At 33.4% G+C, this 144179-nt stretch overlaps 9 protein-coding genes, 4 non-coding genes and 2 pseudogenes across 26 annotated transcripts; 2 read left to right on the top strand and 13 right to left on the bottom strand.

Moving 5' to 3' along the window:
• Positions 1 to 944: 944 nt before the first annotated feature.
• LOC106794159 (exocyst complex component SEC6) lies at positions 945 to 20613 on the bottom strand. Its single transcript, XM_014773454.3, has 7 exons — positions 20421 to 20613; positions 20244 to 20288; positions 19351 to 19406; positions 19048 to 19156; positions 18351 to 18491; positions 18090 to 18269; positions 945 to 1013 (listed from the first exon to the last, which is right to left on the bottom strand). The coding sequence occupies exons 1-7, from the start codon at positions 20541 to 20543 to the stop codon at positions 960 to 962; spliced, it is 708 nt and encodes a 235-aa protein (XP_014628940.2). The 5' UTR covers positions 20544 to 20613; the 3' UTR covers positions 945 to 959.
• Positions 2980 to 3089, bottom strand: MIR9746C (microRNA MIR9746c). The gene has a single exon (NR_126785.1). It is a non-coding gene; the product is annotated as a microRNA MIR9746c (primary transcript).
• On the bottom strand, positions 11924 to 12033 carry MIR9746B (microRNA MIR9746b). Its single transcript, NR_126784.1, has one exon. It is a non-coding gene; the product is annotated as a microRNA MIR9746b (primary transcript).
• On the bottom strand, positions 16019 to 16128 carry MIR9746A (microRNA MIR9746a). Its single transcript, NR_126783.1, has one exon. It is a non-coding gene; the product is annotated as a microRNA MIR9746a (primary transcript).
• Positions 20614 to 37827: 17214 nt separating the features above from the next.
• Positions 37828 to 39168, bottom strand: LOC100783654 (uncharacterized). Its single transcript, XM_003521763.5, has 2 exons — positions 38968 to 39168; positions 37828 to 38696 (listed from the first exon to the last, which is right to left on the bottom strand). Exons 1-2 carry the CDS (start codon positions 39022 to 39024, stop codon positions 38094 to 38096), a joined length of 660 nt encoding a protein of 219 aa, XP_003521811.1. The 5' UTR covers positions 39025 to 39168; the 3' UTR covers positions 37828 to 38093.
• An 8118-nt stretch (positions 39169 to 47286) lies between these two features.
• LOC102669606 (self-incompatibility protein S1) lies at positions 47287 to 47772 on the bottom strand. The gene has a single exon (XM_006577335.3). The coding sequence runs from the start codon at positions 47770 to 47772 to the stop codon at positions 47287 to 47289; it is 486 nt and encodes a 161-aa protein (XP_006577398.3).
• A 7368-nt stretch (positions 47773 to 55140) lies between these two features.
• LOC102659570 (S-protein homolog 24) lies at positions 55141 to 55686 on the bottom strand. Its single transcript, XM_006576349.4, has one exon. It carries the CDS (start codon positions 55677 to 55679, stop codon positions 55191 to 55193), a length of 489 nt encoding a protein of 162 aa, XP_006576412.1. The 5' UTR covers positions 55680 to 55686; the 3' UTR covers positions 55141 to 55190.
• Positions 55687 to 61205: 5519 nt separating this feature from the next.
• On the bottom strand, positions 61206 to 66049 carry LOC100781148 (uncharacterized). 12 transcript variants are annotated; one of them, XR_005890874.1, is made up of 9 exons: positions 65888 to 66049; positions 65166 to 65529; positions 64384 to 64544; positions 64194 to 64274; positions 63573 to 63648; positions 63394 to 63474; positions 62441 to 62545; positions 62064 to 62116; positions 61416 to 61548 (listed from the first exon to the last, which is right to left on the bottom strand). XR_005890874.1 is itself a non-coding variant. In XM_041014350.1 (8 exons), exons 2-7 carry the CDS (start codon positions 65512 to 65514, stop codon positions 62442 to 62444), a joined length of 852 nt encoding a protein of 283 aa, XP_040870284.1. In that variant the 5' UTR covers positions 65515 to 65529; positions 65888 to 66049; the 3' UTR covers positions 61416 to 61548; position 62441. The 12 variants fall into 12 exon arrangements, 11 of the variants coding, with proteins under 11 accessions (XP_040870279.1, XP_040870282.1, XP_014628938.1 ...); XM_041014350.1 differs by lacking the exon at positions 62064 to 62116; XM_041014351.1 differs by lacking the exon at positions 62064 to 62116 and having other exon boundaries at positions 61416 to 61530.
• Positions 61697 to 61924, bottom strand: MIR9758 (microRNA MIR9758). Its single transcript, NR_126809.3, has one exon. It is a non-coding gene; the product is annotated as a microRNA MIR9758 (primary transcript).
• An 8385-nt stretch (positions 66050 to 74434) lies between the features above and the next one.
• Positions 74435 to 78902, bottom strand: LOC100819811 (probable protein S-acyltransferase 14). Of its 2 annotated transcripts, XR_413403.3 has the most exons (8): positions 78169 to 78705; positions 77513 to 77729; positions 77322 to 77413; positions 76848 to 76971; positions 76683 to 76768; positions 76307 to 76372; positions 74668 to 74878; positions 74435 to 74551 (listed from the first exon to the last, which is right to left on the bottom strand). XR_413403.3 is itself a non-coding variant. In XM_003521747.4 (7 exons), the coding sequence occupies exons 1-7, from the start codon at positions 78376 to 78378 to the stop codon at positions 74759 to 74761; spliced, it is 915 nt and encodes a 304-aa protein (XP_003521795.1). In that variant the 5' UTR covers positions 78379 to 78902; the 3' UTR covers positions 74435 to 74758. The 2 variants fall into 2 exon arrangements, 1 of the variants encoding a protein (XP_003521795.1); XM_003521747.4 differs by having other exon boundaries at positions 74435 to 74878; positions 78169 to 78902.
• Positions 78903 to 82098: 3196 nt separating this feature from the next.
• Positions 82099 to 84569, bottom strand: LOC100817146 (zinc finger CCCH domain-containing protein 1). 2 transcript variants are annotated; one of them, XM_003521742.5, is made up of 4 exons: positions 84350 to 84569; positions 83771 to 83827; positions 82821 to 83653; positions 82099 to 82512 (listed from the first exon to the last, which is right to left on the bottom strand). In XM_003521742.5, exons 2-4 carry the CDS (start codon positions 83823 to 83825, stop codon positions 82408 to 82410), a joined length of 993 nt encoding a protein of 330 aa, XP_003521790.1. In that variant the 5' UTR covers positions 83826 to 83827; positions 84350 to 84569; the 3' UTR covers positions 82099 to 82407. The 2 variants fall into 2 exon arrangements, with proteins under 2 accessions (XP_003521790.1, NP_001304643.1); NM_001317714.1 differs by lacking the exon at positions 84350 to 84569 and having other exon boundaries at positions 82408 to 82512; positions 83771 to 83825.
• A 7830-nt stretch (positions 84570 to 92399) lies between these two features.
• Positions 92400 to 104672, top strand: LOC100815017 (uncharacterized; annotated as a pseudogene).
• Positions 104673 to 118193: 13521 nt separating this feature from the next.
• On the top strand, positions 118194 to 120091 carry LOC100785960 (abscisic acid receptor PYL8-like; annotated as a pseudogene).
• Positions 120092 to 126454: 6363 nt separating this feature from the next.
• On the bottom strand, positions 126455 to 127655 carry LOC100803799 (ruBisCO-associated protein). Its single transcript, XM_003521719.5, has one exon. The coding sequence runs from the start codon at positions 127595 to 127597 to the stop codon at positions 126728 to 126730; it is 870 nt and encodes a 289-aa protein (XP_003521767.1). The 5' UTR covers positions 127598 to 127655; the 3' UTR covers positions 126455 to 126727.
• Positions 127656 to 140541: 12886 nt separating this feature from the next.
• On the bottom strand, positions 140542 to 141712 carry LOC100796357 (ruBisCO-associated protein). The gene is made up of 2 exons (XM_041013977.1): positions 140749 to 141712; positions 140542 to 140719 (listed from the first exon to the last, which is right to left on the bottom strand). Exon 1 carries the CDS (start codon positions 141646 to 141648, stop codon positions 140779 to 140781), a length of 870 nt encoding a protein of 289 aa, XP_040869911.1. The 5' UTR covers positions 141649 to 141712; the 3' UTR covers positions 140542 to 140719; positions 140749 to 140778.
• Between the last annotated feature and the right edge of the window lie 2467 nt (positions 141713 to 144179).

Genomic DNA, 144179 nt, shown 5'->3' with positions numbered 1-144179 from the left:
CTGATAGAAAGATTAATTCTTGATTGTAGAACACAAATACACATAGTTACAGTATGTAACACGAACAATGTATTTTTTTTTCTCACCTGGGATTATACACACTTAAATTTTTCCACCGTTACTAAATGTCCTTGGGAAGTTAAAAAATTACAATGTGTGTAGTGTCTATATCGGAGAAAAGTTTACGTGATCTCCTCAATTCAGCAGGCTCTTCTCCCTTCGTAAGCATTTGACACTTCTAAGTCTCCCCATGGTCATATATAAAAAGAAACAAATATAGCTTGAGAATACAGTATAAAAAGCTAAGATAGTGCTAGACTTGGTTAAGAAATTCATAATCTTTAACTCATGATCATTAATAATAAAAGTTAGATTCAAGTCATTTACCTGATTCTCTTGATCTGCCGCACCACTCCTTCTATCTGTGTAAGCAATATTCAAAGTTCAAACCCTTCCTACAAGAAACATGAACATTGATTAAACCATAGTAATGAAGCCGCGACACCGCCGTCTCCACCTCCTCTGCTGCCACCACCCTTTTGGCGTCAACACCTCCATTTATCATCTGGGATTATACACACGTACATCTCACTTCAGACAAAAATTAATCAAGTTAAACAATAGAGCAAAAGAGAAAGAAAAAGTAACGCCATAAAAATGATTAATTAAAATGTATACCAATTGTTTCTTTGGGCTTAATGTACACGTACAGCTTTAAAAGCTTACATGTACGATGTCATATCAGTAATTAAACACCCTAATTAACATCAAGAACCATACAAAGAAGAAAATAAAGATGGTTCCTTGAGAAGTTAAGTGTTCTTACTGATTTGACTTTTGACGGTGTCCATGTAGGCTTTTCAAAGTTGTTTCTTGATGGTGTATGTGTCCTCTTTCTCTCGATCCGTGGCTCTAGTTATCATCAGTTTCTTGGTCGCGATATGGATATCATGTGAGGGTTATTGAGGGAGCAATTGTGTTTCTTGGCCACCAAAAGAAGAGTGACAGAACACCTGCAATGTTATCAAGTATTAGATATTTATATTTTATTTAGATATCTTTATCCATGATAAGGATTTTATTAACATATATTTTTCATAATCCAATTATTTATCTAACATAGCCATATAAATAATTAATATCAATCACATTAACAAATAATTGTGCAAAAGTTGAGCACTTTCTGATGCTGCTCACAGGTTGTTCTGTCATGTTCAGGTGCCTCATTAGCAGGAGAATGCAAAGATGAGAATTAAATTAATTCCATGATTGAAGAAAACATGTGAAGAGAATCTAGGGATGTAATTTAAAATTGATACGTACCAGAATGTTGTGGCCTCAGCTGCCACCTCTTGTTCATGGAAACCAAGAAGGAGAACACATTCTCAGCTGGAATTTTTTTTCAAGCAAGCCTATTAAAAAGCAAAACTTTTATAACCAAAAACAAAGTGTTCCAAACACCAAGGCATATGGTTATGTGAAAAATGAGTTTTCTCCCACAAAACATGCCATACGTTTTACTGTTAGTATACCAAACTGAAAAGCATAACAACATATTTTTATTTTCAGAACCTTGTTTCCTCTCTACTTACTTCACGAATTTGAATATGATGCTTCAACCATGTCTTCTTAAATTTTTGTTTTACACAGAAATATATTTTTAATAGGCTGTGATGTCTGCACAATATGCATAAGTACTATATGGAATATTGAATTAATCATCTCCAGTTAATTTCATCAATTAGTGTAATAATACTCTTAGGTACATTTTTTAATAACAATTCTTATAACATAGGCAAGAATAAAAACAACCAAAAAAATTATGAAAAGAAATCAGTTATAGGATAGTCTCTTGCCACTGAAGATACTCTGGACAACAACTAACAAATCCGTAATAAAACATAAGTTAGATGTAAATTAATTATTTTCAAGGATAAAAAAATACGTGCAAATTGAGTGAGCCAAATTAAAGTCAATGCCTCTCAAACCGCTTATATATATCCATAATTATTCATTAGAACAACATTACCAACTGATATACCTCACATAATATCCACATTCTAACACACACAGAGAAAGAGAGAAAAGAGACACTTACACTGCTAAGCTTGGTCTCCTGAAACAGTCCTTAAAAGCTTACATGGACACCGTTTAATCACTAAGCACCCTCAACTACAAGAAGCACCAAGGATCTAATGTCAATTCCTATAATTAGGATGTCTAAGGAACTAGGTAACCCTTTAACTTGGAAAAATTATTAGTAACAGTTTACTTAATCTCTGGTCAATGCTACTTTTGTGTTAGATTCAATCTAAATTCCAAAGACATAAAAAACCACATTTGATTTTTAGGGTCTATATCTATTATTAATTAAAATGTATAACGATTGTTTTTTTGGGCTTAATGTACACGTACAGCTTTAAAAGCTTACTTGGACAACGATAAAAGTTACGTAAAAATACTTGTTTACTGAACAACTAACAAGTTTCTTTAGCTAATAAAAAAATTAAAAACTAATTGAAACAACTTGTCCAACATAGCCGAACTAAGCACACACCTAATGTTCTTATGACTTCAAAATAAACATCTTTTGTAAATATTTTGCGTTCCATCTTTTTTAATTTTGAATCACTGCCTTGCATACTCTGAGAAGCCATGAGACATTAATCCTCAGTTATATTTTCATGGTTAGCACAAATTCTCATTTGGTTAGTTTTGATGAGAAAGTTAATTTTTATTAGATGCCAACATCTTGTTGCATTCATTTATTGTTTTATATTTGCTTAGATAATATAATAAGACATTAGCCATAGGAAAAAATTATTGTTTTATTTCTAGCTTTCTCCAATTTCTTAGATTATTATTGTGAAAAATCAATCCAATTTATAAATCAAGAAAAATCCAATTTTGTGTTTCCAATAACACATACTGTTTTAATACTTCTTATTTTCATATTTTCATGTCATATCAAGTTGTCTATGGTTATCTAATTGAGATTCAAACACTTTTCTTCATGGATTTAAGGTGTTCCATTCAAACACACCTTAAAGCCACATAGAAAAGTGCTTGAATCTCAATTGGATAACCGTAAACAGCTTGATATTTTAAATACTTGATATTTTAAATACTGAACTGAATGTGTTTTCATTAATGGAAACACAAAATTGGATTACTGTTGATTTATAAATTGGATTGAACTCTTCACAATTTTATAGGTAAGAAACTGGTGAAACCTAGACCTAGAACAATAATCGTTTCATACAACAAGTGCCTTATGTATTCTCTAAGCAATGTAAAACAATAAATGAATGTAACAACAAGTGGACATCTGATCATAACTAACTTTCTCTTCAAAACTATCCAAATAACTTCTCAGATGGTAGCACCACGCTCCCTCAAAACCCTAGTGAATAATTCATAAACAAATTCAATGGAGACATCCATATCCGTCATATCCATCGGATATTTGGTAAGAATCTTTTCTGTGAAAACTAACATATTTAATAAAGTATATCAATTACTTTGTTGCATAACCATATATACACATGCAAGGATAAGAAAATAGATCTAAAAGGCAAAAGTTATAACAATGGCAGACAAATTACGTATATATCATTTGTATATATCAAGAGGAAAAGAAAGTAGTGATAAAGAAAGAATAAAACAAAATGAAGAAGCTAAAGAAAGAAAATTATTATGTGATTGATGGTTCATGGTGTTAAAGTTTCTTACTGATTTGATTTAACAGTGTCGATGTAGGATTTCAAGACTGATTCTGGAGACCAAACGAGCTTGATGGTGTTAAAGGTTCTTTCACTCTGCGTTTAATTGTCTTCACTTTCAGTTTTTTGAAGAAGGATGCATATTCCTGAAAAACGCATTTAAATTACGTAGATTCCTGATTATCTTTGATGGAAAGATTAGTTCTTGATTGTAGAACACAAATACACATAGTTAGAGTATGTAACACGAACAATGTAATTTTTTTCTCACCTGGGATTATACACACTTAAATTATTCCACCCTTACTAAAGTTCCTTGGGAAGTTAAAAAATTACAATGTGTGTAGTGTATACCTGAGAAAAGTTTACGTGATCTCCTTAATTCAACAGGTTCTTTTCCCTTCGTAAGCATTTGACACTTCTAAGTCTCCCCATGGTCATATATAAAAGGAAACAAATATAGCTTGAGAATACAGTATAAAAAGCTAAGATAGTCCTAGACTTGGTTAAGAAATTCATAATCTTTAACTCATTATCATTAATAATAAAAGTTAGATTCAAGTCATTTACCTGATTCTTGATCTGCCGCACCACTCCTTCTCTCTGTGTAAGCAATATCCAAAGTTCAAACCCTTCCTACAAGAAACAAGAACATTGATTAAACCATAGTAATGAAGCCGTGACACCGCCGTCTCCACCTCCTCTTCTGCCAGCACCCTTTTGGCGTCAACACCTCCATCTATCATCTGGGATTATACACACGTACATCTCACTTCAGACCAGCAATTAAAAGCTTACTTGTACAACGTCATACCAGCAATTAAACACCCTAATTAACATCAAGAACCATACAAAGAAGAAAAGAAAGGTGGTTCCTTGAGAAGTTAAATGTTCTTACTGATTTGAGTTTTGACGGTGTCCATGTAGGCTTTTCAAAGTTGTTTCTTGATGGTGTATGTGTCCTCTTTCTCTCGATCTGTGGCTCTAGTTATCATCTGTTTCTGGGTCGCGATATGGATATCATGTGAGGGTTATTGAGGGAAAAATTGTGTTTCTTGGCCACCAAAAGAAGAGTGACAGAACATGATACGAAACAAACAGAAGAAGCACCAGCAACAGGGGTGCAAAAGGGAGAAGAGACCAAGAGCAAAAGAAGGGTAGTGAAGCCCACGTACCTTGAAGATTATGTTTGAGCTGAAGAGGGCAATTCCGAAAAAGGGAAATTAGAGGATCTCCACGAAATCATGCTTGCGGCACCTTATTCCCTCATGGGCAAAATAGCAATAGGAATTATGTTACTATAATATTCCTAGGATAGCATTTGTGCAAATTCTGTTATGGGAATATCTATATAATACGATGTAAATAACAAGAAAATGGTAGAAATAAGAATTTCCTTTTCCTCACCTTGTTAATTCTTCCTTTCCCCCTTGAATTTCTGGAGGAGCTGACCCTCGAAGTTCGTAATTCAGCTTGCACCTAACATTTCTGGTGCTTTCATTGCAATGTCGGATTCAAGCCCCACCCCTTCTGACAAACTCGAAGACGCCCTCCTCCGCCTTACGCAACAACAGCTCACCTTGACCAGCAAAATCGATGAACTTCTTCATCGTCTACCCCCTCTTTCTTCACCCAATACGTCACCAACCCCTGTCCTTCCTCAGCCATCACTTTCACCTGCATCAGTCCACAAAATGAAGTTAGATGTGCCTTGTTTCGACGGCACTGACCCCTCTGGTTGGATCTTTAAGATCAACCAATTTTTCGAGTACCATGGCACTCCCGCTCATGAGCGTTTGACCATAGCCTCTTTTTATATGGAGGGAAGGGCCTTAGCATGGTTTCAATGGATGTCAAACAACGGCCAATTTACTTCTTGGCCGGTGTTCTTACATGCTTTACAGACCCGATTTGCCCCATCTCAGTTTGAGGATCCCACAGGGGCGCTTTTCAAATTAACACAGAAGGGAACCGTGAGTTCTTACCTGTCTGAATTTGAAGCCCTCGCCAACCGTGTCATCGGACTGTCCTCTGCCTTTCTCCTCAGCTGCTTCGTCTCTGGCCTTTCCCCTGACATACACCGCGAGGTGCAGGCACTGTAACCTTTGACCATGGCGCAGGCCGCAGGCCGCGGGCCTTGCTCGTCTGCAGGAGGAAAAATTGCTAGACCATCATCCTCCTCCTCGAACTCGTCCACCCTTTATCACCACCACGACCTCCCCGCGAGCCAACCCCATTACTCTCCCACCTACACCCTTGTGCCTACCCTCACCCTCAACCGTCACACCACCCACGTTCCCACCCTCCCTCTCCTACCCACACCACCGTGCCAACCCTCGGCCTACAAACGGTTGTCGCCAGAGGAGATCGCATCGCGTCGCGAACGCGGGCTTTGCTTCACATGTGAAGAGAAGTACCATCGAGGGCACAAGTGTGCCTCTCGGGTCTTCCTTCTACTTGTGGAAGGCGATGACCCTCCTGATGACCAAATAAACCCTATAGACCCACAAACAGACCCACCCGACCCTGACCCGGCCCACTACACTTATAATTCATTTGACCCGGTTCCAACCCAAATAAGCCTGAACTCACTAGCCGGCCACGTAGCACCAGAGACCCTTCGTTTAGTGGGGACTATCTCCGACCACCGGGTGATCATCCTCATTGATGGGGGAAGCACCCATAATTTCATTCAGGAATAGCTGGTCACGCATCTGGGCCTTCCATGTCAACAGACAAGCCCACTTCGCGTAATGGTTGGCAATGGCCAACACCTTGAATGTAATCATTTATGCGTGAACATTATGGTGAATATCCAGGCCGCGCAATTCACTGTGGATCTATATGTGCTCCCAATTTCTGGCGCCAATGTAGTGCTTGGTGTCCAGTGGCTTCAATCCTTAGGTGATCATGATGCCAATCTCCGACAACTATCTTCCCCACAATTTCGACATTTCTGTCGAACTCATAGCCCTGGCTTTTGCTTCCATATCACTATGCTTTCCAATGAGGCCCCATCCACGGATGCTCCGACATACCCTCTTGCACTCCAAGCTCTGCTCTTCTGGTTTGCTGCTCTGTTCCAACAACCTCAGTCATTGCCGCCGGCACGAAGCACCGATCACCATATACAGTTACTTCCACAGGCCCCACTAGTCAATGTTCATCCCTACCGGTATCCTCACTTCCAAAAGCATAAAATCGAGTTGCAGGTGGACGCGATGCTTCAGAGAGGATTCATTCAGCCTAGCACTAGTCCATTTTCATTGCCGGTCTTACTGGTGAAGAAGCATGACGGCTCCTGGAGATTTTGCGTAGATTATCGGGCCCTCAACGCTGTTACGGTCAAGGACCGTTTTCCAATCCCAACAATTGATGAACTCTTAGATGAATTGGGAGGCGCTTGCTGTTTTTCCAAACTGGACCTCTTACAAGGTTACCACCAAATTCGCATGCATGATGCCGATATACCCAAAACAGCCTTCTGAACCCATCACGGCCACTATGAATTTAAGGTGATGCCGTTCGGGTTATGCAACGCTCCTTCGTTATTCCAAGCTACGATGAACATGTTATTTCGTCCTTACTTGCGCCAATTCATCATTGTCTTCTTCGATGACATTCTGGTTTATAGTGGATCCTTTGAGGATCATCTGCGCCACCTCGAGACTACATTTGAGGTATTACTCGCGAACCAGTTTGTTTTGAAATTATCTAAGTGCTCCTTCGCGCAGCAACAGGTGGAGTATTTGGGTCATGTTGTCTTTGCCCCAGGAGTGGAACCAATACCTTCAAAAATCTCCGCCATCCAACAATGGCCAATTCCTCAATCCACGCGGGACTTACGCAGTTTTCTCAGACTTGCCGGGTTCTATCGCCGGTTCTTCCACGGCTATGCGACCATTGCGGCACCTTTGGTCAAAGCCACCACCCTTTCCCCTTTTCACTGGTCAACCCAAGCTCAACTGGCCTTTGACCAACTCAAGGAGGTTCTATCTACAGCGCCGGTGCTGGCCTTGCCAGATTTCACCAAATCATTCACATTGGAGACCGATGCTTCAGGAGTGGGGATGGGAGCTGTCCTCTCACAGCAAGGCCACCCCATCGCCTTCTTCAGCAAGCCCTTCACCGTCAAGCTTCTGCGTTCCTCGGCTTACATATGAGAGCTCTGTGCCATCACTACGGCCATGCGCAAATGGCGTCAATACTTGCTGGGCCGCCGTTTTACCATTCTCACCGACCACCGTAGCTTGAAGGAGCTTCTCACTCAAGTTATCCAGACCCCCGAGCAGCACCTGTACATGGCCAGATTGATGGGCTACGACTACGACATCCAATATCGGTCAGGATCCACCAATCATGTGGTTGATGCCTTATCTCGGTTGCCAGAAGAGCAATCCACGTTGACCATGATTCTCTCCATTCCATGCTTCTCCTTCCTAAAGGAATTACGGACGCAGCTTGATGCCCATCATGACTACGGCAAATTCCGGCAAGCAATTCTTGCGGACCCAACCAAACACTCTAGTTTCTCAGTCACACAGGACTTCGTCTTGCATAAAGGCCGTATTTGGGTACCCCGCGACTTACCCATGATCACCACTCTGCTACAGGAATATCACGCCACACCCACCGGTGGGCACGCCGGAGTCACTAAGACTATGGCTCGTCTATCGGAAAATTTCACTTGGCTGGGACTCCGGGACGACGTCACTCATTTTATTGCCAATTGTTTAGATTGTCAGCTCACTTAGTATGAAGCAAAGAAATCAGCAGGCCTGCTATGCCCCCTCCCAATTCCCAATCGTCCATGGGAAGATTTATCCATGGATTTCATTATCGGCTTGCCCTCTTATCACGGACAGACTGCAATCTTCGTAGTAGTGGATCGTTTTTCTAAGGGCATCCACTTGGGTATGTTGCCCACCTCTCATACGGCTCACATGGTGGCCTCTTTATTCTTGAACATCGTGCTCAAACTTCATGGCCTTCCTCGGAGTATAGTTTCAGACAGAGATCCTTTGTTCATTAGCCAATTCTGGCAGGAGTTATTTCGCTTAAGTGGCACGGTCTTGAGGATGAGCTCAGCTTATCATCCTCAGAGTGATGGGCAAACTGAGGTCCTCAACCGTGTAATTGAACAATATTTGTGGGCCTTTGTTCATCGCCGGCCAGGGAATTGGGGTAAATTTTTGCCGTGGGTGGAGTGGTCACATAATTCCTCCTGGGTTGTGAGTTCAGGCGCCACACCTTATGAAATTACTTATGGTCGCAAGCCTCCTTCCTTTCCTGAGTATCTTGCGGGAGCCTCAAAGATTGATGCTGTTGAAGAATTTCTCGTGGATAGGGATGCCACGTTTCAATCTGTTCGAAAGAAATTACTAAAGGCTCAAGAAACCATGAAAAGGCACGCTGACAATGATCGTAGAGATGTAAGCTACGAAGTCAATGAGTGGGTTTTGGTGAAACTCAGACCTCGTCGTCAGTCAACGGTCAAAGGTACTCAAGTACACTCAGGAAAGTTAGCAAAACGCTTTTATGGCCCATTCAGAATTTTGGCACGTGTCGGGACAGCTGCATATCGACTTGAGTTGCCAGCAGAAGCCAAGATCCATCCTGTTTTTCACTGTTCGCTGCTTAAACCTTTTAAAGGCAACCCGACACCACCTCACATTACTTCCTTGCCTACTCATTTCATTAATGGCCAACCTGTTATTGCCCCTCTCGCTATCCTGAATTATAGGAAGATTGCTGATTCCTGTGAAGTACTTGTGCAATGGAAAGGTCTGTCCCCAGGTGACACATCCTGGGAAGATTGGTCTGCATTACGCCAAGCTTACCACCTTGAGGACAAGGTGGATTTCCATGGGCCATGGAGTGATACGAAACAAACAGAAGAAGCACCAGCAGCAGGGGTGCAAAAGGGAGAAGAGACCAAGAGCAAAAGAAGGGTAGTGAAGCCCACGTACCTTGAAGATTATGTTTGAGCTGAAGAGGGCAATTCCAGAAAAGGGAAATTAGAGGATCTCCACCAAATCAACCTTGCGGCACCTTATTCCCTCATGGGCAAAATAGCAATAGGAATTCTGTTACTAGAACATTCCTAGGATAGCATTTGTGCAAATTCTGTTATGGGAATATCTATATAATACTATGTAAATAACAAGCAGATGGCAGAAATAAGAATTTCCTTTTCCTCACCTTGTTAATTCTTCCTTTCCCCCTTGAATTTCTGGAGGAGCTGACCCTCGAAGTCAGTAATTCAGCTTGCACCTAACAGATCACCTGCAATGTTATCAAGTATTAGATATTTAGATTTTATTTAGATATCTTTATCCATGATAAGATTGTTATTAACATATATTTTTCATAATCCAATTATTTCTCTAACATAGCCATATAAATAATTAATAGCAATCACATTAACAGATGATTGTACAAAAGTTGAGCACTTTCTGATGCTGCTCACATGTTGTGTGTCATGTTCAGGTGCCTCATTAGCAGTAGAATGCAAAGATGGGAATGAAATTAATACCAAGATTGAAGAAAGAAATGAAGAAAACATGTGAAGAGAATCAAGGGATGTACTTCAAGATTGATACGTACCAGAATGTTGTGGCCTCAGCTGCCTCAGTGAAACCAAGATGGAGAACACATTCTCAGCTGGAATTTTTTTCAAGCAAGCCTATTAAAAAGCAAAACTTTTGTAACCAAAAACAAAGTGTTCCAAACACCAAGGCATATGGTTATGTGAAAAATGAGTTTTCTCCCATAAGACATGCCATATGTGTTACTGTTAGTATACCAAACTGAAAAGCAAAACCAATCGAAGGCAAACAAGCACAAAACTTTCAGTTATCAGAGAACAGAGAGATGCTTCAACCATGGCTTCTTAAATTTTTGTTTTACACAAATATATTTTTAATAGGCTGTGATGTCTGCACAATATGCATATGTACTATATGGAATAAAATTAAATAAGAAGTGAAGACAGAGAAGGATAAGACGAATTCTAAATAACAGCGGTTATGTATTGAATTAATCATCTCCAGTTAATTTCATCAATTAGTGTAATAATACTCTTAGGTACATTTTTTAATAACAATTCTTATAACATAGGCAAGAATAAAAACAACGAAAAAATTATGAAAAGAAATCAGTTATAGGATAGTCTCTGGCCACTGAAGATACTCTGGACAACAAGTAAAAAATCAGTAATAAAACATAAGTTAGATGTAAATTAATTATTTTCAAGGATAAAAAAATACGTCCAAATTGAGTGAGCCAAATTTAAGTCAATGCCTCTCAAAGCGCTTATATATATATCCATAATCATTCATTAGAACAACATTACCAACTGATATACCTGACATAATATCCACATTCTAACACACAGAGAAAGAGAGAAAAGAGACACTTACACTATTAAGCTTGGTCTCCAGAAACAGTCCTTAAAAGCTTACATGTTCAAGAGGCACCAATGATCTAATGCCAATTCCTATAATTAGGATGTCTAAGGAACTAGGTAACCCTTTAACTTGGAAAAATTATTAGTAGCAGTTTACTTTCTTAATCTCTGGTCAATGCTATTTTTGTGTTAGATTCAATCTAAATTTCACAGACATAAAAAACCACATTTGATTTTTAGGATCTATATCTATTATTAATTAAAATGTATACCGATTGTTTACTGAGCAACTAACAAGTTTTTTTAGCTAATAAAAAAAATTAAAAACTAATTGAAACAACTTGTCCAACATAGCCGAACTAAGCACACACCTAATGTTCTTATGACTTCAAAATAAACATCTTTTGTAAATATTTGGCGTTCCACCTTTTTTAATTTTGAATCACTGCCTTGCATACTCTGAGAAGCCATGAGACATTAATCCTCGGTTATATTTTCATGGTTAGCACAAATTATCATTTGGATAGTTTTGATGAGAAAGTTAATTTTTATTAGATGCCAACATTTTGTTGCATTCAGTTATTGTTTTATATTTGCTTAGATAATATAATAAGACATTAGCAATAGAAAAAAATTATTGTTTTATTTCTAGCTTTCTCCAATTTCTTAGATTATTATTGTGACAAATCAATCCAATTTATAAATCAAGAAAAATCCAATTTTGTGTTTCCAAAAACACATACCGTTTCAATACTTCTTATTTTCATATTTTCATGTCATATCAAGTTGTCTATGGTTATCTAATTGAGATTCAAACACTTTTCTTCATGGATTTAAGGTGTTCCATTCAAACACACCTTAAAGCCACATAGAAAAGTGCTTGAATCTCAATTGGATAACCGTAAACAGCTTGATATTTTAAATACTAAACTGAATGTGTTTTCATTAATGGAAGCACAAAATTGGATTAGTGTTGATTTATAAATTGGATTGAACTCTTCACAATTTTATAGGTAAGAAACTGGTGAAACCTAGACCTAGAACAATAATCTTTTCATACAACGAGTGCCTTACATATTCTCTAAGCAATGTATAACAATAAATGAATGCAACAACAAGTGGACATCTGATCGTAACTAACTTTCTCTTCAAAACTATCCAAATAGCTTTTCAGATGGTAGCACCACGCTCCCTCAAAACCCTAGTGAATAATTCATATACAAATTCAATGGAGACATCCATATCCTTCATATCCGTTGGATATTTGTTAAGAATCTTTTTTGTAAAATCTAGCATATTTAATAAGTATATCAATTACTTTGTTGCATAACCATATATACACATGCAAGGACAAGAAAATAGAGCTAAAAGGCTAAAGTTATAACAATGGCAGACAAATTACGTATATCATTTGTGCATATCAAGAGGAAAAGAAAGTAATGATAAAGAAAGAATAAAACAAAATGAAGAAGCTAAAGAAAGAAAATTATTAATTATGTGATTGATGGTTCATGGTGTTAAAGGTTGTTACTGTTTTGAGAGTGTCGGTATAGGATTTCAAGACTGATTCTGAAGACCAAACGAGCTTCATGGTGATAAAGGTTCTTTCTCTCTACGTTTAGTTGTCTTCACTTTCAGTTTTTGGAAGAAGGATGTATATTCTCGTAAAACGCATTTAAATTACATAGATTCCTGATTATCTTTGATAGAAAGATTAATTCTTGATTGTAGAACACAAATACACATAGTTAGAGTATGTAACACGCATAATGTAAATTTTTCCTCACCTGGGATTATACATACTCAAATTTTTCCAACCTTACTAAATGTCCTTGAGAAGTTAAAAAATTACAATGTGTGAATTGTATACCTGAGAAATGTTTACGTGATCACCTCAATTCAATAGGTTCTCCCCCCTACGTACGCATTTGACACTTCTAAGTCTCTCCATGGTCATATATAAAAAGAAACAAATATAGCTTTAGCTTTAGCTAGGATTCTTGATCTTAGCATATAACTAATGATGGATAATTAGTGTAACACACACGTTAGGTTCTTTTTCTTCCCACACAATTGAATTAGAAAAGTTTGATCATGTGTACCTGCTGGAGCCAGATATGCATGAATCCACATCCCCGAAGTTCTTTTGCCTAACCATGAAAAATAAGAATATTGAACTATGCTGCTTGCAATCTTTGTCAAAAAAAAAAAAACGAGAAGAAAATTCTCCAGGCTCTTCCATCCGCGTCCTACTCACTTGACACTTCTTGAGGAATGCCATGTTATATATTGCTCCATTTTATAACTAAGTCTAGTACTCTACCCCGTAATACGTCAAAGTGCACCGTTATATATTGCTCCCTTGATTAATTATTCACCCTTTCACGATATATATCCAAATTAAGACCTACCCAAAAAACAGAGTCACAAACCACAAGCTCGTTTGATCTCAATAAAATTCCTTCAAAGCCTACATGGAAACACTTAAATCAGTAAGAACCTTTAACTCAGAAAAAAAAAATCAGTTCCGAGTGAATTGGATTGTAATCGAACCTAAATCAAATTAATTTTTTTGGAACTAGTTGAAGAAAAAATAATTGTATTATCTTATAAAACCAATTCTGTTAATTAAATTTTCTATAAAACCAGTTGGGTTAATTGAATTGGTTTTCATTTAAATATTTTTTATTTACAAAAAATAATTCAAAAACTAGGTCGAAACTGATTCGGCTCTTGAACTAGCTTAAAATGGATTAAAAATTAGTTCGGTTCAAAACCATTATTTTAAAATCAGTTCGATTTCGAACCGGTTTCTAAATCAATTTGACTATTTCAATATAAATTCAAAAATGTTAAAACAATTTGAAATCCTTTCGGTTAAGTTACGGTTCGGGTTTTTTACCGAAGTAGTTTATACATACCCCTACACGGACCTTGTAACTGTGTTGGGAGTTGCACCCAACGAGCATATGAATCGACTACCAAGTTTTCCTTCCATTGTTCCGCACCATGCAGCCGTGAGGATATTCCTGTGCCCCTCATTCCTTAAATTTCTCATACTTCATGCATAGCAAACAAACCCAAATTAATCATATCGAAATTCAAACTAGAGATCCATTTGCTACTAGTACAATTTTTTCTAAGTTAATTGATAAATTTTTAAAGAAAGAAGCATTCATATAATCTTGGAACATATTTTACTTACAAAAGATTCTTGATCTATGAAAGAAAGATTCTTGATGTTAGCAAATATGTAATGATCCATAATTAGTGTAACACACATTTTTTTTTCACACAATTTAATTAGAAAAGTTTTATCAAATGTGTCCCTGCTGGACCTAGATATGCATGAATCCATGTACACGGCGTTCATTTGCCTAACCAAGGAAAATAAGAGTATTGAACTTTAGGTAACAAAAAAAAAAGAGAGAATATTAAATTAGAAGTTATTTAACAAAAAAACTTGTTTATTGAACCGTTAACTAAACTTATTCAGATAATAAAAAAAATTAAAAAAATAATCTGAAATGACATGTCAAGTATAATCAGACCAATTAAACACACGCCTAGCGTTCTTATGACTTTAAAATAATCATCTTAAGACAGAGAAGGATATTGAATTAATCATCTCCAGTTAATTTCATCAATTAGTGTAATAATACTCTTAGGTACATTTTTTAATAACAATTCTTATTGCATAGGCAAGAATAAAAACAACGAAAAAATTATGAAAAGAAATCAGTTATAGGATAGTCTCTGGCCACTAAAGATACTCTGGACAACAACTAACAAATCAGTAATAAAACATAAGTTAGATGTAAATTAATTATTTTCAAGGATAAAAAAATACGTGCAAATTGAGTGAGCCAAATTAAAGTCAATGCCTCTCAAACCGCTTATATATATCCATAATCATTCATTAGAACAACATTACCAACTGATATACCTGACATAATATCCACATTCTAACACACACAGAGAAAGAGAGAAAAGAGACACTTACACTGCTAAGCTCGGTCTCCAGAAACAGTCCTTAAAAGCTTACATGGACACTGTTTAATCACTAAGCACCCTCAACTACAAGAAGCACCAATGATCTAATGCCGATTCCTATAATTAGGATGTCTAAGGAACTAGGTAACCCTTTATCTTGGAAAAATTATTAGTAGCAGTTTACTTTCTTAATCTTTGGTCAATGCTACTTTTGTGTTAGATTCAATCTAAATTCCACAGACATAAAAAATCACATTTGATTTTTAGGATCTATATCTATTATTAATTAAAATGTATAACGATTGTTTTTTTGGGCTTAATGTACACGTACAGCTTTAAAAGCTTACTTGGACAACGATAAAAGTTACGTAAAAATACTTGTTTACTGAACAACTAACAAGTTTTTTTAGTTAATAAAAAAATTAAAAACTAATGGAAACAACTTGTCCAACATAGCCGAACTAAGCACACACCTAATGTTCTTATGACTTCAAAATAAACATCTTTTGTAAATATTTGGCGTTCCATCTTTTTTAATTTTGAATCACTGCCTTGCATACTCTGAGAAGCCATGAGACATTAATCCTCCGTTATATTTTCATGGTTAGCAAAAATTATCATTTGGATAGTTTTGATGAGAAAGTTAATTTTTATTAGATGCCAACATCTTGTTGCATTCATTTATTGTTTTATATTTACTTAGATAATATAATAAGACATTAGCCATAGGAAAAAATTATTGTTTTATTTCTGGCTTACTCCAATTTCTTAGATTATTATTGTGAAAAATCAATCCAATTTATAAATCAAGAAAAATACAATTTTGTGTTTCCAAAAACACATACTGTTTCAATACTTCTCATTTTCAGATTTTCATGTCATATCAAGTTGTCTATGGTTATCTAATTGAGATTCAAACACTTTTCTTCATGGATTTAAGGTGTTCCATTCAAACACACCTTAAAGCCACATAGAAAAGTGCTTGAATCTCAATTGGATAACCGTAAACAGCTTGATATTTTAAATACTGAACTGAATGTGTTTTCATTAATGGAAGCACAAAATTGGATTACTATTGATTTATAAATAGGATTGAACTCTTCACAATTTTATAGGTAAGAAACTGGTGAAACCTAGACCTAGAACAATAATCGTTTCATACAACAAGTGCCTTATGTATTCTCTAAGCAATGTAAAACAATAAATGAATGTAACAACAAATGGACATCTTATCGTAACTAACTTTCTCTTCAAAACTATCCAAATAGCTTCTCAGATGGTAGCACCACGCTCCCTCAAAACCCTAGTGAATAATTCATATACAAATTCAATGGAGACATCCATATCCTTCATATCCATCGGATATTTGGTAAGAATCTTTTGTGTAAAATCTAACATATTTAATAAGTATATCAATTACTTTGTTGCATAACCATATATAAACATGCAAGGACAAGAAAATAGTTCTAAAAGGCAAAGTTATAACAATGGTAGACAAATTACGTATATCATTTGTGCATATCAAGAGGAAAAGAAAGTAGTGATAAAGAAAGAATAAAAGAAAATGAAGAAGCTAAAGAAAGAAAATTATTAATTATGTGATTGATGGTTCATGGTGTCAAAGGTTCTTACTGATTTAAGAGTGTTGATGTAGGATTTCAAGGCTGATTCTGGAGACTAAACGAGCTTCACGGTGACAAAGGTTCTTTCTCTCTGCGTTTAGTTGTCTTCACTTTCAGTTTTTGGAAGAAGGATGCATATTCCTGTAAAACGCATTTAAATTACATAGATTCCTGATTATCTTTGATAGAAAGATTAATTGTTGATTGGAGAACACAAATACACATTGTTAGAGTATGTAACACGAACAATGTAATTTTTTTCTCACCTGGGATTATACACACTTAAATTTTTCCACCCTTACTAAATGTCCTTGGGAAGTTAAAAAATTAGAATGTGTGTAGTGTATACCTGAGAAAAGTTTACGTGATCTCCTCAATTCAACAGGCTCTTCTCCCTTCGTAAGCATTTGACACTTCTAAGTCTCCCCATGGTCATATATAAAAAGAAAAAAAATATAGCTTGAGAATACAGTATAAAAAGCTAAGATAGTGCTAAACTTGGTTAAGAAATTCATAATCTTTAACTCATGATCATTAATAATAAAAGTTAGATTCAAGTCATTTACCTGATTCTTGATCTGCCGCACCACTCCTTCTCTCTATGTAAGCAATATTCAAAGTTCAAACCCTTCCTACAAGAAACAAGAACATTGATTAAACCATAGTAATGAAGCCGCGACACCGCCATCTCCACCTCCACTGCTGCCACCACCCTTTTGGCGTCAACACCTCCATCTATCATCTTGGATTATACACACGTACATCTCACTTCAGACAAAAATTAATCAAGTTAAACAATAAAGCAAAAGAGAAAGAAAAAGTAACACCATAAAAATTATTAATTAAAATGTATACCAATTGTTTCTTTGGGCTTAATGTACACGTACATCTTTAAAAGCTTACATGTACGACGTCATATCAGTAATTAAACACCCTAATTAACATCAAAAACCATACAAAGAAGAAAAGAAAGATGGTTCCTTGAGAAGTTAAATGTTCTTACTGATTTGACTTTTGATGGTGTCCATGTAGGCTTTTCAATGTTGTTTCTTGATGGTGTATGTGTCCTCTTTCTCTCGATCTGTGGGTCTAGTTATCATCAGTTTCTGGGTCGCGATATGGATATCATGTGAGGGTTTATTGAGAGAGCAATTGTGTTTCTTGGCCACCAAAAGAAGAGTGACAGAACACCTGCAATGTTATCAAGTATTTAGATATTTTGATTTTACCTTCCAACTTCCAAGTTCTGTCCAGTTTGCCTTTATTTTCCTAGAGTTAATTTTTGAAAAGATAAATTTATAATAAGCATTAGTTTCGCTACATCTATGCCTTATCTGATATTACCTGAATGATTGCCAAGGCAATTCTGTATAACATGAGATCAGTGCTATTATCCCGAACAATTTGTACTTGCTCACCAAGTATCCTGAAGAGATCAACAGCAGCTGGGGTATATAGCTTCCCATCTTCAGTTTTCTTAGGGGGCTGTGTTCTATCAGCCTCCAAAATATTCAAGTACCATTTCTATAAACATTAAGAATAAAGCTTAGTCTTATGTATGATAAAGAAGTCACCCAAGAAACATCACAAGATATTTAGGATTACCCTAGTCGTAGCTTGCATTCTCTCAACATAAGAATTCATAAGAGGATCCATTGCACCACTCTCAGAACACACTTGGGCTAGAGACTCATCGACTCCAAGCCCAATCAGATTATCTTTGTATTCAACCACCCATCCAGTTACCTGCTTCATAAGAAAACATAAGCATAGATGTATAATTTTCCCATAAAACATTCAGAGGGAGAAAAAGAAAATATAGAGAACAAGAAAAACAATGATGACTAAATTTAGAAATGAAGACTTCTAGCTGAAGTAGATGAAAAAGTGGAAAGATAACAGAATAAAAGGGAGTGGGTGAGGAGTGCAGGGGTACAACAAATTGTATGAAAGTAGAGACTAGAGAGTGCGGCCAGGGCTCCTAATCCAGGAATTGAGACTTTAACTGTAATTCTCACCAAAAAACTGACTCTAGGATCCAAACTCAGATCCCGGAACAAGAGAGAATTGCAATAAAATTCCATTCTTAGCATGTAAGTTACTTTTCTGATCCATTCTATGTTAGTATCACATCACAACGTAGTCTGTAATACAGATGAATAGGAAAGCAAGTAACTTAATTTCCCATATGCTAGAGAGTAGGAAAATTTAAGGCTGGCTCACCTTTGTCTAGGAAGAAAATGACATTCTAACTTCTAAGTATGTAACATGTTATACATAAATAATAACTCCAGAAAAATACCTTTAATATCTCAACGTTTGTTAATTCATTCGCCCTGTCGCTAAGCAATCTTAGCATCTGAATAAACCTCTCAGTGTACAGATTTACCAGTAGCTGGAATATCTCGTATCTGCCAGAATTAGAACAAATAAAACATGTACATAAAGAAGCCCTCTACCAATAAAGTAAACACTTGTTTAGATTAAGTGAAATGTGTAGTTTGACTCGGATAGGCTCAAGCATGGGTTTAGGATGTGTTTCATAGAGAAGCCAGTCCAAAGGCTGTGAAGATTAAAAAGGTAGTATATTCAATATAGAGAAAACCTTGGAGGAAAGCAGGGAGCTACATAGTCATAGACATCTCCAAGCTCTTCCCCAATCTATATGCCACAAAAGAAACAAGGTTCCATCAGTAATAGGGAATAAAAGTGGATCTCATGTACAGGAAGCTGCAAATGATATGATATTTTGAATAAATTACAGTAAGAATTATACAGTAAATAAGTGATCATGAGAAGAACTATGGAATATGACTTCGTTGCATTAACCAGTTGGTATAATTGACTTCAGCACTTCAAAAAGTTGACAGAGTGAGAGGGAGAAGAGGGTGAGAGGTGAGAAATAATTTATGTATTACAAACGAGATTAAAATGAGCATATATTTATCCACTCAATAATATATCAACTTATACAAATATGAATATAATAAGTGAAACAGGATTCTGGAATTGCCTTGTATGACTATCAGCTTTTAAAAGGGTTATGGAGGAGATAAAGTTAACAGCATTTAAAATTTAAAATGGGATATGGAAGCCCTTCCCCCTTCATTTCAGATTAAGGGTGTGTTTGATACACACAAGGTACAACACAAAGAGAACAGCACAGAACAACTACATAAGTTACAGAACAACTATTTATGTTTACACTGTTTGAGAACAAGATCCTGGTCCCACTCATGGTAACAAGTTCCAGCTACTGTTAGCTAAACAGTGATCAAGTCATTTACCATACCAGACTCTACATTAGCATTAAAAAAAATCTCTAGTTTCTCTCGCATACAAATACTAGCATGCACGATGATTCTTCTATTATCATATGAAAGAAGTAATCAACTGAGGTAGGGTAGCAGAAGGAGAACAAAAGTAAAACAGATATTTAGCCCTGGTGGGGAAAACAGAAAATAAAAGATCAGAAGCTAAAATTTCAGCCTAACATACTGCTCGTGCTTCCTCTAAAGCTGCTTTCAGGTCCTCAAACACAAGCTGATTCATAAATTAAATTAACAGTGAGTTGCAAAAAATAGCATATTCTCATGAGGGCAGTACGTGGGATTCTGCATATTTTGTAAATTTGTAGCAGGAGAGGGAATATGTAGAACAGTAAAATCAATTAACCTCATTTAGAAGCTTGTTAAACCGTCCTTCTACAGTCTTCCTTATTTGCTCATAGCATTTATCTTTATAGCCTTTCCCCTGAACCTTCAATTTTTGCTGCGTTAAATTTTTTGAAGAAGCCATTGCACTTGTTGATTTTCTGAAATTTACCAGCGTCAACAGAATTTTGAGTAATGAGAGAGAGTTGGGAGGATTCTCCTGACAGATCAGCTTGGTATGGGGTAAAAAAAAATTATGGAATGGTTCATTAGTAAAAAAAGTATTGTAAACTAATGCATAAGTTTGTCACCCTATTTCTATGCCCATACCTGGCTGACCATAATAAGAGATGATAATGTTGGGAAATATCCACAATAAAAATCTAAGCATAAGTCTCATGAGTCATGACCAAACAAGCAGGTATAACAGAGAGAAATAAGACAATTTTTTATTGCACGGGAATGAATGTGAAAGTTCTAAACTGTGTCATGATAAATCTGGATAAGTTTTCTAACAATATTTTATGTGACATTGCAATTGAGTAACACATGGACTGTGCTATTGACTTAGCAAGTTAGTATCACTGCTGTCAACGGCAAATGGAGCCCCACGGCAGAGGCCAAACAGCCACCATCGTGCAATGGTGGATTGTGCAGCGGTCAAGATTGAATATAAAAAAGGTATCAAGAAAAAAGTATTTAAAAAAGGGAGTTGCAGATCATACCACAATTAAAGCATATACTTTATGTTTAACAACACAACAAATCCAAATTAAAGTCGATGCCTCTCAAAGCTATATATCCATAATCATTCATTAGAACAACATTACCAACTGATATACCTGACAGAATATCCACATTCTAACACACACAGAGAAAGAGAGAAGAGAGACACTTACACTGTTAAGCTTGGTCTCCAGAAACAGTCCTTAAAAGCTTACATGGACACTGTTTAATCACTAAGCACCCTTTAACTTGCAAAAATTATTAGTTGCAGTTTACTTTCTTAATCTCTGGTCAATGCTATTTTTGTGTTAGATTCAATCTAAATTTCACAGACATAAAAAACCACATTTGATTTTTAGGATCTATATCTATTATTAATTAAAATGTATACCGATTGTTTCTTTGGGCATGCATGCAATAAACAAAGCATAAGTGCAAAACTTATAGATTACAATGTGTGTAGTGTATACCTGAGAAAAATTTATGTGATCTCCTCAATTCAACAGGCTCTTCTCCCTTCGTAAGCATTTGACACTTCTAAGTCTCCCCATGGTCATATATAAAAAGAAACAAATATAGAGAATACAGTATAAAAAGCTAAGATAGTCCTAGACTTGGTTAAGAAATTCATAATCTTTAACTCATATGATAATTAATAATTAAAGTTAGAGTCAAGTCATTTACCTCATTCTTGATCTGCCGCACCACTCCTTCTCTCTATGTAAGCAAAATTCAAAGTTCAAACCCTTCCTACAAGAAACAAGAACATTGATTAAACCATAGTAATGAAGCCGCGACACCGCCATCTCCACCTCCTCTGCTGCCACCACCCTTTTGGCGTCAACACCTCCATGTATCATCTGGGATTATACACACTACATCTCACTTCAGACAAAAATTAATCAAGTGAAACTATAGTAAACAATAGAGCAAAAGAGAAAAAAAAAAAGTAACGCCATAAAAATTATTAATTAAAATGTATACCAATTGTTTCTTTGGGCTTACAAGGACAACATCATATCAGTAATTAAACACCCTAAGTAACATCAAGAACCATACAGAGAAGAAAAGAAAGATGGTTCCTTGAGAAGTTAAATGTTATTACTGATTTGACTTTTGACGGTGTCCATCTAGGCTTTTCAAAGTTGTTTCTTGATGGTGTATGTGTCCTCTTTCTCTCGATCTGTGGCTCTAGTTATCTTCAGTTTCTGGGTCGCGATATGGATATCATGTGAGGGTTATTGAGGGAGCAATTGAGAGAAGAGATCCTTACTAAAGGCGAAGGGGAGAGAGAGAGACAGAGTATTAATATCTAAAGAAATTTGCTGGAGCAGATCAACACAATATAAGAAAAGATCAACTAAAAATAGAAAAAAAGACACAGCCCTGGACAATTCTTTGGACTTAGTTTTCAAGCATCATGTCATCCTTGCCAAGTCCCTCCAGAAACATGGTAAAACTCTGTCTTCTCATCTATCTCACTTTTATTCCATTTTTCTCTCTATCCCTCTTCAATTTTTGTCAAATCATATATTTATCACATCAATTATTTTGTCTCTCTTCTTTTAATTTTTCTTTCTACAATTTCTCATTGGGGTCAATAGTCTAATCAAAATGAATCCCACTAGAAAAAGTGATCTTCTTCTAATTCTTGATCTATGTTATTGATTCAACGGCTAGGACCCTCAGAATCAGTTAATGTTTCTTGCTTCACCTCACGCACACCCCTCTCAAGAATAGTTTCTCTGCCTTGCATGCCAAGACTAACCCTCTTGGACTCACCTTGGCCACCCTCAGAACCCTAGCAATTCATCACCATAAAATCCATGAACACAATGATCAAGGCCGTGATACGTACCTTGTAACCGTGTTGCGATTTGCACCCAAGGACCATGAATCGATTACGAACTTTTCTTTTCACACCATTCAGCCGTGAGGAAATTCTTCTGTCCCTCATTCCTTAAATTTCTCATGCTGCAGGCATAACAAACGAACCCAAATTAATCATATCGAAATTCAACCCAGAGATCCATTTCCTACCAGTACAGTTTTTTTCTCTAAATTAATTGATAAATTTTGAAAGAGCATTTTAATTACAAATATTCTTGATCTATGAAAGAAAGATTCTTGATCTTAGCATATAACTAATGATGGATAATTAGTGTAACACACGTTGGTTTTTTTTTCCCACACAATTTAATTAGAAAAGTTTTATCGTGTGTACCTGCTGGAGCCAGATATGCATGAATCCACATCCCCGACGTTCTTTTGCCTAACCATGGAAAATAAGAATATTGAACTATGCTGCTTGCAATCTTTGTCAAAAAGAAACGACAAGAAAATTCTCCAGGCTCTTCTATCGGCGTCCTACTCACTTGACACTTCTTGAGGAATGCCATGTTATATATTGCTCCATTTTATAACTAAGTCTAGTACTCTACCCCGTAATACGTCAAAGTGCACCGTTATTTATTGCTCCCTTGATTAATTATTCACCCTTTCACGATATATATCCAAATTAAGACCTACACAAAAAACAGAGAAAGAAAAAGAGTTACAAACCACAAGTTCGTTTGATCTCAATAAAATTCCTTCAAAGCCTACTTCGACACACTCAAATCAGTAAGAACCTTTAACTTAAAAAAAAAATCGGTTCTAATTGAATCGGATTGTAATCGAACCTAAATCGAATTGATTTTTTTTCCAACTAGTTCAAGAAAAAATAAGTGTATTATCTTATAAAACGAACTATGTTAATCAAATAGTTTCTATAAAATCAGTTCTATTAATCGAATTGGTTTTCATTTTAATATTATTTTTTATTTGAAAAAAATAATTCAAAAACTAGTTTGAAACTGATTTGACTCTTGAACCAACTTAAAATGAGTTAAAAATTAGTTCAATTCAGAACCAATTTTTTAAAATTAGTTCAATTTTGAACCTGTTTCTAAATTAATTTGACTATTTGAATATAAAATCATACCATTTTAAAATAGTTGGAAATCAATTCGATTAAGTTACGTTTTTTGACTGAAGTAGTTTATACATACCCCTACATGGACCTTGCAAATGTGTTGCGAGTTGCACCCAACGAGCAGATGAATCGACTACCAAGTTTTCCTTCCACACAGTGACGGATCTACAGCCAGCCTACGGTGTGTACTTGCACTCCCTCATTTTTTAAAATTCATCAAATTTATAAATAAAATTTTATATTTTTATATTTTATTTCATTTATATTTATATAATTGAACCCACTGATTTTATTTTTTATAATTTGTACCCACTGACTTAGGGTCTTGGATCCGTCACTGCTTCCACACCATGCAGCCGTGAGGAAATTCTTGTGCCCCTCATTCCTTAAATTTCTCATACTTCATGCATAGCAAACAAACCCAAATTAATCATATCGAAATTCAAACTAGAGATCCATTTGCTACTAGTACAATTTTTTCTCTGAGTTAATTGATAAATTTTTAAAGAAAGAAGCATTCATATAATCTTGGAACGTATTTTAGTTACAAAAGATTCTTGATGTTAGCAAATATCTAATGATGCATAATTAGTGTAACACACGTTTTTTTTTTCACACAATTTAATTAGAAAAGTTTTATCAAATGTGTCCCTGCTGGACCTAGATATGCATGAATCCATGTACACGGCGTTCATTTGCCTAACCAAGGAAAATAAGAGTATTGAACTGTAGGTAACAAAAAAAAAAGAGAGAGAGAGAATATTAAACTAGAAGTTATTTAACAAAACAACTTGTTTATTGAACCATTAAATAAACTTATTCAAATAAAAAAAAATTAAAAATCATCTGAAATGACTTGTCGAGTATAACCAGACTAATCAAACACACACCTAGTGTTCTTATGACTTTAAAATAAACATTTTCTTTAAATATTTGGTGTTACATTTTTTTTAATTTTGAATAACTGCCTTGCATACTTTGAGAAGCTATGAGCCTTTAATCCTTGGTTATATTTTCATGGTTAATTAGCACAAATTCTAGTTAAGATAGTTTTGGTGAGAAAGTTAATTATGATCAGATTCCAGAATGTTGCATTCATTTATTATCTTATATTGCTTATAGATAATGTAATGAGGAATTAGTAATAGGAAAATATTATCGTTTTAGTCCTATTTATAAATCAAGTACAATCCAATTTTGTGCTTCTGAAAACACATCCTGTTACAATACTTTTTACTTTCACATTTTTCTGTCATATCAAGTTGTTTATATATGGTTATCAATTGAGATTCAAGCACGTTTTCTTCATGGCTTTAAGGTGTTCCTTGCAATTGCTTAAGCAAGATGTTGAATGCAATGAGTTAATAGAAAAAGTTGCTCGATGCAAACATACTTTAAGTTATTATGTGAGAAGTTATTTTTGGTTAGATTTGAAACAATTCAAGGAAGACGTATATTACTTCAAAACAAAAGAGTATTCACATCCTGCGGTCAACAAGTTTAATGTCATTCTTCTAACGTTAAACTTGTTGACTGTAGTAGGAGAGTACTCTTTGCATCAAATCTAATAAAAAAAATAACTTCTCAAATGCCTAAGGCATGCAAGCCTTTGACAATTTGTTCTATGAACTAATCACATTCAACATCTTGCTTAAGCAATTGTCACTATTTCACATGTGATCTTTAACAACATTTTTTGACCTAACACTTAAGTAAAAATTTTGTCAAAAACTGTTGATAAGATTTCATAAATATTACTGAACATGAATAAATGATATTAATATTTTTTTTGTGATATTTTATCAAATGTTGTGTATAACCAATATCGTTAAAGGTTTTAGCAACATGAGTTATACCACAACATTTGATAAAATGCCGCAAAAATTAGTTACATTTGTCCATATTTAACAACATATTTTAAGCGTTTAAACAAACACCTTGTTGGCAAAAACTGGATAGTGCTAGACATGGAGAAACTTACTCTAGCCATGCAAATTGAAAATGTTCTGGTCCTTGTCATACAACACAACGAGAGACAAGCTAAGAAGAACACTAATAAAGATCAAAGTCAAAAAGTTGAACAAACTATGAATGTAAGATATTACCCACAATACACCAACAACCTGGAGGCAGAGCAAAAAATTCTTCTCAATCGCTATGTCATGTGCAACGGACAAGGCTAGATTCAACCAAATTTGTAGTGCATCAGCAACCCTGGCAATAGTTTCCTTCGAGATCTCCAGATCGGGGAGAGGAGGAAGAGGTCTATTGAGTGTTGGATCAAGTGGCCTCGGAATAATTAAGAAGGGGGGGTTGAATTAATTATTAATGAACCTTTACTAATTAAAAAACTTATCCTTCTTAATGTTACTAGATTCAATTAGGCTTTTACTACAAAGTTAAGAAAGTAAAGAACATAAATAGAAACTTAACCAAAAGTAAAAGTGATAATTAAAGTGCACAGCGGAAATTAAAGAGTGTAGGGAAGAAGAAGACAAACACAAGAGTTTTATACTGGTTCGGCAACAACTCGTGCCTACATTCTGTCCCCAAGCGACCTGCGGTCCTTGAGATTTCTTTTCAACCTTGTAAAAGCCTTTACAAGCAAAGATCCACAAGGGATGTACCGTCCCTTGTTCTCTTGAACAACCAAGTGGATGTACCCTCCACTTGAACTGATCCACAAGAGATGTATCCTCTCTTGTTCTCAGTTACAACAATCCAAGTAGATGTACCCTCTACTTGTACCACAAAGGATGTACCCTCCAATGTGTTAAGACAACATTCTCAGGCGGTTAGTCCTTTGAAACTTTGTGAAGGGGAAACAAAAGATATTTCAGGTGGTTAGTCCTTTGAAATCTTTTGTTTAAGGGAAAGGGAAGAATTAAAAGAATTCTCAGACTGTGTCATTTTGAATTCTTTGAAAAGGGAGAAGGGACACACAAAAGAATTCAGGCGGTTAGTCCTTTGTTCTCTTGGAAAAGGGAGAAGAGAGAAACAAAAAGAATTAAGGTGGTTAGACCTTGTCGAATTCTTTTTGGCAAAGGGAGAAGAGAATGAAAAAGATGAATAACACACTTTTGTTTTCTGTGAAAGAACAAGGTTTGGAAACCAGAAAACTTAGAAAGCTTTTGGCAAAGGAAGAAGAAGAAGAAGAAGTTCAAGAAGATGTTCAAAAGTATATATGAAAAGTTATATCAAGTACATAAAATGCAAGTCAAGGTCTTGCTTTTATAAACTCTTCATGTCTGGTCAAGAAAACCATTGAAAGAGTTATAACCTTGAGAAAATCTGAGAAAACCATTGGAAGAGTTACATCTCTTGATTTTTATTCAAAACTTGTCACTGATAATCGATTACCAAAACCATGTAATCGATTACACAAAGCATTTTATGAAAAGATGTGACTCTTCACAATTGAATTTGAATTTCAACGTTCAGATACACTGGTAATCGATTACCAATAAATTGTAATCGATTACACCATTTAAAAACAATTGGAACGTTGCAAATTCAGTTAAAAGCTTTTGCAATCAAACTTTGCCACTGGTAATCGATTACAGGAAACTGGTAATCGATTACCAGAGAGTAAAAACTCTGGTAACTTAGAAAAGTTTGAGAAAAACTCTTTTGAAAAACAAAATTGTGCTATGTTTGTATTTTGAAAAATCTTTTCAATACTTCCCTTGTGAAGTCTTCTTTATTTCTTCTCTTGAATCTTGAATTCATCTTCTCTTGAATCTTGAAATCAAACTTCTCTTGATTCTTGAGTCTTCTTGATTTCTTCTCATGAAACTTGAAATTAATCTTGATCTTGAACTTGTTGACTCAATCTTGAAATCATTCTTTGGGCTTTTTGTCATCATCTTTGTCATCATCAAAACTACTTGAATCAACTTGATTCATCATCGTGAAGCTTGCTTCTACATTGAGAAGGTTAGCAACTTTGGCCCAAAAAGAAAATAACGACAAGAAGCAACATGACATTGGCGATGAAGGACAAGAAATTGTAACCGGCACGCTCGAAGAGGTACCATAATGCGGTGGCAGAAACGAGCACCGCAATCGCTCCACGCCAATTCTTCCACAACACCACATCAGCAAGTAAACCTTCACCGAGAATACGGTGAACCGAAATTCGATTAGAATCTCTCATGGTGGTTGAGGAAGTTTAGCTTAGTGGTGAGTACAACGTCAGTAAAAAAACTATAGAGATATTAGTAACAATGCGATTGTGAGGATGATTGCGTGCAGCAGAAGAAGTCTTTAAGGAAAAAGCATGTGAAACTTCACTGGCAGAGGTGGAAGCACCAACTTCCTTTTGGTTTTCTTCATGAAGAGCCATGCACATTGCTTTCTTCCAAAAAATTGTAGTTTTCACCGGTAAAAGGATGAGAAACTAAGACAATGCCATGATTGTCGGAAGAATGAAGGGGTTAGAATCATCAATGGCATCCATGATCATGAGAGAAAAAAAGAACCAACCAGGCATTTGAAAGGTCCCCTTAAAAACCGATTCATAAGGGGGTAGGCCACCGGGCAGAACCAAAAATAGCTTCAATAGGAAGCAAAAGGCACGAAAGCAAAAACTTCTTATACCATATCAGAAATGAAAGAAATGAAAGATAGATAAAAAACAATTTTAGGATTCATACATCAAAGTATTACAAAAGTTGGTGTATTTATACAAAGACAAAAAATAACTAACTTGAGTAACCAACTAACTTACTCAAATAACTTCTAGAAACTAACTAACTAGTAATTAACTAACTTATTCAAATAACTTCTAGTAACTAACTAACTGTCATAATCAACTAACTGCTAAAATAACTTTTAGTAATTAACTAAACTAATTTTATCTATAATAATCAGGACATCCATTTATTAGGTATTAATTTTGTACGAATCTTTTTCTATGAAAACTAACATATTTAATAAAGTTTATGAGTTACTTTGCTGCATAACCATATATACACACATATATGTATGGACAAAAATGTAGAGGTAAAATGCAAAAGTTATAACTATGCCAAACAAATTACGTATATATGCATATCAAGAGGACAAGAAAATGATAAAGAAACGAAAAGAAAATGAAGAAGCTAAAGAAAGAAAATTATTAATCATGTGATTGATGATGGTTCATGGTGACAAAGGTTCTTACTGCATGTAGGATTTCAAGGCTGACCAAATGAACTTCCTGGTGTGTGCGTGTAAGTCTTCTTTCTCTCTATCTGCTTTTAGTTATTTTCACTTTCAGTTTTTGAAACAAGGATTCATGTTCCTGTAACAAGGTACTTTAATTACATAGATTATTGATTTTCTTTCAAAGAAAGATTAATTCTTGATTTTATAACACAAATACGCAAAATTAGTGTATGTAACACACACGTATTAAATTTTTAACACAATCTAATGTTAGAAAGGTTTTATGATGTGTAATATATATATATATATATATATATATATATATATATATATATATATAAGAGCATATATAATTTACTAATCTTCAAACTTAAGAGCCTTATAAACAAAATAAATTACTCTTGAAAGGTGCTATTCTCCTGATTCTTGATTCAACAGCTAGGACCCTCTGAAGCAGTTGATGCTACATGTTGTAGCACTCCTCTCTATGTTAGCATTAATTAGAAATATCAAGTTAAACAATAGAGCAAAAGAGAAAGAAAAAGTAACAAAAACTCTAATACCATAAAAATTATTAATTAAAATGTATACCGATTGTTTCTTTGGGCTTAATGTACACGTACAACTTTAAAAGCTTACATGGACAACGTCATATCAATAATTAAACACCCTAATTAACATCAAGAACCATACATCATTTTGAGCATGCATGCAATAGACAAAGCATAAGTGCAAAACTTATAGATTAGTTCCAAGTTTCTATAAAACTGGAAGCATCATGGTATGTGCATATGCCATACTACGGCATTTCAAGAACTTGCTGAAGAAAACCATACACAATTCTTAGGACCTATAGTTCCCAAACACCATGCCATCCTTGCCATGTCCTTCGAGAAACGCAATACATCGTGGTGAAAAACTGTCTTCTCATCATCAATCCAACTTGAAGGCAACTAGTACTTAGGATGTTGATGATGAGCCTTGTTGTGATGAGATGGATCCTACAAGATGGATGGATGATGAGAAGGCAGTTTTTCTTTATGCTATATCATCATTCGAGAAGGAGTTTGCAAAAATAGCTCGGTACGTATGCAAGAATAGAAGTCCAATGAAGTAGTGCAATTTTTTGTTCCACAAAATTTAGTAGTTACTAGCAACTATGTGAAGCTGGCAACTATAGTTATAAATGCGGTTTTTCTATGTTACTGCAATTTAATTTTTAGATTATAACCAGTAAGGATAAAATAACTAAAGTTCAATCAAGCTTTTAAGTCTGTAAAAAAATATTTGTTATTAGTTTTTATAAAGCAAAGAGGACTTATATGTTTACAAAATGTTCATCTATGTTGGCAAAAAAAAAAACCTATTATATAACTATCATATTGTAAAATAAAATATTTCTTTTAAATTTTATTTTAGACCTCACTCATTATTGGGTCGACTCTCTCCGAGATGTAGTATATAAGATTTTTAATAATTTCTATATCCTCAAAATCCCAAACCCAGTTAAGAATTAGATGGTCTCTAAATCATCTCATTAATTATAGAACTTGATTCAAGTCATTCAACTAAACCCATCATATTGGGATTCAATTCCAAATGTTGGGATTCAATCAATCAGCATAATTTGATTCTAACAGACAATCATCAAACCTAGTCACATGCTTTCTATTCATGTAAAGAGAAATTATGGTATAAAGATGAATAGAATCTCTTAGTATTTCCATACTCAAAATCATGATGAAAACTAATGCAAAGCATACCTGGATTAATCATAATGGAAGAGAGCTCTTTTCTTTTCTTTCTCTGAATTTTTTCTCTTTTGATAGGACAAAGAGAAAAGCAACACTATACGCATTGTGTTGCTCTCTACAAATGGGGATCATAACCCCTTATATTGGTAACTGCCATCATTTACCTCAAATTTCACAATTATAATTTATCCTCTCATCAAATTATAATATCACTGATGGTATCTACACAATTAGTCTTTCATGACATATATGCCCTTAGCCATACTTTTATATTGATTAGACCACTTTAATATTTTGGCTAATTATATAATGGCCCTAACTCATTCAATCATGTGATATATATATATATATATATATATATATATATATATATATGACCCAAAATTTCTAACAATCTCCCACTGGTCACAAACATATATTCTTACAATCCTTATGAATGTGTTAGACTTTATGAGTTCAAAATTTGCCATTACATGCCTTTAACATATTCCAACAATCTTGTCCATTGATTACATCCGCACGTAGAACCAAAGTAGTTTTCATTGTATCAATCACAATTAAACCCATCAATGATCACTAATGCTGACATAATCAAATGACATAGACTCATCATGTAATGTGTAGCATGAAAATTATGTGAAGGTGGCCTGTACACATCTATTTTCAACTGGTCATACTTTACCTCAATGAGATCATTTAATAATCTTAATGTACAAAGTATAATAACTGAATAATAAACCATATATATATATATATATAACCAACTATATTCAAAAGTCAATGTATGCATACATAAAATCTAACATAGAACATAAAATACATAAAAGTGACTAATTCCCACTAAACCAAAGATTCCTCAAACTGTAAAACACCCATGTGAGAAACATGCTCATGAAAGACCTTGGTGGAAGTTCCTTAGTAAGAGGATCTACTATCATGGAGTATGTCCCTAAGTGTTCTACGAAAATGTGTCCACTCTGTACCTTTTCCTTAACAGCTAGGAACTTGATGTCAATATGCTTCGACTTGGTCGAGCTCCCATTGTTGTTAGAATACAATACAACTGATTTATTGTCACAATATAACTTAAGTGGTCTTTCAATTCCTTCCACAATTTGCAGTCCTGTGAAAAAATATTTCAGCCATATTCCATGATTTGATGCCTCATAGCATGCCACAAATTTTTCCGCCATAGTGGATGAAGTAGTAAGGGTTTGCTTGGCACTACACCAAGAAACCGCACCACCGGCTAATATGAAAATGTAACCTAAAGTGGATCTCAAACTATCTAGGCATCTTGCAAAATCCAAGTTAGAATACACAATGATCTCCAACTGATCTGACCTCTTGTATGTGAGCATATAATTCTTTGTTCTCTTTAAATACCTCATAACTCTTTTGACTACTTTCTAATGATCCATTCCTGGATTGCTTAAATATCTGCCTAATACCCCAACTATGTATGCTATATCCGGACGCGTACATACTTGGGCATACATCAAACTCCCTACAGCTGATGCATAGGGAATCTTCTGCATTTCCTAAATTTCCAAATTTCCTTTTGGGCACTATTTGAGACTAAACTTATCTCCCTTAGCAACTGGAGTATCCCCAGATTTACATTCCTGCATGTCAAACATTTTAAGTACCTTTTTGATATAGGTCCTTTGTGATAATCCTAGAATACCCCGAGATTGATCTCGGTGTATCTGAATTCCTAATACAAAGGAGGAATCACCAAGATCTTTCATTTTGAAGTTTCTTGATAGAAATATCTTGGTTTCGTGCAACATGCCTATATCATTAGTGGCAAGCAGTACGTCATTAACATATAAGACCAGGAAAATATACTTGCTCCCACTGAATTTGTGATACACAAAATCATCAACAAGATTCATCTCGAAACCAAATGAGAGAATTACTTGATGAAACTTGTCGTACCATTGATGAGATGTCTGTTTTAGCCCATAAATGAATTTTGTCAATTTGCAAACCATATTCTTTGGGTCTCCTGACACAAAGTTTTCTGGTTGCACCATATAAATTGTCTCATCAATGTTGCAATTGAGAAATGTCGTCTTTACATCCATTTGATGAAGCTCCAAATCATAATGTGCAACAAGAACCATGATTGTCCTAAAAGAGTCTTTCGATGAAACTTGGAGAGAAAGTCTCTTTAAAGTAAATCCCTTCCTTTTGGGTATAGCCCTTCGCCACAAGACGAGCCTTATACCTCTCCACATTACCTTTGGAATCCCACTTGGTCTTAAATATCCATTTGCAACCAATAAGTTTCACACCTTCTGGTAATGGGACAAGTTCCCAAACCTTGTTGTCTTGCATGGACTTATACTCCTCATTCATTGCTTCAATCCACTTTTCTGAGTTGGAATCTTGCATGGCTTGATGGAAGTTGACTAGGTCATCTTCCATCATACCATTATTTTCCTCATGTTCATGGAGAAATACCACATAATCATCTGGAATAGTACTTCTCATTTCTCTTGTAGATCTCCGCAAAGGTACTGACTTATGAAGCATAGGTTCTTAAGGATCTTGAGTTTGTTCTTCATGAATAACCAAATTATCTTGAGTGGGGGATTCAATAACAATATCTTGTAGAGGTTTCGAATTTGTTTTATCAAAAGCAACTGTATTAATTAGTTTTGGAATTGTTAATGATTCTTCCTCTAAGACAAAGTCTCTAACCTTATTCTTCCCCCCAAACTCAATATCCTCAAAGAATGTGGCGGTTCCCGTCTCAAAAATTGTCTTTAATTTGGGATCATAAAATTTATAACTCCTAGATCTTTCAGAATAACCAATAAAGTAGTTGCTCACTGTTCGGGAGTCCAATTTACTTTCATTTGGCTTATAAGGCCTTGCCTCAGCTGGACATCCCCATACATGAAAATGTTTCAGACTAGGTTTTCGTCAAACCCAAAGCTCGTAAAGTGTTTTGGCAGCTCTCTTGGTTGGCACTCTATTTAGAATATAAGCTGCGGTCTTTAGTGCCTTTCCCCAGAGTGACTCTGGTAAGTTAGAATGACAAATCATGTTTCTTACCATATTCTTAAGAGTTCTGTTTCGTCTTTCAGCCACACCATTCATGCTAGGTGACCCCGGCATGGTGTACTGTGGAACGATTCCACATTCCTCTAAGTACCTAGAAAAGGCCCTGGACATTGTTCACCTGAACCATCATATTTGCCATAGTATTCACCATCACAGTCAGATTTGACACACTTTATTCTTTTGTTGAGTTGATTTTTAACTTCAACTTTAAATGTTTTGAACACATCTAGAGATTGTGACTTTTTATGTATAAGAAACAAGTATGCATATCTAGAGTAATCGTCTATGAATGATATAAAATATTATTGACCATTCCACGAAAGTGTATGAAATGGCCCACAAATGTCCGTATGTATCAATTCCAAGACGTATGTAGCCCTATATGCACTTAATTTCTTGTTTTTGGTATGTTTACCTTTAATGCATTCAACACAAACATCAAAGCTTATGAAATCAATGGAATCCAAGATTGTGTTTGACACAAGTTGTTCAATTCTGTTCTTAGAAATGTGACCTAAGCCCTTGTGCCATAATACTCCTGAGTTTGCATTATAAGCTACAGTATCAAGTAAATATATATTATCATTAGCCAAGAGTGAACCAGTTCCAACAATATCTGAATTAAAAGACAACCTGAACACATTGTTTCCAAATGAACACAAATAACCCAATTTGTCAAAATAAGAAACTGAAACCAAATTCCGTCTAAATGACAATACAACAAAAGTGTCTTTCAAATCCAACTAAAAACCAGTACATAATAATAATCTAAAGTGCCCTACAGCTTCCACTTCCACCGATTTACCATCTCCAACATAGATCCATCTTTCATAATCGATTGGCTTCCGGTAGCTTAGACAGCCTCTTCTTTTCACGCCAAGCATGATATTTGGTACATTTCTTCTTTATATGTCCAGGCTTATGGTAAAAGAAATACTTGTCACCTTGATTTTGTTTCTTTTGTGTTTGCTAGTGATATCCTTGTTGTTGTTCGAGCATTGATAAAAAAAATATTGATAATAAAAGCATATCAAATAACAAATCCATCTTTTGATGTGACTTATCATTCACATGCAAAATCTCATGATTATGACACGTTCAACATCATAGGTGTGTATGTAACTTAGTTAAATGACAACTTTCCTTTGGATCAATCACCATTCGTATAAATAATCACACACGTTAATATCTAACCTTTCTCATGAACAATATACGCAAGAGAGATCGCTTTGGTGATATCTTGATTCAATTAGCTCATTTAAATGCTAAATAATTAAAATGATATGCTATAACTGGATTTTGAACATTGACGCACCAAATCCAAAATAAAAATGTTTCTTGAGTAAATTATTTTAACTTTATTTATTTATTTTAAATTTTAGAAGCCCATGATTATTATTTTAATACACTGCAGTGGCCTCTAAAAGTAAGAACAAGCACATCAATAATGCATTTAAATTTATACTTATTATCCCACATGAAATAAGTACATGGTACTCATAAAATGCATAACCCATTGACACATCTAATTTGTATGCCTACACCGTAGTGTTACTCTACATGTGTTACATTGATTCATTGTTACCAAGTATCATTTACTACTTGTGAATTTGTCAAGCTTATAGCATGTACATAACATTACAAAATCATTTTCATGTAACATTTCCATATTGCCTATCATGCAATATACTCTAGTGAACAATTGTCATATTAATTTGATGTTATCAATCACCCTTTATATGATTGTTCATTCCGCACTAATGTGATCATCTCATTTTGTTTCCTCAAAACATTGTACCTAATGTGTGTATGTTATCCAAACATCATACATGAATCAAGTATGGGTGGCTCTGATACCAAGTGTTGAGATTCAATTCCAAATGTTGAATTCAATCAATCAGCCTAATTTGATTCTAACAGACAATCATCAAACCTAACCACATGATTTCTATTCATGCAGAAAGAAAATTAATGTATAAAGATTAATAGAACCCGTTTGTGTTCCCATACTCAAAATCATAGTGAAAACTAATGCGAAAGCGTATATGGATTAGTCATAATGGAATGATGATGAAAGGTTTACCAGAAGATTGATTGGTTTTATGATCTTCCAGGTGTAAAGAGCTTTTTTCTCTGAATTTTTTTATCTTTTGACGGGCTAGAGAGAGAAAAAGCTAAACTCTGTGTTGGGTTGTTCTCTATAAATAGGGGACCATAACTCTTATATTGGTAAGTTTGGTTGCTCTCTACAAATGGAGGACCATAACTCTTATATTGGTAAGTTTGGTTGCTCTCTACAAATGGGGGACCATAACTCTTATATTGCTAAGTGTCATCATCTTACCCCATATCTACACAATTAACCTTTCATGACATATATACCCTTAATCATACTTTTATATATTTTGATTAAACCACTTTAATATTTTAACTAATTATATAGTGACCATAACTCAATTATGTGATATATATATATATATATATATATATATATATGACCCAAACTTACTAATACATCAGACAAAAAAATTATGCACGCATTCTTGCATGCCTAGACTATCTTTTCTTGGACTCACCGTCGTCTACCCATTCTTGCAGCGACAACTCCCTCGTTTGGATGCACACATAGGTACCTTGCATGCTATTAGTATTTAATATGAATCTTTTACTAAGAATTTAACAATACCAATTGATGAATTTTGAAACAAGGATTCATAGTTAATCTTGGAACAGCGTATTTTACTAACAAAGATTCTTGATTATGTATGAAAGAAAGATTTTTTTTATTAGAATACACTGATGCATAAATGTTGAATCCATGCATGACCACGCTAGAAATTAAGAATATTCACCTCTGTTTTCCACCTTCGTCTAAATCCATATAAAAACAACCATCTTTTTTACGATGCATCCTACCCATTGTTTTGACACTTCTGAAGAAGATATAAAGATAATTAATAGGTCAATGGTACGTCCTCTTTGAATTGACAAGATACAAAGATAATTTTACTATATTTATATTAGTATAGTTATAAAATATTATTTTAGATTTATTTTATGCTTTTAATAATTTTAAAAATAATGAAAGTGTAATTTCTTATGTTATTATTTTCTCTATAGATTCTTAAAAATATGAAATAACATTATATTATATCAATAATTGATAATTCTTTATAAGATTGTAATAAGAAATGTTATGAGAAATAAAGGGAGAATAGATTTTAATAAATAAAAAAAGTAAATTATACTAATTTCTTTGACTTTTTTTATTTGATAATATTGTGATTAAGGTTTTAGGCTCTCAAATGATATTCCAAATATCTCTAATGGCACCACCCTAACTAGAGCCTTAAGTGCCTTGCATTGCTATTTGATTAATGTTTGACGGGAGTTATAATAATACTTAAATTAAAGTTTATTGTCTCCCCAAGAGGCTACTAGTGTACTAGTGTATTATGTGGAAATCCAATCACAATTAATAACAATATTGGCCGATAAAAAAAAAGTATAATTACAAATTTCTGTACTTATAACCAATGAAACAAGAAAATGAATATAAAAAATTAACTTGTACCAATAAAAAAATCAATGACCAGGCGGTGGTGAAAAAAAAAGAAAAAGGACTGGCTGTTGTGTAGAGTCTTCCACAAAAGCCAAGATATTAGTTCCAAACTCAAATAGTAAAATGCAGAACAAAAGAAGTAACAAGGACATAGAAGGCTACAGGAATTGAAAAAATGAACAGGGTGATATAACCATGCTAAACCAAATTTTACTCATCCTGTTTTACTTTCATAGCTTCTTTGGCCTGTGAAAAAAAATTAACAGGACAACTGCTTTACACAAATATACACTAAAACACATGCAAATAAAAGACCACTGAATAGCAAAAGCAAACAGCTCCTGTTCTACTTTACATTCCTAAGAGGTAACCTTCAGACCATGAGATCTATTATGCGTACACTTCAATTAATCATTTCATATTATTCAAAAACAAAATCTATGTCAATTTGTAGCCTTAAACTTCAATCTGCATTTTCCTATCAGGAGAGGTGACCCTAAAAATATGTTCTTCTCCTGTGCATTTGTCCACCTGAACAATCCAACGACTCTTCCTTTGTACAACCTTGTCATCATTAACCTTCACAATATTGGGATCTATTTTGGCCACCAACAACCCTTCTCCAATGGGTAAAAATGATGCTTTAAGTTGTCTCCACCTTGAGACCCTATGCTTAACATTATATCCAACCACAATTGCCCCATTTTTGTTGGCACCTTTAAATGCTGCTAGAAAAACTTCCTTTGCGTTGGTGATGTCACAATCTACAAGCACAAAATCAGCTCCTTTGTATTCCCCTAGCAGAAGGGTTTTCACATCACCTACAACGAACTCAACACGATCTCCATGAACTCCTAGAGCTTTTCTTGATGCATCTGACTCGATTTGATCACAACAAATGCACACCACACGGCCATTAGTTTGGTGAGCAGCTGCAGCCAGAGCAAGCGTGGCCGAACCGGCCACGCCGGCACTGGACACCATCATGAGTTGTGCATTGTTGCCTGCTGCTATAGCAGATATGAACTCAGCTACATCAGGTTCTTTACCTCTTTTGGCCTGCATATTGAAAGAACAATCAAAATATATGATATGAAGTTATGAAACTAATCAAAGTCTTAAAAAACTATGTATGACTGATTTCATCTACTATATCAAGGTTTTTGATTTCTTTGCGACAATTTGCCACAATGTTAAAAATCATGACAAAATCGTGACTACAACTGTAACCACAATTTAAAACCTTAATCTTAGTTATGGGATAAAAGAAACAAGGAGTAACATAAGACAAACCTATCTTAATTGGTGGAATTTAGAAAGTGTTGCTTACCATTTTCAGTGCTTGGAGATAAGCTTTCTTGGCATTTTCGGCAGACCAATTAGCCATGTTGTTGATGTGTTTGTTTTCCTCAAATTGGAGATTTCTTTGGGTGCAATTTTAAGCTAGCTTTGATATGAAAAATATCGTTGCTTCATGTTTTTGGGGAGCTACCAATGCTATATATATATATATATAATAAATATGGTGAGAAAACCATAGCTTATCTCTGTCCTTGCTATTAAATATTTTAGACTTTTTTGAGTTTGGAAGCAACTGAGGGAGGCTGTTATCGTAGATTCTCAGAATTCTACCGTCCAAACAGGCACCATTCATGTTGAAAGTCTCACTACAAAATAAATATATATAAATTTTGGTACATTAGATTCTCCTTTCAAGGAGAAATGGTTGCAACAAGGCATCATATAACATTATAACATGTCCTTTTCAATATACATTATTCGTAGGGAAAAATTCACGTACATCTTTCCTAAATGACACGTGTCCTTCTCATTTAATAAGTTTTCCCACATTTTTTATCTTCCATCTACAACAGGGACACGTTAAGGGAGGGATTTTCTCCTTTTTGATAACCGTGAATGAATGAAAGGTGTGGAATTGGGGATTTTGATTTGAACTTTTCCCTTTAGATTGCAACCGAGACATTGAATTAATTAAGTGGTCCAAGCTAGCTACCTATTTCAAGAGGGTCTGGACCAACAACCTTGAACACCACATAGTGCACAGTGAAAATTAGTTTGATTCAACAATTGCTTAATAAGAAGCTAAAAAATTTGTCAAGAACCCAATATACCACAAGAGAAGAATTTGTATTTGTTCAACAAAATTTCAATAACGAAAAATATAGGAAGAAAACGCAGAGAAATGTGTGGTAAAAATTAATGAGACGAAAGAAAAATAGTAGAGCATATTCCATCAACACTTCCCATGTTTTTACTTGAATTACACAACAAGGATTTCCTCATTTTTTTAAACCTACTGAAAACTCCCTAACCTTTGTGTTCCCCTTATAGTAGCATCCATGTGTCCCAAAGGAACTTCGTTCGGTCTTGTGATTTATAAGTTTTGTTTTCTGTTTTTTTTTTTCAAAACACCTCATCTCCATATTTACACATCCACTCCTACATTTTCAAACATTATTGCGTATGATACCATTTGTTGTTTCAAATTTAGATTGTCAATATGCACTACCATTGTTTCTGAGAATATATACAGACTTGACACCACGAATTTTCACAAGTCACCAACATATCTAAACTCAAACCATGAAAATTTCCAAAGACAACACCAATACTCATCTTCCCTATATATTTTCTTCACTTCCTCACTCTCAAACCAATTGGCATTCCTAAAAGCCAAAGCCACAACCATTAAGGTTTAAAAATGCGTTTAAACACCAAACCCAAAACTCAAATTGGAGTACTTCAGTCCCCTCCAACTTTCTAAGCCCCAAACACGAAAACATTATGAGAGATATTTGAGGCATGAACAAACTCAGATCAGTGAAGATCAATGCACTACAATTTAGATCCGGGACTTGCGGATTTCCCAATTGATAATTCAGATCTAAAACGATATAGGAATATCGTATGTAATGTTGGAAAAGCAGATAAGATGTATTTGTGATATGTATAAAACATAGGGTACGGATATAATTATGTAATCAGGAATAATTTAGGGTTTTGATTTTTAAAACTAGACGTATGCTCAATCAACTGGGCTAGAGTTACTTATACAAACTATTAAGCTTTAAGATTGTCTTTGTTAATATAATTTTTGTGTAATAAAAAATAAAGTGATACAGCAGAAGAAAAAAACAATTGAAGTGATATACAATATATATTTTGAAAGTCACTAAAAATATGATACATTATATCAGCATGTATTGTTAAATATATATTGTCATTTATTTTTTGCTGAATGTATTAATTTTGATACCAACATAATGTGATATAAATTGACATAATTAACTATATATTTAAATATGTGATTAGAAATTCCATAAATAATACTGAAATATTTTTGAGTTATATTCAATAATTTTTTTTCTAAACAATTTAAAATTGGCTTTTCTGGAGCCTCGCCACTTATTAGTAGATAGCACAAAAGATCTGAGTTCAAATCGTCTGAGAACAAGGAAAAAATCTATCAAGACTTTGAGGGAAGAGACTAATCATATACAGTATTCTAAAGAAATCCATAATACTCAAAGGGTCAAAGTGGAATTCTCTATTAATCTTACCTCGAAATCTTAATTATACTTGTAAATCTCAATTAACTACTGGTAGTTAATTGCAGTCTCCTATGAGGGAATTTGTGTCCCGATAAAGCTCACACACTCAAGATTTACAAAGTAATCATATTTTTATCACCGTCCAAATCTTGTCCAGGCTACAAATAATGTACTAGTATGTATATACCTTAAAGGCTTAAACTATACTCCCGAATTCTAAGAATATTATTTAATTTGATTGATTTGAACATGCAAAGCACCTGGACATGTTCAATGCTGGAAGTAAAAGCACTTGTTGGCTTATTTTCTTTTCCTTTTTTAGGTATGGGAGCACTTGTTGTCTAGCTAGTTATATATATAGGCGTCAATTATCTTTTTTATTTTCATATATAAAAAGATTAGCATATGTTTAGACGAAGTTAGCCAAATGAAATTTTTTTTCATATACGAATTTCTAATCAATGTACTATTAGTTGGTGCCTTTAAAGTTCACCAAAAAAAAAGTTGGTGCCTTGATTTAACTCTAATGGCCGGAGTAGGAAGATTTTATTCAATGAATATATGGCACCATGTACAGTACCCAAAAAAATATAGTATCATATATTGATGTATTGAATTTAAAAAATAAAAAATGACCAAAATGATCAATAATAGGGCGACTGAAAATTTATTGAGGTTGTAAATTTTATTTTATTCTAACCTAAAATATATTTTGGTTCATGTGGTCTTAATTTGAACCCCAACGCGTATAATGCAAGGGATAGTAATCTGTCTGCCAACATTATGCGTTACTTGATTCTTGCAGCCTACCCCTCCTAATCGTATGTAATTTAATTAAGTAATGAACGAATCAATTAAACATTTCTTCTCTGGAGTTTTGGTCTATCCAAGATTTTGGTAACATGATTCAATTTGTCTTTATTAGCGGCCTTCATGCATTCATCTTTCTTACTAAGCATATATTTTTAATCGGTTAATTCAAACGATTAAAATATTAAAATCATTTGTCAGGAACAAATCAATTATATATACATCAATATTGAAGTTCTTGCTCCTCAACAATGTCATCTACATACCAACATAGTGTTAATCAAAGTAGAACCCTCCAGCAAAAAAAGAAATCAAAGTATAACTAAATTTAAATCTTTTAAATAAGATTTCAGGTTCCAGTAATATAAATAAGATAAAGAGAATTTCATTAAAAATAATTGTAAGTTAATCAAGTTCTAGATCTCCAACAAAATTTAATTATTAAAAAATAAATAAATATTTATATTAAAGTGGTTGGAATATGATTCTCATGTGTTTAGAACCCTCCATTTTTTTTTCATTTTTATGCGATTAAAAAGCATGACTTATATATATTAACCATTTTATTCGTCTAAAAAGATGTTAAACATTTTATTTTATTTCCAATTTTAGATAGCTGAAAAATAAAATTAAATTTATAGCAACCAAAATCAAAACTCTCTCACCTTAACAGGAATAAAAAGATATTTAAACTTAAAATTATTTGCAATATAACAAGAAAAACTATAGGATTTCAATTGGTAGTTGTCTCAATAAAGAGGGCGTGTCAAATAAGAGATTATCTTAGGTGGAGGAAGACCAAGAATTATAAGCAAAATCATTCAAAAATATTTATTTACATACACAATTTACAATAAAATGTTATGCTATTATTTATCCATTTAATCAGCATCATCTAGTAGGAAAAACTTGATTATTTTATTGTTGTTTGTATTATGAAATTATTCATCTAATTTTTTTTCTTTTAGTTTTAATTTTGAAATTATTATTTTTAAACAATAAAAAAGTAATAATATTGGTTGATTTCAGTCTAGTTTCAAGTGATATTCTTCTCAGGCTAAATCATAAATAGGACTTGTACATACATAGATCAAATCTGACCCTGATGCTATTCCCTTTAGTCTTTACACAACCCGTGCTTAAACTTAAGGGACTATATATGTACATACATATATCAGATTGGGTGTCAATAGGACTTATGTGTGTCATATAACATATCAATACCGAGATTCAATCTCTGGCGGAAATTATGAAATTAAAGGAAATATTCAACTTGACTCATAAAGATCCCGTTAACGTAAACACGATCCCGCTCCAACCAAGTTTTCGTACATTCAAAATGTATTTTTTTCTTAACAAATAAATTGTGATAGACAACCATATACTTAATTCTTTGGAAAGAAAATAAATCATTGCATTATTTCCTATGACCAAACGTTTGAGGTGCATATAACAAATCACAATCCACACTTTGGTGATGCTTTAATTTAATTTTCAGTAGCGCGTCGCATTCGAATTCATATATCTAGAAACTATTGGCTAGGGGACATATATACCACATATTTTAATTTTCATAGTCATGTTGCTATATATTAGTCAAATTGTGAAGCTAATAATAACGTTGGCTCGTGTTGCATCATGGGACTAAAAAGGATGGTGTGATGGCTATCACTTACTTTTATGATTCGTATTCTTTGTTTCACATTCAAGTTCATACTTATGCTTTAGATTGTCTTTGATGGTTCTGCCAATGGAAACATGAATGAGTTTTGTCTTTGTTTGGCCTTCAGTGGTTGGAAAGTCACGAGAGGCACCCACTAAAGTGCTTTTATACTTAGTTATTAATAGACCAAAAAACTAAAAGCATATTATTGCTTATCAGTAGCTTCACATTATAAAACAAGAAAAAATGTTAAGAACAAAATAATACATTCAAATGATATGTAGGAGACAAAAACATAATTCGGGGACTGCATTTTTGGACTAAAAATGATGTACCGTGTTTGTTAAATATGTGAAACAATTTTCTTATTAAATCTTAATACTTAAAATTAATTTGATAATAAGTTATATTTTTAAAGATTAATTTGATATTAAATTATAAAATTTAGGGACTAATTTATCATTTGTAGAACTAATCCGTCATAATTTTTATACATCTGGGGATTAAAATTAATTTTTTTATATTTCAATAACCAATTTATTATCATCTCATATTTTTATAGACTAAAATAAATATTTATTATTTATCCTAAATTTTAATAAGCACACAATCTCACTATAAAAAATTATATTGTATATCAATTAAAAACTATTTTTGGTATAATTTTAATTATAAAAGTAAATAAACTTATTATATATATATATATATATATATATATATATATGATTATTTATAATTGGATAACGATTTAAAATTTTTACATTATCATTTATTTTTAAATTGTGGGTTATATCTCCTCCCTTCTTCCCATGGCTAAAATACGAATCGTATTAGATTGTTTTATAAAAACCAACAAAAATTAATAAGTAGATGAAATAAAATAATAATTTATAACTAATTAGCATTATTATTAATAATAATAATAAAACTAATATTATATTGAAAAACTAACCCGATATTTATTTTACAAAATTTTTTAAATGCGATACTTATATTGATACGGAAAAAGTATTATTTATTCGTGGTAATATATACTATAATTCATAATTTTATCTTACTTTACAATTTAAGAAAAAAAATTCGTTTCATTATTCGTTTCCTTGCGTAATTAATTAAGAAAATTTATAAGGACTTGTCCAAATTAGGCTCTTTAGGCATATTATTCTACACATACCACCTCAAGCCAAAGAAATAGGGAAATCCATATTGTTAGTTTTTATTTTTTTAGGAAATCCAAATTGTTAGTTGAAATATACAGGTTTAGTCACAAATTTTATCATCTAATTTTCATTATTTCATAAGTTTTATCACTTAATTTTTATTGTTTTTGTAGGTTTTGCTACCAATCTTTATTCCACAAATTATACAACCTAACTTTTAATATTTCACCAATTTTACTATCTAAAATTTAATTTTTTTTATATATATTACCATCACATGGGTAATAAAATGACATCATATTTTTAATTTACCTTTTTTTGGTGACAGTGAACAGTGTTAAAATGTGTAAAATTTGAAAACATAAGTGATAAAGTTTACAAAATAACAAAAGTTGAATGATAAAATTTGTGATTAAATGTTTTATATATATATATATATATATATATATATAATCAACACAACATTAATAGAACTATGTACTATAAGACCATTATAACGCATCTACGAATAAGGATACCCACCTAGCTCAGGCTAAAAGAAATCAATACCATTTACTCTAGCATAGGTTAATAACTTAATATTATGGATATAAGGTTATTTTTAACAAAATTAGTTGAAAGTTTAAAGTTTTTAAGCTAATTTATTAAATCATATTTGTTCAGTAAAACTAGTTATTAAATTAATTAAAAAATATAAAATGAAATATTTTAAAAAGATAATAAGAAAAATGAATAAATATTTTAAAGATAAAAAGGAAATAAAATATAAAAAACTATAAACTAGTATTTTAAAAAATATTACTTAAAGCAGTATTTTTTAAAAAAATTATTTATCAATTAGTTAAATAAATTTTTTAATTAGAAAAAAAAATTAAAAATTAATTTAAAAGATTTAATTTGACAAACATAACCTGTATATCTTTCTAGAGGCCTCTCAGGCGAGCGATCCAACCCTTATTGAACATTCTATAAATATAGTCAGCATTAGTTTTAGTAAACTATATTACGCACAATATTGATTTTGGTAAACTAATAGTAGGCAATAAATACACATTTTCTTATTAAATTTTTTTTTTCAAACCGCAGGTATCTTCTTTTAATTAGGTGTAGTTTCTTTTTTTTATATAGATTTTTTGGTTTGTGAGGTTTCTTATTTAATCGATCGATTTGATTGTTTACAAATAATTTGGTTTGATTTTTAACGTAACATTATATTGGAAAATGAAAAAAGAATAATAATATATTTTTATTACCATTATATTGTAATAAGAATATAATTTTATTGTTTTTATAATATTTAAAGTATTTTTTTTTGGAATAAGTTAAAGTATAAAAATTAATTGTATTAGATGCAAACTGATAAAATTGAATAACTAATGTACAATAAATGTAACAATTATTCATGATTTAAAGAAGGTCTTGCTAATCGTTTCTCTTAAGGGTATTAGTTAAGAAATTAAAAGAAAAATATATATAATATATAAATTATGAGAGATCGTAAAAAAATATTATCTCCCGATAAAATTATTGTTATTTTTATTTTCTTAACTAATACTCTTAGAGTACTGAAAATAAGTCAAATTATAATTTCAAATTATAAGAAAAGCTATTAATTTTTTAAAGAAATCATTTATTATCTATTAATGGTACAATAAATGCAGAAAATCAAAGTCCTTTATTACATTTCTAAATTACCAAAATATCCCTATTTTATAAAATAAAGATCACAACAATATGAAATAATATCTAGTTTTGTCTTGTGTGTTTTGCCAGACAACCCAGCAAGAAAAAATGATTAGCTTTACTCTCAATTATAAGCAAAATATATATATATATATATATATATATATATATATATATATTTCACACTTATTAACAAATTAATTATTTTCATTTAATGTGAGTCTCAATTAAAAATTGAACATTTCTTTTAAATTATTTGTCATTAGAACTTGATATTGAGTATAAAAAAGTCTTTAACCTCGTTAAATAAAAAACATTTTAAAAATAATCAATAAATAAGGTATTGAAGAAGTAAGTCTCTACGAAAAACATTTTACACCATTAATATATGTATTTCTAAAATATGTTTCTTATCTTGCAATTAAAAAAATTCTCTAATTATTTCATTATACTTTTCCGATTTATAAGATAGATAAGAGAAGAGAAGGAGAGAGTTCACATAAAAAATTTATAAAAGTAAGAGACTGAGAAAGTAATTGGGTAAGAGAACATAAAATAATTAACTTGCTATTTTAAAATATGAATAATAAATAAAAACAATAGGCGATTGGAAAATAAATTGTGATCAAATAAAGGGAAATAATAATTCTTTATTAGCAAAACCAGAAAATAGATAGCTACATAATGATTATCCATAGTTTTATTTATTTATTATTTTCTTTAGCATAACATAGGCATAAAACTTTTAAAAAGATGGTATATTAATTGGGAATATACCATGAAAATCTCTTCTCCCACTTAGATTGGAACTGATTAAAAAAATAGGCTCCATCGTTTTTTAGAATTCGATAGCATTGGGTATCACAAATCATCTCCTCAACTTCGACACTATAAACTTCAAAACTCTCATGCACATTGTTTGCATCCATGGTGCACCAATAAAGAGTCGTGCCTCCAATGTTGTCTCTGAAGGACCATTGTTGGTACTTTCCAACAGCAAGAACATGTTGGTGAAAATCATCGTCCTTCGATTGACAATGGAGATACACAACAATTCCATTATTCATCCCATTTAAAACGCGAACAGTTTTCTTCCCATCAAGAAGGCCATCATGCAGACCTAGATCATCTTGATGATTAGCAAGAATTTTCCTCCCACCATTTTCTTGTTGACTGATCTGCACTGCAGGGACTCTGATAATCATCAAGAATAATACAATAATTGTGATGACCAAGGCCTTCAACATGTTTCTGAGATAATAACAATAAACCGATCTCATAATCTATTTCAATTACTTCATTCCCAGTCCTGCCCTGCAGTCATATATATAGTCCAGTTGTCGCCACGTTACTAACATATGAGGAAATAATCAATCAACTAGAAATTCTTTCAAATCAATTTGTATAAAGAATTAAAAGTAGAATATACCATCTGATTAATTGAATACATAAATGTTTATAGTAAAAATATATTTGTATATAATATAATTAATTTCATTTTATTAAAACACCCGTTGTCCGTATGTAATTATATATGTATGTGTCTTTCCCTTTTTCAACAATAAAATTAAAATGTTTATATTAGGTCGATTTTAATTTATAAGAATAAGATAATAAATAATTTTAGATTAATATGAAATTTTACATATATAATTTATGTGAAATAAACTTCCAATCCAATGATAAGTTTTAATTAAAAAATATTATTCAATTGAAAGTTATAAAATAATGTAATAATTATTAAAATTATACCCATATAATTTAATTTCTCCTCATATATAAAAAAAATATTTTTTAATAAAACATTTTTGCAGCTTGATTTCTATCTCTCAAAGTCCTAGACCAAGTTAAGAATTTGATAATCTGCAACTTATTAACAATACGTACAACTTATATTCAAGTTATTCACCGGATCTAACCAAGATCAGAATAAAAGTTAAAAAGAATATATATATATATATATATATATATATATATATATATATATATATATCTTAAAATATACTTGGGATTTCAAATTATTTAAATTTTATATTTATTTCTTAATAAATTGTTTCTTTATTTTTATTTTCTGATTAAATAAATTTTTTTATTCATTTTTTTAGTCCCTCTAAATTAATTTTTGTATTTATTTCCTGATAAAAAAATCATTTATTATTAACCCCTTTAAGAAAGATTAATAACAAGAAAAAAAAACAGAAACAAACATAAATTTTATTAATTTATTAAGAATTAAAAAATATCAATAATTAAAAATAAAATTATTACTTTAGCAGGACTCAACCCAAAAAATTTTATCAAAGAATAAACATAACAAACAAAATAAATTACTCTCAGAAGGTGCTATTCAATTCAATGGCCAAGACATTTGAAGCAGTTAATGATGCATGTTGTACAGCTTTAAAAGCTTACAATGTCATTTCAGCGTGTGTTGATCAATAAAATAGTTACGAGAGACGCATTGTCTCGCAGGGGAGTGCTGAGGAACGATGCTGACAGGCGCTGTGTGTTATGCTCAAGCGAAGACGAGACTGTTAAACACATTTTTTTGGACTGCAGAGTCGCAAAAAAAATATGGCAGCAGGTTTGTCTTTGGCTGGATGTTCCGGTTGTGGAAGGGGAAGATATTCAAGCCCACTTTATGGCATTCGGGAAGCTAATTAAAGGGAAGAAACAAAAGCGAGTTAAACATCTTATATGGATGGCGGTAATTTGGAATATTTGGTTGACAAGAAATAAGGTAATCTTTAAAGAGGAGGCTACTACAATTCTGGTTATGATTTCGGGAATAAAGGATTGCGCTTGGGCTTGGTTCAAGGCGAGGCAAGGGAGAATTTGTTGGGTTGGATGGTCGGACTCGTATAATTGCCCAATGGGATACCTACTTTCATTGTAACGTCAAGTTTGGTGGACGTAGCAGCAGAATACTGTAAGACAAGTAAAGAGGAGGTTTTAGCATTGGGTAATGGTCAAGCACATAGGAGAAAACTTGGTTTACTGTTGGTGTGGAGAGCTTCTGCATAATTAACAAATTGGAAGGATATTGATGCATAAGTAAATTGGAATGTGTTTTAACTAGAATGATGATGCTACATAAATAATTAATAATTTGGAGTGTATTTCATTGGAAGGATGATGCTGGAGTGTGCTGGAGTTGTGCTGCATAATCAACACTGACAGACGTGGGAGCATGAAAGAATTAGTAGGAGTGTGTTTTATTGTTGGATGGGTTAGAAATAAACTGTATTGCTCTTTTGTAGGAGGTGTTTTTATGTATCAACTGAACACATAAGCATGTATTTTGGGATTCTCTTTTTCCTCCTTGAGTCTTTTTCCCATAGGGTTTTGGCTCTTGGAGGTTTTAATGAGGCCCCCCGTTTTCTCCCGAGTACACCTTGTACTTCGGATGAATCAATCTTTGCTTATCTAAAAAAAAAACATCAAGAACAATACAAGGAAGAAAAGGAAGATGGTTGCTTGAGAAGTTAAATGTTCTTATTGATTTGACTTTTGACGGTGTCCATCTAGGCTTTCAAAGTTGTTTCTTGATGGTGTTACATATATTAACATCTCATGAGAGAGAGAGTATTAATATCTAATGAAATTTGATGGAGCTAATTAACACAATATAAAAAGATACAGAGATAGCTCCAGGTTTACGATCTTTTTATATTTTCGTATTTTTAATCAATATATTTTATTAAAATTTAGAAAATATTATTTTAGTTTTATTTTATGATTTTAAGATTTTTTATTAATATATTTATGATTTTTTTATGTTATTATTAAATTAGAAAAAGATAAACTAAAAATAGAAAAAATAAAGAGACAGACTAAACACACCCCTAATGTTCTTATCACTTCGAAATAAACATTTTCTTTATATATTTGACGTTGCATCTTTTTTAATTTTGAACAACTACCTTGCATACTCTGAGAAGCTATGGAACATTCGTTGGTTATACTGTCATGGTTAGCCATGATTGACACAAATTCTACTTCGGATATATAGTTTTGATGAGAAAGTTAATTATGATAAGATGTCAACATGTTATTTCATTCATTTATTGTTTTACATTGCTTATTAGAAAATATAATAAGATATTAGAAATAGGAAAAAATTATTGTGATAAAAAATTCAATCTTATTTATAAATCAAGAATAATCCAATTTTGTGCTTCCGAAAATATATCCAGTTTCTATATTTCTTCTTGCTTTTATTTTTTATGTCGTATCAAGTTGTTTACGATTATCCAATTAAGATTTAAATACTTTTTACATGACTATAAGACGTTCCTTGTCATTACTTAAGCAAAAATGTTAAATGCAAGGAGTTAATATAAAACAAATTACCAAAAGCTTGCATGTCTTAAAGATAGAAGCTATTTTTGGTTGGATTTAAAGAAATTTAACAACGTAATTAGTAAGAGATGGAGAAAGACACAAATTTATAAAAGAAAGAGACTTCAGAAAAAATTTATAAAAGTAAGAGACAGAGAAAGTAATCGGTAAGAGAATGAACATGAAATAATTAACTAGCTATTTTAAAATATAAATTATAAATAAAAACAATTGGCAATTGGAAAATAAATTGTGATCAGATAAAGGGAAAAGATAATTCTTTATTAGCAAAGACAAAAAAAAATAGATGGCTATACATAATGATTATCCATAGTTTATTTTTTTTAGCATAGCATAGGCATAAAACTTTTAAACAGATGTTATATTTGGAACATACCATGCCAATCTCTTCTCCCACTTAGATTCGAACTGATGATAAAAATAGGCTCCATCGTTTTTTAGATTCCGATTGCATTGGACATTACAAATATTCTCCTCAATATCGACATTATAAACTTCAAAACTCACATGCACATTGATTGCATCCATCGTGCACCAATAAAGAGTCGTGCCAAAAAGGTTGTCTTTGAAGGACCATTCTTGGTGCTCTCCAACGGCAAGAACATGTTCGTGAAAATCAGTGTCTTTCGATTGACAATGTAGATGCACAACAATGCCATCATTCATCGCATTTGTAACACGAACAATTTTCGTTCCGTCAAGAATGTCATCCACATGAATTTTCCTCCCACCATTTTCTTGTTGACTGATTTGCACTGCAGGGACTCTGATAATCAAGAATAATACAATAATTGTGATGAACAAGGCCTTCATCATGTTTCTGAGATAATAACAATAAATCAATCTCATAATATATTTCAATTGCTTCATTCCCAGTCCTGCCCTGCAGTCATATATATATATATACTTCAGTTGTCGCCACGTTACTGACATATGAGGAAATAATCAATCAACATTAATAAGAAATTGTTTCAAATCAATTCGCATAAAGAATTAAAATAGCTAGAATATATATTTTTTTATTTATAGTAAATCGATCTCATAATCTATTTTAATTACTTCATTCGGACCATAAATGTTTATAGTAAATCGATCTCATAATCTATTTTAATTACTTCATTCGGACCTCTGTGTGTGTGTGTGTGTGTGTGTATACAATCTGATTAATTGAATACATAAATGTTTATAGTAAACCAATATCATGATCTATTTTAATTACTTCATTCGCAGTCCTGCACTGCAGTCATATATATCTATAGTCCAGTTGTCGCCACGTTACTAACATATGAGGAAATAATCAATCAACATTAATAATTATTTCAAATCAATTTGCATAAAGAATTAAAAATAGAATATACAATCTGATTAATTGAATACATAAATGTTTACACTAAATATAATATAAAAATGCATATAATTAATTTCATTAATATATGTAATTAAGGTAATTACTCATGATTTTGGTGAAACTTAAACTTAATTAGATTGATAACTTGCTTATGTGTTATTCATATGCCCTTTCTTTGCACACATAAACAAAAATGGTAAGAGATGACTCATTTGAATAATACCAAAATATACTAATTTCTTAGTGTTTATTGTTTAAAAAGCATACATTTGCAAACATTTTAATTTATTGTTTTTCCCCCTAAATTATGGCTACTTCCCGTAAGCTATTTCTTCCTTTTGCAAGATTTTTTTTTCTTTGTTCTTTTGATATGTGTGTGTGTGAACTGTTTTTTTTTTTTTTTTACACAATATGCGTGAAGTGATTATTACTTTAGTATATGTCATATAAAAATCTGCTTGAATTAATTATTATAAGTTTTATAAAAATTGCTAACCTAATACTTACCCGTCATTTATATATATGTTGTCAATTATTTATCAAATATTTTTAATCAAAATTAATTTTATAGAATCTTCCTAAATAATTGTTTTATCTCATTAAATATATTATTGAACTAAAACATATAATAATGACTTTTTTAATGAATAATAATGAATTAAATATTTTATCATTTGTAATTTATTTTTTCAATTGATATTATATATATTATCTGAAAAACCATTATTAAAATAGTTTTAATAATACTTAATTTTGATATTTTTAAAATTTCTAAATATTTGTACTTCAATATTTTTTATTTTCATCATTATTAAAATAATTTATATAAATTAAATTAGTCTTAAAAAATATTTTTATTTTTAAAATATACTTTTTAACTTGACGAGATGCTGATTTTTTTATAAGAAAATTACCAAACAAATTTTAGCTTAAAACGAATTTTTAAGCTAAAGAAAAAAAAATCAGAAAACAACTTCTACTTTTATGTTTAAGTTCTTATTTTTAGCTTTCACTTAAAAGCAAGTTTTAAGTTAAAAAAAAAAATAGGGCCTTTTTCATTTGACGAGATACTGGTTTTTTATATATAAAAAATTACCAAACAAATTTTAGCTTAAAAGGAATTTTTAAGCTAAAGATAAAAAGAAAATCAACAAACAACTTCTAATTTTATTTTTAAGTTCTTATTTTAAGCTTTCACTTAGAAGAAACTTTCAAGTTTTTTTTTTAAGAAAAAAAAACAGGGCCAAACGTACCCTTAGTATTTGTATTGTTGAAATAGGAATTAGAGATTGTAAATTTGTTACACTTTTAAACGCTATTTTTGTCTTGTAATATCGATGCTATAAGATCCTATAATTGAGTCAATCCTTAATCATTAGAGATAATCGTTATAATTTATAAATATCTTGCTCAAAAGAAATTAAAAGAAATGTCTAATATCAAGGAAATGCCTGACTACTTATTTGCCATTTCATATATATGATTTTTTTTATTTTATTGAAATGTCTGAAATGGATCAAGGGAAATGCCTGGCTACTGAAATTAAAAGAAATGTCTAATAATTATAAATATTATACTTTAATTATAATTTTTTTAATACAAGTCTAAAAATATATATTTAAAACATTTTTATAAAAAGATTCATAAAAATATTTAACTCTTGCATGTCAAGGGTGACACACTCTAGTGTATATATATATATATATATATATATATATATATATATATATATATATATATATATATATATATATATATATATAATATTTATATATTATTAAAATTATTTATGTTAAATTTTATTAAAATTGAATATTAACAAATAAATAATTAAATAATTCATATTTTAATATATTCTATATTATTACATCAATTTAAATTAATTTATATAAATGAGATAATAAATAACTTTAAATATAATGAATTTTTGTAAATATAATTCCTCTCTCCTCCGCCCCTTCTCATTCTTCTATTAATGGTGCAATAAATGCACACAATCAAAGTTCATAATTACTTTTCTAAATTATCAAACTACCCCTATTTTATAATATAATGATGAGAAAAGTTAATAAGTATCATACTTAAGTCATTAAACTATAAACTTCTATCATTAGGTCCAGCATAGTTTGATAAATATGAAAAAACATTTTCTATATAGTTGGCTGATGTGCACGTACTACAGGAACTCTGATAATCATGAAGAACACAATAGCTGTGACTAAGTCCTTCAACACGATTATAGTGTTTTTAAATAATTAAAAGATTTAATCAATTTTTTTAATAATGTAATGACCTAATATTGAACTTTAAAATATAATTAATGAATTAATTGTATAATTAAATCTACATTTTTCTTTCATCTTAACTTCTATGAATTGATTTTTAACTTATGATAAGTTTATTACATTTTTTTCTTTTATAAGTATTTATGAAAAAGTTTATTTAAATAAATACATAATAGTTTATGATTAAGTGATGTATAAAAAACTATTTTTTATGCAACGACAATAATAATAAAAATCAAACTTAAGTTTTCATACATACTGTTTCACCTCTGTATATCATTAGGCTGACCTTGGTTAATATGAAAAACATTTACACCATTAACGTAACGTATTTCTAAAATATGTTTCTTACTTTGCAATTAAAAAATTAATATTATACTTTTCCCCCATGTGATTTATAAGACAGAGAAAGAGAGAGAGAGTTCAAAGAAAATTTATAAAAGTGAGAGAGAAAAGATTGGTCGAACTTCAAAGAACATGAGATAATTAATTAACAAGCTATTGTAAAATATAAATTATAAATAAAAACAATTGACAATTGGAAAATAAATTGTGGTCTGACAACATAGGAGATAATACTTGTTAATTATTAGCAAATAAATAGATGGCTACATAATGATTATCCATAATTTGTTTTATTTTTATAGTTTATCATAGGCATATAAAACTTTTAGACAGGTGTTAGTTTTGGAATATTCCAAAACAACATCTTCTCCCAGCGACCTTGGAACTGATTATAAAAATAGCCTCCATCGTTTTTCATGGTTCGATTACATTGGCTATCACACTTTGAATCATCCCTTTTGGCATTATAAATTTCAAAACTTGCATGCAAAGTGTTTGCATCCATGGTGCACCAATAAAGAGTCGTGCCAGCAATGTTATCTCTGAAGGACCATTCTTGGTACTCTCCAACGGCAAGAACATGTTGGTGAAAATCATCATCCTTCGATTTACAATGGAGATACACAAGAATCCCATCATTCATCCCATTTAAAACGCGAACAGTTTTCTTATCTCCAAGAATTCCATCATTATCATCTTCAGCACCAACAACAATATTTTTCCTCCCACCATTTTCTTGTTCATTGATCTGCATTGCAGGGACTCTCATAATCATCATCAAGAACACAATAACTATGGCCAAGGCCTTCAGCATGCTTGTGATATAATAATAATAATAATAATAATAATAATAATAATAATAAACTATGCTCACAATCTATTTTAATAATTTCACAGAACTCTGAAATTGCAACTTAAAAAGACACCGGAGACCACCAAAAAAAACTTTTGCATGTAACAGCAATTAATGTTATAAAGCAATTAATACTTTGAAATAAGTATATATGGTCAAAGAAATTACTAATTTATTAAATAATTTTTAAAAAAATATTTCTCATATGCTTAATAAATAAATAATTGTTAGTCAAACATTTATTATATAAATAATATTCATTTCATTCTTATTTATAAGATTCAAATTTAAAATGATATTTTTTTTCTTTTATTATAAGACTTAATACACAATATTTATTATATTAATTACTTTTAGATTATAAATACCTCTTATTGAAAGAAAAATATATATATTAACAAACTAATTAGAAGAGAGAAGTATTAATGATAAAGATAATTTTAAAAAATATAAATTTAAGATAAATTGATTACTATCAACTAAATAATCATTTTTCTTAATTATAATTAATTAGATATTTGAGTCTTATAGGAACTGAGGGGAATAGTACTTTAAAATAACTATGTGTGGTCAAAGCAATTAATATAATTTATTAAATGCTATTTTGATTCCATTCCACGAAGCTTTTTGTGAGTGTAAAAAAAAAGGCCTTTAGTTGTTTGCTTTAGCTTTGGCGTGAAAAAAATTAACTACATAACGGGTCACTTGATTGGTTACATGCATTTGTTAATGTGCAAATAAAAATAAAATTTAATTAAAAAATATTTTGTAAATTGAGAGGATAGCAGTAAATAAATAAGATTTTAATTTGAGTAAATACGATGCAAATTTAAGCATCAGAAAATATGACATCATACGAAATTAAGCACATTAATGATAGATGGAGTTCACATTTATTATATTGTAAAATATTTTTAAAGTCCTAAATAGAAGATAATTAACAGCATATAATGTGATTTATAAATCATCATCAGAACGACGGTTAAAAGATTGGTAATATTGAATTATAATTATTTTAAAGTGTAAGTGTATATCTATTTCATAATGCAATAAATTGGCGGATATGTGGGTTAAACATAATGCTCGGTACCTGTGGGATAAGGTGGATTGTAGCGGTTTCTAAGAAAATGTCGTTAATAAAGTCAAAATGAAAAGGATGATATGGGAATAAAATTAACATACATAGATTGTAGAATGATAACTGTGAAAAATGTGGGTTAAACATACTATTTTTCATGAAAAATAGTATGTTGAGTTATAACTAACCAAATCACATAGATAACTCACCAATTAGTATTTTAATTTTATCTAAATTTATAATTATTTAACACCAAAATATGTATAAGTGATAACTGTGAACAACCATGTCAATGAAATAAGGTGGATATGTGTATATCATTTCTTGTCTTTGTGTCCCCATCCCTGTTAAAGGATAAAATTTTGTATCACCCATATGGCCTAAGTTATATTTGTCATGTTTCTATCTTTTGTCCACTAAAATGGCTATCATTTTAAAATAATATATTTGTAGATTTTTTTGTTTATTTATAACTTTAAAATTAATTTTAAATGTAATTAAATTGAATAAGCCATAAATTGTAGTTGTAATTTTAAAATTAATTTTAGAAGTAATTAGTGTAATATATATTCAATTTACTAAGGTCATTGCTGTTGAAAAAAAAAAATCAATGTTTATGCTTTTCTAGAAGAAGGAATCAATGTTTATGTGGTGAATATATTTTTTACAAAAATATAAACTATATTTTTTCGTAATCATTAAAATATAACAATAAGATGAAAACGTTTGAGTAAAAGCAAATACCATGTGAATTTGTGTTATTAAAAACACGTTACCCTTACATGTTTATAAGTTTGTTCCCAGATTTTGTAGTGTCTGAACGTTGAACTTAGAACTGATTATGCTTTTAGTCTAGTACGCATTCACAAAAAAAAAAAAAAAATATCGTGTAGGATTTTACTTTTACAAGTTAGATTTTATGAATTTACATACCAATTTTAATGTAAATGATATATTATTATAATAATAAATATGATATCAGTAAATAATACATTTTTAGAACAAATATTTATTATATTATATTGAACAAAATTAATTTTCGTATTTCACAATCTAACATCACAATGCAGGCGTATGATAGATGAAAAAGTTTTTATTTTTCCAAAGATGATTCTCATGTTTTGTATGCAACTAATAAAAAAAATATTAACCAGAAATTATGATTTTCAAAAATCAATTTTAACTCACTTTTTTTTCCTGCAAAAACATTCTCAAGAAGGGGACATGAATTCAAGTTTCCCATGTGAAAAGAAAGTTTTAATTGTTTATTTTATAAAAAATTTAATTCCCAAGAAATATATTAAGATTAATCAATAGTGTTTTACACATTTCCGGCAATCATGATTTAGGAATTGACTTTTTCAGTAATCATAATTTTCAAGTATGAAAAAAAAATTCCCTATCAGAAATTAGCCGTATATAAGAATAACAATAATAATAATTTATTACAAAAATGAAATCTTATTTTATTAACTTGTGTCTCAAACAAAAGAACCATTTAATAAATAATACCATATATAGTATTTGACATCGGATAATCAAAACTTTGTATACAGCTGCCAAGTAGTTAATAGTTCAGGAAACACTTTATTTTTAAAATATAATTTTTTAACTTAATATAAAATAAAATAAATTTATTCTTAATATTTGGAAATGCAATTTGTTGTGGATGGTATGAAAGGAGCATCTACAATTCTACATTTGATGGTAGGCGTAAAAAAATTGGCTTGGTATCCGGTCAGTCCAATGCTACCTTGTTGCAATATAATCCCATGAACTTTTTTGGCACCCATACGGTATAGCAGTTGTCAAGAGTTATGTAATTAAAGATTTCCACATAATTGCTAGAGCATACAATTTAACTGTCAAATTTTAAAGAATAATTGAAATAAAATCAACTGCTTGCGTTTAGGCATCTAATACGTTCTTTAAAAAAATTGAAGGTAAAGATAATATATAATTAATTAAAAAACAGCAGCTAAACACATTCCACAAGAAATGAAAGAGGTTCAATCTAGCAGGGTACAGACAGAGAAGCAGTTTACATAGCCAAAAAGACAAAAACCGACCTACAAACATACCAACACACCCAAATTATATTTCAAGAAATTTAAAATGATTCATATAAAATAACTTGTTTGGATATAATATTTGAAAAGAAATTTAATTTGTGATATTTTTATGAATTATTTTGATTGATTAAAACAGTAAGATTTCAAATTTTCTCAAAAAATATAGAATTTGAAATTCTTTTTTCGGAGATGCTCACTCTCACTCATGTTCTTGCTCACGACTTTTTCTCGCTCAACACTCCCAACTACGAGTGACCAAAGTTTTTACGGCCTATATCGATATAAGTTGTTTTTCATCGACGTTGGCCAAGATTTTTTCGGTCAGAATTTTTTTGTATGATGTCAACCAAAATTTTTTTTTGCTGATATCGGTTAAGCTTTTTTTTAGATGATGTTGGTTAAGGTTATTTTCTCATTGACGTCAGTCATGGGGATTTTTTGCTAACGTCAGCCAAGAATTTTTTTTGGCCATTATCGTCTAGGTTTTTTCAGTTGATGTTGACTAATGATTTTATGGTCGATATCGGCTAAATTTTTTCTATTGACATCAGTCATGACTAACTTTAGAGTAAACACCTGTTAGGATTTTTCAGCCGATGTCAGCTAGGTTTTTCCAGCCAACATCAGCCAAAGCAATTTTTAGTCAATATTAGCTAGGGTTATTTTTCAGCTGATGTTAGCTAGGGTGTTTTGGCTGATGTCAACAAAATTTTTTTAGCCGACGTCGGTTAGGATTATTTTTGCTGACATCGACTAGGGTTTTCTACTAACGTCATCCAGAGCTATTTCTTAACCACATCAGCTAAGTTTTTTGGTTGATGTTGGTTAAGATTTTTTCTGCTAACACCAATTAGGTATTTTTGACCGACATCAGGCATGACTATTTTTAGTCGACATCGACTAGGTTCTTTCAGTCGATATCCACTAGAATTTTTTTGGTCAACATTGATTAGTTATGTTTTAGTCAACATCAGCCATGGCTATTTCATAACCAATGTTGGCTAGGATTTTTTGTCCAACATTGATTAGGATTATTTTTTAGCCAACTTAGACTAGAGATTTTTCGGTCAACATTGACCAGTGATGCTTTTCAGTCGAGGTCGGGTAGGTTTTATTGGTCGATATCGACCAAGTTATTTTTTAGTCAATGTTGGGTAGAGTTTTCTGTCAATGTCTACTATGGTTTTTAAGGCCGATGTTGGTTAGTAAGGGCTATTTATCAACTGAAAAATCCCCATAAGACATCAACCATAAAATCTCAAGCCGTAGTAGGTTAAAAATAGTCTGGGTCAATGTCGTTCGAAAAGGCCTTAGCCGATCTTGACCAACCAAACCCTAGACGATGTTGGTAAAAAAAACCTAGCCAACATCGACAAAAAATAAACTCAACCATCGTTAGCCGAAAAATAACCCCGATTGACGTAAGCTGACACAAATATTCCTGACATACTTTGACAAAATACCCTATTTAATATCAACCGAAAAATAATCTTAAATGATATCGGTTGAAAAACATTACTAGTTGTGATAAGACAAAACAATCCTAGTTAAAATTATCAATATTTTATATTTTTAAATTATTAAAAATTAAAAAATATTTTTTAATTAATGTTTTAAAACTAGATCATGTTTCTTTTCTATAAAGTTTAATATTGAAATTTTATCTATTTAAAATATAAAATTAAAATTTCATATGAAGAAATTTGAATTGCCTTATCAAAACAAAAAATTTAAAATTAAAGAAATTTGAATTGATTTATCCAAACAAAACATTTAAAAAATGAAGAAAATTAAAATCAAAGCAATTCAAATTCTAACCATTTCAAATTTTTTAAAATTTTGAAATTCTTGATCCAAACACAAGATTATTTTCAAGAAAAAAAAGTCTCAAATCATATATCAAAAGCATCTTCTCCTAAAACACAAGACCAAAAAGGATATGATGATCCATAAAATGTAGAAGAGTGAATTATATTTTTGAACTTTGTGAGTAAACTAATGTGTTTGAAAATTAGATCGTGTTTTTTTTTTATAAAGTTTAATATTAAAATTTTATCTATTTAAAATATAAAATTAAATTGCCTTATCCAACGTTTTCGAAAGGACCATTTTCATAAAAATTAAATAATTCTCTGATAGCTTGGATTCCGGGCTGCAAGGTCCCATAAATTAGACATGTTAAATAAAAATAAAAACCTTGACACAACGTTTTCGAAAGGACCATTTTCATGTCTACTGATACTAGTATTTAGACTTATTTTACATGGCATAGTTTACATGGTGACACAAAAGGCTACTAAGACATATGTGCAAATTAAAAACCAGGTAAACTCAAGATTTAAAATGGTTACAATTTATTATAGTACAATAGAAGTTTTATAGCCAAAGAAATCACAATGCTCTCAAGTCTTAATTGAGCAGCATAAGCCTAACCAAGACACCAAAGCACACCTCAATTCTGCATTTACAAACAGAATGGGAAGCAATCAACCACATAATCCTAATATTCACTCAATATTGATTCTAACAACTTTCTTTGTTCTGCCCCCGGAATTGGTTCCTGCCTCATAGTTCGATGGCAATCCTCTCGATATTCTTGCTGCCTCCAAATACTGAAGTGGCCAAATCTGGTTTCTGTTCTGTTGCTTGCCACTGCTAGAATCTGCAACGTTGTTGTGCTCTAAACTCGGACAATATTTAATTAAACATTTCCATGTTAAAAATCAGTTGATGAAACAATCGTTTTACATGTATATTTTGAAAGATTGACATACAAATTAAACAACCATGGGATGTGTTGTCTGTGATCAATAAATAGACAACTCTAATAAGCACACCCTATTTACAGATCATATGTTTAGTCATACAAGTTTATTAGCATACTCACGTATTGCAGTGTCCGGAAGCTCCTCGCTAAGCAAAGGTATGGAAAAGGGTAATTGTATGTAGCCTTATCCGTATCCTTGCCTCGATACTGGGGTATGCTAGTATGGGTACGCTAGTATACTACTAAACTTGCATGACTAAACATATGATCTGTAAATAGGGTGTGCTTAGTAGCATAATGTGGGGAAGAAATAGAACTAGATTAATAAAACATAAAGCACAGAACTTGTTAACATTAGTATGCACCAACACGACTTTGATTGCTCAAATGCTGTAGCCTGGTTATAAAACATGCTATGCCATTATCACCTTTTCACACTTAGATTGTAATGTCAGTACTAGCCACTCTCAACCTACACAGTCTGATGCCAAAGAATTGAACATTTAAGTACAATATTTCTATATGGCACACAAGTAGCAATATATATCTGAGAAATACCAAGGGATTTAGCTTAATTGATTGAGCAAGGTGTATGAGTTGTAAACTCCCGGTATTTGTCTTTGATTGGAATGAATCAAAATATGTATGAGAAATACTCAAAAGATGAATGGTTATGAGAACAGTCCATCTATGTTTGGCTCAAAAAGGGATGTTGCAAACGAAAAATGTTTAACTATGCTATAAAATCAACACTAAATATTGGCAAAGAAGAGGGATGTGTAGATCCCCTATGTGGAGGGAGAACCTTAGTAAGGTTGTTGGTTTGCTGCCATGTGACCTAGAGAAGTCCTTAGTTCAAATATAGGAAACATCCTCTCTACTTGTGGATAAGGCTGTGTACATCTACCTTCTTCAGACCCCACCAAGTGTGAGAGCCACATGCATTGGCAAACCTTTTACCAGTTGTAGGATAGATCACATAAAATTGTGCCAAAACAATTCAAAACAAAGATGGAAAATTTTTCTTTGCCAAAACATTATACTTATAACTATCCTGCAGCACAGATTTCTCTACCCATGCAGACGATATGAAATACTTTATCCAATTAACTTAAGAAGAGACAAATCAATCAAACCATTATTCAATTATTCATTGACCTTGTGCAAGCTTTGTTATTTTCTGATGGAGCAAACCATTGCATAAATACAATTATTTATTAAATTTTGAAAATTGACATTGAAACATTTCATCTGTGAACAGGAAGATGGCAATAAAAAATTCACTCAGAACGTTTTAAAATGCCGTTTACTAGTTTTCCTTTTATAGAAAAGCATAGCGTAACATCTATATAATCAATTGTAAGAGCTCATCAAACCAATATCCCCTCTGCATTGACTGAAAAATGGCAATGCAAATTAAGTTCAAGTTATTTTGCATCATGATTTCAGCCTCAGATTATCATATCAATATCAAATATCAATACAACAACAACAATAAAGCCTTATTCCACTATGTCAAGTCAACTACACGGATCACACGACGTCATTCGGCACGGTTAGAAACCAAAGTTTCATAAATATTGAGCATATAACAATACAAAAATCATAATCTTCCCATGTTAGCAAACAAGATGTTTGTCAAGAAACTTCTGAAGTTGAACTAGCACTTTCAAAAAAACAGAAGAAGTTTGAGACAAAAAGAAACTATATTGAGCACAGGTTAGGCAGGATACTTGTTGGAAAAATATGAAAGCTTACCCTCCTTCATATGCACATCATATCCTGGCAATTCTGCCATATTATTTCCTTTCCATGCTTCTTCAAATCCTGCAAGCTCATCTGAAATATTAAAAAATACATCAATATTGAATAGAAAAAAAATTATACCTCTCTAGATACTGTCAAACTAATAATCAGATAAACCAGCATGAACAAACCTTCATTAAGATTGTGGAGTGTCTGTGTGATATCAACCTTACCATCTGAGTCAAGCTTCCTCAAAACTGAATGACCCTACATTTATGGTAAACAAGCTTAATTTCTATTTTAAAAATAAATTCTACATTTCCTTTCATGTTAACACAGAAGTTAGCATGGTCAGCCCAAGGGTAAAGCAACTAAAGCCTATTCTTTGGGCTTTAGGTCTGCCAACAAAAAAATGTGTTATTGGTTTTTATAAAGTACAAAAGGTCACATATGTTGACAAAAATATAACGTGTGTTAGAAAAAGGCCCAACATATAGCTCTTTCTTTTAAAGTAAACAATTTTCCCTTTAAATTTATTTTTGGCCCATCTCACCATTGGGCCGGCCCTGGAAGTTAGACAGCAGGACAAAAATCTGACCATAATAACATTCTCTTTTTTGATAGGAGGTTTTTTTTTATTCTTAATTCAAGAAGAAAAAAAGCCAATATCAAACAACTATGAGTCAACAAGTTTGCTGCAAGTATAATATGTTTAATGACTCTTTTTTGTCTACCTTAATTAACACTTAACATTAGTTACAGCATAAAACAGAGGTGCATTATTATTTCTTAGATCAATCAGATATACACACCTTGTCATGGATTCCTCTGGTGATTCTATGTGTAGCCTGGCCTGTTGTTGTGTCACCTTCTTTGTTTTCCTCCATTAACTCCTGATTCACAAAGATAGAATTAGAGCAAATACTAGTACTACTAATAATAATAACAACACATTGTAACCATAATCCCAAGAACAGTTAACAGTAAAAGGAAGTTTCATACCCCATTAGCCCCCATCTTTCTGGTTCTAGTAGATGTATAGTATGCACCATCTATTCCGCCATATGTTACTCTGCTGGTCTGAAAAGAAAACTTGCGAGCTTTCAAGGGTTCCACCATGTAATGGTCATTCTTGTAAGTTATATCACTGTTCTTCCTCTCTGCTAGCAATCACACAAAGCAATACTTATATAAGTAAAGCAAATAAAAAAAGTTAATCAAAATACCTAATAATACAACAACAGCAAACCTTATCTCACCAAGTAAAATTTACTACATGAATTACACTATTATTTGACTCAGTTAAAAGGACAAATTTTTAAATTTTCGAATTTTACATTGACTTTAAGAGTCTAACATAACCCTCCTTCCTCCTTTACCTTTGTTGAAAACTGGCCATGAATCCACAAACAAGTTAATGGAATTTCAAAAAGCGGCTTTGACTGCAATTTCAGCAATAACATCAAGGTCAAGGTTTCAGGATTATTTGTAACCACAAGCAACCACAATTGTTTCTTTTTTTTTTTTTGTCGACAAATGTTAATTGTTAGCTTTTGTGTTAGAATATCAGTGGGAGGGATTCAAATCCACAACCTCTTCCTTCCCCTTCTCTCTTCAACCACCAAGTTAACCTTATAACTTCTACACAACCACAATTGTGGCCACATCAACAAAATTTGTCGGCAATTTTCTAACAAAAACATGGCCATAACCGCAATTTAAAACCTCAGAAAAACCTAACAATAATAGAACAATATAAAACATGAACAGAAAGAGAACATTACCATCAACATCATCATCTGGATGCTCAACCGATGGTTCCGTGGTCGATTTAGATTTTTTCTTATCAAAATCTTTGTCTCCAATTTCAGGGCCATTATCACCCCCCTCATCATCAGAGTCTAATTCTTCTATAACTATTCCTTTTTCTCTATTTGTCTTCTGCATTGCTCTTGATGCAGAACTTGGACCAAACAAGCTATCAAATGGATCAGTGAAAAAGGGATCATCAAATGGGTCCCTGTCTCCAAAAAGACTTGGCATCATACTTCTATGAAATCCAAAGCCCCCAAAATCTCCAAATCCTCTTGGTTCAAAAATGTTATTATCTCGAACTTCTCTACCCTTCTGCATCTTCTTTATCTAAATCTTCACAAAAAGAAGAATCCAAAACAAAACAAAAAAATCACATAAATTTCAATAAAAAGTTCATTCAATAATTTGGGCCATAACATTAAACTAAAACATATAATACTATTCAATGACCATAACTCCTAAACAAGTTTTAAGAAACAAGAATTCAGAAAAATTATCACAACATATTTGCATATCTCATAATTTATCTTCATGGAATTGTTGTCACGTCTAGACTAGAGAAATGTGGCTCAATAAAGAATAAATAAAAGGGATATCAACGCTTCAAGTTATAGTGAAAAGTAGAACAATTTGAAATGCAATTGATTTGAACGCACAAAAAGAATAATAATACATTATACGATGAGGTTACCTGAGGAATATGATGAGAATTGAATTGAATTGAATCGAGGGAGAGAAGAAGGCAGAACAAAACAACGTCCTAGGAATTGAAACTATGTAAAAAGGGACCAATTTATATGGTAGAGACACGACACGGAGGGAAGGACACGTGGATTTTAATTTACGTTAGATTTACGTAAACTAGAACCTTCTGGCGCCCTCTCTGTTTCTCTTCATGGATTCAATTTTTAAATACCTTTATCATGAGGCACACATTTTTTAGATTATCAAATTCACCAAATTGGGATAACTTGAAAAAAATCGTGAATTATTTGAGAATTTTTAGGAAGGTTTTCTAATTAAAATAATAATAATAATAATAATAATAATAATAATAATAATAATGTAAATTTTTATAGTAAAGTTTATAAGATCTTAAAATTTCTTATAAATTGTCAATTTTGGGAAGATTTTATCATGAACTAATTTTAGGAAATTGTTTTTTAAAGGTTAAAAAAAATAATGTAATTTAACGTTTTTTTTTTTCATTTTTATCCCTGTAAATTTTTTTTTTGTTTTACTTATTATAAAATGTGTTTGTTTTAATTTTTGTTTCTAAAATATTTTAGATAACACTTTGAATGGTAAAAGAAAAATATTTTAAACAATGAAAAAAAAATGTCATCTAATATAAAAAATAAAACAATCATATTTTATAAGCACCAAAACAAAATAAAAAATTTGTAAGGTTGAAAATGAAAAAAAATATTAAATTACAACAATAAAAATGTATTTAAGTCTTCTTTTTAACTTATGAACTTAATTAAAAAAAATAAATGAAGAATAATCTATTTAAAAGTTTTCAAATAGTCTAGAACTAACTGATTAATTTTATAAAATAATCTAGATAGGGTAGGACAGATTAGGGATCGGCGAAACATAAAGGAAAATTTCGATGTGACTGTGAAGTAAATATTTAGATGAGTCGTATGTACATACTGTTTATGATTATACTATTTTTTAATATTAATTTATATGCTCTTCAAAAAAATATATATACTAATCTTGTGACAAAAACCGCTAAAAATGACCAGAAAATAACTGTCAGTAGTTCAATATAATTCCATGCCAGTATTTTGTTTCAAATCAAACTCATTTTGGTAAGTAGTTTATAAAAAAGCACCGCATTAATCAATCAACCACTAAAAGAGCGAATTCTTGAGTTCATTCTTTTTTAAATTTGAATTCTCAAACTTAAAAAGAAAAATAAAGACCTTTGTATTTTCAGCGGCTAAGTCTGCATTAAGTCAGATAAAATTTAAATTAGCAAACACTAAGCTAAAATTAAATTAAATAAAATTCTTTTAACGATTTAATTTATACACATGGGGCCCGTTCATAATGATGTCTCACACTTTCCTTATCGTGTATAAGTTTCTGAATTGATATACAATAGGATCCATAAAAGTAATATTTATTTTGTTTCAATACAAATTAATCCCTCCAAGTATTAAATGCTCCCAAATTTACCATACCAAGTTATCTACTTGTAAACATTAACAACTTCATTTTTCAAAAGACTAACTTGCATAGAAAACCTTTTAAGAATCAAATACTGTCAGTTAAAAAAAATATTTCAATCAAGCTTTTGAAAATAATAGCACTACTATTGGAAGAATGGAGAAGCTGCTAGCAACTTTACATTTAAGATTTTTCTCCGTCCACCTAGAAAGAAACATGTAAAAACTACTAGTAGCTAATTGGATTACACCACCATGATTTTTTGGTGCATCACCATTTGTTTGCCTATAAAAGGCCACAATCATGTAACATTTGGAGTATGAGTGAAATCAATTTTAGTTTGTGAAATTCAAGTTTTTTCCTCCCTTGTGTGTGAGTGAATTTGTATAAAATTTATTTGCTCTTTCATGTTATCTTCGGTTGTGTAAGTGGGTGTGCTTGTGAGTTTAATTTTATGTCCAATTGTCACCAATTGGTATAAGAGCTAGAAAGCTTTGGTAGTAGTGAAATAAAAAAAAAATAGTGAGTGTGTAAGGAACAAGAGTGTTCTCACTTTGTGTTAAAAAATAAAGAGTTGATACACTTGAGAAACAGATGACTACCTATTATAACATTGTTTGGTATGGTCCTAAACTAGATAGGAAATTAGATTTTTACTATTGGGTGGCTTTGATGAGAACACATTTGAGAGTTCAAAATCTTTGGAGTTTTGTTGAGATGAGACTTGTTGAAGGAACTGATGATACCACTCGGAGAACAGACTAGTTGGCGTTGTCGCAAATTCAACAATGAGTAGATTTTTCAATTTTTGAAAAAATCGTGAATGCCAAAACAACAAAAGAAGCATGGGATATCTTGAAGTTGTCTTACAAGGGAGTAGAAAAGGTTTAGAAGTCGAAGTTGCAATCTCTACGAAGAGAAGAATATGAAAGGTACGAAATATTCGACTCTAAATTTGTAGAACAATATTTTTCATGTATTACAGATATTGTCAATAAGATGAGGGTGTACGAAGAGGACATCCTAGACAACAAGGTGGTAGATAAAATTCTACGCACCATGCCAATGAAGTACGATCATGTGGTGACTATGATAATCGATTCCCACAAATACTGTGACTGTAGCAAAGTTGCAGGGTAGTATCGAAAGCCACGTGAGTAGAATTTTGGATAAGACAAGAAAAGTAAGTGAAGATGCATTGAAGAGTCAAGTGAATGTAGCTGAATCCAATCAAGGAGTAGAAGCCAAAGGCTAAGTAAATTTTAACAATGGAGCTTCTAACGAAGGAAGAGTTGCATGTAATTTTTTTGGTACAGTAAACCAAGGACAAGATCAAGGAAACAATTACCAAGGTTAGGCGAATTTTAATTGCTTCAACAACGGAATGTTTGGGCATAGCGTTGCAGACTATAGACTCAAACAACAAGCAAACATTATAGAAAGCCAAAATCCGAGTGAGAATTCTAATGCCCAACAAAGTTTATTTTTTAGGTAATAATAATTTTCATGAGGATGAAAATATCTTGTATTTAGACACTGGTTGTAGTAATCATGTGTGGGAAGGAGTTATTTTCTTCTTTAGACGAAATGGTAAAATCTATCGTCAAATTTGGAAACAATGCAAACATTCTTATTTTGGGAAAAGGCCAAATCACGATCACGTTGGAGGATGGTTCAAAAAATTTCATCTCTGATGTTTTCTATGCTCCTGATCCATCATAACTTATTAAGTATGGGACAACTATCAAAGAAAGGTTTTAACATGAAGATTCATGAGGGCTACTGCATGTTGATTGATAAAAATGGAAGATTCGTCGCCAAGGTAAAGATGACTCCTAACCACCTATTCCCTTTAAAAATTCATCATGAAAAGCTTTCTTGCTTAAGTTCATTTGTTCCAAATGATGATTGGTTATGGCATATGTGCTTTGGCAATTTTCACTTTTCCGAATTAAATTATCTATCAAGAAAAGAACTTGTTTCTAGTTTCCTGTTGTGAATGTTCCTAACGGAGTGTACGAGACATGTGAAATTGGAAAGAAGCATAGAGATTCATTTTCAACCGGAAAATCTTGGAGGGCAAGAAAGCTGCTTGAGATAATTCACTCATATTTGTGCTTAGTTGAGATTCCAACACCTGGAGGTAGCAGGTACTTTATCACTTTCATCGATGACTTTAGTAGAAAGACATGGGTATATTTCTTGAAGTAGAAATCAGAAGCTTGTGATGCTTTCAAGACGTTTAAGGCATTCGTAGAGAAGCAAAATGGGTGCAAAATCAAAGTACTCTAAACTGACAGAGGACAAGAATATCTCGCCTACAAAACTTTCTTTCAACAGCATGGAATTCAACATCAATTAACAACAAGATACATGCCTCAACAGAATGGAGTAGCTTAAAGGAAGAATAGAATAATCATGGATATGGTGAGGTGCATATTGAAGGCCAAGAAAATGCCTAAACCATTGTCTACATTTTGAATAGGTGCCCAACTAAAACTGTTCGTGACAAGACATTAGAAGAAACCTGGAGTGGAAGGTGACCATCAATCAGACATCTTAAAGTTTTTGGGTGCATAGCATATGTACATGTTTTAGATCAGCTCAGGAAGAAATTGGACGATAAAGGAGAAAAATGTATTTTCACTGGCTACAACACTAAGTCAAAAGCCTTCAAGCTTTATAATCCAGAGACAATGGCGGTGATTATCAACAGAGATGTGACGTTTGACAAGAAAGGCATGTGGGATCGGTCTTCAAAGTCTCAACAGGAGCAAATGGTGATCGTTGACAACAATGAAGAAAATGATGAATGGCTGCTAGATCCAACACCTGATAAGCCAAAATCATCTAGGAGGCTATGGAGGAATCCTTAACCCCCAAGTAGATTGCAAGATTGTGTCATGTTAATGACAAACATCCATCTTATGAAGAGATTATCAATTTTGCTTTATTTGCAAACTGTAATCCATTTACTTTTGAAGAAACCTCAAGTGACAAGAATTGGAGAAAGGTGATGGATGATGAGATTCATGCTATTGAGAAGAATGACATGTGAGAGTTGACGGACTTGCCAACAAACAAAAGGCCAATTGGAGTAAAGTGGGTGTACAAGACTAAGTACAATCCTAAAGGAGAAATTGATCGCTTCAAAGAAAGTTGGTTGTGAAAGGTTATAAACAAACACCAGGTATGAATTACTTTGAAGTATTTGCTCTGGTTGCAAGGTTAAACATTATTCACATGATCATTTCTCCTTCGGCTCAAAATAGTTGGAAGATATATCAAATGGATGTAAAATCTACATTTTTAAATGGTGTTCTAGAAGAAGAAGTATACATTGAGTAACCTGCAGGATATGTTGTTGAAGGAAAGGAAGACAAATTCTACAGGTTAAAGAAGGCTCTGTATGGGTTGAAGCAGGCACCAAGAGCATGGTATAAGAAGATCAATTCCTGGTTTGTTCATAATGGCTTTGAAAGATGTCCTTATAAGCACACATTATATGTCAAATCTATTGATCCTGGAGATATTCTCATTATGTGTCTTTATGCTGATGATCTAATCTTCATTGGCAACAATTCAAAGTTGATTGTAGAATTTAGGGAGGTTATGATAAGCTGTTTCGAGATGACAAATTTAGGCTTGATGTCCTATTTTCTTGACATTGAGGTCAATTGGCGAGATGATGGGATTTTCATCTCCCAGAGGAAGTATGCACATGATATTCTAAAGAAATTCAAGATGGAGAATTCAAAGTTTGTTTCCACACCAGTTGAAGAAAAGCTGAAGCTGATAAGAGATGTTGAAGGAAAAAGGGTGGATGCAACTCTATATAAGAGTTTGATTGGAAGTCCGAGATATTTGGTTGCAACAAGACCAAATATTATCTTTGGAGTCAATTTGCTTAGCATATTCATGGAGGAGCCACTCATTAGTCATCTGCAAGAAGCTAAGAGAGTTCTTAGATATATCAAAGGTACTCTGACTGATGGAATTTTTTATGCTAAGAACAATCATGGTTGGATATATAGACAGTGATTGGGCAAGAGATGTGGAGATAAGAAAAAGCACGTCAGGATACGTATTTCATCTGGGTTCAAATGTAGTGTCATGGTTCTCAAAGAAAAAATCATTAGTTGCACTTTCAACGGCGGAAGCATAATATATTGCAGCAACTAGTTGTGCCACACAAGCAGTATGACTTAGAGGAATTTTAGAAGAGATGCATCATAACCAGAATGCTCCTATAAAAATATTTTGTAACAATAAGTTGGCGATTGCATTGAGCAAAAATACGGTCTTTCACATGAGATCTAAGCACATCGATATTTGATTTCACAAGATAGGAGAGCTAATAATAAATAAAGAAGTTGACATTAATTATTGCTCGACTGAGGAGCAAGTAACAAATATTTTTACGAAGCTTTTGAAGACCAAGTTATTTTACAAGCTAAAGAAAATGCTTGGAATGATACAAGCTTGATTTAAGGGAGGCTTTTAAATCAAGCTTTTAAAAATAATAGCACCACTATTGGAAGAGTGGAGAAGCAGCTAGCAATTTCACTTTCAAGATTTTTTTTCACCCGCCTAGAAAGAAACATGTAGAAACTACTAATAGCTAATTGAATTGTGCTGTCATTATTTTTTGTTGCACCGCCATTTGCTTGCCTATAAAAGGCCACAATCATGTAACATTTGGAGTATGAGTGAAATCAATTTTAGTTTGTGAAATTTAAATTTCTTCCTCTCTTGTGTGTGAGTGAGTTTGTGTAGAATTTATTTGCTCTCTCATTTTATCATCTTCTGCTACGTGAGTATCTATTTGTGAGTTTAATTTTGTATCTAATTGTCAACAAATACTAGTTTCAGAAAACAAATTGTGAATTAATCAAATGCAAGTCTATCTAGCTTCAAGAAAAGCATTAGGTTTAACTGTTGACCCTTCCGCCTCTGATTTGTGCATGGTACGCTCAATAGTTTCTCATGAACCAGAGTTGTTCCTTTATTAGTTTTTCATTCAATAAAAAAATTAACTTTCTAGTTAACACAATGAAACAAAATATTGGGAGATAAGTATTTTGTTTTTGAAAGTTACAAATGGTTAATGACAAATATTGGGAGATAAGTATTTTTTTTTTTTATTATTATATATATAAAAAAATATGTCCTTGACAAGAAAATGAAGGTGAAATTTTTTATACATAGACTACAACGAAATTTCAACTTATGACTTTGATTAAGTGAAAAATTTAATAAGAAGAATGAAACTCTACTTTTACTTTAGTCTTTAAAACTAATGAGGTAATCATTAAATTTATAAAAATCATTTACTTCCTTTTAGAAATTTGTTTGGTTTCACAAAGTATTTTTCACCGATAAACCATAATTTAAGTTATACTTTATGTGAGTTTTTGTGTTATTTCATATATTTTCATAGAAGAACTCACATTTAAACATTAGGTGTTACTTTGAAAAAAATATAATTGTTTAATTAAGTGAAAAAGTTGAAAAATACAAGATTTGATATTATTTTCACTTGATAACAGTCGTGATAATTGACCGCGACTATGGTTAGCTCCAAGAGGGTCATGTTTAACATCACCAGGGTCATGTTCAAATTGTAACATTCCAAAATGTCACAACTTCCAACAACAATCATGGTCAATGAGAACGCCCTCATCATTTCACAACATCTCAAATTTCAATACTAGGATTTCGATAACAGTCATGATGGATAGTAGTGAGCTTAATTAAGAAAATTATATTTAGATATTTAATTAAAGTAATTATCTTTAGAAATCTAAACATAATATTTATCTATAGTATACAATTAAAGTAATTATCTTTAAAGATCATATAAAATATCTATCTATAATGTGTTTAATTAAAGTAATTATTTTTAAAAATCATACCAGAATATTTATCTATAATATGTCTAATTAAAATAATTATTTTTAAAGATTAAATTAAAGTATCTATCTATAGTGTGCCTAATTAAAACAATTATCTTTGAAAATCAAATCAGAATATCTATAGTGTGCCTAATTAAAGAAATTATCTTTAGGAGTTTATAAATAAAAAGATGGAGTTTATACTTGAACAGGGGAAATTCATTATGCAGTTTGCATTTTTGAAATTAGAGTGATTTTTAAGTGTTTGTGAGACATGAGCAACATGAGGATGAATCACTTTAAGTGACTTTGAAAATTAATAATTAACTTGGGATAGGAATTTCTTAGAAACAAGATTGGGAGAAATTGATACTAATGAATCATAATTTCCCGTCACTTTAAATATCACTCAATTTTTTCATTTATCTTATTTTACTTATTTTCTTTTAAAATTAAAATCACAAAAGTAATTCAATCTCTTCTTAATTTACTCCAACTATTAAGTTCAATATCGTTTACTATTTGGGAACACAATTAGTCTCTGGTTCGATATTCTAACTTTTAATCCAGTTATTATTACGTAAAATAGTGTTATCCTTGTACAAACATATTTTACACATCACCCACACGATAAATGAGAAACTAATGAAAGAAAAGTTCCCAATAGCTCTTTTCCGAAACTATTATAAACAATAAAAATATTTTGATTGAATTTCATCAATTTTAGAACATCTACAATGGAAATTTCTTAAGTAAATTTAAGTTATTTTTATAGTTCCCACAATACTTTTTTGGTTTCCACAGTGTCATGTTATTGTAAGAAATTCATATATAATTTTATTCCAATGGTACAAAACTCTAGAAAACTTCGAGAAACTCACTTTTATATTTTTTTTTATTTTCACTTAATTATGATGTTATGTATCAGATAAATATTATTTTTTATTGCTAAGAAATAGTTTCTTGCAGAAAATACAAATCTTATTTTTAATAAACTCTTCCGCACATAGATTTGCTCCAATAGGGTTAAGAAACTCTTTAAGAAACCCCCATTGGAGATGCTCCAGTAACAAACTCATTGACATCTATAAAATTCACAAAGACTGGTCTCCAACTAGAGAATAAATTCCAGCACTAAAAATTGCTATTTCACTCAATTTGAATAAAAGGAAAGGTGAGAAAATTGCATTGCTTGACAAAAAACAGTTCCTATCATTATGGGAACATAAACACATTAGCCCCTCAAACCAGCATCACACCACCCTGCCCCCCATTGCTCCCTTCATTTCAACATGAAACAAGCACCTTTAGAAAACAATTTTAAAAAGAAAAGAAAAAAAAAGACATCATACTAGGTGTCATTGCAGATGAATTACGAGGGGCGACATTTACTTACACGCTACATTGTGTTAGAGAGTGAAGTAGAGGGTTGTGGAGAGTCTCCATGACTTTTGTTACATGATGTGGATATATATTAGCTTTTAGAACTATTGGGAATCGAAGTCAGGTTTTGAAGGATAGTCAAGACCTTGTAGAGCTGGCATCTTTCGTATATCTTCGTCTGAATAAGCAGGGATGAACCAGTACTTCTTGTCCATCCCAAAAACCTGATACCAAAGCAACATACCAAAGCAACATCAACCATAATGTAACCAAATACATTATTCAATAATAATACCAGAATAAGAGCACCCCAGCATCCAAATTATACATGGTACCCCAGAGACGAAGTTAAAAATATTACAACTCACATGGTCTATTAGCATATTTGTCATGAACCAACTATCCAAAAAAAAGGATTTGGATCCACTCCAATTATTAAGTGCATGTTTGGTTTCATGTTCAGTCATCCATTAAAATAACAACTAAAATAATTTTAGGTAAATGTTCTGATGTTTGGTACCATGTTGAAGAATTGATTCTGGATTTAAAATTGATGTTGATTTAAAGTAACTTTTGTATTAGATCAGAAATTTTATGTTGAGTTTTATTACTATCTTGCTTTTAGAATACAAACACTCAAACATAAATTGTTTCACTTACCAGAATCAATCTTGCTAACACTCACCCAAACACACTAAATAACAAGTTCCAGTCTTATTGGAAAGAGGCATACAATTTGTCATGTCCATCAAGGACTCACCACAATAGATTATAGGGTCCACTAGTTATTTTAGAAATGGAATGGATCTAACATGAAAGGTTTTATACTTTTATATCACTAACATGCCCCCTCACACAACAGCCTATTTGGGTTCAAGAAATTTATCTATAATAGTAGTACAAAGGTTCAAGAAATAAAAATAAATTACATGATGCAACAAACATTTTGAAGTGTCTTTACTTTCTTGGCAAGACTAGAGTTAAATTTTTCTGTTTATTTTCGCTGAAACCTAATAAGAGGAGTTGTTTCATCCAAATATCGTAAAAATGGCCATAATATCTAGTTTAAGTCACTGCTTAAAGCATTCTAGTAAGAGGTAGGCTAAAAATATGAATGAAATTTTGTTTACAACATTAATTTCAACTGGCTAGATTGTGACTAGCACATGGGGAAACATGGGTGGTAAATATGTTAAAACTAGTTCATGTTATGCTAGATAGAGATGCCACTGTCTTTCAATAACTCAAATGGCAAGATCATGTGTTGGATACTTTGAAGCTTAAACAGATGCCACTGTCTTTCAATAACTCAAATGGCAAGATCATGTGTTGGATACTTTGAAGCTTAAACGAGCTTTCAAATTATAAACCACTAACTGGCATCTTGAACAGTAATTGAGTGTACACAAATCAGTGTGTATGTGTCCAAGTATTATTTTCCAATGCATGCATGCTTAATCATTTGTCATAACTCTAAACTGAAGATCATGTCCCCTTATTCATCAGTGCTTAGATTGTTAATATAAATGGATTTTATTCTAGTGATGTTAACACCGTTTGTCAAAGAATTTTTATGTAGTCAGCATGAAACTCAACCAAAAAATAATCTAAAAAGAAAGTGACGTAAAAAAATAAAAGTCAGTCAATATAACCTGCTCAAAATTTTTTCGACGACCAAGGTCATAACGCCATTTTGGAGTAGTTTTCTTCTCATATGCCTGCTCACAAGGAACAAAATTTGATCAGACTTAACCTAAGCCATACCACAATGAAAGCATCATGTTGAAGAATACAATAATATTTTCATAGCACACTCATATACAAGTATTTACATCTGCACTAGAGGGTACAGTTTATGTATCATAAAATATTCATCAATCCATATACAACAAAATAGTGTCATTCAACTAGGAGCAGAACAATTTCTTTAGGTGTAAATTAAAAAGGTATTTAGGATCTACTTTCCCAAATCAAAGGAGCAAACAAGTATCACAATTTTCTCTAGCTTATTTTTATGCAGAAGTTTACCTCAATAGTGGTCGTATTAGCAGCCACCAAAGATATGTGCATGATGAGAAATCCTAAGACGCTCAGTGCAAAGGCCAGGTTTAAAACTGCACGGAATCCAAAACTGTTATAGAAATTTGCAGATGGAACCAACAGCTAGCCTAGAACCATGTTCTGAGACCCTACCGAAAGCAAGAAAAGTTGTAGCAAGAGAGCCAGGTGTTCCAGGAATTTCTCCATCACTAAAGAATGCTATGAAATGAGGCAGCAAGGATGCAGTCACTAGAGTCGTCTCAAGAAAAGTGTAGAACTGCACCAAGATTTAATCATATTAGAAAAGGTAAGGGATTCTGTATAGGCAGCAATAAATAAAACGAACAAATTTACAATTGAACCCAGCGATAATTTGGAATTTTTTCTCTTGATTTCACAGTTGGTTCAATTGGCAGCAATAATATAGTATGTGAATGTTTTTACTTTCTAACTTAAAAACAATTGAACCCAGTGAGTAATATAAAATAGGGTATATCACAAGATTATTAGCACAGCTCTATAGTGAGTCAGAGACATCAAATAAAATCATTGTAAGCCAGAAATAATACAATTCACACAACTAATAACTAGATAATAAAACAATAACTTCAGCTAAGGCGTCCATACCAAGAAAAGAAGGAAATATTTGTAATTTAGAGCCCCGACACAGTTGACTACCCACACACAATGGTGGTCCATCTTCAAAACACAGCGCCCACCTGGTATAAAGCCAAAAATAACATCAAATTTACTTACGATGACTTGATCTCAACGTGGCAATACACAAAATAGAAACTTCTGTGTGCGACAACACTCACAAACTGAACAATGATGGCATCGAGGCGGCTTGAGCTGATTGCACTTCCGACAGTACCGAACCCGTGGATTGGGATCAGACGGCAGATTACTAAACTCTGTCCCAACCAACGGATCAGCCTCTCCCCTTTCCTCATCAATTGTAGGCTTCCAGTTTGGAGGGACACTCCCCGGATCGGTAAAAACAACAGAAAAGTAACTCCACAACAGCATAACCAACTGTGAAATCAAGAGAAAAAATTCCAAATTACAATATCACTCCATTCACACACCAAAAAACCACACCTCATCAATCCATCACACCAACTATATAACTTCAAACAGCATTCCAGCATCCAGCATTAGGCACAAGTCAAAATGAATTTCCACATACACATTTCAAACTTCATGCTCAACTGCTTCTCAGAAAACTCACTCGTCAGTATCATCATTAAAACAACACACTCTTTCTCATCACATAACCAAATAAAGGATCATGATCCCGAACTATTAACTAACAACTATTTGCAGCTACTTTTAATTAAAAAGCTAAAGTCAAACAAATTGATAAACAAATTTCCTTCTTACACTGAATTTCCTATAAAAACAAATAAGAAAAACTCAAAAAACCTAAAAAGTCACAAAATTCAAGATAAAAAAAGAAACTCTAGAAGCTTACCAAGCTATGAAACAAGATCAACACTGCCAAGGCAACAAGAGAATCAAGTCCTCCAGCATACAAAGCAGGGCCATAATTGGTCAAAACAACAGCATAGTAAGTGGCACCAACAACGCCAAGAACCAACAGGATCATGATCGAGCCCAATCCACGCAGAGCAGTGCAGAACTTGAACACGTTCCACGCCATCGTAGCTCCAGATCTATGCATACTCAACAGACCCACCACGATTCAGCCCCAAAGCTCGTTACTTTTCCCTCCTTCAAGGTGACCCCACAAGCAAAACGAGACCCCAATGTTATGAAAAATCATCAATTTCCTCGAGGGAACAACATGGCTATGCTCCGACACGACAACCTCGGAGAGGGGAAAAGAAGTGTTTTTTTGCGACGTGAGGTTCGAGCTTGGTCGGCGGGTTCGTTGAATCTAGGGTTTATGGAGAAAAATTGGGTTGGAAAAGGGGGGTTTTGATTTGTGGGTGCAGCAGAAGAAGAAGAAAGAGGAAGAAGAAGAAGGAAGCTAAACACAGCACCGAGAGGGATGAAAATGTTGGTTTTATTTTTTTATCTTTTAAATTTTTTTTTTTTTTTTTTTTATGCATGCTTGCTTTGTTTTTTTTTTTCTTCTTCTAAAGGATAGTATTATTTTACTTTCTTTTTTAAAAAAATAATAATAAATATCTATTGCGTGATTTTGGCTAATAAGGTTGTAATAGTAGTAAGTGTTGGAAGGTTTTTTTTTGGATAAAATGTTGTTGGAAGGTTTTTTTTTGGATAAAATGTTGTTGGAGGTTTTTTAATAATTACTACTGTTATTAGTTTATTAGCTAATTAAAATATCGGTACATTACTTAACTGTGGTTGATTGATACCATTATTAGTGACTAATAAACAAATGGCTGATGGAATATTATATCTAACAGCTGCATTATTTTTGGTCAAATATCTAGAAGGAGAGAAATAGGACTTGACAGATTCATATTATCAGAGTGAATTCTTCCAAACAGAATGGAAAAGGATAGATATTGATTATTGGATGGTGGGTGGGCGTATAATTCATTTATGAATTATCGTTGGAGTAGTTAACAAGTCTTTCTTGTATTAAATTTGAAAATTGTGAATCAAATCTATATAACTGGTGAAAATAAAATAAAATAAAAAAGAATAGACACATCACATACTTAATTCATTTCACCAAAAACAAAAGTCACACACTTAATTCAAGCATAAATTACTTGCAATATTAAATTTTATATATAAAAAGGTAAATTATTCTTTAAATGCGAGCTAGTTTATGTAATATTATTAAGTATTATTTTTAGAAAATTAATAAAAACTTAGTTGGACTTAAACATTCATTTATTTAAAGAGATTGAATCCGCTAATTATTTTATCAAACTAAAAAGACTGATTTTCAAATTCGATTATATTATTTAAAATTTAAATATATTTTTAGTTTCTGCAATTTAGTATTTTTTTTATTTTTCGTTCATATAAAATTTTGTTTTTTTAAAAGCGTTATCAAAATTGTCTTGAAAACTAAAAACAAAACAAAAATAATTTACAATAACTAAAAATAAAAAAATAATTTTACAAGAAAGAAAAATAGAAACACTAAATGACAAAGACTAAAAATGTATTTAAACCTTAATTTATAGTTAATTTTGCATAAAAAAATATAAATCATTTCTTAAAATATTGAGTGTTTGGGTGTAAAAAACTTAATTGATCACTTGTTGAATTTGTTTATTATGTAAGTACTTATATATAAGTTGTTTTTTTGGTAAATTGCCACTCAATAGCTGTTGAGCATAGTTGAATGAGCATGAACAAATGTAGTAATACCATGAGAGACTCTACCTCGAAATGTAATAAGAATTCTAACATATTAACAAATTTTGGGAACAAGAGATTATAACTGATTGCGAGCGAAACTCTAAAATTTTATAATTGAGAGTGAGAATGACGGTTGTTATTCCCTAATCTCCACATCTCAACATGAAAAGTGGAAAGCCCTTGGATGCTTGGAAGTTTAACCTCAGAACAATGATAGGTTGATCTTGGTGTCCCCCAAAATACTTGTGAGAATGCTCGTGCTGATATTATAGGTGTAGTTTGGTGATTTTAAGGAGGCATTACATCTTGGTTAAGGATTAAGTTGTTTTAATGATTCATAATAAATTTGTACATTATAACCATTGCAAAGATGTTCTCTTTATTGCTATGGTGATATGCATGTCATCAATATATACCAATCACTTATCATGTTAAAACATATATACATCAAAACAATAGTATATAATTTTAGAGACTCATACCTTGAAGATTAAACTTTACTAAAGACTTATTCCAAAACACATACCATTCGCAACCCCGTAAAGATTCCCTAAACCTTAGATATGAAAGCTGAGCCACATCCTTCGTGACAAACAAACTCCCATATCTACCATCTACACTTCTTTAAGTTAAAGACGATATTAATTGAAGCAAAATGACCCTAGTATATTTTACAAAAAATGCTAATCTAGCTAGTTCATGTGTTACCCTATTAGAGGATCTATGAATAAAAGTAAGATTGTGAAAGTGTAAGTGTGAAGAAAGTTGTAGAGCAAAATAACTCCTGTTAGTGTTGCTTCTATCATTCCATTGATTTACCACCCGCAGTCAATCAGATTCAAAAAGAACATCAGAAAAGGACAACTGAGTTGCAGTTTCAATAGCTCATCTCAGAGGACAAGCTTCATTCCTCCAGATTGAAGATTGAATTTGATCGGATTTCTAGACTAATTCACAAATTCTCCCCCATAAACTCGAAATTGGAAGTCAAGCACGATCATTTTCATCCACATTCGTTCCTCTAGATTTCAGATTTAACATTACTGTGAGGATATTTTTACAAGCTGTCCAAGCAAGGTTCTGGCACTTCTGTAAAGTTTTGATCTTCCTGAGTGTCTTCCATAAATCTCCAGGGGTGTGGCTAGAGTAAGCTAAGAATTTACAATTAGCATCGACAGCTTGATGATATCCCGCTTTAACAGTAAACCATCTTTGGAGTGCTTCTAGATAAGGCAATCCTAGGAGGGAATATAACTAAGAGGGATATTTACCATCTACACTTTTAATATTGAAGCTTCATCAATATTTGACCCAACCTATGGAAGAAAAAGGCAAAACAAATAACATGAAAAGGCTTATAACAAAAGCCAAAACTTTCGATTGTAACAAGGATCCATCAATAAATTGAAGATAGGAGTCAAAAGGTTATGATTGTTTAACAAAACCTTTTCCAAACTTTTACATATTCCTCCACCAACAAATTATCATGAAAAACACTCATCCAATAAACCTTTTTGAATTTAAGCCTATTAATAGCAATAGTGTAAAATGTCCCTGAAATTTTTAAAATTTTCAAATCAAAATTAAATCAAACCATTTAAGATTCAAACTACATTTTTCTACAAGCTCGTTATATGCAAATTCCACAGGGTCATTTCACAACAAAGATAAAGACAAGCCTTCATAAAAATGAAAGCCAAGAGTCAAATCTTACTTCTTGCATGACATTCCGCTGGGCCAACATGTGTTCAAATTGTGAGGAAAAAGTTACACCCCGGATTATATAGTATCGGTTGCCAACAAATCGGTTCCATTCTGAAGGTGCAATGATCCAATTCTAAATTGAAAGATAGCATTGCAAATATCCTAACCAAAGGCCAATAAACAAATCAATGACTCAACTTGAAATGAATCCATATGTAAGTTAGATTCAGTGAAGCCGTCTAGTCCTTTCCTGTTATTCCTATAGAGAATCATAAAGTCATTTCATTCATCTAATCTGTCCACCAGGTTATGTCAACATATCGGCTAACAGGACCACATATCTGATTTAAATCTAGCTAACAATGACAATAATATAGTTCAACGATAAGAATTATGGAAGTAAAGGTCGCTGTATTCAAAATTAATTTGGTAACAAACTACTGCAAAAAGAACCATAGTATGCCCAACTGACATGCTATATACAAATGGGTAAATCCATAAATGTCTCTCACCATTAGATATTCTGGGATCTATATGTCAAAGAAATACAACAAAACGAATGAGACCTAATTCCACTGTGCAGACCTATGGTATGTTTTCAACTCATTACATAGCATCAAACTTAAACATGAAACTAAAATGAGGGAGAAAAGATAACTTCCTTGAAGTAAAGAGATCCATGTATCCTACAGAGACATTTTTATGATTTATCCTCGGCCATCTTCCTGCGTATCTCATGAGCAACATTAAAAATGCCAAGTGTTGGCTGGTTGCAGACAAAACACTTCTTATTCTTTGAATGATGCTGTAAATAAAACCAAACAGAAAGTTAGACATAATTAAATAGAATGGAATTACGTGTTACTACAGTAACAATGTCAGAAGTCTAAAGGAACACATCAAAGATAAAAAGAAAATATTCAATAGTATTCATTAATAAAATTTAACCAACCAGAGCAACTACTCAGTCATAGAACAACTGCAACCTAATATAATCAAACTAAAATGAGTAACATAAAATCTTAATTATAAATATTTAATCACATACTCAACACTAGATAACTTCTAACTATTACTAATTAAAACTTATTTGCAACAATTGTAAGTCTATACCTTCAATGCACAATGCTCGCAGAAGTAGTGCTTGCACTTGGTTACTACAGGATCCACAAAAGAGTTTCTACAAATGAAACAGGCAAATGGTAGCGAATCCTCATCATCTTCATCAGTCAAATTAGCACCCTCCTCCTCATCTGCATCCTCTCCTGCAGCCAATCTCATTTTCCTTTGTTTCTCAGCTTCTTCCCATTCCTTCTCCATCTGCCACCCAGACTTGTAATCCCCTCGATCATGCATAAACTTACATGAATCACCATATCCACAGTAACCAGTTTCCTTATAATCCTTACATATGTCAGGCTGATAATCAAACCTTGCTGAAACTCTAATATGAGCTGAAGCCCTAAGAGGACCATGTGACCCTCCAGCTTTTTCACTAGCAATTGTTTGCTCCCTACGAAAGCCAGCCTTGTAGTCTTTGTAACTGTTCATTCCCTTATATAATTTTTTATCCTCAGAGCTTGCACTTTTCCCTTTCAGACTCTCCTCTGCTTGCTTAAGAGCTCTTTCGCGGATGGCACGAGCATCTTTTGAAAACTCAGTCTCGGTCTCTAGAATTGCTGTTGCTTTGCTATCATGTTGAACTTGAATCTCTTTTGAAGACTCAAATTGAAAGACTGTTTTTCCAGATTCTTCACTTGGTTCAGCAGATGCAGAGCTTTTTGAAGAGCCGGTGGAAAAGTACAACTTATTGTCAGCCTTTAAGGTTTTCTTCTGAATATGCAACAGAGAAGTTTCATTGTTTGAGTCCTCCTCATTATCTTCAATTTCAATAGTTCGCTTCCTTAAATTCTTTTTATTAACCGGCTTTCTGAAAAAACTACACACTGAAAATAAACATATTACAAGTAACAAGCATTAATGCAGAGAACAAAAGCAAACATGATTGGACATTTGAGTCCAATGCAAAGGCAACAAATTATAGATAAAATAAGAAGACATACCTTGTTCAGTTTGCTGGTTTTCAGCAGATTTGGCAGGTTGATCAGAATCTTCCATAACTAGAATGATTTATACAGCAGCCATAGATAAACATCCAAATTAAAATAAGGAACAAGACTATATCATATTTATGAATCTATTATTGCAAATTGTATAAACCAATTTAAAACAATTATAGTTAGATAGAATTTAGTCAACAAAAAAGGCAACCAATCCTCTAAAAGACTGCATACCCAGCCATAGCCCATGTTGGTAAGGGCCAAAAGCACATATGACCAACAAAAGGAAAAATCTCATATGGCCAAAAAGCCAACAGGAATAAGATCTATCTGTTTCATCAAGACATGGATATAGTATGATTAACTTAATTGAGATCCAGTTTAGTGAAATCTAGGGAAGATATACATAGCCTTGCTCCCACATGCAGAGAGCCTGCTTTACTTCAATTTTATTCAACAAAATATACAGGAATATGATGCTAAATTCCTTTAAACATTAGCTAAATGATTCTTACAATTAACTTGAAAATCAGAATATTACATTCTAATTCTATTAATAATAGCGGTTTATAACCACATTACCTTTGATTTAGAGGTCTATTTATGTACAATTAATGCAATTAACCATAGTAGTCAATAGCCGCCGTAGTGGAGCGGAGATGCCCCTTTCCGCCGCGACGGAGACCTCGGTAGCGGCGCCGATTGAAGTAGCAGCCGTCGCCGACCTCCCTCTTCCACTTGAGTGTCGTGATTTTCACTTTAACAGTGACGGCTGAGCTAACAAAACATGGGTAGATGGATCGGGTCGTTAGGGTTTTAACCGTTTAGGTGTTTTTTTCCCTCTTTTCTAATCAATTGGGCCTTGGGCCAAGTCCACCATTTATCTGCTAGATATTTTTAGAGGGAAAGTACTATTTCTACCCCACCTTTTGCTAATCCACTCCCCTTTGAAATTTGTTTACCCAAAATACCCTCTTACCAGAAAACCTATTCTTGAAATTATTCACACTCACCTTTACGTGATTTGATTAGGATTATATTGAGACATCATTACAATTATTGATGTAAATATACATGTGTTTTCTCTCTGGGCAGTGTACTCAAAAGTTATCATATCCTTTGTCGTGCTGGGTTTATGCTCCAGGTCAACGTCTGGAATAATGTTAAGCTTCTGGATAAAGGTTATATTTGGTGTTTTGGTGATTTCTGATATAAGGAAATATGGTTGTTGTTTCTATCAGTGGCGGCGGACCTACGATGCCTTTAGGGGGTGCACTTGCACCCCTCATTTTTTAAAATTCATTAAATTTGTAAATAAAATCTTATATTTTTGTATTTTATTTTATTTATATTTATATAATTGAACTCACTGATTTTATTTTTTATAATTTGCCCCCACTGAGTTAGGGTCTTGGATCCGCTACTGGTTTCTATGCAGAGGAATCATGATATGGTGCTGGTATACCTTGCATATATATTAGCAATTCGGCCTTTTGAGCACGTGATTAGGAATGATGAAATAACAAATGTTGGTATAGATGCTGGGGAGCATAGTCTGATAATGGTTAATTGCAAGTGTTGTATTTGGCAGTGTAAATAAATGACATGAGGATTTGCAAAGTTTAAGTCTTTGAGATTTGGTACTTGTTATTGGCATTTTAATGAATGATATCTTTGGGTAGAGTTTTGATTGGGAAGTATTTTATACTCTTTTCAATAGCAACGTGTTGGATATTTCTTTTACAATAACTTGATTTGTAATTGGAGAGGAAGATGAATAAATGACAAATTATTACCTCACAAGGGGGTGATTGCGAGAAGTGTATTAAGAAAAAAGGGGAGTGGAAATAATAATTGTGTTTTACAATTATGACTTTTTAACTTGTTACCTAAATTCCTATGTGGTAAAATAAATCTGTAAACTATTAATATAATAAACTAAATAATTATAATAACACAAATTATAATAAACTAAATAGAGCATAATATATGATACAATAAATAAAAAATTATAGTACATAAAAATATATAATCAACTAAATAATAATAGTAATAAAAACTAAATTAAACATAATATATAATATAAGTAACTAAATAATAATAAAAATTCTAAATCAAACAATATATATATATATATAAATTCAGAATAGGTAAAAAAAAAGACTAAAATATCTGTCATTCTGCTATCCATTATCCTACTTTAGGGACCACAATGACATGATTGACAACTATGTAATTAACCTAATAGGCATTTATTATGTACTTTAGCACACGATTTTCATTCAATTTTCCTTTGTTTCTCTTATTTTAACACAACCAAAAAAATCATGTACTATTTTGCCTTATCACATGGAAACCTACATTTCAAAGATACCCTTTCTGTTACAAAAATAACTTGGAAATTTGGAATCTGTTCTAATCTAGGCATTCTCTCAAACTTGTTCATTTTATCATTTACAATTATGCAGAATGCCTCCAAAATGTAGAGTGACGTGTTTTCATTGTTAATTTGGATGCATTGTGTTAAATTAGTACACAAGTTGTTTTTCCAGCATTGTTGACTCACTGAACCTTATTTATCATGTCCTTTATTGTAAAAATGCATCATTATTCTTAGAAATCGACTTCAATAAAAATATAGGGACATCAATTTAGTAACAAATGCTAACAATAATAACAATAATATAGCATAAACTAAGAATCCATTACATATTATTTGGGATTCAAAGTAACCTTTGACTTAAAATTCAAGGGTAAAATGTAATGGGTGTAACTCAATTGACATCGCATGCTGAATTTATAAGGGAAAAATCTGAATTCGACAGCAAAATATAAAGAAGGAGTGAGGAATGTTAAGTGTGACTAAACTCAAAAGTAATCAAAGTTTTTTATAAACAAATCAAGGGTAAATAAAATTGAGTCAAAAAATGAAAAAGTTTTAAATTAAATTAGTCTGATGTTGGTCGAATATCAAGGCACAAATCACATAATTATCTCTAGTGACCAACCACTTCAAACTTCAAAGGCACTGTATTGGTACTTCCAATCTTGAATGCAACTAGCTACAAAATTCTGAACCAAAAAACACAACAAGGGACACGCAATAAACCTTCTCAATTGCGACTTAGCAACACCGCACCCAAAATTGAAGAATGAAAAAAATACGTATTACTGAAAAACTCTTTTCTTACCGGTGAGAAGAGATTGACATTTGGGTGATGTTGTTTTCTTGATCGTTCCTATCACTTTTTCTTTAGAGACTATTCTTGTTTTTTCAAATCCCTAATCCCGAACCATGTCTCCACCATTAGAACAAAAAACCTAAGTTGGATTGGGCTTTGAGATTGGGTTAAAAGTTTAAAGCTTTTACTATTTACACTCTTGTACCAAACTAAATAAACTCACCCTGCCTATTATTTTTTGAAATTTTTTTCGTTAACTACCCTCATAAATACACTCCCCTGGTATCTTTCTCCTTCCCTATAACACTTATGGAGAAAATTGTTACCTTTTTTTGTTATTTTTATTTTGCTAACAATAAGATTCAAATCAGTGATCTCTCTTATTCCCTTTAACCTGTTCAAATCAAATCCTTTTATGTTGTGTTTGGCAGGGTAAAATATAAGAGATAGTGTAAGTCTCATGCCTTCTACATTCTACTTTAACATAGATGGATTCTTCTACTAAATTTCTAATATTAAAAACTCTATATGCTTTAGATGTATCAGAAAAGCCAAGAAAAATTCTTTTATTCACTTTAGAATCAAACTTTGCTAGTTGATCTTTAGTGTTCGGGATAAAGCACTCACATCCAAATGGATGAAAGTATGAAATATCGGGTCTTCTTCCTCTCCATAATTCATAGGGAGTCTTTTTTTATCAAAGGTCTAATCAATATTCTATTATGAACATAACATATTGTATTAAATGCTTCTGCCGGTAAGTGCTTGGGATGTGAATTCTCACAAAGCATGGTTATAGCCATCTCTTGCAGGGTTCTATTTTTTTTCTTTCAATTAGCCCCATTTTGTTGAGGTGTTATTGGTGAAGAGAAGTTGTGGAAATATCATTCTTTTCACAAAATGATCTTCTAGAGTTTGAATCATTTTTAGATCCTCATTTGATTTCTTTAATTCAATGTTTTCATAAACAAAAGCTTTGAATTTTTCTTTAAAATTTTTACACTAAAGAGAAATCATATGACAGTTCTAAAGAAGAACATCATAGGGCATATCCTTTTTATCGTTTGATGAAGTACACGAAGAGGTATCAAATTTAGAACAAGTTTTTATCTCGATCTTATCATTTGTATCTGTCATGAGATAAATGTTGACTTGTTCATCTTCTGAATTGCTACTATTCTCATTGTCTAAGTCATCCTAAGTGACCATTAGAATTTTCTTCTTCTTGTCCCTAGAATATCTCTTCTTCTTTGGTTGGGGATATTAAGCCTTTATATGTCTAGACTTTCTGCACTCAAAATAGATTATCTCATGGTTTTCCTCCTTGTTTTTTCTTTTTAAATCTATAATCTTTGCACCCGGATGAGTGTTAGAACTTTCCCTTCTTCTCTATCATCTATTTGAACTTCCTGGACATAAGAGCCACTTCATCATTCATAAATCCATTAGAGTTGTTTGATCCATCATATTCTTGCATTTGCACTTTTAAAGCTTTGGTCAAGCTTTTTTTTCTTCTTTTTTGAAGCTTGTCTCTTCAGATTTGAGGGCAGCAAAATTCTTCTTTTGTAGATGCTCCCTATTTTGAAGGTGGACTCCATGGACTCTCAAGATACCCAACTACTCATCCCATGCCATATTTTTTCAGATCTCTTGCTTCTTGGATGGTTGTGGTCTTTGGTTCCCATACCTAACGAAAGTTGTCCAACAACTTCAAGTTTATCTAAGCCTTTGAATATATCTGTCCAAGAGCTTCTAGATTCTTTTAGAAGAACATGGAGTCTTCCAAACATGTCATCCACAAACTCTCCATCTTTCATAGTTTATACTTAATGAGTCCCAGATCTCTTTAGCAGCTCTTAGTCTGTAAATCTTGTTGTACTTATTTTTTGAAAGGGCACATGTTAGAGTGTATTTGGCTTTTGTGTTGAGCTCCATGATGGACAAATTGTCATTTGTCCATTCAACTTCAGGTTTAGGAATGGGAATATCCCATTGGTGATGATAAGCCAAATTCTATAATGGGTGGACTTGATGTACATCTCCATTATGTCCTTCTAGTAGGGGTAGTCTTCTCAAGCAAAGTTTGGTGGCCTTGTGAGGGATGTTCCCTTAGTGACGAACTGATGTTGGTTATCTGCCATTTGGATTTTTCCTCTACACATTGTTAAGTACTCAACACTTAGAGTTTGAGCTCTGATACCAAATTGTAGAAGTAAATAACATAAGAAGGGGGATTGAATTGTGTTTTTAGAAATTAAAATTTTTCTTAAGATTGAAAACACGTTTATTATCTAATGAATATAAACCTAAAACACTTAGAGAAGTTTTGATTCAGAATGTATTAGACAATTAGAAAAACAATATTCTTTGATAAACAAAAGGTGATATAAGATCTAGAAACAAATTCAAATCTTTTGCCAGTTAAACAACAAAAAGACAGAATTTTATTGGTTCGTTTCAACCCCGAGACTACGTCTAATTCTTGACAACCACTAAATTTCCACTAACTTGACGTCAAAACCATCTTAGAAGTGGACTCTTCTAAAATGATTTTGACTTGATAACCGTCTTAAAAAATCATCCCTTCTAAGACGGTTTTTGTGCACACCCGATGTGGTTTTTTTAGCCAAAAATATTAGATAGGAAACATTTTGATAATCCATCTACACGAAGCACAAATAACATGCGGGCCTTCTTTCAAAACCTTGTCCCAATTAATGGTTATATAGCCAAAAGTTAAATTCCAATGACTAGTTATATGTATCAATTGGGACACAAATTCTTGCATACCTCCCCCAATCAACCTTTATTTATAGTGTTTTCCTATTGCAGAAGTCATAACTAGAAGGAAGCTATCATAATAAAACACAAGGTTTAACCCAAAGAATATAATTTACACTATAGTTGGTACAAGAAAAAACTGGAATTTAACGGGCCACATAAACTGAGATACAAATATAATCGAGAAGGTTTTTATTCACCAGTCCTTAGAACTTAAAGAAGTAATAAAAAAACAAGATGAGGGATGACATAGCAGTAAAATGAGAAAGAAATTAAGAGTCGAAATGATGAACTTCGATGAAATGGAAAATAGCTCTGTTGTTACTCAAATATCAATGGTTGACTGTGAATTATATTTAAGATAATTTATCATTTGAGTTTGTCAGAAATTTTAGTCTATCAACTATCTTAAATTTTTGTTACAATGAACAGATGAAAAGACCTCCTGAGTCCATCAATGATTCCCTGAGGATTAACATTTCGAAAAAAAGCATCCTAAGTGCACCAACCAAAGCAATCAAACATTCCTGCCATCTGCACCCAAAAAGTGGTTCAAAATGAAACCGTGAATGAGTTCCAAGTGTTTACTTTCGTATCGTTAATGCCTTATAAGATTTAAAAGTGCAACTGACTAGAGATGACCTGCTAGTCTGCTACACTTTGCAAATAAATCAATTCTGAACCCAGAGAACCTTGGCAATTTCTTCTTCTCATCTCATACCCAGTTTTCTTTAATTTCATGTTTTTAACAGCTACCTAATTTACTTGGCCAACATTATTAAAAACTCTTCCCATTAAAACCACAATGTTCCTAGCCTGATTTTTCCTTAATCCCTTCAAATTCAAAATCTTATATAGCAACTAAGCAATTAACAATTTGAGTCTCCAAACATCCACGCCATGGCTTCCAAATTCCTCTTATCTTCATGTAACCTGCCCACCCAAAAAACCTAAAGTTAGCCAACTAAATCAATGTTTATTAACTGTTGAAACAGAACAACCTTTACATATCACCAATCATGTTTTTCTTCTACAAAAAAACTCAAAGATAAGAAAAGTTTCATACAGATGTTGATTTAAAAAGAAAAAGCTTCGTAAGTAAATAAATTCAAGAAAAACCATTGCGAAACTCACCACCTCAGGACTTTCAGAAATTATGTACTCAGCGAGCATGATGTGCAGCTCTGGAGATCCATTCTTATTTACTCCATTTTCAGCAGACCACCTGAATACAATAGCAGCAAAGATAGAAATGTTACTTAGAGGAACAAAAAGTCAAACTACGGCAATATAAGGACCTAACAGTAATATTCATAATAGTAAATATTATAACTTCCATAGACCTATTGGTGCAAAACCTACAGATCTGGATGATTGACAATCACTTGTTGCATCGGAACAAAGAATACCCCTCTTAAATTTTGGCCAGAGACTGTCATCTTTAACTTATGTGTACAACATTATCAAGGAAAGTCTACCTAGGTTTCTCTAGAAATTTATGTTCTAAGATTGGAAAGGTGTGACCACTAAGTGATCTAACGAAAAAAACAAAAATTAAAACAATTCTCTGACAGGAGCCATGTTTAATATGTATAGAGAAGCTCTGATATTATATTTGAAAACAACTATTTTATGACATTTTGTAAATCACCTTGAGGTCTACAGAAGCCTGAAAAAGCTCTTGTTTTCTGATATTTCCTGTGCCATCTGCAACACATACAGAAAAATGATAAAAATTAAAAATATCCAATGGACTGAAACAGAAACTTTGAAGCTTTCAAGCTTTGGTTTTGTGACATTGAAAATGTCATAGCTAACATTCTAAGATAGATCTCTTGCCCTAAATCTCTAAAATTCAAAATAAAAATTTCAATTAAAGATCGTTATGGACAACAATATGTATACAATCACAGAATCTTCCTTAATCTCGTTCTTAATAATTTACAGTGCCCAGAACTTAGTCCAGCTGCAATAAAAGATGGCAAAGCGGAAATTCCACCTGCTTGCATCTTGTCAGAGCCAGTGGAACAAATGGCAGAAATAACTGAAGGAAAACTACATTCAGTAGTTTCGCCTCTCCAGTTATAAAGCTTTTGACCATAAGCAACATCAATGAACCTGTACAGTACAACAAAGATTCAAAAGTTGGCAGGCATCGAGATATTTTTTAAATATCTGATTGAAATGGCATTCAAAACAAAGAATTAATTTCACCTCAGAGAACCATTTCCAGTTCAAACTACAAGAGTTTCAGCGGAGTTTAATAGATGCACACAAGTATAAAGGCTTGAGTCAAAAGCTCTAGACAATACTCCACTGGATAGTGTATTCAAATTATCAGCTGAACAGGCCATACCAAATTAAAAATAAAATAATAATATATACTCACTGCCAAAGACGATGCCAGAGTTCCAGCTTCAGGTCTCTAATCATGATCAATCTCTAGAAGGGAAGGGCCAGGCAGTCCAAACTGATTTCTACTACTGCAATGTCTTAAAATTTAATATAGGAATGATTCATTTGCTCGATATATAAAACCAGGAAAGAAGTGCCTCAGAGTTTGAAACCCCATGTTACATGGACCTTTCCACCACTATCAGGTTCAGTTTGTTATGAGCCAAAGAAAGATCCTAGACCATTCTTATTCCCTTATCCATCACAAGAGAAAAATGAGGAGGATCCCAACCAGTGTGTCTTCTTTTGCACATTCTTTTTCTTCTTCTAGCTTCTATTTCTATTCCCTTCACACTATCCCAACCCTCTTTCCCATGGAAAGATGAGAACCGCGATTTGGTAGATCAAGTGTGCAAAAAGACACCCTTTTATGATCTTTGCAGCTCGATCCTTCACTCAAACCCTCTAAGTCCAAAACCTTATTGTTGAGACTTTGGCAAGTGTACCAAATCGCTCTTAAGTAGTAAACCTCGGAAGTCCGAGTATCGTTTCCACAGGGATTTTATTGCACTTTATTAAATACTTCTCAATTTGTAAGTAAGAGTGAAATAATAAAAATAGGAATAAGTGCAGGAATAGATTGCTATTACTAAATCAAATAGTTTAAAAAGAGGGACAATTAATAAAAATGCCAAGACCGGACAAACCTAATTGGCCTACGATGCATGTAAATATGATATTCATTACCAATGCACTGGTATTAGTTCTACCCACATATGTTAATTTTACTTGCCCCTGATGCCTCACGTTGACAAGCCTATTTTAACTACCTATCTCCCAAATGCCTTTGCGAAGATTCAATAATTAAAATGCATTAAGGTTAAGTTCTAGATGTTGCTAAATGCATGGGCATTGAGTTATCATTTTATGCCTAGCAATGCTAACCCAAGGATTCTTTTCTTAAGTTGTTCTATCAGGTGTTACCCTTTCCCAAGTGTATAACCCCTAAAACTAATGCATGCATTAGATCTTAAATCCTTATTAGGAAATACCCTCTCCCGAGCGAATAGAACCCAAAAGAAATTTAAGAACAGATGCAAGATAACAAGAAAAGAATTAGAACAGAAAAACTTGGAATAAATTCCCTTTGCATTGATAATTCTTGAAGCACACCGTACATCGTTGGCTTTTTAGGCCTGCCAGGCCCTAGCTAGGGGATTAGCTACTCATGGCCATTGAGGGCTCAACTGGGAGTGAAAGAAAGAATGGGGATGATAAAAACAAAGAATATAAAGAAAGAAGGGAGAGCTCAGGCTTGGAGTGTTGAGAACAGTGCTCTGAGGCGAGATGATTGATTCCTTGGGACTGGCTTTCTATTTATAGTTGCGGATGTGGGCTTTTGGGCCTTCATAGTCGCGCTTAGCGCGACACCTCGCACTTAGTGCGACACCTCGCGCTTAGTGCGTTCGGATCGCGTGCTCAGCGCATTCGGATCGCGCGCTCAGCGCACCTTGCAGGCTTAGCCTGTGCTTCTGTTGGATCGTGCACTTAGCGCGTAGCTGGGCTTAGCGCACGTAACGGTTTCTGCTTCTTCGAGCTTAACGCCTCGCTTAGCGCCTGCCTTCTTTGCTCGCTTAGCGCCTGACGCGCGCTTAGCGCGAGTGTTGGGCTGGGCCTGCTTCAGAACTCTTTCTTTCTCTTCATTTCTGTTGCCCTTTTTGCTTAATGTAACCTCATTTTTCATATCTGCCACCAGAAATTCAACTTAATTAATTTCTCAACTTTTAATTATAAATAACTGCTAAATAATTAATTCTAGGCCAAAATTTGACTATTTAACTACTATTAATTTACAATTATTTAGCAGTTATCAAAATCCCCCAAATTAAACTTTGCTTGTCCCCAAGCAAACCAAGAATAAAGCAAATAAATTTTCAAGCAAGTTCTGAGTGTTCCAACACTATCAATGGCTTTAGTTCCTCCTTCTTTCAGTGGTCCTTTCCGCATTTGTCAACATCTCAAAATGAAAGCATAAAACACAAGAGTGGAATTAGTCAGTCCTCTGGAATCTTAATCAAATCTGGCTTGCCTTACTTTCCTCACAAGGCTGGTGTTTCCCTCTGCTCATAAGTGTCTGGTTCAGTGTTTGCAATTTTACTAACAACCTGCAAGTAAGACTCCAAAGTTTTGCATTTCATCTTAAGTACAGTTATCTTTAATTACCTTTAGGTGGATCACTAAGGACTTTATTGGCTTGTATTGGGGCTTGGCTTACAAAAAAATCATGGTTTTTCTTGAGAATTCAACTTAGGATTAAGAGAGCAAAAATTTCTAATACTTCTGAGGCTTTTTCTTAACCCTTTTATTTCCCCACAGCACTTTGCTTTTGACACCTCTCTTGCTCTTTTGTTTCTGCCCTTTATTACACTCATGGTTTTTTTTTTAATTGGGCCTCCAGTTTGTGAAAGGTGTCTTACTATGTGCTGTACTACTGTCTTAGCTACCTATTTCCCAAAATCCCCCAAATTAAGACCTTTATAACCCATTTTTGCTCTCTTATCATCCTAAAGGGTAGGACTATCATTTTATTGGCTCAAGGGTTAATTCAAAATAATATATAGGCTCAATCATGGGTGCAAGGGGAAAAAAATCATGTCGGGTTGGCTTTTTGGCTAAGTAGCTAAATATAACAAACATTGCCTTGATCATGTCCACCTTAAGTAACTATTCTAACAATCTAAGACTGATGCAAAACCAGGAACTTAAAAACAGGCATTTTCTCTCACAATTAAGTTCACACTCTCACCGGAATTTAAGCAAGTATACGGCGTACCAGTTATGACCTTGTTCCATCCGACTAACCTTCCCACCTTGTACTATTCATGTTCCATTTCCTGACCTGACTTGTGCTTCCAGAACCAGTGTTTCCAAAGATTAGTGGCATCTCAAGTGTTTGAACCTTCCAGAACAAGCTAAAAAATTATGACTGCTCAAGTTTACCATGCAATTATTACTTAGAAAAAACATACTGAAATACTAATATTATTACTACTACTTCTTTTAAATACCCAAACAGACTACATAAAAGAAACATCAAACATAAAAGAAAACATCAAAATATAAAAGAACATCAAAACATAAGAGAAAACATCAAAATATAAAGAAAACATCAACTGCCTCTGCCCAAGTCTGCCCATGGACCCCAGTCAGCGCTAGCTAGGTCAGCAATGAGGTCTTCATCGACCGCAGGATCCTCAGCGGCTCCAGAAGGCTCTTCCCCCCTGTCAGTGGAGGGCTGGTCTCCTGGCCAGGCAACCTGCTGACGATAAGCCTCTGGAGTGATGAGCGGTGGGTCCATCTGCATATGTAAGGACAGCCTGTGCATGTTCTCCATGATAAGCTGTTGTCCGATGTGGATGGACCTCAACATCTGACCATGCATGTCCAGGGATGCTGAGGTGGAGGTAGGTGGAGGTCGCGGTCTCTGAGAAGAAGGCTGAGGCGGAGGCTGGGTAGGAGGAGGGGCCTCAGATGTCGACGTCGAGGCTCTGGTGCGTGTGCGGCGGGTCCCTGGAAAGGTGATCGATGGATCGGCGGGGTTCCAGCAGTTCTTCTTCATGTAGGCCAAGTTGATAGCAGGGCTGAGTGACTCAAAGATCAGGGTATCAGAAACCATCCCCTGAATGTCACACAGCGCTGTAATCAATGCCGGGAACCCGAGCCTCGAGGTGCTGGACTGGGCAATCTTACTGATCTGCTGAGATATAAAGCTGCCTACGTCCATATCCATGCGGCTCACCAAGCCGTAGATCAAGCGTGCCCTGTCAAGATTAACATCAGATGTGTGAGAAGTGGGTGCAAGATCATAATAAGAAAGGACACTCCATGTCTGAGCGAGTGTCGTCATGTCCTTCCTCAGCAGCTTCTAGGGGAGATCATCGGCGTTGAGAACAAAACGCCCCCCTGGAGTACATAGTGTGGCGAAGATGGTGTCAGGATCGGGGTGAGTGCTGAGGTATCTGGTGTATGCTGGGTACTCCTCCCCGTCCTCCAAGATGACTGGGGTGTCGAGGAAGTCATTAATCGTGTCAGCGTCAAAGCGAACGACCTGTCCTTGCAACCTGCAGAATCTGGGACTGTGGTCCTCTGGATCATAAAGGTTCGAATAGAACTCTTTCACCAGAGCCACGTCGATCCTCTTCTCTGGTAGGTGTGTCAGCACCTGGTCCCATCTGCGCCTCCTGAGTTCCTGGAGGAACTCATCGAACATCCCATGCCCAAGTTCAACATTCCTCTCCGGAAGGATGTTCCGAAGCTGAATGTTGTCTTGGTACCTGTGCCAAGCGATCTCTGACGTAAAGCGGGAAGAATCCCAGTTGGACGCTTCCCCTGGTGTGGGCACTGCACGGCGCTTGCGAGAAGCCATCTGAAAAAAAACAAAAACAGCAAAACAGACTGCAGTTAGCAATTAGGGGGGGTGTGAAAAGAAACTATAATAGGAGTGAAGTCAGTAAAGAGGGGGGTGCAAAAAGTAAGTAGCAGGGGGGTGAGGAAAGTAGAAAAGGGGTGCAAAGAGTACGACGCGAGGGCTGATGGGCCCTAAGGCCCAGCCTCGCGCTTAGCACCCCCTCCAAGCTGCTACTGGCACGCGCTTAGCGCCAAGAGTGGGCGCTTAGCGCGTGCATCCAGATGCACAAGCGCGCTTAGCGTGGTAGGCAGGCTAAGCGCGTGGGTGCTTCTCTGCTGACTGATTTTATGGAGGCTTAGCGCGCTCTTCCTCCCTTCTTTTTTATGTTAGCTGCACTCACTAAGCCTCTGCATAGGCTTAGCGTGATACCACCTGCAAAATGTAACAACAGCAATCCAGACCCAATCTTACCTAGTTTCGTGAAGAATGCATGAAAAAGCACAAGGGAATGTGTAGGTGAGAAGAGGATGCAGAGAAGAAGAGTGTGTAAGAGCGCAGAGAAAAGAAAAAGAAATGAGGTTCTGCAAGACTTCACCTGTTGAGTTTTGCTATTGGCACCCCTCCTATTACTGACTTCACCTGTTGGGCCTTTGCTTTTCGTACCCCCTGTTTGCTGTTTGCACCTGTTGGCTTTTTTTTTTCAAAAATAAAAGAACTACATTTTTACAATATATGTTGGGTTGCCTCCCAACCAGCGCTTGGTTTATTGTCTTTAGCTAGACAGTAGGCCTTCTCAAGGATCATTTAAATAGATGATGGTCGTCAATCGCTCTAGTTGTCCTCCGTTATACGGTTTTAAGCGCTGTCCATTGACAATCCATTTCTTCTCGAAATTATCTTCTCTGGGGTCCACCAATTCCACTGCTCCGTGAGGCCTGACTTCTTTTATGATAAATGGCCCTGACCACTTGGACTTCAGCTTACCTGGGAATAGCCTTAGCCTCGAGTTAAAGAGTAATACCTGCTGCCATGGCTGGAATTCTCTCCTCTACAGCTTCTTATCATGATATGTCTTCGTTTTTTCCTTGTAAATTCTGGACGACTCATAGGCATTCAGTCTCATCTCTTCTAACTCCTGAAGCTGTAACTTCCTCTTTTCCCCGCACGCTTTGTCGTCAAAGTTAAGCAACTTGAGAGCCCAATATGCCTTGTGCTCCAGCTCCACTGGTAAATGGCATGCCTTCCCATACACTAGCTGAAATGGCGATAAGCCAATGGGGGTCTTGAACGCTGTCCTATAAGCCCAGAGAGTATCATCGAGCTTCAAGGCCCAATCCTTTCTGGATGATGCAACTGTCTTCTCCAGGATTCGCTTGAGCTCCCTGTTAGAGATTTCAGCTTGGCCATTTGTCTGAGGATGATAAGGTGTGGCCACCTTATGTTGGACATTATAGTGCTCCAAGACTTTCTTCAACTGATTGTTGCAGAAGTGTGTTCCTCCATCACTAATTAAGGCTCATGGGACTTCGAAACGGGAGAAAATGTTCTTCTTTAGAAATTTAATCACTACCCTGGCATCGTCCTTCGGCATAGTTATGGCTTCTACCCATTTGGAGACATAATCCACTGCTACCAAGATGTAGATATTTCCATATGACGAAGGCAGGGGTCCCATGAAGTCTATGCCCTAACAGTCAAAGATCTCCACTTCCATGATATTCTGTAAAAGCATCTCATTTCTTCGAGATATCCCCCCTGTTCTCTGGCATTTATCACAACAATGCACAAACTCGTAAGCATCTTTAAAAAGAAAGGGCAAAAAAAAACCTGATTGTAGCACTTTTGCTGTTGTTCTGTCCCTGCTGTGATGTCCACCATATGGTGAACTGTGATAGTGCCAAAGAATGCTCCGTGCTTCTTCCTTTGTGACGCATCTTCTCAATACATTATCTGCTCCTGCCTTGAACAAATGGGGATCATCCCACACATAGAAGCGTGCATTGTGTAGAAATTTCTTCCTCTGACTCCAATTAAACTCCTTTGGAATAACTCCTGTGGCTTTGTAGTTTGCCATGTCTGCAAACCAAGGTCTGGTGGTAACCTGCAAAAGAAACTCATCAGGAAATTCATCTTTTACCTCTGGTTCTTCCTTGGTGACTTCTTCATTCTTTAATCGAGATAAATGATTGGCTACCACATTCTCGAATCCTCTCTTGTCCTTGATGACGATGTCAAACTCTTGTAATAGCAGGACCCATCTAATCAACCTTGGCTTTGAGTCTGTTTTGGCGAGCAGGTGCTTGATGGCAGCATGATCTGTGAAAATGGTGACCCTCGACCCTATTAAGTATGACCTGAACTTCTCCAAAGCAAAGACAACGGCTAGCATTTCCTTTTCTGTGGTGGAATAATTCAACTGTGCTTCATTCAGGACCCTGCTAGCATAATAGATGGCGTGAAATACCTTGTCGTGCCTCTGTCCTAGAACTGCTCCTATTGCATAATCATTGGCATCGCACATTAGCTCAAAGTCTTTATTCCAGTCTGGTGCAATCATCACAGGTGCAGTAGTGAGCTTGTCCTTTAGTGTCTGAAATGCTGCTGAACATTCTTCATCAAACTTGAAGGCCACATCTTTATTCAGCAGGTTGCTTAGGGGTCTGGCAATCTTCGAGAAGTCCTTGATAAATCTCCTGTAGAATCCTGCATGCCCTAAGAAACTTCTGACACCTTTAATATTCAATGGTGGTGGCAGCTTCTCTATGATGCCTATCTTTGCCCGATCAACCTCAATCCCTCTAGCTAAGATCTTGTGGCCTAGGACTATGCCCTCTCGAACCATAAAATGACACTTCTCCCAGTTCAGTACTAAGTTAGTTTCTACGTACCTCTGAAGTACCATCTCTAGGTTCCTCAAACAACTGTCAAATGAGGGTCCAAAAACCGAGAAGTCGTCCATGAATACCTCGATGCTTTTCTCCACCATGTCTGAAAAAATGGCCAGCATGCACCTCTAAAATGTGGCTGGTGCATTACATAACCCGAATGGCATCCTTCTGTAAGCAAAGACGCCAAAAGGGCATGTGAAGGCCGTCTTCTCTTGGTCTCTAGGGTCCACCGCAATCTGATTATATCCCAAGTATCCATCCAAGAAACAGTAGTACGCCTGCCCTGCAAGTCTCTCCAGCATCTGATCCATGAAAGGTAGAGGGAAGTGGTCCTTTCGTGTGGCTTCATTTAGCTTGCGATAGCCGATGCACATTTGCCAGCCAGTGACAGTTCGTGTTGGTATCAAGTCATTCTTCTCATTCCGTACCACTGTCATTCCACCTTTCTTGGGAAACACCTGTACTGTGCTTACCCAAGCGCTGTCAGAGATGGGGTATATGAGCCCAGCCTCCAAGAGCTTGAGTACCTCCTTTCTTACCTCTTCCTTCATTGTTGGATTTGGTCGCCTCTGGGGTTGTCGGACTGGCTTGTAGTCCTCTTCCATCATTATTCTGTGCATGCAATAAGCAGGGCTAATTCCCTTGAGATCCGATATATGCCATCCAATAGCTTCCCTGTGTTTCTTGAGGATATCTACTAACCTGTTTTCCTCCTCTGTTGTGAGTGCATTGCTGATTACTACAGGCTTATCTTCCTCCAAGAACACATACTTTAGATGACCGGGCAATATCTTCAACTCTATCTTCTTCTTCTCGGATGGAACTTTCTTCTCTAGCGTCTCAAATTTGGCTTCTCCCTCAGGAATATTGTCTTGTCGATCCAAGTCTTCCAAGCAAGCCTTCAGATCTTTCTCCTCTTCACTGGTTAGACAGTCCAAAGCATTTACCATTGCTTTCTCTAGTGAAGACTGTGGTGTCTTGAGAATACTGACATCTTCCTTATCAATCTCTTCCACTCTGAAACACTTCCAACCTTCATGTGGATACTTCATTGCTTTGAAGAGGTCGAAGGTGATCTTCTGATTGTCAATACTCAACTCCAAGTTCCCATTCCCTATATCCACCACATAGTTGGCAGTCAGCATGAAAGGTCTGCCTAAGATGAGGGGAATGTCTGTGTCTTCTTCGATATCCATTATGACAAAGTCCACCGGAAAAGTAAAGTGGCGTACCTTGACTAGGACATCTTCTACCACCCCGTACGGCCTTGTAATCGAGCGGTCTGCTAGTTGAAGCGTCATCTTGGTAGGATCTATCTTCAAATTCCCAATTCTTTTACACATTAACAAGGGCATCAGGTTGATACTTGCTCCTAAATCAATGAGGGCCTTGTTCACTGTTTCCTTCCCTATGGTGCACGGGATGGTAACACTTCCGGGGTCCTTAAACTTCTTGGGTAGCTTCCTCTGTATTATAGCGCTGCAGTTACCCCCTACCACAATATTCTCATTGTCAATGTACTTCCCCTTCTTGGTGAGGATGTCCTTCATAAATTTGGAGTAGAGGGACATCTGCTGTAAGGCCTCCCCGAATGGCATAGTGATCTCCAGCCCTTTGAATATTTCCAAGAAACGTTTGAAATAATGTTCCTTGTTCTTCTTGGTGACAGGATATGAGAGATCTTGTGGTAGGGCTGGTGACTCTTCTTTCTTGGCTTCTCTTGCTTTCTGGCTCTTGGTTTTAGGTGGTGATGCCACCTTCTCTTCTTCTTCTGTCCTTTCTTCTGGTGTCTTTGTCCTTTCTTCCTTTGACCGGTCTTCTTCTTCAACCTTACCTTCCTACTGTGCTTTCTTCTACCCTTGAGTCAGCATGGCCTTGCATTCTTCCTTTAGGTTTTTCTCCGTGTTAGCCCCGAAAGTTCTAGTGGGCCATTCGGCTTTGTCTTGTGCCAATTGGCCCATTTGAACTTCCAGATTTTGAATGGCTGCATCCGTGCTCTTTTGATGGGATCGTGTTTCCTGGATGAATTGTAGCAACAGTTCTTCTATATTGGTGGGCTTTTCTTGCTGATTTGGACCTTGGCTGGGATGCTGGTATGGCGGTTGGTATGGTTGTTGGTTCCTTTGCTCCTTGTACTGGTTTCCCTGATTCCTCCACCCTGAACCTTGCGTGAAGTTTCTTCCTTGATTGAATCCCGGTGGTCCGTGATTGAATCCTGCTCTCCCTTGGTGGAATCCGGATGAGTTCCCCTGGTTGTAACCCTGGAATCCGCGATTTGGTATGCCCATATAGTTTATTTCTCGAGAGGTATCCTGTTGGCTTACACATTGTCCAGGCTCATGGGTTCCTCCGCATGTGGGGCATCCTTCTACCTGCAAAACAGAAGAGTGGGAAGAACTTACCGCTTGTAGTTGTTGAGGTAATTTGCTGAGGGTTTCGGTAAGGGCTTCTATCTGCCTCGTCAACAGCTTGTTCTGTGCCAACGTCGCGTCCTGCGTGCCAAGTTCCAAGATGCTTCTTTTTGTGGGAATATAGCTACGATCACGAAGGATTGCTTGATCACTGGCCGCCATGTTCTCAATGAGCTCCATCGCTTCTTCGAGAGTCTTCAGTGTGATTTTTCCCCCTGCGGATGCGTCTAGTAGCAATTTCGATTGAGGCCGCAAGCCATCAATGAATATGTTCAGTTGTATCGGCTCGTTATATCCGTGTGTCGGTGTCTTTCGTAACAGCCCGTGAAAACAGTCTAGTGCTTTGCTAAGGGATTCATCCGGGAATTGATGGAAAGAAGAAATCTCCATTTTCCCTTCGGCGGTCTTTGACTCTAGGAAGTACTTCTTTAAGAACTTTTCCACTACTTCTTCCCAGGTTCTTAAGCTGTTGCCTTTGAAAGAATGCAACCATCATTTTTCCTCTCCTGCTAGGGAAAAGGAGAAAAGGTTAAGGCGTATCGCATCTTCTGGGACTCCAGCGATTTTTACGGTGTTGCATATTTCTATGTACGAGGCGAGGTGAGCATATGGATCTTCGCTTGGAAGACCATGGAAGAGGTTCCCTTGGATTAGCTGAATAAGGGAGTGCGGGTAGGAAATATTGGGTGCTTGTACCTCCGGTCTTGCAATGCTCGTGAAGAACTGAGGAGTGGCGGTATTGGAGAAGTCCTCTAGGGTGACTCTTCGTGCCGGTTCCCCGTCCATTTCAGCGTGATATGGAGAAAGAGGAGGTGAGGTGTAACTGCTTCCTTCTGTGTCTTGTTCCCTTCTTCTTCTTGCAGCGTTGTTACGCCGACAAGTAGCTTCAATTTCTAAGTTAATAGGGACAACGTCTCCAGATGCAGTTCTAAGTCGCATAAAAACAAAAAGGCACTACCCGTGCAATTATGGAAGAAAGAAAGAGTAGAAGCGAAGAGAGAAAATACTAAGAGAATAAGCCAAGAAAAGAAGAGTTGGGCTTACAAACTGATCTAGTATGGTAATTAAGTGCGAAAACAAAATCCCCGGCAACGGTGCCAAAAACTTGTTGAGACTTTGGCAAGTGTACCAAGTCGCTCTTAAGTAGTAAACCTCGGAAGTTCGAGTATCGTTTCCACAGGGATTTTATTGCACTTTATTATATACTTCTCAATTTGTAAGTAAGAGTGAAATAATAAAAACAGGAATAAGTGCAGAAATAGATTGCTATTACTAAATCAAATAGTTTAAAAAGAGAGACAATTAATAAAAATGCCAAGACAGGACAAACCCAATTGGCCTACGATGCATGTAAATATGATATTCATTACCAATGCACTGGTATTAGTTCTACCCACATCTATTAATTTTACTTGCCCGTGATGCCTCACGTTGACAAGCCTATTTTAACTACCTATCTCCCAAATGCCTTTGCGAAGATTCAACAATTAAAATGCATTAAGGTTAAGTTCTAGATGTTGCTAAATGCATGGGCATTGAGTTATCATTCTATGCCTAGCAATGCTAACTCAAGGATTCTTTTCTTAAGTTGTTCTATTAGGTGTTACCCTTTCCCAAGTGTATAACCCCTAAAACTAATGCATGCATTAGATCTTAAATCCTTATTAGGAAATACCCTCTCCCGAGCGAATAGAACCCAAAAGAAATTTAAGAACAGATGCAAGATAACAAGAAAAGAATTAGAACAGAAAAACTTGGAATAAATTCCCTTTGCATTGATAATTCTTGAAGCACACTGTACATCGTTGGCTTTTTAGGCCTGCCAGGCCCTAGCTAGGGGATTAGCCACTCATGGCCATTGAGGGCTTACAACTGGGAGTGAAAGAAAGAATGGGGATAATAAAAACAAAGAATATAAAGAAAGAAGGGAGAGCTCAGGCTTGGAGTGTTGAGAACAGTGCTCTGAGGCGAGATGATTGATTCCTTGGGACTGGCTTTCTATTTATAGTTGCTGAAGTGGGCTTTTGGGCCTTCATATTCGCGCTTAGAGCGACACCTCGCGCTTAGTGCGACACCTCGCGCTTAGCGCGTTCGGATCGCGCACTCAGCGCGCCTTGCAGGCTTAGCCTGTGCTTCTGTTGGATCGCGCGCTTAGCGCGTAGCTGGGCTTAGCGCGCATAACGGTTTCTGCTTCTTCGAGCTTAACGCCTCGCTTAGCGCCTGGCTTCTTTGCTCGCTTAGCGTCTGACGCGCGCTTAGCGCGAGTGTTGGGCTGGGCCTGCTTTAGAACTCTTTCTTTCTCTTCATTTCTGTTGCCCTTTTTGCTTAATGTTACCTCATTTTTCGTATCTGCAACCAGAAATTCAACTTAATTAATTTCTCAACTTTTAATTATAAATAACTGCTAAATAATTAATTCTAGGCCAAAATTTGACTATTTAACTACTATTAATTTGCAATTATTTAGCAGTTATCACTTATCTCAAAGGGGTGGCTTTGTTGGTGGTGAACAACATTCTTGCAAATGCAACTGACACACTGAGATACATTGAGGGGTTGATCAAGCAGGCCCCAGACCATGAGTTGTAGCAATCCTTGGCTTTTTGTGCTGAGTCTTATATCCCAATTGTCAAGTACATTCTCCCACAAGCTGCTGATGCCATAAGCCAGGGTCGTTTTGGCTTTGCCAGTTACTGCATTTATGATGTTCTCAAAGAAGTGAGTAGTTATGACAAGAAATTCTCTGGTGCGACACAAGCACCCTTAGGGGACAGAAATGACATTGTGCAGAAGCTTGTGAATATGGCTTCGGCCATAGTCAAACTACTTCTAAAGGGCTGATTCCATAGCTTGAAGGCAACACTTAGTAGTTAGTAGTAGTTGTATTGTAGTAGACTTAATGAATAAACACAGTTAGATGGTTCATTTTGTATATTGTATGATGATTCTTCATTGTATAATTTGGTTTTTGTCTGATTGTGCCAACAACATGCAAAAATGTAAACTACAATTAGCTTGACAGGATTTTCATAACACTAAATTGTGACTTTCATATTCCACAACAAAGTTCATTCATAATCAAGGATCATGATGTTAAAATTTTCAATTCAATTTATAGAAGTGTAACAGATAATTGGATATTAAGACCATAGCAACAAGTCAATATTCAAAAATTGACTTCAATAGTGTACTTAAGACAAACAACATTTTACCGTGGAAGTTGATTGTGATGAAACTGGAACCATTCCAACAAAACTTTGAAGAAGACCAGTGGCCATTGATGAACCAATACTCGCAGTTGAGTCTGTTCCCATAGCCGAATTTGAGCTTGTTGGATGCAGCATCATATTTGAAGTAGAATCAGTAGATTTCTGCTGGGCTTCTGCTATTCTAAGTAAGTTAACCAACATGATTGGATTTACAACTGCACCATTCAATAGAGCAGGTAAGGAAGCTAGCACATTACCACTTGTAATTGGTGCTTGCTCATTTCTAATGCTTGTTGCATTTAAATTATCAGAACTAGTACAGGAACTACTGACTGTATTCAAAGTCTTTTTGGGTTCGGGTCCAAATTTGTCCATTAAATGATTCCTCTCTGTAAACTGAGCTCCAGGCCCAGTATTCTCTTCCAACCAACCACCACTTCCAGTTCTTACTTCATTCATATTATGCTCAGTATTTTCCAATGAACTTTTTTGTCTTTGTGATACAGAAACATCCAAAGAAGGTTCTTCAGCAGCCTTTTGTTTCCTCGAGATTGTTGTTCCGACATATTCCACTTTAGGCATATTATGTATCAATGTAGATGGGTTATCCACAGCACTTGCATCAGAATTAGTGAAATGAAGCCTAGGAGCTCTATTCTTTGCAGAGCTTTTCACTGGCAAAGACCCAGGACCTACTGCATCAACTCTAGAACTAATGAATCCATGGAAGTTGGACCTATCCATGGAAGTAGCAGAAACAGGTGGCTGATCCAAAAGAGTTGGCTTAGTGCTTGTTAAAAAATCACCAGTAGAAGCACTAGAGACCTCCTCGTTTGTATCAACAATCTCATCCTCACAGTCACTCGAAGGAGTTGGACTTGGAATTTTATCATTTGTAAAAGGGAACTTCGACTAAACTTTTGTTGATATGTGGAACAACTTTCAAAGCATCAGTTTCACAGAGATAAAATTTGGAACCTTCAATATCAAGTTCCATCTTTCCAGACTCCGTCTTAGCAGCACCAGACCCAGATCTAACCACAGACTCTCATGGGTCTGCACAGTGGTCTGCAATTCTTTCTCCTAGCCAATAGCCTCACTATTTACTAAAGCACCAAAAGAATCAATTGCATTCATTACGGCCTGAATCTGTAGGAAGAAACAACCACATTTCAGATTCTATCCCATGTTTGAATTTCTAAATTGAAGATTATAAGGATACAAGGCTAACGACTTCCAAAATCCTGTTAACATTAAACATCACCTCTTTTATATGCTCTGGAGAAAATAATGCAGCCTGTTGTTGATCCTTCACAAAAGAAAGTAATCTGACATGAAAAGTGTGAAGTGAAGGAAACATAGTTAGTGATAGAAGGCATTGCAAACTGAAATAATTCACTGCTACAACCTAAAAACTTAGATTTTGAAAAACCTTAATATGTTATCCTTGTTCTGTTCCTTTTTTAAAGAGTCAATAGAGCAAAACATGCACCAACGATAAATCATAAAACAACCATGACAAAAATCCCAGTAGAAACAAAAAATGATATCAGTAAAAGCAGCCGAGGGTCTTTACAGGATAAACCACTTCAGTAGCTTTAAATGAGAGGTGAACAAGATCATCCCTCTCAGAATCAGCAGGCCTAGAGAGCACTTAAGATTTTGCATTTTGCAGCTTACTGCAAGTTTGAACAAACGACCTTAAACAATAAACAAAAAATCAATTTAATGTTACAAAGATTGTAATGTGACTCCAATGCCAACAATTCAGAGAAAAGGAACACAAAATCCATTAACCGTTTTGTTGGAATTGGGACAATTCCCCCGTGATTCACTGTTTTTAGTCAGCAAGCTTTTCTCGTGTTGATGCCTTGTCACAAATTTACACATATGGCAACAATAAAACAAATAATTAATTACTTAAACGTTTTTAAAAAAACATATAACAAAAATAAATATTCAGATCAAAATGCATTAATGTAATTCTCCAACCTATTTTTTGTTCTTATGAATAGGGCTCTCTCTAGGAGTTCTCAAATTCTCAGGCTGACAATGAGTTGCAAAAAGGCCTGACTAGCAGCACAAAATACACTTATCCAATTGACGCAATTACACATTGCAAATACAAAGTATTGTACGGGCATTTGGTGTAGACAAATTGTAATAAACAAATATATTAGTGCTAAAATAATTGTCATTAAATTAACAAAGTTCTTTATAATGTTTACAATTAATGTGAAAAACACCATAGAATTCCGTACTACATCATCTAAACTTTTCTACATGACATGCCCATTTTTTGCGAATTGTTGTTATGGCCTTAATGTCTAATGGTATTCCACCACCAAACCACTACAAATTTAAAATTAACCAATTAGTGACGCACAAGTAAAATGATTAAGAACTCAGTCAACTAACAATTGAAAATCGAAAAAGTATACCATGCTTCATTCATTTTTCAAACCATCGTTGACTATGTTTCACATCCAATGCATGACATAATAGTCACACTCATAGCCTCCGATTTGAACATGACTCTAAATTCAATATAAAAAATATTTAACAACCTAGAATAACAAAGTTACAAAATGTTTGAAGTCCGAAAGAAGCATTGATTAAACAGGTTACCTTGACTTCAATCCAGTGTGGTGCAGAGTGATCAGATTTATCAGTGGAACTTGTCTTTAATGTCTTCATTGCATTGATTACCAAAAAAAATAAGACATGTACGAGTATCAATGTATTTACATTTCCTGGCTCATAATACACTAAACAAGTTATAATTTAATACTTATTAATTGCAACTTTGATGTGAATATCGGACTTTTTACACAACAAACAAAACCAAACAACAATATTGTCCTTAGGACAGGCAACAGAAGCTGCCAATGGATAAAAAATACAAGAATATATAATTAGGTACATATTATGCAAACATTTTTTTTAAAGCACATGAAAAATTTTACTTACTGATTCAAGTAAGCTCCTAGGTAGACCTCTCGTTGTGATTTTGTTTACCTATGTTTCAATGTAATGTTGACATTCTTCATGTCTATCTTTTGCATTGTGTATGAATTGAGGCTCAAGGAATCCATACACCGAACCATGACCCAACGTCGTACTCCACTCATCCATAAACCTATTTTGTTACATATCACATGAAAATTGTTAATGATATACATCATAACAAATATTAATTAATTATTAGTTAATTAGATGAAACATTGAGATTGAATTCACTTACATCTTCCACAACTGTCATATAGACATGTTCAAACATTTGTAATTTGATATTATTTCAGTTACATTAGAATGTGTTATGAAGAAGGATGCTTCGACATCTGAAATCCCAAATTTAGTCACATCCCACAACAATTCAACAGACTTCTGGTAAACATCATACATGCACTTAATGAATTCACCCAAGGGATCAACTTCAACAACGGTCTTTGACGTTTAAATAGGTTTCTTTGGACTTTTATGTGAATCCTAAATGGTTAATGAAAATAATAATGAACCTTATGTTTGACTTGGTGTTTTTAACAATTTAACATTGTCTTAATACTATTAAAAAAAAAAAAAACCTTATGGGATACAAGTTTCACAAGATGTGTCGGCCATGCAATGAATGTGCCAATGGCTTGCCTGGCATACTAAATCTCTGACATTAGTAAAAGTACTTGAGCGTCACCGTTGTAAACTTCTACAACACTCACCTTCACCACATCATTTGCATAAGGCACGTTGCATATGGTGGACGCCCTGTCATATACTTTTCCTAAGGCAACAAAGTGTGTAAAATGATCACCTTCAACATACAACCCCATAGTAGGTGGCATAATTAAACCTGCATTTTCCCCTGATGGATTGGCAACGTCTTCAAAACAACTCCCCTTGGTGCTGACACGTGCAGCTAATAGTTGAATATCTGGCACCTCAACAGGGGTGAGTGGTGCGACACCATTTGGGATAAGTCAATTTTTATTGTCTCCTTCAACTCTTGTTTCATTTTCTCCAAACTTTGTATGTTTTCTTCTTCTACTTGTCTCCTCCACTCTTCCTTCAGATTTTTGTTTTCCTTTTCAACTTCTCTCCTCAACTCTTCCTTCAGCTTTCCGATTATGTCAACCAATTTTTGTTGGCTGATTGATGCAGAGGAAGTGTTGGACCCACGTGACACTTGTCCAAAATATTGACTGATTGTGACACCAGTCCCTACTGCATGAACACGACCTGGATGCTTTGGTCGCCCAATAGCAGTATTTAATATGTCGTCACGACCATGGGGAACAAAGCTACCTTGCATCGTCTATTCTTGTAAAGAGTCCTCTAACAAGCACAACATGGATTTAGATTTCAACTTAGGTCCTTCTTATTATACAAAAAATAAGCCTTCAGATTAAGCCTTAACAAGAACTCACAATTTTATCAAATATTTCTTGTGCTGCCAAAGATGTCATCTGCCCTTATCGCTTTGTACGGGTCATCTTCCACTTCATATGTCTTGCAATCGAGGATGGAGGGTTGATGATCATATCTAAATTTTCAGTATTGATTGTGTCCTATTGTCATCTCTGCATTTTCTTCTCCATGAGTTTTTTTTTTCAAGCAAATCATAATCCCCACGAGATAGTAAGTGGGGGCAGTCATTGTATTTTTTAAATTTTTTGTGCCATTTTTTGTATGCCCTGTCATAAATTACAACCATTTTCAACAAATTAAACACAAGACATCTAGATGAATTAAATTAAACTTAAATAAAAACCAATCCAGATCAAACCTGCCAATTAGGGGTCTGACGACTTTTTGCAAATTCCTCCCAACTTTGTGGATGCAGTCCATACTTACCAAAAGGATCCTATTTAGCTTGACCGTTATTGGCAACATATACATATTTAGTGGTCAGGGAAGACTTAAATTGCCTCCATCTAGTGGCGACCATTGACATAACCTTCTTCTTGGCATTTGAACCTTCAGGGATATCAAATTTTTCCTACAATCATAAATTGTTATGTAATAGTTATTAAATGACGACCTTTTCAACTTAAATTAAGCAAATGAAATACAAATGTATTATTGTCAACTACACATACCAAAATGTCATCCCATCTTAGGTTTTTTAGAGATTTTGGGACTACTTTCTAATTGGAATGGACAATTGGGATTTTTTCTCGTGCTATTACCCTGATAACTGCTAAATAATTGTACTTTGATAATAGAAAATTAAGTAAAATTTCCAAAATTAAGTAAAATTTCCTTTAAAAAATAATTATTTAGCAGTTATTTGTGTTAATTTGTTAAGAATTGATGTTTTGTTAAATCCTGGCTGCAGATATAAAAACTGGAGTGACAAAAAGCAGAAAGGTGGAAAAATAACAAAAAAAAGAAGGAATCAAAAAGGCCCAGCCCAATGTCATGCTCAGCGCGCAGCTCGCACTAATCACACCGAGAATTAGTAGTCGCACTTAGCGCGCAGCATGCGCTAGGCGCACAACGCTAGAACAACACGCGCTAAGCGAGAGGAGCTCGCTAAGCACGCACGCTAAGCGAGGCAGGACGCACTAAGCGAGCATACGAAGGCCCAAATCCACTTCAGCAGCTATAAATAGAGAGTCAGGCCAAGGGATAAGGGACACCACTACAGAATCCCCTTTAGGGGAAATCATTTTCTCCTTTTCTTTCTTTCATCCCCCTTATTCTATCAGTTTTTATACCCCATTCAGTGTAAAGCCCTCAATGGCCGTGAGAGGCTAAACCCTTAGTTAGAGCCTGACATGTATAAAAGCCAAAGCGATGTATGATGTACTCACTATTTATCAATGCAATATTAGGTGTTTTCTATTCTATTATCTTTTCTTCTTTTATCTTGCATTATTCATCTGTATATTCTTTTAGGGGTTAGGTGCTCGAGAGAGAGTAACCTTTAATTAAGATTTAAGGAGATTATGCATGTATCAGTTTTATGGGTTAGATGCTCGAGAGAGGGCAACCTTTAATAGAATAAGAAGAAATAATATTTTAATAAAATCATTGCTAGACATAGAATGATTGCATTATGCCCATGCGTCAAAGCAAACATCTAGAATTAAATCTTTATGCATTTTATTTATTGAATCTTTTCAAAGACATTTGGGAAATAGGTAAGTAAAATAAGCTTGTCATTGTGAGGAATCAGAGGCAAGTAAATGAACAGATGTGGGTAGAATAGAATCACTTAAATTGATAAAAAAAATCATAAACTCATACATCCTAGGCAAACAAGGCATGCTAGGTCCCAACATTATCACGCTCTGATTTTCTTTTATTTTTATCTTTTATTTTTCTTATCTTATCTTATATTTTTTTATCTTTATCTTACTCTTTTATTTTTCTTATCTTTTACTTTTATTTTCTTATTTTCTTTATCTTCTATTTTGATATTTAAATCTTTATCTTATCTATTTTCTTATATGTATTTCAAATTCTTTATCTATTGCTTTTAAATTGGGTTTGCATTAATCTAAGTACAAACAAAGTTCATGTGGATTCAACACTCGGACTTCCAAGTACTTTACTACTTGTGACAATTTGGTACATTTGCCAACGAGTTAACAAACCCCCAGATAATTGTGGAACTTTTCTTTAGGTGGCCTTGATCTTCTGCTAGTGACAAGATTGACGTTAACCATGAGCCTTGACTGATCCAAGTTTCTGACAGTCAACCTTCTTAGCCGGGTAGATTGTCTACTCTTAGAAGTAGCCTTCGAATGAGCATCTTAATGCAGAGGGGACCTTACGGGTGTTGCCATGACTCTTTGCAAATAAAACAAATTCATTAATGTAGAACAAATACAAACAACATATAGGTATAAAATTGTAAAATTTCACATTAAAAAAATAGATTACAATTAATGTAAAATGATGTACATTACTTTGGTTAAACGTAGTTACGTAGGAATGTTCTCCTATAAACCTTCATCATGATCATTATGATTTGCATGTGCATCATCAACCTCATGTTCTTAATTTATGGAAGGCATGTGTGGGGAGAACTCTATTGTGTCAATAATATTAAGTGTTGAAGCATCATTTTGGTGAGTGATACCACCAGTTCTTCCTTGTAGAACCACTGACCATCTTGAGTTACAAGGATCTTGGATGTAAAACACCTGTCTAACTTGTTCTGCCATGATGAAATGCTTGTCCTTGTAAGCCACCTTTTGAAGGTCTACTAAAGTAAATCCCATTTTGTCTCAATGAACATCAGTATTTCCATTAACCCACTGACACTTGAAGACAGACACTCTAAATTCATTATAAGAAAGCTCCCAAATTTCTTCAATCACTCCAAAGTAAGGTATGAACGCTCAAATCAGGTTATTATCTGATGCACTACAAAAGTGATCCGAATCAACATCAACACTCGCCCCACTATTTTGAACGCTACTTTTATCATCCTATGACTTTGTGTAGAAGAATAGTTATTAATATCATATCCTTTCCAAGCGAGGACATTGAGATTGGACCCAACAACTAACAATCTTAATGTTTTTGAAGTACTGTCATCAGCAAGGATTCTTTCTCTAAACCAGTTGATGAAAGATCTATTATACTCTTGCAACACCCTCTTCATGTTCATTTTAGGGTGAGTAACTAACATATTTTGTTTTTGAGTATCTATGTATGGAATACTCTAATTTGTTGTTTAATATATACAAATGCGTTAGTGAGACCTGTTGGTGATCCATTGTTACAACATTGTATCCTCGTGTACCCCTACTTCCTTGTGTGTAATCATGACGAATTTGAGGAAGCCTAAGAGGGGAAGCGGTTTCTATGTACTCTGAACAAAAGTCAATAGCTTCTTTAGCAACGTACCTTTTAACAATGCTTGCTTTTGGTTGGTATTGATTCTTCCTATAACCTTTCAAGACCTTTATGTAGCACTCAACTGGATACATCCATTGTAAAAAAAGGCCCACACAACTTAATCTCCCTCACAAGATGAACAACTAAGTGAATCATTATGTCAAAAAATGAAGGTGAAAAGTACATCTCAAATTGACACAAGATAATGGCAACCTCGTTCTCCAAATCATCCAACTGTCGAGGGTCAATAACTTTGCTACAAATAGCATTAAAGAAAAAGCACAAAAGAGTAATGACAACCCTAACTTTGTCAGGCAAGATACTGCGAATGGCTGCAGGCAAGAGTTGTTACATTAACATGTGACAATCATGTGACTTCAACCCAACCAATTTCAGATCATTGACGGATACGAGGCTTTTGACATTTGAAAAGTATCCTTGTGGGACTTTTAGATTTTTTAGACAATGACAAAATCTTTTTTTCTTTTTGGTTCAAATTGTGTGACATGATGGGGGCAAATACGTTCCCTGACCTTGTGATATCAGATGCAACTGCTCTCGTATGCCTATGTCAACCAAATCTTGATGACATTTCAAACTATCCTTTGTCTTCCCTTTAATGTTAAGAATGATGCTAATTAAACTATCATAGACATTTTTCTCGACATGCATTACATCTATACAATGTCGTACATCTAAATCGCTCCAGTAAGGAAGATCAAAGAATATTGACCTTTTCTTCCAAATGTTATTCTCAAATACATCATTCTTTTGAGTCTTCCCAAAGATATTTATGATGTCCTTGACCTGATCAAAAACTTGGTGTCCAGCTAAGGGTTTCGGCGCACTTTCAATCTCTTGGCTTCCATTAAATGCTTTCTTCAGTAGTTGATATAGGAGATAAGGTTTCAGAAATCTTCAATGCCTTGTATATACTATTTTCTTTCCATGTTTCAGTTGGATGTAACTTGTCTCTGTCTCACAGATAGGACATGCGTGGTATCTTTGAAACTATATCCACTCAAATTCCCATAAGTTGGAAAATCATTAATGGTGCAAAATATCATTACACACAACTTGAAGGTTTGCTGGAGATTCCCATCATACACATCAACCCCGTCTACTCATAATTTTCTCAACTCTTCAGTCAAGGGAGTAAGATACACATCAATATCATTTCTTGGATGTCTTGGACTCGCTATCATCATACATAACATAATGTATTTTTGCTTTATGTACAACCAAGGAGGAAGGTTGTAAATCATAAGAAAAACAGGCCATGAACTGTGGCTGGTGCTTAAGTTACCAAAAGGATTCATTCCGTCCGAAGTAAGACCAAGCCTTAGGTTTCTTGGGTCCTCTCCAAAATCCAGATACAAACGATCAATGATTCTCCATTGGGGAGAATCGGTGGGATGGTGGAGCAAATCCATCACTTTTTCTACCAACTGCATGTCATGTTAAGTTTTTTGCATCATTCCCATTAGCAAATAATTTCTTAAAAATTGGAATTATTTGAAGATACCAACAAATCTTTGTTGGACAGTGTCTGTTTGTGGTTGCATCATTAGTACATGTGTCATCCTTCAATTTGTACCATGATAGGGCAATGCCGGATTTTGACAAATTGATCTCTGTACAAAATACAATCATTAAGGCATGCATACATTTTCTAGTACTCCATACCCACACGACATAATATTTTCTTCGCCTTGTAGTGATTCTTGGGTAACCTGTTATCTTCAAGAAACATATTCTTCAATAACACAAGCAATTTAGCAAAACTTTTGTCACTCCACCCTAATCTTGCCTTCAAGTTCACTAAGGCGAACATCGTCGATAATCGTGTGAAGGTTGTGCATCCTGAATACAATGGCTTCTCAGAATCAGTTTGTAGTTTTTCATAATAAGGTGCATGAGCTTGTTGAAAACCCTCTTGTCCAAGATTGCGATTTGTATATCAACCGCCTCAGTGTGAGGGACTGTTGACATGTGTGACAATTCACCATGCCATATCCGTTTCGTATAAATCAAAATGATCCCCTCACATATAAGATGAGATCTTATGTCATTCATTGACTGTCATATCCCATTCCCACATTTAACACATGGACAAAAATATTTGCCACCCATTACATGTGCATTTTATTGAGCAAATTGCAAGAATTCTTCAATCCCACTCTCATACTCGTTAGTTACGCGTGATGCTTTCATCCAACTTCGATCTATGTTTCGTGTTTTGTGATACTGACAATGTTATCCCATATGCATGAAAATCTCTCTCTTTTTTTTTATTTTATAAAATAGGTGTGGCCCTATCCCATTAAGGAAGACATTTTTAATACTTGATAGATGCACACCAATTAAGTAGGTTGCGTTAAATTTGATGAAATTTCGACAGCATTTCGCATTGATCTCCAAGTACATGACATGATAGCATTGAGATGTACTTACCACCATCAAGTATGCACTCGGAGAACAAAGCAATATGCACTAAACCAAAATTGCATCAAATTTAATGCAACATAGATAACCTATAAGTATGAAATAATTATTTTAAAAAAGTCTTCCCAAATTGTCCAAACAGACAATTCAAGATTCAATTCAATGATTAATTTAAACTGCCTGTATTAACCATTGTCTTGAATCTCAAACGGGAAACTATGATTCACTCACAATACACATAAGCTTAAAATTTAACAATACTCATACATGAATAAACAAGTAATGCAAACATAAGTGAGACAATGACATACATACCTCAAAAGATGCTCACAAACAATTATAGAGAGTGCGATGCTGGCAGTGGTATATAGGAGTTTCTCTTCAATAAAGCAAAACAACTTAAAAGTGTGAATTAACTTCCTATGGCATTCAAATACTTGTACCTACAACCAAAACCAATTGTTAAACATTGAAAATTAAAAACTATTGCCATAAAAACATTAATTATAATAACAATGCAGTGAATGAGTTTTCATACATATGAGGTTCATGGGAATTCAAATACTTGCATATGTTTAGAGGATGATACTTGATTTTAGTATTTATATGTGGATCCATGGGTTGCAAACTTACACGGGTCATGTTTCGTTTCAGCAGTTACTCTTGGTGTGAAAACCACAGTGACGTCGTCTGAATTATTTATTAGTGCAGGTGTTCCATGCTGCAGGTACTAATATTTTTTAATGTCATACTATATATTGTTGCGATGTTCTTTTTTGGTATGTCATCTGATTAATGTCAAAACGGTGTGTCGTTTGGCGTTGAGAATGAGGGGAGCATGGAATGATGGAGAATTTGTTGGAAAAAAAACTTAACTCACAGAATGAAGGGAGATGAATGCACACATTTTATTGAATAATAATATGTTTAAATAAAGATTTTTTGTAACTGAATGAAATTATAAAAAAAATAACTGACTTCCTAAACAATAACCACTAACATAATAACTATTGTAACTGAAAGGAACCATAAAAAACAATTATAACTGAAAATAAATAGTCCTAAGCACTCATGATAGGCAACTGCTGATACACACATTCAACACTACTCCTTGTATCAGTGGTTGACAAGTCCAAGTTTTTCTCTTAGTAACTCAAATCTGCTTCTTGGAAGAGCTTTGGTCAAGGATGTTCCCAAGTCTGATTTTTATCAATCATGACAAGCTCCTCTTGCATTGTAGCACTCCATTTTGGATCCTCCTTTGCATCCCAATATCCTACAGGTTCTAGAACTGCTACATTGCAACTTTCATAAATATTTGAGAGCAATCTAGTGCCTCTCACGGGTGCATCATCAATTAACTCATCTTGATTTTGCAAAGGGTCAACTATTGACATCTTTTCAGTATCATTCCAGCTCCATTTCTCATTCTCCATGAAGTACACGTCCTTGCTTATCAGAATTTTCCTTGTATGAGGTTGGAAAACTCTATAAGCTTTAGATACTGAACTATATCCCACAAAGATACCAAGTTCAGTTTTTTTGTCCAGCTTGTTTCTCTTAATCTGTGGCACATAAGTAAAACACAAGCATCCAAATACTTTAAATTTTTTCAAGGAATGTTTATAACCATACCAAGTCTCAAAAGGAGTCTTCCCGTTTACTGCTTTGGTGGGAAGTCAATTTAGCAAGAATAATGCAGTGTTTAATTTGCAACTTCTGCCCAATATTCCTTAGGTAACCTTTTCTCATGAAGCATACATCTGATCATTTCCATTATCGTCCGATTCTTTCTTTCACTAACCCCATTTTGTTGAGGGGTGTAAGGAGCTATTAATTGATGCTTAATGCCTGCTTCCTCACAAAACATGGTGAATTATGCTGAAGTGTACTCCTTGCCGTTATTAGACTTCAAAGCTTGAATCATGCAGCCACTTTGCTTTTCAATCCACTGCTTAAATCTCCAAAATACACCTGCAACCTCTGACTTAGACTTGAGAAAATAAATCCAGCACATTCTGGTGAAATCATCTATAAAGATGATGTAATATTTACTCTCTTTAAGCGAAGCAGTCCTTTGAGGTCCGGCCAAATCAGTGTGAATCAACTGCAACTTCTCTATTGCTCTCCAGGTTGATTGTTTAAAGGGTAATCTTGCTTGTTTGCCATATTGACATGCTTCACAGCTTGGTAATTTAGAATCTAAGTGAGGTAAGCCATGAACCAACTCCTTTCGTTGCATGTTCAGCATAACAACATGATGAAAATGGCCTAACCTTTTGTGCCAAGCCTCTATACTGTTTATAGTGACTGGATAGGCTGCTTGCTCCTCCTTCAGTGGGTCAAATGAGAAACTTTTATCTCTCATTTTGATACTAAAAATTTCTTTGTCATTGACATCTTTAATCAAACAGTGCTTATTTTCAAAGATGACTTTAAACCCCTTCTCAACCAATTGTCCCACACTTAGCAAGTTTTGATCAATCTCAGGTACATACGAAACATCATAAATTAATTTTGTACCTGTGCAACTTTCAACGGGTACAATTCCCTTTCCTTCAACAGTGATAAGATCACCATTTCCGATTCTAACTTTTGATACCTGTGATCTGTCCAACTCTCTGAAAAGCTCTTGATCGTGGGTCATATGGTTGGTACAACCACTATCCACTAGCCAACATTCAGTTGAGCTACTGCTTGTAAAACAAGTTGCTACAAACAATTGCTCTTCCTCTTATTGATCTGCAACTTGAGCCTCATTCTTTTGTTGAAGATTGCTTTTGCAAATTCTCACATGATGCCCCAACTTGTTGTACTTTTCACACTTAACTTCGGGTCTTCTCCAACATTTGAAAGGAGGATGACCCATTTTGCCACAGTGCTTATAAGGAGGAAATCCTTTGTTGTTGTCTCCACTTTTGTTGCTAGTGTTAGTCGCTGCTTCTTGTGTGTTAGAATTCTTCTTCTTGTATTTCTTCCACTTGTTTTACTCTCCTTGGTTAATTTGCAATTTAGCTTGCAATGCTCCTTCCACAGAATCATCAGCCCTCATTCTTCTTCTTTGCTCTTGGGCTTGCAAAGCATTTACAAGTTCTGCCAAGGTAAGTTTTGACAGATCCTTAGTATTCTCCAAGCAATCTTACTTTGTTGGCAATGCTAAGAAGCTTGTTAGCATACTCTTTAATTGTTTCAGAGTCCTTCATTTTCTGCATCTCAAATTCTCTAACAAGATTCAGGGCTTGCATTCCCTTAATCCTTTCATCTCCTTCATATTCATTCGAGGAAACTCCAGATTTCATATGCTGACTTGATGGTCATTATTCTAGTGAAAATTTCTTTTGAGACAACAACAAATAAATAAGCTCTTGCCTTTGACTTTCTTGCTTTCCTCTCCTTTTGATTTTTTATCTGAGCCATTGTTGGATTGATTGGTAAAGGAAGAACTTCGTAGTCTTCCTCAACAGCTTCCCAGAGATCATTTGCCTCCAAATGTGCCTCCATTCTTGCTGCCCAGATTTGATAATTATCACCATCAAACACAGGTGGTGCTAGTGCTGTGTACGGTGTTTCAGAATCCATCTATTTGATGAATTGAAGCAAGGTGTTTTGGCTTTTTATGGTGGGTTTCACTCGGTTCACTCACAGGTCCCTCTTAAGAAGAAGACTCTTGATACCAATCTGTTGAAAAAAAAACTTAACTCACAGAATGAAGGGAGATGAATGCACACATTTTATTGAATAATAATATGTTTAAATAAAGATTTTTTGTAACTGAACGAAATTATAAAAAACAATAACTGACTTCCTAAACAATAACCACTAACATAATAGCTATTGTAACTGAAAGGAATCATAAAAAACAATTATAATTGAAAATAAACAGTCCTAAACATTCATGATAAGCAACTGTTGATACACACATTCAACAGAATTGAGCAGCACAGAGATGGAATACATAGGGAGACACCATAGGCAGGAGGCAGCAGAGGACAATCAGTGTGGCTCTTCTCTCGTTAAGCATATAAGGGCCCTACTTTCTCTCATTGCAAGTACTAATTCCTTCCCATTTCTCTATTTTATATTCTTTTCATTTCATCATTAATTTATCTTTTTTAGGTGTGGTCGTTGTGGAGGAGATTTGATGAGCCACACAAGTATAAACCTTTTGTGAGTGGGTGGGGAGGGGAAACCTTGAGATTGGAAGTTTGAGAGAGGTTGGTGTTAAGTCCAGCCTCCCTGCAACTACTAGTACCGAGAGATTGGAGATTCTTGATGACAATCATCATAAACTTAGTGTCAAGATTATTGGCATTGACCATAGACTTAGGGTACGTAACTTATAACATCTCTACTTTCATGTCTAGCAATTTACAAATTGTGACTTGTCAGGTCAGTAATTGGAATAGTTGGTTTGTGACAAGCAATTCCAATTATTAGTTCAGATTTAGTCAATTCTATTGTCAAGATCAGTAATTGGAATAGTTGGTTTGTGACAAGCAATTCCAATTATACATTCACACTTCTACAAAAACTTAAGCCAAAGATATCCTTCTCATAAACCACCTCCCATTGGGAAATGAAGTAAAAATCTGTCATTTGAATTGTGAATGGTCATGTGGTAAGTTTGTTATTTTTTATAATAAACAATGTAAAAATCTAACAGCATATGGAAATTTTAAAAAAAAAAAGTTTTTGATGCAAGTTGTGTTTGTTGTTGTGTTTCAGAACTACTCGTCTATCATGATACTGACCTATTGAGAATGAGAATCTGAGAACTCATAATATTATTGTCATTGTATGACACGGGAAACTTGGAAGAAAAGTCAGGGGTTCTCTGTTGACAAAATACATGCAACTATTACGCTACTATTTGACTTTTCAGATGCTGCAGTTGGCAGAATTTCATTTCTAAGGTTCCTGCCAACCCTTCTTGCAAGCACTAGTTCTGTAAAGCCCTTTTAGATCAGTTATTTAACTAATGCATTAATTGTTTTTTTTTCCTGTGGAAATAGGACGTCATCCTCTGCCAATGTGGCAACCAGTTCTTGCAGTCCCACCATACTGCATTTCCTCATTAGAAGAAATTAAAGATGCTACTAACAACTTTGACCCATGAAATCTAATAGCAGATGATTCTAAATGCTAATTAAAAAACATTATAAGAGATCTATTACATAGAAATAAAAGGCTAACACAAACGTGAATCAACAAAATAAATAAACATCAGTGAAGAATATAATTGGTACTGAGGACAAAGACACTGTTTAGAGAGAGAAAACAAGAGACGTGAGCATATACTTATATTAAGTGTTATAAATACAAGGATGATTACACAGAATTACAAGAATATAGCATTACTCTAACTGTCATATAATTCTGCCTTATTATATGTATTAATATAAAATTACATTATTTCCAACCGTCCCCCTCAATCTAGAGCATATAAGAGATTTTTGTCTTACATGCTCCAGCTTAGTGGGAGAATCCCAAAACCTAAGTATTGTCTTTGTCTTCATACGTGAGAGCTTTTCTTGACAAAACCAGCATATATTGAATTTTTCTTTTTCCCTTTGGCGTGCAACATGTATAATACAAAAGAAAAAAAAATCCAAAATAAGTTTTAAGAAATCAAGAAAATCAAAACCCATTCGTTGGAAAAAGAACACTTGAGTATCTCAAACCATTTAAAAAAATATAAGGACCTAATGAAGGAGAACCACAGCACAAAAGCTAACTATTGTAGTTGCCTGTTAGCACAGGATATTATGCTGAACTAAGCAGTTTATGTTACATGCTTATTTACACATTCACATAAATAATCATGCGAAGAGTGGGACACAATCTAAAAATTCCATCCAAAAGTACTATAGCTAGTAAACAAGGTGCTAGTGCTACATTACAGCAAAGAGGTAGCGAGCTACATGCTGTACACGTGGCAGCTGATCAGGTGACTGAGGGAATGTTGAGCTATTCTGTTAGTATTAGGTATAGTAACAGAATCAGGAAAATACGAATACTGTCAGATTTTGTCTTCTCTTGTATTGCCTTCTGATGTATTCTGTTTGGCTAGACTAGGATTTCAGTTCTTCCCAGTTGTTGCACTGATTTAGATACACATTTTATACTGTTTAGGAATTTCTGTTGCAATCTATTATGTGGCTACTGATAAATTTAAGGGTAGTCACAGAACAAGGAAACAAGTTCTTCCTAACTTACTACTATACTAGGAATCAAATGGAACCTGAAAGATAAGAGCCTGTTTATTTTAAGAAAATAATTTTGAGTTTTTATTTCATTGTTTTTACCATTTCATATAAAGATTTTAAAAAAGGAAACAAACTAAAAATAAAATGACATTTTTGTAATTATTAGTAGAAAAATATCATTTCCCTAAACCAAATAGGCATGGCATTCTGATTTCCCTCCTTCATGAATCAAAACTTAGAACCTCACCTCCAATTTTCTCTCGTGGCCACATCATATTACATCAGAGACCAGACACATAACAAGATAACACATCATTCAGCAATGCAGAAACAAGAACTAGATGCTCAAACACTGCAAATGGAACAAAAACTAGAGACAAGGAAAAAGGGCAATAGTTTATGGCGTCATGGTATTTGGATTCCGGATATTTCTTATAAAACTTCTTCACATAAACATCCTCTTGAAAGAACTGTGTCAGTCAATGACTGATATTATAATAAACAATATATATATGTTTCAATGAACTGATCTGATCATAATAAAATTGTCTCATGACGTATGTCGCTTTAAAGATTTGCATATATTGTTACATGGTTTTCTTGAAATAGGGTTTGTTTAGTGCCTTAAGACCAAAACTGCAAATGGATAATAGTAGTTAGTTCATCATATTTTTTTTGGTGAAGTAATGGAGAGACCCCAAAACAAAGACAACAAACCGTCGAGATTACATCTGCCAAAAAGGCATTAAACAAAGAGGAAGGAACAAACTCAAAGATCTTAAGATGTCCTTCTAGAGAGTGGCCAAACTGGGGCAGATTGTCTGCAACTTGATTCCTTCCCCAAAGCTCGTGTTTTCACACAATTCTTTCCCCTAACTTCTTCAAACTATCCATACTTTGGACTAAAGGGTAACACGAGAAGAAACATGGAATCTAAGACGGTCTTCATCCTGTTGTATTTTTAATTGTTGTTATTGACAGATAGTATCATCTTTCCCTTCAGGGCAGAAACTCCATTGTTGTTGAACTAAATATGTTCCTAACTCTTTCTTTAATATTTAAAGCTTACACAGTACTATTATACAATGGAAACGGTTGGTGTCTCAGGTACATAATATTATGTGACCTCTTTAGGTTTGGGATGTGCAAAAAAAGGCATGTTTGTGACCTGAAAGAAAAGTTAATTATAAGTCTTCATGGGTTGGCAACAGGTTTGAATCACAGTGCAGACACAATTAAGCTAGCCATAGCACTACCAACCATTTTTATTTATGATCAGTCCATTTTTTTCCTTGTTTGCTCTTCTTGCATTTTCTGTCCTAGTTGTACATGTGTTTCTTCTTTCAATTGATTAGTATGAGGATTGTTGAAAGTATGATAATTGGTGAAATGGAAATGCAAGAAAGAGAATTAATTGATTATCTTGGGAGAAGCTGAGTATGAAAAATGAAAATGGTGACATGGGTTTTAGACATCTTCATGGTTTCAATCTAGCCATGCTAGGCAAGCAAGGCTGAAAATTAACTACCAACCAAATGGTTACAAGTTTTTCGAGCTAAATATTTTGCAAATTGTGATTTTGTGAATTCCCATGTCGACTGTAATCCTAGTTTCGTTTGGCATAGAATTCATGCTTCACGGGTATTGATTAAAGAGGGAATAAAATTGAGAGTAGGGAATGACAAATCAATTTCTGTTTGGAATCAACCATGGATTTGCTCTTCTAGAATCAGTTCTAGACCTTCATCTATCCCACCAAATGGCCTCGAACAACACAAGGTAAACACTCTCATCGACCATGATTTTAATTGTTGGAGAAATGAAATTCTCGAACAGATAATTCAATGAAGAAGATGTCAAAGAGATACAACAAATGCCTTTAGTCAACGCTGTTGGACAAGATAAAATCTTTTGGAGGCTTGGCAACAATGGAGATTACTTAGTTCTCTTAGTGCTTATCATCACCTTATGGAGAATATGTTGGACAATGAACATTTAAAGGTGGAAGGTGGCTGGATGCAAATTTGGAGATTGAAGATCCCACCAAAATTCAAGCACTTTCTTTGGATTATATTGAAGGGTTGTCTACCTTGTAAACAAAACATCCAGAAGAAAGGAGTGCAGAGTGATAATTCGTGCTGTTATTGCAGCTCAATTCCAGGAAATGAATGAGATATCTTTGCTCAATGTCATCAAGCTCGTGCCATATAGACAGCCGCGGGACTATGAAATTCTGTAGCTTCCAAGATTCAACATGCAGATGGAATGAAGGAGCTAAATTTAAATGTTCTCAACACAATGACAGATGATTTCAAACAAAAAATTGTCGTTATTCTATGGTGCGTTTGGAGATGTAGGAATGAAAAGATTTGAGAATCAAAGGAAGTGAGTTCAGCTACTGCATCTTTGTTAGCATATCAATACTTTGATGAATGGAGTGCAATCCAACAAATAACGAATCAATATCAAGACACAACAAGCTTTCAACTTGACAGATAATATCTTGGATGAAACCTGAAGCAGGCTGGATCAAATGTAATGTCTACGCCGCCATTTTCAATGACAATCAAAGCTTTGGAGTGGGTATGATAATTCACAATGACCAAGAAAGTTTTATAGCAACAAAAACACAAAGCTCAATCAGGCATCCCAAAACCAAAATTGACAATTTACGTTGTGTTTGAATTGGATTGTAAGACAATAACATATGACATTAATACTTCCTCAGCGGGAGTAACAAATAATTATGTCATTCTAGGAAAATGTTTAGATGCTTTAACATCTTTGTCAAAGTCAGTGGTTAGTTTTGTTGGAAGACAAATCAATCATATTGCTCATATCTTGACTAAGGCGGCACGATTGAATGCTAGCTCCAAAGTTTTCAATTATATTCCATATTGTATTCAAACTGTTGTACATGCCTATAGCTATTTCACACCAGCACATACACATAAACATAACAAAAACAGTGTAATTATTAATTAATAGTATTGATATATTTATATAAAAGGGTAAAAAGATGGTTGAAAGTTAGAAGGGTACCTCTTATTTGCATATTAGTAAGAGTTTGGTAACCAGATACTTCAGACGCAACCGGACTGTCATTTGTCCATGTGTTGAAGTTTTACAAGGTCAAAAACAAATGATGATGAGAGCAAGAACCAAATACCATCAAATCATGATGAAAATGACATTGATTATACACTGAAAAGAAAAATCCCAAGCTAGCAGCTCAAGGTATAGAAAAGAAGAACGAAATAACATGGATATACAAAATTGATAACTCGTACAAACATGGGTACTTACCTGGATGGCAATGGTAGGACACTATGGTGGCGTGACACACGTTCGATGGCCGCTGAGTAGAGGAAAGGAAAGAGGGTCTCGGAGGGCACGTCGGAGATTGAGTGACGGTGGGTATGACAGAGAGTGGTTGAGGGACGAATGGTCTAACTAGATTAAGATTTCAAAGGGAACGCAGTGACAATTTTGTAATTAGAGAGAATTAAAATGATGGCGGTAATCATGCAAAACCGTTGTGGATTTTTTCCTCTAATTACAAAATTGTCACCGAGACACATTCTAAGACGATTTCTTATAATCATCTTAGAATGTGTGTTGTAAAAAACAATTTTTAAGATGCTTATGTCGAGTTAATACTTTCATTATCTATTTCATTCAATTTAATTATTTTTATAAGAGATGTGGTTCTATTTCAAAAGTTAGCATACTATACACATATTGTCTTAATTTTAATTATATATATACCTAATTATAATAGAAAATTGAATGTACATAGACATTAAAATCCATTTTGGTCATTACAGCCTCAAAATCAATTTTCATTCAAAGAGTCTAAACAATATTTTTTTAATTTTTTTTTTCTGATATCAGACATGAAATGATGATTTAAGAATGTCTAAATCATGATTTTAACTCAATATCATTGATTATAACTTAAATACATTTTTATTTTTGTAAGTTTTTATTTTTTTTTAAATTTTGATCTTTGTGAAAAGTTTATTCATTTTTAGTTTTGGTAAGTTTGTGTTTTTTTCAATTTTGGTCCTTATAATTTTTTTTTAATTTTTAGCCCCTGTAAATTTGTAATTTTACTATATAATCTTGGTCATTGTAATTAAGCATGAACTTATGCAGATTACAAATGAATAAATTAAAATATTAAAGGGACAAAAGTTAAAAAAACAAACTTACAATACAAGGATTAAAAATAAACAAAAAACTTATAAGAATTAAAATTGAAAAATAACAACTTTCGGGAACTAAAAACATATTTAAACCTATTAAGATCATATAATATTTTGGAAGATTGCAAGTATATTAATTTTTAATATATTTCTTATTCAAATTTTACTAAACGTGAATTAGAATTTATTATTTTATTTTAGGAGAAGTATAATTGTTGATAAATTGAGAGGGATAAAACATCGAAAGAGATCTTCACTAATGGGTGGTCATGAGGTCATCCCATAGATAAACTTGACACTAAGGTTATCAAACTCGATCCTGTCTGCATAAACTTGTGAAAGTTCTAAAAACTTGACTAATGGATTCGACTCGTAGACTCATAAGAGTCTACTTCATATAAAAATAATAACAAAATACATATAGCATATCAATTAAACATTTAAAAAGCTTCCTCAACCTGGACTGGGTCACCGATCTTAACAAAATCCAATGTGGTCAACGTTGGTGGATTTGAGCAACATGAATTGTCATTCAAATACTAACTCAAATTGGTTTACACACTGATTCGGGATCAAACCATAGATGATTCTACAACTTTGTTTCATAGTAATAGGCCCATACACATTATTATGAATAAAATTTCCTGTATATAAGATTGAATTACCTAACTCATCGAGATTAAAGAAAATGATTAATTTAAGTGATAATATATTTTATTGATGCATATATACAATAATCGAAAGCAAATGAAGCACTAAGACATATAATGTATTTTATTGATGAGACAAAGATGCACGTAGGCATTAACACACCAGAAATATGCATGCCATGCATTGTTTTTTCAAATGCACGCACAACATATATAGATATAGGGAGAAGGAACACACACATACAATTAATAGATACGGGTCTTATTCCATATATAGTATGGCTAGAGCCATGAATGCATAGATAGAACTTAATAATTATGGATCTTCAATTAAGGATATTTTCCAACATCGGAGACGGCCAAAGACAGGAGTTTAGGGATCCACGTTGGGGGAATGAAGGCAATGTTGTCACTAATAACCTTGACAGATGCGCCCTTAACCCTAGGCCAAGAATGCACTAGGCGATTGAGAGCAAGAAAGAAGAGGGGTGGTGAAACTTTATTCCAATCCTCCTTAATGGCGCTGTAGCCAAGCAAGATCTTAGAGTCATAATAATCATACTCTTCCACTATCTTCTCAACCTGGCGCACCAAGATTTCAACTGATCTGTTAGGATCTTTAGGTTCGAAATCAACGAAGCACTGAAACACAACAGTTCCAATCCAAGAATTATCAATAGATCGGTACAAGGGCAAGTAGAAAGCCTCATTGGTGGCAGCATTTGGAGCTAAGGAAGCCACAAACCCAGTGGTGCATAGAGCTTCCCTTAGGCCCCTTATGAGATCCTTAATGCAGTTAACAAACATATCTTTGTTGCACAGGATTCTGGCGTACTTAACATCGATTCCATCGATGTGGTACTCGTTGATCATGTGGTGGAGTGTGGTTGTGGCATTGAGAACCCAATCATCGGCACCACCAGCAACCACTTTGAAGGGGTCTTTTCCTCCAATGCTGACAAACACTTTGACTGGCAGATTCGAGGCAGCACAATTTAGCTTGAACTGCTCGATAAGGTGGGGAGTGACTATCTTTGTGTCCCACTTAGGTTCGAACTTTCCTTGACCAGATTCTCTGGCAGATGCCAGACACAGTTGGTACTCGGTAACATCAGTAAAGATGTCACACCTTGACATAAAGGAGTCATCACTATGGTATTCACGGATCACTTTATTGTTGGAGTCGCAGGTTTCGGCCATTATATTTTATATGGGCTGTTGCTATTGCTATTGCTTTTCTTTTGTGGCTTTGGTTGGTGTGATTATATTGGACACCACTCCTTCCTCTTATATAGATGATTGGATCAAATTTTTAAATATCTGTTAAATCCTACTACAATATTTCTAGTTAATTATTGTTTTATGTGTGTGAACATGTAACTAACCTTCTTTGGATAAACATTTTAATTAATCAAAGTCTTCTTAATTAAATCATCTTATTCAGGTCTTACTATATTAAATACATGGGATCCACAAGTTATGGATCGATGTTTATGAAGAAACAACTTTTAGCATATACATGGGATCCAAAGTGACATATATGCCTTTGTTTTCACACTGCGCAAACAAAGTGACGTATGCCTTTGTTGCATACTTAAATAAAATGCATAGAGACAATTGGTGCAATTATTTCTAGAGGTACGAGGCAAATTGGACAGCGCATAGGCTAGAATGTGAAACTAGACCATGTTGGTCAACTTTAATTTTTCTTTGGCTGAAAATTTGATGGTTCATAATGGCTTTATATATATATTTTTTATGTATCTTGGCTTTAAACTGAACCAACAAGTCAAATTAATCATAACTAAATATAAATAAATAATAAAATTAAACATGTTTAATATATGAAATCTTAACAAATTTATATTTTTTTTAAAAAATAAAATTAAAATAAGGAGTATCAAGAGAAATTTAACGAAATCTCAGTAAGTATTTATATATTTTACTCTAAATTTTATTTCCAACCTTTAGCTAGCTGTTCGGTTTGAAAGATATACAAATACACTGTTTTCTTTTTCTTCTTTATCAATCTACATATGCTTGCATTGTATATCCTTTTTAACTTTTTTTTTATTCTTACGATTTTTTGGTCTAGTTTGCAGCACAATAATTAATGAGTATAATTTGGGTTAATTAGAGATAAATATATACACGGGTCAAGTTTATTTTTTCCCCCAATTTTTTGTGTGGTACTTAAATTGTGAAAGTGAGATTGATTGAGAAAGAATACACGGAATATGATGCGAAGAGTTTAAAGAAATTCTCAATATTCATTTATACAATTTATTTTGAAGAACCTTAACATATAGCTTTTTATCTTTTGTTACTAATCACAACAATAAGAGATATAAAAAAACTATAGTATTATTTATGAAATTCAGCAAACTCATACAGTTTGCAAACATGGGATAAAACTTAGGTCAATAACACTAATTAATCCTTCTAGTTCTGCATATCAATTATCATTGTCATATAGATTTTTTTTTTTCTTCCGGAGTTTTAATTTATGTATGAAATCCACAGAATAAATTTGTGAGTTGTCATTAAGATGAATTAATCTACATGACTAAAGAACGAAAGTGTTCGTTTAGACTATTCTTTCTAAAATTAACATTTAAGAAATATTTTTTTATTTTATCAAATTAATACCTAAAACTTTTTAAAATTAAATAATGGTTATTAACACTTTCTTATTTATTTGAAATACAGTTTTGGCTTCTACCGAAATAACAACAAAATTCATATTAAAGGGTTTTGGTCAATTCAAGTACATGAATTATTCCATCCAATAGAGACTCCTATGAATAAGTACTATAAAATAATATATGGAAAAATATTTTTTATAAATAATTTAAAGGAAATTGAAATATATATATAAAAAATTGTTTAACTAGTTTTATTCTATAGTGTTAATTGGATGATCCATTAAATTTGAAAATAGAATAGATAGATTGTTATTCATTTATTTATCTTTTTAAATCATCAAATCCTATCCAAGTGATTTTTTTGATAAAAATGTTTTTTTTATTCTTTTAAATATTTCAAAATAAGGTTTTAATCCCTATATTTTCACAGAAACATATGTTTCTGGTCACTCTGGGTGAGTGAAATCACATCACTTTCTTTTTATAAATGTAGAAATTAAAAGAATATTATTTTTTATAATTAAGAATTATAACTGACATTTTGAAATATTTCAAGAGTGCAAAAATATATTTTATTTTTTATTACAACCGGATAAATTCACTGTATTTTCCATTGATAAACTTGTTGAATTATACAAACTTGCATTCTTTTCGCCACCTTTTATGCACTATTAAATTTTTTCACTTATTTTAATTAAACTACTATCAATTATTGACACCATTACAGAAATGTTTTCTTTTATGAAAAACAACTAAAACATATACCAAATAGTGTGTATCGATAACTTCAAATTTTATTTTATTTTTACAAAATCATTGACTTGCATTTTTTTAGTTTTCTTTTGTCGGCTGAGGAAATATATTGTATTTAAAGAAAATACCAAAGATACCCTATACAGAAATATATGAAGCCAGTTGGACATTGGTTATCATATATTTATATCAGTAGGAGATGTAAATATTAGAGAACCAAAAGTCTACCACGCGTAGTGGAAACGAATTTATTTGTTGTTCTTTTGATGTGGATTAATTTTACATAATTAAAGGGACGAAAGTGTTCCTTCTAGCAATTTTTTTCTCTAAATAAATTGGTAAAAATGCATCTAGTTTTAAATAAATCAATATTTTAAACTTTTTAAACTAAATAATAAACCATTAACACCTTATTATTTTTTTCAAAAATAAGATTTTACCAAATTACGTGATTACGTAAAACTATATATCAAATAAGTGATTTAGACAACTATTTACCAAAAATAATGATTTTGATTTGACATAGGTTGTAATTATAATATATGTAGAAAAGTAACTCAGTATAGTTATAATCAATTTTCTACATTTGGAATATGATTACTTCCCATAAAAGATAATGTGATCTTGACCATTTTTTTAACACAATTTTTCTTCTTGATTTCTATTTACTAAAAATAGAAAACTTTTATGAATCTCACATGGTATTTAATAATTATTTCTTTTTAATTTTATAGTTTTCAATAAATTATAACACATTATAGAGAATGTTTGAAAGAGTCCTCCTATCGAAGTTCTTAAAGACTTATTTAAGTCACTTTTGCATTTGAATCCAAAATATATTAAATTTTTTCTCTAGACCTAAACTATTGATTTTCAAAGTTCATATGCAAAGTTTAAGAAATAATGAATAGTACTTACAAACTATATATTTAACCTAAAATATCATCATTTGATATTTATGATGAGAGTAGTTGTGGAATAATCCATATATATTTATCTAAGTTATGTTAAATAAGAGCAAATGTGGAAGAAACAATTAATTATGTCAATCCCTTATATCATAAATGTAGTTTCCAATTCAGGATATTTATTTTGTCTTATTATAATAATCGTGTAAAAATAAAAAATGAAATCTTAAATAATTTTTTTCTTCTTTTTTTTCACTTAAATATATTTCTTATAACATTAATAATGAACAATAAAATCTGTAAATGAAATAAAGAGGATATAACAATTTTTGTTTGTTTATCAAAGAGAGGAACAAATTAGTTATGCAAACAAATTGAATTTCTTTTTTTTAATTAAATTAATATGTGAAGCAACAAGCATCATAAAATACTAATTTGCAAGTCTTCAGTATAATACTATTACATTAATTATTTTTTTTATATGTTTTTCAAAAATTAAAACGTTTTCATGTTTATATTATCATTTCTGTATTTATATATTAACAAAAAAATAATGTCTAGATAATTTTTACATTTGTATTTTTTATAGTTCATATTTTTTTTACCATAATATTAATACGAAATAACTTATTTCAAAAGTAATGACTAATATTCTTAAAAATTATGGATAACACGTTAGATATTTATTTCCCAACATAGTTTATAGTTCACATATATTTATATATAAGCTTGTACATTCTACCAAATACTTGCTAGTTTACATAAAACACAAAGTTAATTAGTTCTCACCTCCCATTATAAAACTTTCCATTGAAAGAAGTTTTTTTTTTTTTATCATAGTCAAAATGTTAGAGTCCGTCACAATTCTTTAATTCGACGGAATTATTTGATTGCTATTTTTTCTCTTCATTAATCTTAGATCTATTTGCATTATAAATTCTTTTTTTATTCTTATGACTTTATTGGTCTAGTTTGTTGCACAATAATGGGTATAATTTGAATTAGAGATAAACATAAACATGGGAATGGAGATCACGTTTGTTATTTTTTTTTCGCAGTTGTTAATGCATGGTACTTAATTAAATTGTGAAAGTGAGAATGATTGAAAAATAATACATAGAATATGATATGAAGAGTTTAAAGAAACTCTCAATATTCATTTATTCAATTATTTTCAAGAACGTTAATTTATGGTGACTTTTTATCTTTTGTTACTAATAAAAAAAAAGATAAAAAAAGTATAGTATTATTTATGAAATTGAGCGAACTCATACAACTTCTAAACAGGTTGTTGCATGGAAAGTCTTCAATGATGATGATTCTAATCACTGCCTAGCCTTTGGTGAATCCTTGTTTGATAACAGCCAATGTCTCACGATGACAATTTTTTTTAACTAATTATTTTAACCTTTATATACTATGAATGAATTTGGATATATGATGGTCATCATTTAGTCTGAAGACAAAGTAACTTTTATATGGGACTATTTTAATATCACTCTAGTTCTTTTTGAGTTTGTGTTTTTATGTGGTATATAAGCAATTTTTGCATGTTGAAGTGTGTATTTAAGTTATTTTGGTTACAAAGTTTGCTAGCTGTTTTATAGTTACAATTTTTACACTTTTTGTCTAATCTAATTTTTAGCTAAAGAATATTGCTCCAAACTAAACTTCGAAACAAATTATTTAAAGATTTTAATGTACATGATAATTTTATATTATCATTTTATCATAAATTATGGTATTAATTATTACATATGCTATGAAAGGTGGGCATATCAAGCATAACCGCTAATGAAAGAGAGGGCATATCAAGCATAACCACTAATGAAATTTGTGATCCTGATGAGTGAGGGCGAGTAGCTTGGAACAAAGTTGATAATAGCCAAACATCAGGTACTATAGTTAAGGATTCATGCCAGAACTTTGGCTTGATTAGTTGATTCACTATTTTCATCCACACGATTAATAAGGTTTAATATGGTTAAAAACTAAAATTTTGTTGAATAATTTACAATTCTGAGCACCACTTCAATGAAGCCACCGCCAGGTATATACCCTTTTAATGAAGACAAAATAGTTATTACTCTTTGTGGTTGCTTTAATTTGTGTCCACTTTTAACGTTTTGATGGGTGTGAAATAGTGTGATTCATTGAATGAAAACAGGCGTGATGAAAGAGAGGGCACATATGCTGGATAATAAAGGCTAGGAACCAGAAAAGCATCTCCAGCATCAGCCAAACAGAACATTATTAGCTCGTTTGCTCCTGTGGCCCCTCCACTCATCAATATACGGTCAGGATCAAATCTCACTCTCCCACCTCTCACTTCTGACATGAAATTTGCCACAGCCTGCTTAAAACTACGGAAATCCATATATTAATATTATATGATATGATGATAATTGATAAAATATCAATTTTAGTTTAGTTTCCTAGCTAAAACATGTTCCAAATCATTGTGATCATATATAGTCACAAATTAATTAGTTAGCCTACATTTCTGAACTCTGGCAATCCATGATAGTCTTGAAAGTTTGCAATATATTTGAACTGGTTTACTCCTTCAGCAGTGCAAATGGAGGCCTTAGGATTGTTCCTTATCCACTCTTGAATCATATCAAAGCACAGTTGCAAATTTAAGAGAATTTATAGCTGGGAGCAGCATGTGAGATTATTGTTGGTATATATAATAAGGTGGAAAAGTCCACTTCAAACATTATGAATGTTAAGGTGACAAATGATATATACATATATACCCTAATAAATTCGAGCTATCCAAGATATGTATGATAGGGTATCGACTAGTGTTAGGACACAGGGTGGAGAGTCAGACGATTTTCCCATCACAATTGGTTTGCATCAAGGGTCAACCCTTAGCCCCTACCTTTTTACCTTAATTCTGGATGTCCTCACGGAACAAATCCAAGAGATAGCGCCGAGATGCATGCTTTTTGCAGATGACATAGTCCTCCTCGGAGAGTCGAGGGAGGAGTTGAATGAGAGGTTGGAAACTTGGAGACGAGCTCTAGAAACACATGGTTTTCGCCTAAGCAGAAGCAAATCGGAGTATATGGAATGTAAGTTCAACAAAAGAAGGAGGGTTTCTAACTCAGAGGTGAAAATAGGAGACCATATTATCCCTCAAGTCACACGGTTTAAATATCTTGGGTCTGTAATACAGGATGATGAAGAAATTGAAGGGGATGTGAATCATCGCATTCAAGCAGGATGGATGAAATGGAGAAAAGCATCGGGGGTGTTATGTGATGCAAAGGTACCGATCAAGCTAAAGGGAAAGTTTTATCGGACTGCGGTAAGACCGGCGATTTTGTACGGAACAGAATGTTGGGCGGTCAAGAGCCAACATGAGAATAAAGTAGGTGTAGCGGAGATGAGGATGTTGCGGTGGATGTGTGGTAAGACTAGACAGGATAAAATTAGAAACGAAGCTATTAGAGAGAGGGTTGGAGTAGCGCCTATTGTAGAGAAGATGGTGGAAAATAGACTTAGGTGGTTTGGGCATGTAGAGAGAAGACCGGTAGACTCTGTAGTGAGGAGAGTAGACCAGATGAAGAGAAGGCAAACAATTCGAGGCAGAGGAAGACCCAAAAAGACTATAAGAGAGGTTATCAAAAAGGATCTCGAACTAAATGATTTGGATAGAAGTATGGTACTTGATAGAACATTATGGCGGAAGTTGATCCATGTAGCCGACCCCACCTAGTGGGATAAGGCGTTGTTATTGTTGTTGTTGTATATGCTTGTAGATTGCAGCTTTCAAAAATGGGTATTCGAAGATTCTTCTGGAAGAAAGACTCAAATGAACCCACTCTATAGTCTGTCTATGGCTCTGCATTGATGCTTGATGAAATTATATCAATCTAACATAGAATTTTTCAGCCATCACCTTCGGTCAATTATTCATTTTTAGTACTTTGGTGTGGCAACAAAACACAGAGGTAATTAATTAACCCTCTTTTAACATCAATTACTCATTGTATATACATAATTTTTATTACTCATTGTTAGCTTTTACTTAATTTAATATTATATAAGTATATTTATTCATTATTAGTAATATAGATAATTTTTATTACTCATTGTTAGGTTTTAATTAATTATTATTTTATTATATTTATTAATTATTAAAAATATAGATAATTTTTACCACTCATTCTCAGTTTTTATCTATAAACAATTATTACATCAAGCATATATATTGATTAATTACTATGCAGGTTGCTAATTTTTTTACATTGGTGCTGGCGTAAGCAACGATGTAGAAATCGGATATTTCTACATCATTGCTAAGGCGAGAAACGACGTTGAAAGCCCAGGTTACTACATCGGTGCTGGCGAGAAACGATATTGAAAGCACAGGTTACTACATCAGTGCTGGCGAGAAACGATGTTGAAAGTTAACTAATTCTTGAGTCACCAATTTTAACAAAACCCAATCAGGTCAAGATTAATAAAATATAACTAATGAGATTAATGGAAATGTTTTTTGGTTTATTTCTTGCTTATTTTCTTTTCACTTAACTAATTCATTGAATATTTTATTTTATTTAAAATACCAAGTATAAGTCAAATTAATGTCTAGAATTTATATGTAAAATTATGAGGTGGAGTTTTTCTTTTCTCTTCTTCTCCCAATAGATTATCTAAAAATATGAAAATCATATTTTTAAGACAAGTAACAAAATCTATACTTAATTTGTGGAGATGAACATTTTTTTAAAGATAGAAACAACATATAGAATTAAAAATATGAAATTTATGTTTAAAGCAAGTAAGAAAATTTATACTTAATTTACGGGCAAAAATATGTCAACTATAGATACAATTTTCATAGTGCAGAATATGAAATACATCCTCAATATGAAATACATCCTCAATAATCAGGTTAACTTTGATCTTCAATTGGTAAATTATATTACTCATGTATTAGTACTTCAATTATTCAAAATAGTTTTACACATATCAAATTGTTATTTTGCATTTTTGGAGTATAAGTACAAATTTTGTCAAACAAGTTAATACAACAACTGCATTTGTATGTAATTTGTACAAAGAAGCTTAAATTCAAGATAATATATTAAATATCACATGAAATAACAACAAGATAATGGTACCTATAGTCCTTGCAACATTTCTGGGGTTGGAAGCTCAAGAAAATGTGCAATACCAACAAATTCAATCTCCTCACTCCTCTTAGCAACACCCTTTTTAAACAAATAAAGTTTAAAAGAAGAAATTCTATTCTATATAGCTGCAACACAATAGTATCCAAGAAACATGTTTTTGATGCAAGATTAATAGTCTCAACTGTAACCTAGCAATACAATGTAAAATTAGTTTTTCTTTAAATTCAATCATATAATAATTATAATTTGTGATAATTTACAATAAATCTGGTTGCCTATGCTCTAATACTAGTGTGTGTGTGTGTGTGTATATATATATATATATATATATATATATATATACATTTTTCCCTTCTACTTCTAGAAATACACACATGCACAATATTTTCATAGATTATAAAATTCACTAAGTAAAAAATAAATAAAGTTAAAATCATGATAATAGTATTAAAATTATTATTATTATTTTAAACAAATAAATAAAACTAAACACTCAAATGTTCATATTTAAGCATGTAATTATAATAATCATGAAATAAATAAAAAAATGTCTGAAAAAATTATTGGAAAGGAAATAAAAATAATAATTGTGACTTTTTTTATCCATTGAAATCAAAGACATTTATCAGGAGGTTTACAACACGTATCTTACTCAACCACCTATAAATTATTTTAAAACATGTGCAAAATCAAATGTGACATTTAATTGAATAATCTTCACCATAAAGTTGACATTTCATTAAATAGAAAATAGGAAATAAATAGATGAAAAAGTAATTAAAGTAAATGAGTAAATGAATAACTACATCCTAAAAAGAAACTAGTGCTTGGTAGCATGAAAGATGAAGTTTGAGAAAATGAAGTGTGGAAGGAGAAAGACGAGAAAGTGGTCTACATAGAGGTTGGGCCTATGGAGGCCCAAATATTGTGACTATTCCCAAACATTGGATCATGTGAGATCAATGGTCTAGAAAAATAGTGTCACTTCATTTTCGAAACTTATAACTATCATGATTCTACCTGCAAAATGAAGCAACTCATCCTAACATGCTTCTAGATACAACACATGAGATATCTAGAGAAAATCAAACACCTTTGACTACAACATTCATGAGAAGGGATGAAAACCTTTTGGCATAAGACAATTATGTCAAGATTCTGCATTTTTTTAAGAACTTATTGGCTAAGGGAGCAAGGTACCATATGGACAAATACCCTTTGATGAATGATTGGTCCTACAAAAGACCAGATGGTCATTAGTACCCGCTAATACATAACACACTCTAAAATACTAGAGAAAAGAGTATGCTTTGTATGATATTGGCTAATAGTAATCTGATTTGTCCCCTTAATGAATTGAGGCTTAGGGGGCATGTGTATCGTATGGACGAATACCCTTCGATCATATTGAAGACTGAGTGGACCTTTATCCCTCTATAGGGCTGAATAGACGTAAACTTTCTTAATACATATATACTTGTCATTTTTGTGAAGATTAAAGAATATAGTTTATCTTAACGTAATCCAATCATTATCAAGGACTTACTACCATGTAATTTCGGATGAACATTCCCTTAATTAAAAAGGCAATGCCCATGGACCATATGACCCATAAATACGTGTACATAAAGGGTTAGATTTTCAAGATATCCCACACTATAACAAAATATGCATTCAACATCCCCAATTTAACATCGGTCACAAGAAATATAGATGTTAAATTATACGCGGTGATATTTCCTTAAATACTTGGAGCTTCTTAACATTGATTTTTGAAAACCGATGTTACTACCAGAAACTTCACATCGGTTTTTTGAAAACTGATGTTGTTAGTACAATGTTAACATCATTTTTAAAAAAAAAAAATCAATGTTGTTTGTAATTAGTTAACATCGGTTTTTGAAAATCGATTTGTCAAATGAGTAGATAACATCGATTTTTAAATAAAATTGATGTTAGTCATTTTTTTAGTATTTCTAAACCTCTGGCGCTGACTCACTTTGAAACCGTCTCATCCTCTCGAACCTTCGCTATTTCGTTGTTTCCACTCCCGTATTCATAGACACTTGCGTCATACTCGAAAAAATAGCAATATTGACTAACTATGGCTTTCAGAAACAACAATTAGAATTTGATTGTAACAATATAAATAACAAGAAATGAAATAAACATAAAGTTCAAGAGAAAAAGAACAAGAAACTCTTTTTGGGAAATTTTTATGAACACTTGGAGTGCGATAAAAAGAAGTAAAATAACAAAGAATAAAAGAGTTAGGGTTGATTTCACTAAACCACCTCCTCATGCTAAAAAAGACCACTAATCTAGTTCAAAGCACAATTATAATAATCAACTCACAAAAATACTCAAACCCCGATCGCTCAGATGGAAAGAATCTAAGCCCCTTGACCAAACTACCAATCCCTTGACTAATCTACCCAAATGACTTGCTTTAAAAACAAGAGTTAAAAGATGACTAACAAGCTTTGTTCTATCTCTAGACACAAAACGCATTAGGTGTTCCTCTATATTTCTAAATTTCAAAGCATTTTCCACTAACAATTCAAACCACAACATCAAGAAAAGGGTGGTCAAGCCAAAGCAAATATTAATGCATAGAGGAAAGCACATAATAATGAACAATAAACATACATTAATAATCAAAATGTAAGCATCAGGATGGATTCAACTACATCAACCCCTAAAATGGGTAAACCTAACTACAAGAAGAAAATAGATGATGAGAAATGGTAGGGAAGACATGGAGGGAAAGGGAGAGCTTTGCACCTGCAACCTCAAACCCTAGATAGTCCCCCAACCAGTTATCTACCTTCTATTTGCATCCTTGGAGCTTAAATAGGGTCAAATGCGTTGCACTGTTGTTTCTGCATAAGTGCCTGCACGGTTAGCCTAGCATGTCGCACTAAGCTTGTATGTAAAATAGAATTGTTGTAAGTGATTGCGCACTGAGCATGAGGTATATCAAGATCAGGAATTTCTCGACGATCGGAGAAATGCTTGAGTGATTTAGAAGTCATACTTAAGGCCCAATGCAAATCTGATGGTAGTAAGGTGGGAACCTCCTCCTCTAAGGACATTAAAATGCAATATTGATGCTGCTTTTGGCGAATATGAAAATTCTTTTAAGTTGGTTGTTGTATCACGGATGATAGAGGACACTTTGTCATGGCTTTATCTAACACTTCCCCGTTTAAACCCATGAAAGGAAGGCCCTAGCCATGTTGGTAGCCTTCTAATGGCTCAAAGATTTGGGATTGATGATTTCATTATTGAATCCGATTGCCTTCATGTTAGCATATTATACACATATTATCTTAATTTTAATTATGTCCATTTAATTTTAATTATATATATATATATATAACTAATTATAATAGAAAATTGAGTGTACATAGACATTAAAATCCATTTTGGTTATTACACCCTCAAAATCAATTTTCATTCAAAGAATCTAAAAAATATTTTCTTAAAAAAATATTTTTTCTGTTATCTGACATGAAAAGATGATTTAAGAATGTCTAAATCATGATTTTAACTCATTATCATTGATTATTGATAAATAATAGTTGATAAATTTTAATTTTCACACTTTAATTGTAAATTCATATCAATTAAATCTCTTTTAAATACAATTAGTTCAATTAACTAAAATCTCAATGTTGAATGATAAATATTTCAATCATCATATTAAATGATTTAAATACATTTTTATTTTTGTAAGTTTGTATTTTCTTTAAATTTTGATCTTTGTGAAAATATTATTCATATTTAGTTTTGGTAAGTATGTGTTTTTTCCATTTTTATCCTTGTAAATTTTTATATTTATTTTTAGTCCCTGTAAATTTGTATTTTTCCAATATGATTTTGGGCATTGTAATTAAGCATGAACTTATGCAGATTACAAATGAATAAATTAGAATCTTAAAGGGACTAAAATCGAAAAAACATAAACTTACAATACAAGGATTAAAAATAAACAAAAAACTTACAGGAATTAAAATTTTGAAAACAACTTTCGGGGACTAAAATTAAAAAAATACATTCAAAAGGATAAAAAATAAATAAAAAAGACTAATTTACAAGTACCAAAAACATATTTAAATCTATGGAGATTATATAATATTTTGGAAGATTGCAAGTATATTAGTTTTTAATACATTTCTTATTCGAATTTTACTAAACGTGAATTAGAATTTATTATTTTATTTTAAGAGAATTATAATTATCGGTAAATTGAGGGGGGATAAAACATAGAGAGAGATCTTCACTAATGGGTGGCTACACACTCATCCCATAAGTAAACTTGACACTAATATTATCAAACTTGATCGGGAGTTTACATAAACTCGTCAAAGTTCTAAAGACTCGACTCATGGATTCGACTCGTAGATCCATAGAAGTCTACTTCATATAAAAATAATAACAAAATACATATAAATTATATTAAATAGCATATCAATTAAACATTTAAAAAACTTGCTCAACCTGGGCTGGGTCACCGATCTTAAGAAAACTCAATCAGGTCAACTTTGGTGGATTCATATACATTATTATGTGTAAAGTTTCCTGTATGTAAGATTCAATTACCTAATTCATCAAAATTAACGAAAATGATTAATTTAGCTGAAAACATATGTTATTGATACATATATATAATAATCAAGAGCAAATGAAGCACAAAGAGATACAATATATTTTATTGATGAGACAAAGATGCACGTAGGCATTAACACAGCACAAATATGCATGCCATGCATTGTTTTTTCAAATGCACGCACAACATATATAGATATAGGCAGAAGGAACACACACATACAATTAATAGATATAGCATGGGTCTTATTCCATATATAGAATGGCTAGAGCCATGAATGCATAGATAGAACTTAATAATTATGGATCTTCAATTAAGGATATTTTCCAGGATCGGAGACGGCCAAAGACAGGAGTTTAGGGATCCACGTTGGGGGAATGAAGGCATAGGTGTCACTAAGAACCTTGACAGATGCGCCCTTAACCCTAGGCCAAGAATGCACTAGGCGATTGAGAGCAAGAAAGAAGAGGGGTGGTGAAACTTTATTCCAATCCTCCTTAATGGCGCTGTAGCCAAGCAAGATCTTAGAGTCATAATAATCATACTCTTCCACTATCTTCTCAACCTGGCGCACCAAGATTTCAACTGATCTGTTAGGATCTTTAGGTTCGAAATCAACGAAGCACTGAAACACAACAGTTCCAATCCAAGAAGTATCAATAGATCGGTACAAGGGCAAGTAGAAAGCTTCATTGGTGGCAGCATCTGGAGCTAAGGAAGCCTCAAACCCAGTGGTGCATAGAGCTTCCCTTAGGCCCCTTATGAGATCCTTAAAGCAGTTAACAAACAATTTTTTGTTGCACAGGATTGTGGTGTAGTTAACATCGATTCCATCGATGTGGTACTCGTTGATCATGTGGTGGAGTGTGGTTGTGGCATTGAGAACCCAATCATCGGCACCACCAGCAGCAACTTTGAAGGGGTCATCTCCTCCGATGCTGACAAACACTTTGACTGGCAGATTCGAGGCAGCACAATTTAGCTTGAACTGCTCGATAAGGTGGGGAGTGACATTGTCTGTGTCCCACTTAGGTTCGAAGTTTCCTTTACCAGATTCTCCGGCATATGCCAGACACAGTTGGTACTCGGTAACATCAGTAAAGATGTCACACCTTGACATAAAGGAAGCATCATGATGGTATTCACGGATCACTTTATTGTTGGAGTCGCAGGTTTCTGCCATTATATTTTATATGGGCTGTTGCTACTGCTATTGCTATTGCTTTTCTTTTGTGGCTTTGGTTGGTGTGATTATATCGGACACCACTCCTTCCTCTTATATAGATGATTGGATCAAATTTTTAAATATCTGTTAAATCATACTACAATATTTCTAGTTAATTATTGTTTTATGTGTGTGAACATGTAACTAACCTTCTTTGGATAAACATTTTAATTAATCAAAGTCTTCTTAATTAAATCATCTTATTCAGGTCTTACTATATTAAATACATGGGATCCACAAGTTATGGATCGATGTTTATGAAGAAACAACTTTTATATACATGGGATCCAAAGTGACATATATGCCTTTGTTTTCACATTGCGCAAACAAAGTGACGTATGCCTTTGTTGCATACTTGAATAAAATGCATAGAGACAATTGGTGCAATTATTTCTAGAGGTACGAGGCAAATTGGACAGCGCATAGGCTAGAATGTGAAAATTTGATGGTCAACTTTAATTTTTCTTTGGCTGAAAATTTGATGGTTCATAACACTAATTAATCGTTCTAGTCCTGCATATCAATTATCATTGGCACATAAAAAAATTTTCTTCCAAAGTTTTAATTTATGTATGAAATCCATAAAATAAATTTGTGAGTTATTATTGAGGTGAATTAATCTACATGACTAAAGAACGAAAGTGTTCGTTTAGACTATTCTTTCTAAAATTAACATTTAAGAAATATTTTTTATTTTATCAAATTAATACCTAAAACTTTTTAAAATTAAATAACGGTTAACATTTTCTTATTTATTTCAAATATAGTTTTGGCTTCCACCGAAATAGCAACAAAATTCATATTAAAAGTTTTTTATCAGTTCAAGTACATGAATTATTCATTCCCATAGAGACTCCTATGAATAAGGTTTTACATAAACAAAGTGACGTATGCCTTTGTTGCATACTTAAATAAAATGCATAGAGACAATTGGTGCAATTATTTCTAGAGGTACGAGGCAAATTGGACAGCGCATAGGCTAGAATGTGAAAATTTGATGGTCAACTTTAATTTTTCTTTGGCTGAAAATTTGATGGTTCATAAAGCCGGCTTTGGTCTAGTTTGCAGCACAATAATTAATTGGCATAATTTGGGTTAATTAGAGATAAGCATATGCATGGTTCAAGTTTGTTTTTTTCTCCAATTTTTTGTGTGGTACTTAAATTGTGAAAGTGAGAATGTTTAAGAAAGAATACAGAAAATATAATGCGAAGAGTTTAAAGAAATTCTCAATATTCACTTATTCAATTTATTTTGAAGAACCTTAATATATAGTTTTTTTTCTTTTGTTACTAATCAGAACAATAAGAAATATAAAAAACTATAGTATTATTTATGAAATTGAGCAAACTCATATAGATTGCAAACATGAGCTAAAACTTGTGTCAATAAAATTGAGCTAAAATATTTTCTTGTTATTTTGCTCTTGAATTTTATGTTTGTTTCATTTATTGGTATTTATATTGTTACAATCAAATTATAATTGTTGTTTCTGAAAGCCATAGTTAGTGAATATTGTTATTTTTTTGAGTATTACGTGAGTCCCTGAGAATACGAGTGACAACAACGAAAGAGTGAAAGTTCGAGATAATGAGAGGGTTTCAAAGTGAGTTAGTGCCAGAGGTTTAGAAATATTAAAAAAGAACTAACATCAAGTTTATTTAAAAAACCATTGTTATCTAGTTATTTGATAAATTGGTTTCCAAAATTACTAACAACATAAATTTTTTAAAATTATTTATAGAAGATAATAGATAATAGATATGTCAAATATAAAATTAAAAAAATTGTTATTAGCGGTGTTATTTACCCGTGTTTTAGCCCATATGTTTACAAATTGTATGAGTTCACTCAATTTCATAAATAATACTATACTTTTTTTTATCTCTTATTTTTGTGATTAGTAACAAAAGATAAAAAGCCACCATATATTAATGTTCTTAAAAATAATTGAATAAATTGATATTGAGAGTTTCTTTAAACTCTTCATATCATATTCCATGTATTCTTTCTCAATCATTCTCACTTTCACAATTTAACTAAGTACCACGCAATAACAACTGGGGAAAAAAAATTAACAAACGTGATCTCCATTCCCATGCTTATGTTTATCTCTAATCCAAATTATACCCATTATTGTGCAACAAACTAGACCAATACAATCATAAGAATAAAAAAAGTATTTATAATGCAAATAGATCTAAGATTGATAAAGAGAAATAGAACACAGTGTATTTGTATAATTTTCAAAACCGACTATGTGTTCCCTGCATCCTCTAAAAGTTGTTTCTTCATAAACATCAAATTTTCACATTCTAGCCTATGCGCTGTCCAATTTGCCTCGTACCTCTAGAAATAATTACACCAATTGTCTCTATGCATTTTATTCAAGTATGCAACAAAGGCATACGTCACTTTGTTTGCGCAATGTGAAAACAAAGGCATATATGTCACTTTGGATCCCATGTATATAAAAGTTGTTTCTTCAT

Source organism: Glycine max, chromosome 3 (assembly GCF_000004515.6).
Source record: "Glycine max cultivar Williams 82 chromosome 3, Glycine_max_v4.0, whole genome shotgun sequence".
Classification (NCBI taxonomy): Eukaryota; Viridiplantae; Streptophyta; class Magnoliopsida; order Fabales; family Fabaceae; genus Glycine; species Glycine max.
The sequence above is the reverse complement of the archived record's forward strand: the minus strand, read 5'-3'. Positions and strand labels throughout refer to the sequence as shown.

What these genes read in the sequence shown, in the direction of transcription:
- LOC106794159 (XM_014773454.3), bottom strand. Translation starts at nt 20,543, where the DNA reads ATGGCTTCTTCAAAAAATTTAACGCAGCAAAAATTGAAGGTTCAGGGG. An exon ending in TTAACAAGCTTCTAAATGAG is followed by an intron (nt 20,289 to 20,420) that starts GTTAATTGATTT and finishes TTTATGAATCAG; the next exon opens with CTTGTGTTTGAGGACCTGAA. An exon ending in GCTCCCTGCTTTCCTCCAAG is followed by an intron (nt 19,157 to 19,350) that starts GTTTTCTCTATA and finishes TAATTCTGGCAG; the next exon opens with ATACGAGATATTCCAGCTAC.
- LOC100783654 (XM_003521763.5), bottom strand. Translation starts at nt 39,024, where the DNA reads ATGGCTAATTGGTCTGCCGAAAATGCCAAGAAAGCTTATCTCCAAGCA. An exon ending in ATCTCCAAGCACTGAAAATG is followed by an intron (nt 38,697 to 38,967) that starts GTAAGCAACACT and finishes TTCAATATGCAG; the next exon opens with GCCAAAAGAGGTAAAGAACC.
- LOC102669606 (XM_006577335.3), bottom strand. Translation starts at nt 47,772, where the DNA reads ATGTTGAAGGCCTTGGTCATCACAATTATTGTATTATTCTTGATGATT.
- LOC102659570 (XM_006576349.4), bottom strand. Translation starts at nt 55,679, where the DNA reads ATGCTGAAGGCCTTGGCCATAGTTATTGTGTTCTTGATGATGATTATG.
- LOC100781148 (XM_041014345.1), bottom strand. Translation starts at nt 65,514, where the DNA reads ATGCAGAAGGGTAGAGAAGTTCGAGATAATAACATTTTTGAACCAAGA. An exon ending in CCAGAGGAATCCATGACAAG is followed by an intron (nt 63,649 to 64,193) that starts GTGTGTATATCT and finishes CCATAAATGTAG; the next exon opens with GGTCATTCAGTTTTGAGGAA. An exon ending in TGATGTGCATATGAAGGAGG is followed by an intron (nt 61,549 to 63,393) that starts GTAAGCTTTCAT and finishes GTCCGAGTTTAG; the next exon opens with AGCACAACAACGTTGCAGAT.
- LOC100819811 (XM_003521747.4), bottom strand. Translation starts at nt 78,378, where the DNA reads ATGCATAGATCTGGAGCTACGATGGCGTGGAACGTGTTCAAGTTCTGC. An exon ending in ATGCCATCATTGTTCAGTTT is followed by an intron (nt 77,414 to 77,512) that starts GTGAGTGTTGTC and finishes GCTTTATACCAG; the next exon opens with GTGGGCGCTGTGTTTTGAAG. An exon ending in GTCGAAAAAATTTTGAGCAG is followed by an intron (nt 74,879 to 76,306) that starts GTTATATTGACT and finishes CTTTGGTATCAG; the next exon opens with GTTTTTGGGATGGACAAGAA.
- LOC100817146 (XM_003521742.5), bottom strand. Translation starts at nt 83,825, where the DNA reads ATGGAAGATTCTGATCAACCTGCCAAATCTGCTGAAAACCAGCAAACT. An exon ending in AAACCAGCAAACTGAACAAG is followed by an intron (nt 83,654 to 83,770) that starts GTATGTCTTCTT and finishes GTTTATTTTCAG; the next exon opens with TGTGTAGTTTTTTCAGAAAG. An exon ending in GCGAGCATTGTGCATTGAAG is followed by an intron (nt 82,513 to 82,820) that starts GTATAGACTTAC and finishes TTTTATTTACAG; the next exon opens with CATCATTCAAAGAATAAGAA.
- LOC100803799 (XM_003521719.5), bottom strand. Translation starts at nt 127,597, where the DNA reads ATGGCCGAAACCTGCGACTCCAACAATAAAGTGATCCGTGAATACCAT.
- LOC100796357 (XM_041013977.1), bottom strand. Translation starts at nt 141,648, where the DNA reads ATGGCAGAAACCTGCGACTCCAACAATAAAGTGATCCGTGAATACCAT.